Raw genomic sequence first — 144,179 nt, 5'->3', positions numbered from 1 at the left:
CCCAGGATGCATTGAGAGACCCTGATATCATAGTTCTCTTTGAGAATGAAAGACAAACACAACCTGCCAGTAGCCTACCCTCTCCTCCTCTATCCTCTCCCCTCCTCTCCCCCTGCCTCCTTAACTTTGGGTTTACTGGCTAGATTTCTTCCTCAAAAAAAGTCTTAAACCCAACTCACTCTGGAGCTCATAGATTGGACAATAGGCCCCTGCACTCCTAGCACAGAGTGAATGTAAATACTAAATAGTAACTGTTTCTCTTTTGGGCAAGAACCCTGAGGGTCTTCCCCTCCCAGTTTGATTTTTTTTTTTTAATTTTTGATTAGTGGGGCGGTCCCTTGATTAACTTCTTAAAGAGGCTTATTCACTGAATGGGCTTTATCTCACTCAAAGTGAGGACCTAAAAAGAGTATTTTAGTATATATTCATAGATTGACAAATAGATTTTTGTGTATTTTTTTTATTTGGATAGACTTTTCTTTACTGTTATTACTCCTAAATTGTTTTCTTTCACTGGACCTGTGATTTTATTTAGGAACTCCTGATGATGAAACTTCTCTCAATATAAACCTGAACCAACTTTGCAAGTTATAGTTATGGAAGGTTGTCAAGAACACAGAGAAGTTAAACACCTCCAGTGTCACAAGGCAAGTATGATTCAGAAGCAGAAATTGAACTTACGTATTATTACCTCTGACTCCAGCTCTCTTTCCATGTGGCACACAGCTTCTCAGTATTTTTTCCCATGTCTTCAGTTTTGAAGGTAAGTTATTTTGGGTTATATGTCCATATATTTTGCTTTCTGGAATATTATATTCTAAATGCTCTTCTCATATATTGTAGACCTGAAAGTCTTGTGTGATCCAGGCTATAGTCACATATACACATATACACACATATGTATGTGTATATGCATAGGCACATGCCAATATACATATAACCATATGTAGATGTGTATATATATATATATACATACATGTATGTATATATATATATATATATATATATATAATGTGTGTATGTGATATAGGGAGCTGAATATAGTAGATATAGGGAGCTGAAATTTTAACTACATGATGGATAGATAAAAAAAAATTTAAGAAGAACATATAAGGATGTCACAAAGTTCATACTAGACTCAGAGGAAAGAATCGTGGAAAGAATAATGCAAAAATAAGTCAGTAAATAACCAAATACGTAAACAGATAAATAAATGAATAAAGGAATGAAAGGAGGCAGGCAGGGAGGAATAAAAAAGTAGAAAACAATATAGAAAAAGAAAAAAATAATAAAATAAAATAAAAATTCAGAGGGGAGAAGAGATAGAAATGTTTTAACCAATCGCTTAACTGAACAGGAAAAGAGAAGAGACAAACCAGGGAAGAAATAGATTACTAAATAAATTAAAGAAGGGACAATAAACTAATAACAAAAGTAAAGTATAGGAACTAGAGAAATCTTAGGCAAAGGCAGGAAGGGAGGGGGAAAGAGCCTGGGGGACGAGCATGAAAGCCATCAAAGTAAGATTAATCACAAGGACAAAGTATTGACTTAAAAAGAGGAAAGGGATTAAAAAACAATCAATCAATGACCATTTTTACTTGTTAACTATGTAGTAAGCACTGTGCTAGGTGCTCAGGATACTATGATGAAAATTAAAGACTCCTTGTCTGCAAAGTGCTTTACATTCGACCAAGTGAGACAGCATACATACATACATACATAGATACATCCACACAAATAAACTATAAGTGAAGTAAAATTTTAGAGAGGTGGGCACTAAGCAGATTGATGAGCAGGAAGGGTTTCATGTAGAAAGTGGCACTTGAGTTTTGAAGGAAAAGTGGGATTCTGAGGGTGAGGGTAAGGAAGGAGAATTTGTGGAGAAGCCAAGTGCAAATACACACAAGGAGACTGAGTAATCAAATGCAAGTCATGTCATCATTTTCCTGATGTTGTGATCCTCTTTGAGAACAAAGGACAAACAAAACCTGTGAGTACCCTCTCCTTCTCCCTCTCCCTCTCCCCCTCCCTCTCCCCCTCTCCCTCTCTCTCTCCTCTCCCTCTTCTCTCTCCTCTCCCTTTTGGTGTTCTGCCCAAAGGAAGGTACATTTTGATGGCTGAAGGCTGACTCCTTAACTTTCAGGTTTGCTGGCTAGATTTCTTTCTCAAAAACCAAGACTTAAACTGGAGCTCATAGATTGGACAATAGGCCCCTGCCCTCCTAGCACAGAGTGAATACACAGAATGTAGATACTAAATAGTAACTGTTTCTCTTTTGGGCAGGAACCCTGAGGGTCTTCCCCTCCCAGTTTGATTTTTTTTCTGAGTTTTGATTAAAGGAGCCATTCCTTGATTACCTTCTTAAAGGGGCCTATTCACTGAATGGGTGTTATCTCACTCAAAGTGAGAACCTGAAAAGACCTTAGCCTGAAAGGGCCAGAGTCTCCAAAAGCATCCTGGGCCATCTCCAGTTGTCCTGGTGAATATCAGGCCACTGAACCCAGATGGCTCTGGAGGAAAAAGTGAGGCTGGTGGTGACTTTACTCCCCTCACTCAAATGAAAGTCAACTGCAAGTCATGTCATCATTTCCCTAAAGTCATAGTCCTCTTTGAGAACAAAGGACACAACCTGTGAGTACTCTCTTCCTCTCCCTCTCCCTCTCCCTCTTCCTCTCCCTGTGCCTTTCCCTTTTCTTCTGCCTTTCCTTCTCTCTCTTCTTCTCTCTCCTCTCCCTCTTGCTGTTCTGCCCAAAGGAAGGTACATTTTGATGGCTGAAGTCTGCCTCCTTAACTTCAGGTTTACTGGCTAGATTTCTTTCTCAAAAACCAAACCTTAAACCCAATTCACTCTGGAGGTCATAGATTGGATAAACACACAACAACAACAACAACAACAACAACAATGAGGAATAATAAAAAGGTTAATCTGGTTGGATCTCAGGATGCTATGTTGCAAAAAAGGTTGGAAAGGCAGGTTGGGACCAGTTTGTGAAGTTTGTGAAAAGTCAAACACAGGGGCTTACATTTTATTTTAAAGCAAAATAGTATTTGGTATTTATTGAGTAGGGGGAATGACATGATCAGATGTAGACTTTAAGAAAATCATATTTGTGGAAGGATAGATTGGAGGAGGGTGAGATGATGTAGGGATATCTGCCTAATTGATAAGAACTGGGGAAAAATAGAAAGTTGTACAGCAGAAATTATGTTTAGATCAACAGTGTATGTCCAACTCTTCATGACCCTGTGGAACATTAAATGCCACTACTGTCTATGATACTGTCCAGTTTCTTGGCAAAGATACTGGAGTGGTTTGCCATTTCCTTCTCCAGTAGAAGGCAGACAGGTTGAGTAACTTGTCCAGGGTCATAAAGCTAGTAACTGTCTGAAGTCGGATTTGAACTCAGGAAGATGAGTCTTCCTGACTCCAGGCCTGGTGTTCTATTCACTATACCACCTAGCTGGTCATAACATTCCCTGATTATATCCTATATGCTCTCTATTATGCATGTAATAATTCTTCTCTTAGGGGAAGTTAGGATCTGAGAGGAAGAGCACAAGAAGTTGGCCCTATTCCTGGATGTTCTCTCTAATTTAAACACACACACACACACACACACACACACACACACACACACACACACACAATTATTTATTTATTCCTTTAGTATCCCCAGAACCTAGTACACAGTGCCTCATATGTCTTAGGTACTTGATAAATGCTTTACAATTGAAGAGACTTGCTTTTGTTTTATTTATTTTTAAAAGAAAACAACTCATGAGAATGATCCACTCTATCTATACAGCATCAGACTAGACTGTTTCACATCCCACCCAAATATTTACCCTGGCCATGTCCTTGCCATCCACTCTGTTGTCATAACCCCTGGACCACTACCAGATCTTTAGAAACTATTTCCTGAAGGAATTAATTCATTCCATTTTAGAACCCCCCTCCTAGAATTGAGCTATACCAATTGGTTGGTGAGTGAATACAAGCTCACTTAGTCTGTGATATCTAACTGAATCAATCTAAGCTTCAAATTCCTTTTTTTCCCTTTCCTTCTCAGTACTACCATTATCTTTGGAAAGGGGAAGCAAATCTACTGACCGATCAGCCTTATGACTTCTCCCAGTAAAACATACTTCCTTAATTACCATTCTTTTCTATTTAGGATCTCCTAGAATATTAGAATGAAAGAACCTTATGAATAGATAGGATATTACCTTATCATGCTTTTCTTTACTTGTATCCACAGCCCCATAACACAAATACCTATCACATAGTGATCATGTCACAGGTACATTTCACTGATTTACTTTAAATTGTAATTGACATTTGAGGAAGAAGTACCTATGCTGATTAAGTTGTGGAAGTTTGAAGTATTAAAATTAGTTAGGCACCTTAGAAGTTGATGATGATATAACTAACACTTTATCATCTCTGTGTTAGTTTTCATAAAATATTCTTAAGACTAATACATTTGAGGCCTTTTGACTTTGAAATTAATTTTAAAAGCTATCTCAGAATCACAGAACAGGATTTTAGGATCAGAAGGGAATTTAGAGGTAATACAGTACAATGCTTTCATTTTAGAGTAGAGGTAACTGAGGCAATGAGAGGCTATGTGATTTGCCCAAGAATTCTCTTCCATGCCTTAGAAACCACCTTTTGGTTCATTATAACTTTTAATGTACTATACCAGCAGCCAGCCTTAGTTAATCAAATCATTAGGATGATTTTAAAGGTTTTTCTAATTAATGAAACAATGTGTTTATTTTTTCATCTTTAAGTGAAGAGAGACTAGAATTCCTACTTGGAAGTTACTTAGACAAATTTACTCCTTTGTTGAAAATAAAATGGCTGGGCCATGATTCATTCTTGGGGGATGTAAATACAAATATATTTGATTAATATATGAGCTACATGTACCCAGTAACTGTAAGAGCTCCAAGGACCAGCTTCCATGATCCCAGGAGCTGACACAAGTAACAGTGCTGCCAGGATAGAAAGCTTTCAAGAGAGCTATATTCCAAATGAATTACTGAAGAGGAGAAGCATAAAATGTAAATATGCTGTCTGTTGCATTATTGATGTTCAGAGACATTCTGTAGGCAATTTAGGTGACTACTCCAAAAGTCCTTGGCTGCGTGCGGGTGGTCAAAGAATTTCTGAGCACTTTTCCCCACCTCCCATCCCCCACTGCTTTCTGATTATCGAACCAATTTAGCTCTAGTTAATAACTCTATTAACAGGATAATGGTTACTGTCCTTTTATCAGCTCAGCAACACTACAAACCCATTATAAACAACTGGTCAGTGACATAAATCTCTTTATATAGTAATACACAGACTGCTTTGTCTCTTAAGGGAAGTCTCAGTCATTGCATTTTCACCAACAAAGATAGCCTCTGGCTCTAGGGTCCTTAAATGGGCTTGCTTTTCTCAGCCTTACTCTGGAACTGATCCCCTGATAGATTTCAGATTCAAAAATTGATTCAATGTAGAATTTAGTGTGGTTAAAATAAATGATGAACCCAGTGCTATCTTTGCACGACATCTATACAAATGGTAACTTAGGGAAAAATTCAGGAAAGCAACTAGGTGGTGGTGTTTTTTTTTTTTTTTAACTTTCTTGTAAATGAAGTAGCTATGATTTTTTCCCCCCATTAAATGGACTGAATTGACTGGTTTTTACTGGAGTCATGTAGCCATAGCCGGTAGAGTTTCCTGCTCCATCTAACAGGCTTTAAACTAGTGGGGGCCTGTCGGGGCACAGCAGGTGCAGAGAGATCTAAGCCCTTAAATGCACTGTATACACACAGCTCCACAGTAGGCCTTGTTGAGCTACTGAAGAGAAGAGTTTTTCATGTGTAAATGAGAAGGTCTTTCATTTTCAAGCTATTGCATTCTAGCTCCTTCTGTTGAAAGGCAAACACAAGAAATCAACCAATGCTGAGTTAATTACAGAAGAGTGGCCAGTCCTACAGTCAGGATTCCAGGCACTCACAATGCTTCAGTGCACCCATGTCTGTTCCACTTTGCTAGTCTTTGTTCAAGTCCCAATGGGGATTCAGGCTCTTGATGAGTTTGCTTTCTTGCCTTCTGTGTTGGGGATGGATTGGTTCCGGTAGAAATGCTGGCCGTAATAATATCCCTAAAAGGAGGCTGGTCAGAGTACTAGAGTATTGCCTACTGAATCATCATTAAAGGGACAATATAAATTATATGTTGTCCTAACTTTTGCCATTACCAGAACCACTCACTCTGGCACTTACCTAGTTGACCTTGGATAAGTTGTTTAACCTTTCTAGGCCTCAGTTTTACACTTCTGTAAAATGAAAAGGTCAAATTAGATAACCTCTGAGCTTCCTCTGGCTCTAAGTATGGCTTCACTTCAATTCATTCAATTGAACAAATACTTAAGTGGATATTCAAGTGTATACTCTGTGTCCTGGAGGAGATATACAGATGAAAAACAATATTGTAGGTCTTATTCTTAGCAATCTATTCAGACATATTCTAGTAGCAATAAGAGGGAAGAAGGACATGACTAATAAAAGAGTAGGAAAATGTGCTTCGATTGTTTGAAAGTGATGGTTTCTAGGTTTTGCCCATCTCCTTTTTCTTTTGTAGTTGGCTTGCTTATAAGTAGATATAGTTCACATTCATTTGAATTTGACTTTTAAATATGCTTCAGAAGGTTTTTAATACCAACTTAAAATTATTTTACTTCCCTTTCTATTGTTAGTAGTCATTGGGAACTAGGATCTGTTTTCTTTCTGTATGGATGTTTTCTCAAGGCTCAGATGTGATGAGTGCCAGGTGGCATTGTTTTGCTTTTTTAATTACGAAACTGAAACAAAACCTACATTAAGAACTATTCAATATTTATAATGACAGTTATAATATCAAGAATGTGTATGGAGCCTACAGGCTTCTTTGAATAACACAACTACTAACCTCCATGTAGCTTAACACATACACACACACACACACAATTTGGGAACATACTGTTTGTGAAAGGAATGAACATGCTTTCCTTAGTCTGTCCTGGAAAATATGTCCTGGGAGAGGTCAGATGGGCACAGATCAGAGTTCTCTGTGTTTGTTGCAACAAGCCTCTATTCTATCCTTATTCCCATTGACTAGTTGAGAACAAAGAGGGAAATGAAAGGATATCAGTCATGCTGACTGAGAACAATTTTGGCACAATCCCCTCAGCTGTTCAACAAGTCCACATTATAGGGTCTTTTCTGTCCTTGACACCCAGGGGATTGATGTGGAGACAGCAACCATTAATGCTAATGGGAGTTCCACATGTTAAATCCCAGTGTAGTGACAGAAGGACAGATAACAGCCTTCAGATTATAGCTTTACGCAGGAGAGCTTTGAGAAAAGCAAGTTGACACTGATCTGACTGGAATATCTGTCCCAACCCCTAACCCAAATAAATTTAGAAAATGAATGTTTTTTTCTTTGTCTAACAGATATTGGAAAGAAATGCAAATAAAAATGGAGTTTGTATTCTTTTTTAGCAGATATCTGTGTCTAATTTGTTTTGAAAAAAAATGTACTATGTAAAACCTCTGAGTAATACTTAAGGCCAATAAATCAGTCTGTCTCCAGATTACCATTCATTCATTTATTCAGCTTACCAGATTTTCCCCATGATTTGGATGTTCGGAGCTATAGAATCAAGACACCCATATGCTTAGACGACTTTTGCTGTTTTTTTTTTTTTCTGTGAAAGTTTTGGCATAGTCTCAAACTATAGATGGGTAGTCTCAAACTTCTGTCCTTGAATTCTTGGATGGAGGAGTGCCATGTCTCTCACCCTATATTTTATTTATGTAATTCTTACCAAGCACTTTCATGGCTATTGACCTGATATTTAACCTTTCCAAAACAGAATTAATGGGAAGACTGATCCTTCTTTGGATGAAACGCTGAATGGTGCTACAAATAGATTACTAATTCCTGCAATAGATGAAAATTTAGTTATCGTACAGATTACAAATAGCTACATAAATGGTCACTGATGAACTACTTGGACAATCATGATGGACCATACATGGAAAATTATTCATGTGAATATGGCCTATAGGCATAACTTAATGATTTCCCCAAAATTATTAAAAGTTACATTTTAATTATCCTGAGGGTTGAAAATGAAACACATGTATTTTGAAACTAGCAGAATATACATAAATTCAAGAATAAATTTGCAATGTACTCATTTTAAATCAGGATCACAAAATTTAATTATGTTGAAAAACTCACAAATGTTTCAATTGGATAGAAGTGACCTAGAGATTAAAGGTCTCAGGAGGAAAGAGTGAGAGAAATGAGATTAGGATCTAGTAGAAAGCATAGAGAATGAAGCAAATAAATGTTTCTGTTTGAACCAGAAAAGCTGGCACAGATTCTGTCTTTGGCAAAAGTGATAGAATTTGAGTAATGTTTTCTATAGAACACCCAAGTAGCTGTATTTGGAGGCACACCAAGGTTATGAATAGGTTGGGGCATACTCCCTCTGCTACTCATCCAGTAAGTTCCCATATGTTGAAATCTCCTTGCCTGTTAGTTCCTGGCTGTGAGAGACATGGCAATCTGACTAAAACCATTGAATCTGACTTTCATGTCTTTTATGGTACATTTCACCGTTTTTTATTTCTATCTTGCCTAACCCCAGTCAATGGATGATGTGGCTATAAGCTTCACCAAGACTCCCAAGGCACTATTGTGCTGTTTATTAATTGTACTCTTGTTACTTGAACATTCACATCCTCCATGGGAAGGATTCCTTACATTGACCTATGTTTAATGGATCCTGGGCCACAGGTAAAACAAAAGGTACCATTCTATTCGATGACCAGTCAACTTTGCCACTTTAAGATGCTGAATGACCGTAAGAATTCATGAGTTGTCAGTTGTTCTGTCATTTAAAATGAAGTATTGATCATGTTTTTAATTTATTTAATATTTTTAGTTTTCAGCATTGATTTCACAAGAGTTTGAATTACAAATTTTATCCCCATTTCTACCCTCCTTCCCACTCCAAGATGGCATATATTCTGATTGCCCTGTTCCCCAGTCAGCCCTCCATTCTGTCACCCCACTACCCCCCATCCCCTTTTCCCTTACTTTCTTGTAGGGCAAGATAAATTTCTACGCCCCATTGCCTGCGTATCTTATTTTCTAGTTGCATGCAAAAACCTTTTTTTTTTTTTTGTTTTTGAATGTCTATTTTTAAAACTTTGAGTTCCAAATTCTCTCCCCTCTTCCCTTCCCACCCACCCTCCCTAAGAAGTCAAGCAATTCAACATAGGCCACATGCGTATCATTATGTATAACCCTTCCACAATACTCGTGTTGTGAAAGACTAACTATATTTTGCTCCTTCCCAACCCATCCCCCTTTATTGTATTTTCTCCTTTGACCTTGTCCCCTTTCAAAAGTGTTTGTTTTTGATTACCTCCACCCCCATCTGCCCTCCCTTCTATCATCCTCCCCCCCCCTTTTTTATCTTCTTCCTTCTTCTTTCCTGTGGGGTAAGATACCCACTTGAGTATGTATGGTATTCCCTCGTCAGGTCAAATCTGATGAGAGCAGGATTCCCTCATTCCCCCTTCACCTGCCTTCTCTTCTCTTCCTACAGAACTGCTTTTTCTTGCCACTTTTATGCGAGATAATTTACCCCATTCTATCTCTCCCTATCTCCCTCTCTCAATATATTCCTCTCTCATCCCTTAATTTTATTTTATTTCTTTTAGATATCTTCCCTTCATCTTCAACTCACCCTGTGCCTGCTCTCTCTCTCTATATATATATACACACATACATATATACATACATACACATTCACTTATACATATATGTACATAAACATATATATATATATGCATATTCCCTTTAGCTACCCTAATACTGAGGTCTCATGAATCATACACATCATCTTTCCATGTAGGAATGTAAACAAAACAGTTCAACTTTAGTAAGTCCCTTACAATTTCTTTTTCTTGTTCTTTTTCTTGATTACCTTTTCATGCTTCTCTTGATTCTTGTGTTTGAAAGTCATATTTTCTATTCAGTTCTGGTCTTTTCACTGAGAAAGCTTGAAAGTCCTCTATTTTATTGAAAATCCATATTTTGCCTTGGAGCATGATACTCAGTTTTGCTGGGTAGGTGATTCTAGGTTTTAATCCTAGCTCCATTGACCTCCGGAATATCGTATTCCAAGCCCTTCGATCTCTTAATGCTAGATCTGGGGTTATTCTGATTGTGTTTCCACAATACTCAAATTGTTTCTTTCTGGCTGCTTGCAGTATTTTCTCCTTGATCTGGGAGCTCTGGAATTTGGCAACAATATTCCTAGGAGATTTCTTTTTGGGATCTATTTGAGGAAGCGATCTGTGGATTCTTTCAATTTCTATTTTTCCCTCTGTGGCTCTAGAATATTAGGGCAGTTCTCCTTGATAATTTCTTGAAAAATGATATCTAGGTTCTTTTTTTGATCATGGCTTTCAGGTAGTCCAATAATTTTTAAATTGTCTCTCCTGGATCTATTTTCCAGGTCAGTGGTTTTTCCAATGAGATATTTCACATTGTCTTCCATTTTTTCATTCTTTTGGTTCTGTTTTATAATATCTTGATTTCTCACAAAATCACTAGCTTCCACTTGCTCCAATCTAATTTTTAAAGTAGTATTTTCTTCAGTGGTCTTTTGGACCTCCTTTTCCATTTGGCTAATTCTGCCTTTCAAGGCATTCTTCTCCTCATTGGCTTTTTGGAGCTCTTTTGCCATTTGAGTTACTCTATTTTTTAAAGTGTTGTTTTCTTCAGTATATTTTTTAGTATGTTTTTGGGTCTCCTTTAGCAAGTCATTGACTTGTTTTTCATGGTTTTCTCACATCCTTCTCATTTCTCTTCCCAATTTTTCCTCTACTTCTCTAACTTGCTTTTCCAAATCCTTTTTGAGTTCTTCCATGTCCTGGGACCAGTTCATGTTTTTCTTGGAGGCTTTTGATGTAGGCTCTTTGACTTTGTTAACTTCTTCTGTCTGTATGTTTTGATCTTCTTTGTCACCAAAGAAAGAATCCAAAGTCTGTGACTGAATTTGGGTACGTTTTTGCTGCCTGGCCATATTCCCAGCCAACTAACTTGACCCTTGAGTTTTTCAGTGGGGTCTGACTACTTTTAGAGTTTAGAGAACTGTGTTCCAAGCTTGGGTGGATGCTCTGCCACACCAGCACTCCTCCTTCCCCAAGAACCCCCAACCTGGACTGGACTTAGATCTTCAGCAGGCTCTGCACTCCTGCTCTGAACTGCCACTTAATTCCTCCCACCAGGTAGGCCTGGGGCTAGAAGCAACTGCAGCTGTACTTCTGTAGCTACCCCACCTCCGCTGTCCCTGGGGCCGTAGCCCAACCACGAACTCCTTCCACTCCCACAGCTTTTCCCACTAACCTTCTCTGTTGTCTTTGGTGTTTGTGGGTTGAGAAGTCTGGTGACTGCTGTAGCTCACTGATTCAGGGTGCTAGGGCACGCTCCGCATGGCTACTGGTCTGGTTGGTCTGCGCCACTCACGCTGGGCTCTGCTCCACTCAGCTCCGCTCTGCTCCCAGCTCTGTGTGGGATAGACCTCACCCAGAGACCATCCAAGCTGTCCTGGGCTGGAGCCCTGCTCCCTCTGCTGTTTTGTGGGTTCTGCAGTTCTAGAATTGGTTCAGAGCCATTTTTTATAGGTTTTTGGAGGGACTCGGTGGGGAGCTTACGCTAGTCCCTGCTTTCCAGCCACCATCTTGGCTCCGCCCCCCCCCCATTCTAATTTTTAAGGCAGTATTTTCCTCAGTGGTCTTTTGCACCTCCTTTTCCATATGGGTAATTCTGCCTTTCAAGGCATTCTTCTCTTCATTGGCTTTTTGGAGCTCTTTTGCCATTTGAGTTAGTCTATTTTTTAAGGTGTTATTTTCTTCAGTATTTTTTTGGGTCTCCTTTAGCAAGTCATTGACTTGTTTTTCATGGGTTTCTTGCATCACTCTCATTTCTCTTCCCAGTTTTTCCTCTACTTCTCTTACTTGTTTTTCCAAACCCTTTTTGAGTTCTTCCATGGTCTGAGACCACTTCATGTTTTTCTTGGAGGCTTTTGGTGTAGGTTCTTTGACTTTGTTGACTTCTTCTGGCTGTATGTTTTGGTCTTCTTTGTCACCAAAGAAAGATTCCAAAGTCTGAGTCTGAATCTGAGTCCCTTTTCACTGCCTGGCCATATTCCCAGCCATTTACTTGACCCTTGAGTTTTTCATTAGGGTATGACTGCTTGTAGAGCAAAGAGTACTTTGTTCCAAGGTTGAGGGGCTGTGTGGTTGTTTTCAGAGCTTTTTCTACACAGGAAGCTCTGCCGCACCAGCGCCCCTCCTCCCAAAAGAACTGCCAGCTGGGACCCCAACTCAGATCTGTGCAGGCTCTGCACTTCTACTCTGATCAGCCACTTAATTCCTCCCACTAGGTGGGCCTGGGGCCAGAAGCAACTGCAGCTGTAGTTCTGTAGCTGCAGCACCTCCACTGTCCCCAGGGTTGTGGCCTAACTGCTAACTCCTTTCACTCTGTCCCAGCAGTTTGTTCCCACTAACCTTCTCCATTGTCTTAGGTGTTTGTGGGTTGAGAAGTCTCGGAACTGCCACAGCGCACTGATTGAGGATGCTAGGGCCTGTTCTGCCCAGCTCCCAGTCTGGTTGGTCAGGCGCAGTCCATGCTGTGCTCTGCTCCACTCCACTCCCAGCTCAATGCGATAGACCTTACCCAGGGACTATCCAGGCTGTCCTGGGCTGGAGTCCTGCTTCCCTCTGCTATTTTGTGGTTCTGCAGTTCTAGAATTTATTCAGAGCCATTTTATAGGTGTTTGGAGGGTCCTGGGGGAGATCTTTAGGCCAGTCCCAGCTTTCCAGCCACTGTCTTTTCTCCGCCCCCCCTACCCCCATATTGATCATTTTTAAAAAGAAAAAAAACATAATTTATTGTCTTTACATGTGTAAATTATAAGTTGGCAGTCAAAATTATATTTTAATTTCTTCTATCCTACCGGGTGAAGTTTCATTGCCTTCCACAGCACAGTTACATGTTCTTTTAAGCTGCTTTGACTATTTTGATAGATGATTAATCAAGCCAGAAACTCAGTCAAGTCAGTCAAAATGCTGTGCTCCTCTCATTTTTGCGAAATGGCACACTGCCATCTACAAAGAGGAGCATCTATGAGTTAGAAAAGTTGACCTTGCTATTCCTCACAGAAGGGATTCTATCTCCCATCTCTGTGTCTTTAAGCAGGCTTTCTCACATACCTGGGAGGTGCTTAATAAATTTTTGGTGATTGATTAAATGAGGGGACCTTGACCTCTTCCATCTAGACTCTGCGCTGGACAGTCTCCATGGAAAATTCTTTTGGTAAGCTATTATCTTTGTTTTGTACTTCTCAAAGTTCTATCCCTTTGAGAGGTCATAAAAGTTATTTTTCTTATTGCATCTTTTAAGGCATAATATATGACTTGGCATGTGAATGGAGGACATCTTAATTGGAGGAGAATCTTTATGGTAACTTTCTGATCTAATAAATAAAATGCTTAATTTAATAGTCAGAAAATGCTAAGCACACTTTCAGTAAATTGTGTGATCAAAAATCATATGATTCACTATCTGATATCACTTGATCAGTCAGGAAGGATTTATTAAGTAACAGGTACCAGATCCTATGCTAGGCACTACAGGACCAAAGAAAAAAGCAAAAAAATCTCCTGTAATAAGAAGCTTACATTCTGATGGGGTGGAAAGCATACACATATAGAAATCAAATACAAAGCAGATGCAAAGTCATTTTTGGGGGGTGGGCAAGGGAATAAAAGTTAGCCTTGTGCAGAAGGTGGCACTTCTTGAAAGTGATCTGAATCTTGACAGAAACCAGGGATTCCAAAAGCCAAAGGATGAAGAGGAAATGAATTCTACAGAGATAGTAGATAAAGTGTTCACATGTGAGGAATGGAAAGAAGGCCAATAAGGATGGACTACAAACTATGTGGAAGGCAACAGTATGTTATAAGACTGTGCAGGGTAGGATCCAGTTATGAGAGGCTTTAAATGTCAACATAGGAGTTTTATATTTTAACCTAGAAAGTAATAGAGAACTAGAGTTCATTAAATTGTGTGTGTGTGTGTGTGTTTGATATGTACAAGGCTATATATTAGGAAAATCATCTTGGTGGCTTTGGGGAAGAATAAGAGGATCTATCAGAGTGCAGAGAAACACGAAGAACAGAGAACAATCAGGAGACTATTGCCTAAGCTCAGATGAGCATTGGAGATGTGATGGGAGTCACTACTAGGACAGTAGCAGTGTAAGTAGATGTATGCTAAAGATGTTGTGGAGGTAGATATGGTAAGATTTTTCATCTGAATGGCTATGTATGATGAGCGACAATAGAGATTTGAAGATAACCCCGAATGTTTCTATACCTTGATTACTGAAAGTCTGTCAGGTAAAATTCTACTATGATGTTAGATTACTCTGATTTTTCTGCTGTGGAGGAATGAATTACACTCACCCTAACCATCACTTTAACTCTCAAATCCCTACCAATGCTTTTCCATTTGTATAAAACTAGCCAATCACTATGAGGATATGCTTAGATTGTAAACAAGCAATTTACTTTGAAATATCACAAAAGAAATGATATCGAGTTACTCATATATTAAAGTGAAATGCAGAAATAATATGCATACCACAATTCATGCACAAACTTGGGTCACACTCTCCCTCTAATGTACTCAATTAGTTTTGGGGAAGAGTAGGTATACTTTTACAAAAACCTTGCAGAGAAATATATGAATGAAAAAATCCCATGTGCTCTGATGGCCTATAGACTTCAAACAATGATCTCCTTGGTTTGTTCATGGATACCTGCATAACTGCTCTCCTCCCTATTCTTTACCAGTTAGCAGCTAGACAAATCCTTTCCTCTTCTTCTCTCAAACTGATGAAGCATTTACAAGTTCTTTGAACCTTAAATGACCTTAAAAATGGCCATGAGAAAAATTTAGCTAACATTTTCCTTTAAGCCAGAGAATACGAAGTTCATCAGGCAGGCATTCTCTGTGAATGCCAACTCTTCACTCACTACGATGCTTCATCTTCCAAATAGAATGGAGCTCAAAGCAAAACAGAGTGGGTTAAACCTCTTCACTCAGGAAGATGTCTAGTTGATCAATTCTCTTGTATCTCTCAGCAAAGCACCTACAAAAAAATGATCTTCCTCTTCTCTTTAATCTCAGACCAGAGGTGGCAGCAGAGAGCAACATGTACTTTTGCCAGGACTTGCCTCTCTGAGTCAAGATGACAAAGAAGGGTAATAGCTAATGGTGATTCTTCACCCATTATACTTCATTCATTTTCAGTGGATTGAAATTAGATCCTACTGTTCTTCAGAGACTCACTTTTGACATATGAAGTCACATCTCTTCAACTTTATCCTATGAAATTAACAGTCCTTATTTAATTATTCCACACTATCATTTTGTAATGTGAGTTTTAATTCTTAAGTTTCAAACTTTTTTGCATGAGAATGAACTGAGAGTTGACAATGTGGCTCCTGTGGCTCCTGTGGCTCCTGTGGCTCCATCTATCCCATTGTCTTCAGAGAGGTCAAATTTAACTATCTGTGTGAGACAATGGTTTCTTTATGCATGTATTTTTTCAACTTTTAATAAAGAAAAGTTAATTCTCTGACATCTTTAGTGACCCAATTGTTCTCATATAAAGGAGTTATCATCCTATATCTTTTACAAATGAACCTTTAAGTTTATACTACCATTCATTTTCTGTTCTCTTTGCAACCAAATTGTCAATAGCCTATATAAAACCTTTTTACATGAAAATTTTAGTAGTTTTTATTAAGTTAAAGTTCTATTATTGTACTTTCTGGGAACTAAACTGTTCATTCATGAAAACAAAGATGCTGTACACACTCTGCAGTTGATTTAACTATTTTTAAAAGCTAAAGTTCTTTTTCTGCCCATTTAAGCAACACATTTCTTCATATAAAAGGGCTGTCCCTTAAATGGAGTAGTTTAAAGAGACAGTATCTTACACCATACCAACAGTAGAGAGTGTAAAACGAAAGACATACAAAAATCCCTGTAAAAAGTCATCTGGAGATGGGAGTGAGATGCTGCAGACCTCTAATTCTGTGTCTAGACTGGTACAACAGTATGCCAGTTCCTCAGTATGGGGCAGTGATATTGCAGCTGCAGAGCTATTTTCCCTTTTTCTGTGGGAAAAGTGTTACCTCTGACTTGTGTTAAAGATGCTCCCTCCTTTTCAGGTGTTCCAGAATGGTGACTGACAGGAAGCAAGATATTATCTTAAACCTCTGCTTTATAATCTTTGAGCTTGGTAATTGAGGAGAATGAAAGTGTGAGATTGGAATGTTTCATTATTTACTCAAGGATAGCTAACAATTGGGGTGTGGAAGGTCTTATTTAAGATACTAGGTGCTATAGAACTATTCTAGCATGGGTAGAAAGTTTTCTAGGAAGTTATAATTGAGAAAAAAAGAAAGAAATTTTCTTCACTGGTTTTTAGGGATAAAAGTAAAAGAAAGCAAGAAACAATATTTATAGGATACTAGCAAAACGATAGGAGGATGATTTTTCCAGAGAGTTGCCCTCCTTAAATTACCTGGTCAGTGCTAAGAAAATGACCTGAGAGTATACTTTTTTAAAATTCTTTCGCTTGGGATTCTATAATAGGAGTGCTTACTCAGATTCTGTTGGAGAGGAGAGAATAAACTTCCAATTCACAAAGATCAAAGCAGGGGGGAAAAAAGACCTCATCATTATTTGTCATTTATAAATATGTGTATGCATGTCTGCTTTCTATAGTAAGCACTATAAATTCATTTACTTTCTCCAAAGTGGAGAAGGATGGCATTTGTAGTAACATAGTTCTATGAAGAAAACATATCCCAATACACAAAATAGGAAGGACCATAGAAAAATGCAAACTAGACACTATGAAATGAATAATGGTAGTCATAGTTTAAGGGCCCCTACAACATCTCATCCTTTGAAATTTTAAGTGAAGATTTAGCCAAAACAAAAACATGTAAAACTCCAAAAAACTTGTATCAGTTTGACCTTATTACTTTGTCTTTATTCCTTCCATCTGTCTGGCTGGTGGTGATTTGTGTCCCTGATTAAGGTATTGTTGAAGGTGACCGGGATCTCTCTGCTTTGTTGAGTGTCTATATGAAGCGTATGGCTGGGCTGAACACTGTGTTACTCTAAAGCCAGAATACAGAGTACATTAAGAGACTGAGATGTAATAATGGGTCCAGAATGTTAATCCTAAAGATCATGTACCTGATTCTCCATTCCTAAACTCATTTCTTCACTGGGAAAAATTTCCAGCTATCTTGTATACACAAGATCAAATTGGGCTTCTTCCAGAATCTTTATATAGGCTCCATGATAGACATATCTTATTCCTTTAAAAAAGTTTTTTGTGACTGTTATTACTGTATACGTAGGTCACCTCTCCCTCTTACTCCCAAGTGGTTGATCAAGAGGTTTCAATCAATGCTTTTGAGCAGAGGAAAGCCATATTTATTATGATTATTATTGCCCCATTGAAAGTATAGTGTGCCTCTCAAAATGGATAAATGGGAAAGGAATAAGCATTTATAGCGCCTACTATGTGTCAGGCACTGTACTAAAAACTTTACGAATATTATCTTTTTGTCTTCAGAATAACCTTGCAAAGTATGTATTGCTGTTATTCCTGTTTTACAGTTGAAGGCACTGAAGCAAATGTATGTTAAATGACCTGCCAAGTGTCACATGGTTAATAAGTATCTGAGCCTCGATTTGAACTCAGGTATTCCTGACTTGAGGCCTAGCCCTCTATGTACTGTGCCACCCATCTGCCTCAAAAGTAGGGCAGTATGTCTTAGGGAGCAGAAGAATGGGAGGGAGAAAGAGAATTTTGAACTCAAAATTTAAAAAAAAGGTTAAATTTTTTTTTACATGTAATTAAAAAAGCATGATACTTTTTCAAAGAAAAAGCAGAACAGTAAAGGAATAGGTAGGAAGAGAACAAGCATTTATTAAGTGCCAACTATGTTCCAATCACTATGTTAAGCACTTTCCAGGCATGTCATTTGATCATCATAACAATACTGAGCTGTAGGAGCTTGTAACAACAATGTGGCTACCAGCTGCTGCTGAAGTGTAAGAACCAACAAGACCAGCAACAAGAGCTGCCAGCATAGGTTCTTTGATCTGCTTTTCTAAGGAAAGCAACTTTAAGGGGTTAACAATCTCACTTTAATCAAACATACATATATCATTCATTTAGTTTGGGGGGAAAGCTAGCACAGGTTCTTGGATCTGCTTTTCTAAGGAAAGCAACTTTAAGGGGTTAACAGTCTTACTTTGATTAAACACGCATATACCATTCACTTAGTTCAGGGGAAAAAGTAGAAATCACAAGCATACATTATATAAACACAGCAAATAAACATGAATCAGCAGACAAGCTTCTAGCTGTCTGTCCAAGCAGTACACAAATAGTTACCAGAGAGAGAAGCACCAATATCTGAGTTTTTCAAAGGTGGGGGAGAGGGGTCTTCTACGATTACCCAGAGTCTCATATGGCCAAATCACCCACACTTCTAATGAGTGTGCCCCCAAAGCAAAACGCCAACCTCAGTTCTTATATACACATCTCAGGGCCCTGGGCAACTTGATTACCTCAGTGCAGAGAAGTACTCAAACAAAAAACAGCAAAAAGTCCCATTTTACTTGCCATTACATTTGAAAGGCAAGACTCATCAAAGATACTTTGCCTTAGCATTCCAAAATGGAAAACAGTAAAAAAAGTCCCAATCTAATTACCATAACATCAATCTGATAGGTAGTACCTCTGAGTTGTTTTAATTTGCATTTCTCTACTCAATAGTGATTTAGAGGAATTTTTCTTATGACTATAGATAGTTTTAATTTCTTCATCTGAAAACCCCCTGTTCATATCCTTTGAAGTATCTAGGATTATTCACAGAAAGTTCATGAGGTAAGCCCTCCCCTCCCTTTTGTCCCAGGGTTCTGTCTTACTAAAAATATTGGTCTAGTAGCTTCCATTTAAAAATCTTATTTATTTCATCTGATTATCCCCTTGAGTTGGCTTAGAAAACTCTCACAAGCAGTTAAATTGAGTAGGACTCTGCCTCAGGCTCAGGCACCTTTCCCACACTTCCTACTGGAGAGCTGTAGAATAGATATATTTCCCACTCTTCTTCAAGATTTGCTCTTGTTCCCTAACCTCTCTTTGTAAAATAGCATCATGCACAAGCCAAAGTTAACATGGGCATTTCTTTTATCTAGGAGTGATATAACAAATAGCAAGGGACAAACAGAATGAGCAAAGGGAGAGAGGAATACTAGGGACTGGCCAACTGCTCATTGGAAATACAGCAGCAAGTGTCAAGAACTGACTGGTAGTGGGGGAGACAATTAACCCTGTGGCCTCCTCCCAGGTATCTCTCTCAGAGGCAATCTCAATCAACTGGATCTATTTAATACTGCCTCATCATTCTTTACCACTGTACTAGTCACTCTGCCCTCAGCAGCAGCAATAACCTGTTCATTACATTATAATCTCTGAATCAAAATACTAGGGCAAATTTGGGCACAAGTATCTATCTATCTATCTATCTATCTATCTATCTATCTATCTATCTATCTAATCTGTCCATCTATCTTCATAACTATTGCTCTAAATACTTCACTGAGCTCTGCTGGCATCTCCTTTTTCAAATGTCTGTTCAAGAACTTTCTGTGAACAATCCTAGACACTTCAAAGGGTATGAACAGGGAGTTTTCAGATGAAGAAATTAAAGCTATCTCTCGTCATAAGAAAAATTCCTCTAAATCACGATTGATTAGAGAAACACAAATTAAAACAACTCACAGGTACCACCTCACAATATCATCTGTGAATGACAACTAATTTCATCAATACAATGATCCAATACAATTCACAACAACTTATGATGAAAAATGTTATCTTCCTCCAGAGAAAGAACTGATGGAATCAGAATGCAGATCAAAACACACCTATTTACACTTTTGTTATTTTTCTTTCTTTTTTCTTTTTGGTTTGTGTTTTCTTTTGAAACACGGCTAATATGGAAATATATTTCGCATGACAGCTCTTGTGTAATCTGTATCTAGTTGCTTATCTCAGAGAGGGTTAGGTGAAGTGTGTATGAGAACATTTTGGAAAAGGAAAGCTAAAATAAAAATTATTTTTACATGTAACTGGAAAGAAATACAAACATTTCACATAAAAAAGAAAAAGATGGTGATATAGACAGATTCACATACATATATGTGTAGACACATACAAACAAACATATATCAATGGTATTTTAAAGCATGAAAGAATAAATTTTAATTCTTACTGACATTTCTGGGAAGTATGTTTAATCTACTTTTATAAAAAAACTACCTTCAGTAACCTTAGCAATTAATTGTTTATAGTCATAATGAATGCCCATAAACTACAAATGACTCCTACTCATTCATTAGAACATCAAAAAACCCAGAGATCAATGGATTTCAAAGAGTAACTCAGAATTAGCAGTCATTAGGGAAAAAGGTTGCAAGGACGAAGTGTCAGAAAGGGATAATAAGTAGCTAGAAGAGGGGATGAGAATTATTGTGTTTGTACTTGCTACATGATATGTACCAATCAAATCAAAAATCTTCCCTTCAACTTGAAATCTCTTCATGATCTGACCTCTTACTACTTCTCTAGTCTTTTTATACCTTACCATCTTCCATCTCAATCCAGTGACATTGGCCTCCTTCCCATATGAGATAATTCATCTAACTGCATTTTCACTGCCTATCCCCATGCCTGGAATTTTCTCCCCCATTATTTCTCTTGGCATCCTTCCAGTTTCAGCTGAAAACTTACCTTCTAAAAGAAATCTTTCCAGACTTCCATTTTATACTGTACATATCAGTTGTTTATAAGTTGTCTCTTCTCAGATAGACTGAAAACTTGTGGGAACAAATACTGTTTTTTTTAACTTTTTTTTCCTCTGTTCTTAGCACAGTGCCCAGCAAATAACTGGTGCTTAATAAGTACTTGTTGATTTGTTGATTTCCTGTACTCCAAGGGAACCTGGAGTGAGGAGTTGATAAGATATCTGGAGGAACACAAGTCATCCAGGGCTTAGCATAAGTTATGATTGCCTCCAGCTCCATCCAACAATTAATGAACAGTAAGGGAGGCAGCATATGATAAGAGTAATCCAGAGAGATGTGTGTCAGGAATGGGCATTGATTGGGAAAAGGTGCAAGGTATTAAGAGAGTACAGGGCAGTCTATAATTGAACTAGTTAATATTTTTAAGCTTGAAAAGTGAAGTTAGAGTAGAGGTGATGTATTGGAAGAGTCTTGAGGCATGGAAGGTTTTTATTTTTTTTTATTAGGATGAAGAATAGATTTAGGAAGCTTGAGACATGAGTAGGGATGTAATGATAGAAAGTTATGATCTGATAAAGTCAGTCATTTGGGAGTTTTTGATCATGGAAATAGAAGGCTTGTGGACAATTACCAGATTAAGTCCCTGTGTAGCTGAAATAGTCTGGAAGAATTGGTCATTGAAGTTGAAAATACCGAGGAAATAAGAGCTTAGGACATTTGAGGGGCCATCAGCATGTATGAGGTGGACAAGAAGATGGAGCCAGACACTGAATTTTTTAAACACAGAGGTAGTATAACAAGGGTTTGTAGTAAGCTGACATTAGTATGGGTGATAAATCTAAATCAAGTGAACTTCAAAGGATGACTTGCTGACTGATAGCAACAAAGGGAGAACAAGTGTAGTCTGATTCCCCATTCAGGGTGATTGAAGGATGATATGAAAGGAAGTGCAGGCAGGGCTGCAGAAAGTTTTTACAGATTCGCTCTCTTTTGGGGAAAGCCACGTTTCTATGACTGCAAGAATATGTAAGAAACATGAGGAAAAGGTCTAAAATGAAAGGAAGTTTGTTAAATAAAGAATAAGAAATTCATAGACAACTGGAATGGAATATGGGAGGACAAGAGTTTAAGCAGGTAAAGGTGAAGTAACAGAAAGTGAGGGTTAGAGAAAGGAGGGTAGATAACTCTTCTCATCCAGTGATTTGGAAATCACAGGCATTGGGAGGGAAGGAGTTCATGCAAGTTTCTTTGTCATAGGAGATGAGTCTAGCCAGAAGTCTCAGGATCCTTCTCATTTTTTGACCTTAGCAACTGGTCCTAGAGAGTAGCAGCACTGATGATGGTAGGTGAATAGGTCACTGTATGTCTTAGCTCCAACTCAATGTATCTTGCCTTTGCATAATGGTCAAAGAGAAAGTAAGGTTGGTCTGAAAGGTTATTGGTCTGGGCAGGGAATACAATTCTTCTACTCCACAGTATTGTCATAGCTCGTAATATCTTCTTTGACTTAATTTTTTCCTTTCCTAGTTTCAACCATGTAATCAGCCATTTCGATTCTTTCTATATCTGTACTCTATATCCTCTTGGCATACTCAGTGAATCAGGTAGCAGGCTTTAGGGCCCTGCTGCTATTTTATCTCATCAAATTTAGTGGTCACTATGTATAGAGGACACTGAAAATACTTGTAGTCCCTTAGCAATCAATAAACAAGAGTTCTTAGTACCTATTTAGCAAAATGTAATTAGTTAAGTTAAACAACTATGAGATGGTATATTGAGGCAAAATTCTACTTTGCATTTTCTTGCTTCTTTTCATGGTCTGGAGTGTGCTGGAATCAGCTCAGACTGGCTCAAAGGAGCCAGTTGCTAAATTTTCAGTATGAGAATTTATACCTTGGAAATTGGCAAACACATCAGAGCTTGATTTATTGTTTTATTGACTGTCTTGACTAAAAGTGATGGAGAAAATGTCAGTGATGCAGATTAAACTTAAAACTGTGTGTTTGTACATGCCCACTCACAAAAGCCAGTTGTTAAACATTTACTATTGTAACACTGCCTCTGCCCCACCCCACTACAGTCATGATCTGGGGTGCTAGTTCTAGTTAAAAAAAAATCTTGTTACAACTCTGTTCTTTCAAGTGAAGGAAAACCATTCATTGAAAGATCAGTCTTGTCCTGAGTGAAGGATGGCTTCATATAGCGTTCAGATTGGTCCAGGACAAGGATAATAGAAAGCTTAACTTGACACTGTTCTTACAATACCATATTTTGTAAGAAAAGTGAATGAAAAAAGGGCAATTAAAACACCCTTTGAATGAATTGGTATTCCTAGTTCATTACCCATGTAGATAATACTCTTTACCTGTGGTAAAGATAGCATAAATAAAGATAGCATGGTAGATAGCATAGAGCATTTTTGCTACATAGAACTTGGGTATATTTATAGGTCTAAGCAAAATATCTATGAAATTTTATACTATTATTTTTATCCACATGAGGTTTTTATTTAGATGTTAATTATTTTTCTGCCTTCATATCCTATTAATCAGATACATTTCAGCAAATCATGGAGCCCCAAAGTTATGATATTGAAAGTTCATAAAGGTGTAGGTAACTCGAAGAGTATTTGGAATGATGAATGCAGTGACTTCAGATGTGTACAGATGTAATTCATTTAAAAATATTTAATTTATTTATTTTCAGTTTTCAACATTCATTTTTATAACTAAAATTTTCTCTCTCTCTCTCCCCTTGCAATCTGATATGTGCTTTACATGTGCATTCCTATTAAACACATTTTTCACATTAGTCATGTTGTATAGAAGAATTATACACAATGGGAGACACCATGAGAAAGAAAACAAAACAAAATAAAAGAGAAAAGAGTCTGCTTCACTCTGCATTCTGATGCCATAGTTCTTTCTTGGGATGAGGATGGAATTTTCCGTCATCAATCCTTTGGAAACATTTTAGGTCCTTGAATTGCTGAGAAGGGCCAAATCTGTCAAAATCAGTCCTCGAACAGCATGGCTGTTAATTTGTACAATGTTCTCCTGGTTCTTCTCACTTCACTCAGCATCAGTTCATATAAGTCTTTCCAGGTTTCCCCAAAATCCTCTTGCTCATCATTTCTTATAGCACAATAGTATTCCATTACATTCAAGTAACACAACTTATTGAGCCATTCCCTAGTTGATGGGCATCCCCTTGATTTCCAGTTCTTGGCCACCACAAAAAGAGCTGGTATAAATTTTTTTGTACATGTAGGACATTTTCCCATTTTTATGATCTCTTTGGGATATAGCACTAGAAGTGGTGTTGCTGGGTCAAAGGGTATGCAGTTTTATAGCCCTTTAGACATAGTTCCAAATTGCTCTCCAGAATGGCTGGGTCAGTTCAGAACTCTACCAACAAGGTAACAATCTTCCAATTTTCCCACATCCTCTCCAGGATTTATTGTTTTCCTGTTTTGTCATGTTAGCCAGTCTGACAGGAGAGATATAGTACCTAAGAGTTGTTTTAATTTGCATTTCTCTAATCAATAGGAATTTAGAGCATTTTTTCATATTCTATAGATATCTTTAATTTCTTCCTCTGAAAACTGCCTGTTCATATCCTTTGATCATTGATCAATTGGGAAATGACTTGTATTCTTGTAAATTTGACTCAGTTTTCTATATATTTTAGAAATGAGGCCTTTTTCAGAGATGCTAATTGTAAAAATTCCTTTTCTGCTTCCTTCCTAATCTTGATTGCATTGGTTTTCTTTGTGCGAAAACTTTTGAATTTAATGTAATCAAAATTATCCATTTTGCATTTCAAAATATTCTCTGTCTCTTGTTTGGTCAAAAATTCCTCCATTCCCCATAAATTTGACAGATAAACTATTCCTTGCACCTCTAATTTATTTATAGTATAAGCCTGTATACTTAGTGTGCCCATTTGGACATTATTCTAGTATACAGTATCAGACTATGTCTGATGTCCAGTTTCTGCCATACTATTTTCCAGTTTTCCCAACAGTTTTTGTCGAACAGTGAGTTCTTATCCCAGAAGCTGGAGTCTTCGGGTTTATCAAATAGTAGATTGCTATAATCATTTACTGCTGTGTCTTGTTTACCTAACCTATTCCACTGATCCAGTCTATTTCTTAGCCGGTATAAAGTGGTTTTGATGATAGAGGTTTTATAAAGCAATTTAAGATCTGGTACGGCTAGATCATCTTCCCTAGCATTTCTTTTCATTAATTCCCTTGATATTCTGGACTTTTTGGTCTTGCAGATGTATTTTGTTACTATTTTTTCCAGTTCTATAAAATAATTTTTTGGTAGTTTGATTGGTATGGCACTGAATAAGTAAATTAATTTAGATAGCATGGTCATTTTTATTATATTAGCTTGGCCTAACCATGAGCAACTGATTTTTTTTTCCCAATTATTTAGATCTGACTTTATTTGTGTGAAAAGTATTTTGTAATTGTGTTCATATAGCCCTGGCATTTGTTTTGCAGGTTGACTCCCACATATTTTATAATGTCTACAATAACTTTAAATGGCATTTCTTCTTCTATCTCTTGAAGTTTGGCTTTGTTAGTAATATACAGAAGGGCAGATGATTTATGTGGGTTTATTTTATATCCTGCAACTTTGCTAAAGTTGTTTTATTATTTCAATTAGTTTTTTACTCGATTCTTTAGGATTCTCTAAGTATATCATCTGTTATTTACAAAGATTGTTAACTTACTTTTATCTTTGCCAATTCTAATTCCTTCAATTCCCTTTTCTTCTCTTATTGCTAATGCTAACATTTCTAGTACCATATTGAATAACAGTGATGATAATGGACATCCTTGTTTTACCTCTGTTCTTATTGGAAATGCATCTAGCATACAATTACATACAATGCTTGCTGATGGTTTTAGGTAGATGCTACATAACATTTTAAGGAAGGCTCCATTTATTGCTATACTCTCCTGTGTTTTCAATAGGAATGAGTGTTGTATTTTGTCAAAAGCTTTTTCTGCATCTATTGAGATAATCATATGGTTTCTGTTAGTTTTATTGTTGATATGATTAATTATACTGATGGTTCTCCTAATACTGAACCAGCCTTGCATTGCTAGTATAAATCCTACCTGATCAAAGTATATTATTCTCATGATAAGCTGCAGTAGTCTTTTGGATAATATTTTATTTAAAATTTTTGCATCTATATTCATTAGGGAAATTGGTCTATAATTTTCTTCCTCTGTTTTGGCTCTTCCCAGTTTAGGTATCAGTACTATGTTTGTATCATAAAAAGAATTTGTTAGGACTCCTTCACCAATTTTCCCAAATAGCCTATATAGTATTGGAATTAATTGTTCTTTAAATGTTTGATAAAATTCTCTTGTAAATCCATCTGGCCCTGGAGATTTTTTCTAGGGAGTTCATTGATGGTTTGTTCATTTTTTTTTTGAGATGGGGTTATTAAAGTATTTACTTTGTCTTCTGTTAATCTGAACAATTTATTTATAAATATTCATCCATTTCACTAAGATTGTCAAATTTGTGGGCATATAATTGGGCCGAATAATTCTTACTTATTATTTTAATTTCCTCTTCATTGGAGGTGAATTCACCCTTTTCACTTTTGATACTGGTAATTTGGTTTTCTTCTTTCTTTTTTAAAATTAAATTAACCAAAGGTTTATCAGTTTGTTTTTTTTCATAAAACCAGCTCTTAGTTTTATTTATTAGTTCAATAGTTTTCTTAATATCAATTTTATTAATCTCTCCTTTGCTTTTAAGTATTTCTAATTTGGTATTAATTAATTGGGGATTATCATTGAGTTCTTTTTCTAGCTTTTACAGTTGCATGCCCCATTCATTGATCTCCTCTTTCTCTATTTTATTCACATAAGCATTCAGAGATATAAAACTTTCCCTAAGAATCGATTTCATTGCATTCCATAAGTTTTGATAGGTTGTCTCACTATTGTCATTCTCCTGAATGAAGTTATTGATTTTTTTCTATAATTTATTGTTTGACCAACTCATTATTTAGGATTAGATTGTTTAGTTTACAATTATTTTTTAGTGTACATTTCCATGGCCCTTTATTACATATAATTTTTATTGCATCATGATCTGAAAAGGATGGATTTAATATTTCTGCCTTTCTACATTGGACTGTGAGGTTTTTATGCCCGAGCTCATGGTCAGCTTTTGTGTGTATGCCATGTACTGCAGAGAAATAAAATGTTTATTTCTTTCTGTCCCCATTGCGTTTTCCCCAGAGGTCTATATCTACCTTTTCTAAAATTCTATTCACTTCGTTAACTTCTTTCTTTTTCATTTTGAGGTTAGATTTATCAAGTTCAGAGACAGGGAGGTTGAGAGCCCCCACTAGTATAGTTTTGCTGACTATTTTTTCCTGTAACTCCCTTAATTTCTCCTGTAAAAATCTAGATGCTATGCCACTTGGTGCCTATATGTTGAGTAATGATATTACTTTATTGTCTATGGTGTCTTTTAGCATGATATAGTGAACTTCTTTATCTCTTTTGATTAGATCTAGTTTTTCTTTTGCTTTTTCTGAGATTAGGATTGCTACCTCTGCTTTTTTATTTCAGCCAAAACATAATATATTTTACTCTAGCTTTTTACCTTTACCCTGTGTGCATCCCTCTGTTTCACAAGAAACACTTGTAAAAAACATATTGTAGGATTTTCATTTTTAATCCATTCTGCTATGTGCCTCTGTTTTATGGGAGAATTCATCTCATTCACATTCAAGTTACAATTACCATCGGTGTCTTTTTTTTTCCATCCTACTCTCCCTGCCCCATTTATGCTTTTATTTCTTCCTTCTCCCTTCTCCTCCTCAAAAGAGTTTTGCTTTTGACCATTCCCTCCCTCAGTTTTCCCTCCCAACAGCTGCTAGATCTTGTATTATCCTGATTGTGTTTCCACAATACTTGAATTGTTTCTTTCTGGCTGCTTGCAATATTTGCTCCTTGACCTGTGGGAGCTCTGGAATTTGGCTACAATATTCCTAGGAACTTTCTTTTTGGGATCTTTTTCAAGAGGCAATCAGTGGATTCTTTCAATTTCTATTTTCCCCTCTGGTTCTAGAATATCAGGGAAGTTTTCCTTGATAATTTCTTGAAAGATCATGTCTAGGCTCTTTTTCTGATCACTTTTTCAGGTAGTCCAATAATTTTTAAATTATCTCTCCTGGATCTGTTTTCCAGGTCAGTGGTTATTCCAATGAGATCTTTCACATTGTCTTCCATTTTTTCATTCTTTTGGTTCTGTTTTATAATTTCTTGATTTCTCATAAAGTCACTAGCTTCTGCTTGCTCCATTCTAATTTTTGAGGCAGTATTTTTTTCAGTGAGCTTTTGGACCTCCTTTTCCATTTGACTAATTCTGCCTTTTAAGGCATTCTTCTCCTCATTGGCTTTTTGGAGCCCTTTTGCCATTTGTGTTAGTCTATTTTTTAAGGTGCTATTTTCTTCAGTCTCCTTTAGCAAGTCATTGACTTGTTTTTCATGATTTTCTTGCATCACTCTCATTTCTCTTCCCAATTTTTCCTCTGCTTCTCTTACTTGCTTTTCCAAATCTTTTTTGAGCTCTTCCATGGCCTGAGACCAATTCATCTTTTTCTTGGAGGTTTTTGATGTAGAATCTTTGACTTTGCTGACTTCTGGCTTTATGTTTTCATCTTCTTTGTCACCAAAGAAAGATTCTATAGTCTGAGTCCTTTTATGCTTGCTTTCACATTTCCCCAGCCAATTATATGACTTTTAAGCTTTTTGTCAGGGAATGCTGCTTTCAGACTGGAGGGTGCTTTCTCCCAAGCTTCAGGGGTTCTGTACTGCTGTTTTCAGAGTCACTTCTATTCTGAAGTGGTATGATACTCCTCTCCTGGCCTCTGCCCTGGTCTATGAGTGCAAGCAGTCCTTTCTCCTGTGTAACCACCAGGAGGACTCCCTCTCCAAAGTCACCACAAAGCTCTGCCACACCAGCCCTCCTCCTCACCCAAGAACTGCCAACCAGGACAGCGACCCAGATCCAACTAGGGCAAAAGAAGAGAACTTTGCCTCAGTGCCCAGAAAGCCATCTCTGCTCTCCTGCTTAGCCATTTGATTCCCCCTACAGTCTATGGGCCTGGAGCTCTAGAAGCAGCCGCTACTGCTGCTGCTTTTGCTGCTGCTGCTGCCGCTGCCACCCCCAGGGCTTGGGCCGGACCGTGTACTTCCCTCACCCAGATCCAGCAGTTTTCCCACTGACCTGCTCTGTTGTCTTTAGCGTTTGTGCTTTGAGAAGTCTGGTAACTGCCACAGCTCAGTGATTGAGAGCCGTGACGCCTGCTCCACCAAGACTACTCTGGCCTAGTCTGTCCTACATGGACCACTTTGGGCTGTGCTCCACTCCCAGGATGATGCATTAGCTCCTCCTCAGCCACCACCCAGGCCATCTTGGGCTGGAGACTTGTTTCCTTCTCTTATTTCATGGGTTTTGTAACTTTAGAATTTGTTTACAGTCATTTTTTACAGACATTTGGAGCAATTTGGGGGAGAGCTTAAGGGAGTCCCTGTTTTCAAGCAGCCATCTTGGCTCTGCCTCCCCCCCCCCCACTTCTTTTCTCTGTGTTTTTCAAGGTCAACAAGGGGGGGCTCCTAGGAGTTCAAGTAGGTGTCTTTCAAACATTTAGTCTTTGGGCTGATAGCCCTAGGAGTAGCTGCTGCTGCTGTCACAGGTCTGTGCTTGTCTTTCACCCAGGTATGACAGACTCTCGTCCTGTGCTAAGAGATTTTGGAATCATCACTGCAGCCAGTGATTCAGTCAGTCAGGGCCCACTCTGGCTCCACTATAGCCAGGTGCTCTTTTTGACTTCTCCCAGCCTAGTGCAACAGATCCTTTCAGTCGACCTTCTGGACTCTCCTGGGCCGGAAATCGACCACATTCTGTCTCCTAGTAGATTCTGCTACTCCTAATTTTGCTCGCATTTCACTTTTTTAGAGGTATCTGAAAGAATTTGTGAGAGAGCTCAGGAGGGTCCCTGCTTTCAATCTTCCATCTTGGCTCCGTAACCCCATCCCCCCATGTAAGCCATTTTAAACAAACGTCTGTATTGTTAATGTATTGTTAATGGAATGGGAAGATATTTCTTGCCCATTAATAAGCCTATATGAACTGCTTGAGTCACATGCAAGCCTAAGTCATGTGAGGCCTGTGGTGCGAGGAGCTTGCTGAATCGTGCAGCAGGAACTTGGAGTGACTTGGACCTTGGAGAGAAAGAGGAGGCAGAGCAGCTAGGGTGAGTGAGGAAGACAGTGAATTTGCTTAAGGGAGTTTGTAAGGAAGTTTGATGGAAGGAAAGCTTGGGCGTGGCAGTGGCTCCTGCATTGATAATGTGTATGGATTTCTCTGTTGCTATGAGGGATTTGGCTGTGTGGTATTTGAACAAATGTTTCGGTTTCATCTGCACTGAAGAGAGTCAGTTATTGCTTGGGATTCAAACCTGGGAATATGCTGGCATATTCATAGACACCACTGCGGGTATTGCATTGGTAATATAAGGTGATATATGGACATTCTCACCTATAAAGATACAGTGACTGGAGTGCTATATTTGAAGTCAAGGAGTTCCATGTTAAATTCCTGACTAACAAACTCAGTTACTGTATGATCCTGTGAAGGTCACTTAACTTGTATGAAACTGAGTTTCTTTATCTCTGACATGGAGATAATATTGGCACCTATACCATAGGATTGTTGTGATGGTCAAATGAAATAATTTCTGGAAAATGCTTTCTAAACCATAATGTTTAGTTTTGTAAAAATGTCAGTTGCTTTCATTATTGTTATTATTATTTTTATTATCATTATTTTGTTCTTTTCATTGTTTTTGTTTGGATTCAGATAGAAATAATTCAAGGACACAACCCTGTCTTCCTCTTACATTTTAAAAATATATTTCTATGGACTAGTGCATAGATAGAGAAAATGACTTCTTTATGTAATAGAACTAGAATATTGGAATGTAAACTCATCTTTGGGACTGCTCCAAGATCTTACAAAAAAAACTGGGATGTCATGTATCTCATCCTATTTTCCCATATTTTTAATATTTTGCTTCTTTATATTTTAGAAACTGTTCATTCTACGTAACTTAGAGATAACGAATATTCATAAGATCATTGATTTAGAGAAACCTCAGAGGTCATAGGGTACAACACCCTTATGTTGTGCATTAGGAAGTATTATGGTATGACATCTATTAATTATACTGTTTATAAATTTTTATGAGACAGTATGACATCTGAGTGACTTTAGGTACAATTCTATCTATGGTGATCTAATTCCAACATAGGATATTAATTAAATTCTCAAGAATATTTTGAAGTTTGTATTTGTAGTATGGGGATTTGTTGTAGTGTGTTTGTGGAAGACATGATTTCTGGTGTAAAATTCAACCACCTGATCTTATATTAATTTCTGTTGTGATGGAGGTCTTGCTGGGCTGATGCAGCTTCTTCACATGGAGAGGATGAAAACTGAGGTTTGAAAGCTGTGATGTTTTGTCAAAAAGGGAAGTGCTTTGGAGTATGTGAAAATATTCTGTGAGTAGTTTTGGTCTGCTAACCACTTAGGTTGGAGGACCCACTTTCCTAATTCTCTTAATGATATAAACTGAATGCAGCAGCAGCTTCAGGAGCTTGTAGGCCACAAAAGGTGGTGGCGATCAGACAACTGATCAGAAGGAAATTGAAGGTGGTTCTTTGCTGTCACTGAATTGAGGACCCTGTTACATTGCCCATGCACAGTTCAGGGATGCAGTGCTAAGCATAAAAGGAGCAATAGCACTTGCAACTGCAGAGAAGCAGGAGCTTTGGTCACGGTTTCAGGGCAGAGAAGAGTGTTTATATTGGTCATGGGTGAATAGGGACCCTGGTCTCAATTCCAAGACAGATAGGAGCACTAGGAGTTATGGTTACCAGAGAGCAGGGACCTGGTCACAGAAGAAAGAATGTTATAGTTGGTAGCTACAGGGGAACAAGATCCTTTCCTGGGTAAAGAACAGAGCATAGGTTAGGAGAGCAGTAACTGCACCTTTCCTGAAATCGAAACACCTTGGAAGTATTGAAAACTTATAGACTCCTAGAGCTAGATATGAAAATAGCAGTAAGCAAGGTCTGCAGCTTGAGACAGTGCTCCCTGCACCCTAGGAGCAGAGCCCAACTTTAACATAATGTTAAAAGTCAAGGAATAGACTGGAAAAATGAGCAAACACATACACAAACCCACCATCATCACAAAAAGTTACTATGATGATAGGGAAGATAAGATAAAAACTAAGAAGACAATAACGTCATGCAATGCCTCAAAAAATGTGAATTTGTCATAACCCCAAAAAGAATTCCTGGAAGAGCTCAAAAAAGATTTCAAAAATCAAATAAGAGCAGTAGAGGAACAATTGAGAAAAGAAATGAGAGTGATGAAAGAAAATATTAAAAAAAATACATAGTAAGAGAGGCACAAAAACCTAAGGAAAATAATACCTTTAAAGCCAGAATTGGCCAAATGAAAAAAAAGAGGCATAAAAATTCACCAAACTAAAGAACTCCTTTAAAAACAGAATTGGCCAAATGAAAAGGAGGTCCAAAAGCTTGCTGAAAAAAACATTTCCTTAACTGTGCAAATGGAAGCTAATAACTCCATGAAACAATAAGAAACAGTAAAACAAAATCAAGAGAATGGAAAAAAAAGAAAATGTTAAATATCTGAACAGAAAAAAACAAAAAAAACCCCAAATAACCTGGAAAAGAGACCAAGGAGAGACAACTTAAGAATTATTGGACTACCTGAAGCCCTGATCAAAAAGGGACTCGACATCATATTGAAAAAAAATACCAAGCAAAACCACCCTGATATCAGAGAGATCCAGAGAGTAAGATAGAAATAGAAAGAATCCACTGATCACCTCCAGAGCCCATACATTCAGTGGCAGCCACAGCAGCTTCAAGACCTCTCAGCCCAGAGACAGTAAAGGGGTCAGAGTACTATTCAGAAAGAGATTACAGGGGAATCTTTGCAGGCCCTGGGTATAGCTGGCAATGATTGGCAACTCTATTGGCCATATTCAGTTCTAGGTCACAGTCTCAGGGCAGAAAGAAGTGCTAGTGGACAGTTACAAGGGACCGTGGACCTGGATCACAGTAGCAAACCAGAGACAAGTGCTAGTGTGAGCAACTGCAGGGGATAAGGAGCCCTTCCTTGGTAAAGACCAGATTACAGGCTAGGAGAGAAATGACCATACATCTGCCAGGATCACAAAACCCTGGAAGCACCAAAAATTTACAGACCCACAGTACTAACTCTGAAAACAGCACCACAAAAAAAGTGTGAAACATAAAACAATGCCTCCCCACTTCAGGTGAGTAGAGCTCAGCTCAAAATCAAAGAAATAGTCTGGGAAAATGGGAAAACAACAACAACAAAATTGAAGATAAAAAGCTATTATAATGACAGTTTAAACCAAGACAGAAATTCAGAAGAAAACAATGTGAAAACAGCTATAACTCCCCCCCCAAAAAGGTAAAAAACAACCTCAAAAATGGTAATTGGACCCAAGTACAAGAAGAATTCCTGCAAGAGTTGAAGAAAGATAAAAATGGTAGAGAAAAAAAATTGGGAAAGGAAATGAGTGTAATACAAAGCCAGAGCTGAATAGAAAATTTGGTATTCAAAAAGAAGGCTCAAGAGAAGCAGAAAAAGTAAACATGAAGGAGTAATTGTAAGTGATTCAATAAAGTTAAACTGTTTACGTTCCCATATGGGAAGGTGATATATGTAACTCCTACAAATTTTATCATTATTAGGGCAGTTAAAAGGCATTTACATAGACAGAGGGCATGGATGTGAGTCAATTATGTTGAAATCATCTAAAAAAAGAAGGGATTAGAAAGAGAGATGCACTGGAAGAAGGGGGAAGGGAGTGGTAGAATGGGCATATTTTTTGTCAAATAAAAGAGGTGTGCAATGAAAAGCTTTTATGATGGAGGGGAAAATTGGGAGTGGGGTGGGAAATGCTTAAACCTCACTCTAGTTGGAACTGGTTCAAAGAGAGAAGAATACATATACTCATTCAGCTATGTATAGAAATGTAACTTACTCTATAGGGAAATAGGAGGGAAAGGGGATAATAAAAAGGTAGAATGATAAATGAGAGGGCAGATTAAGGGAGGCAGTGGAGAGAAGTAAAATAGACTTTTGAGGAGGGACAATATTGAAAGAGATAGGAAGAAACAGAAGAAAGTACAATGGAGGGAAATACATAGTAATCATAACTATGAATATGAATGAAATGAGCTCACTCATAAAATGCAAGCAGACATCAGAATGAGTTAAAAACCAGAAACCAAACATATGTTGTTTACAAGAGACACATTTGAAACAGAAAAACACACAAAGAATTAAAATAAAGGGTTGGAGTAGAATCTAATATGTTTCAGCTGAAGTAAAAAAGACAGGGGTAGCAATCATAATTTCAGACAGAAGAGAAACAAAAATAAACCTAATCAAAAGAAAGAATGAGAAAAACTACATTTTGCTAAAATGTACTAAAGACTATACAAAACATGCATATATCAGATGACATGGCATCCAAATTCTTAAAGAAAAAGTTAAATGGGTTAGACCAGAAAACAGACAAATAAAACTATGTAAGTGGAGGAACTCAACTTTTCCCTCCCAGAACTAGAAAAGTATAATCATAAAAAAAACAAGAAAGAAATTAAGAGGATGAATAGAATTTTAGAAAACTTTTATATAATAGATTTCTGGATAAAATTGGTAATAGAAAGGAGTGTACCTTTTTTCTCAGTGGTGTAAGGAAACTTCACAAAAATTAATCATATATTAATGCATTAAAAATCTCATAACTAAACACGGAAAAGCAGATATAGTAAATGTATCTTTTTTAGATCATAAATACATTTGATAAAGAACCATGGGAACAGATTAACAGTTAATTGAAAACTAAATAATCTCATCCTAAAGAATGAGTGGGTCAAAAAAAAAGATAAAAAAATTAGTGGATCAAGCAACAAATTATAAAAACAATCAATAATTTAATCAAAGAGAATGACAATAATGAGACAACATATCGAAATTTATGGGATGTAGTCAAAGCAGTATTTAGGGGAAAATTTGTATCTTTAACTTTTCACATCAATGAAATAAAGAATGAGGAGGTCAACAAATTGGGCATGTAACTAAAAAAATAGAAAAATTACAAATTAAAAATTCCCAGTTTAATAACAAATTGGAAAACCTGAAAATCAAAAAGATGAACAAAAAAGAAAGTAAGAAAACCATTAAACTAATAAAGAAAACTAGGAGCTAATTCATTTTTTAAAATGAAACAAACCATTGGTTAATGTGATTGGAAAAAAGAAAGAAGAAAATCAAACTACAGTATAAAAATGAAGAGGATGATTTCACCACCAGTGAAAATGAAGTCGTAGAAATTATTAGGAGCTATTATTTTGCTCAGTTATACGTCAATAACAGTTTAAGTGAAATGTATGTATATTTACAAATATATACATTGCCCGGATTAACAGAGGAGGAAGCAGAATAATTAAAATAATTCTGTTTTAGAAAAATAAATTGAAGAAGTAATCAATGAGCTCCGTAAGAAAAAATCTTCAGGACCAGATGGATTCAAAAGTAAATTCTGTAAAAATCTTTAAAGAGCAATTAATTCCAATATCATATAAACTCTGAAAAAAGAGGCAAAGAAAGAATCTTACCAAATTCCTTTTACAATACAAATGTGTTGCTGACACCTAAACTAGAAAGAGCAAAAGCAGGGATAGAAAACTATAAACCAATTTCCATAATGAATATTGTTTTAAAAATTTAAATAAAATCTAGCAAGAAGATTATAGCGATATATCACAAAGGTCTTACACACCAACACCATCACCACGTGGGATATATACCAAGAATACAGGGATGATTCCATAATAGGAAAACTTTCAGCATTATTGAACATATCAATAACAAAACAACCAGAATCATATGATTATCTCAATAGGTATAGAAAAAGCTTTTTTTTTTTTTTGATAAAATGTAACACTCATTCCTATTAGAAAAACCTAGAAAGCATAGGTATAAAGGGATCTTTCCTTAAAATGATAAGTAGTATCTAAAATTATCAGCAAGCATTATTTTTAATTGGGACAATCTAGATGCCTTCCCAATAAGATCAGGGGTGAAGGATGTCCATTATTATGACCACCATTCATTTTTCTAGCTAAAGCAATGACAAAAGAAATAAGAAACTGAAGTATTTCGAATAAGCAATGAGGAAATAGAACCATAACTCTTTGCAGATGATATGATAGTGTACTTGGCCAATCAGTTGAAAAACTAGTTGAAAAATTAATAATGTTAACAAAGTGGCTGGATATAAAACAAACCCTTAAAAGTCATCAGCATTTTTATGTGGGGAGCCAGCTATATCCTGTTTAGGCCTCTTAGACCTCTGCAAGTCAGGGTCAATTGAAAATGGGTCTATTCATGGCAAGGCCAGTTTTAGGATAAGAAGACTTGGCAAAGAAAACCTGCCTTTGTAGTTATTACCCACATGGGAGATGACAGAAATGTTTCAGTCTGGTTATCTATATGCAAGAGAACATAAATGTTTCAATTTGGTTAGATTTGAGGGAAAATAGTGTCTCACTCCTAGGAACAAGGAGATGAAAAACTTAACCAATGCTTTGTTGTACTCTTCTTTGAAGTCTGGATGACTCAGCAATTAACCTGTATAAAATACTGTCAGTAACTCCATTAAAATCAGTCTATAGCTTGACTATATGACTCCCTTAGCCCCATGTCTTTTTATTTTTGTGTCAATTGCTTCATCATATATTCACACCACTGCAAGCACATTTTTACATATCACCAACAACATGCAGAGAATTTAATTTAATTTAAAGTAACTGCAGACAACATAAAATACTTGAGAGCATACGTTCCAAGATAAACCCATGAGCTATATGAACACAATTATAAAATGCTTTTCACACAAATAAGATAAGAACTAAACAATTGGAGAAATATTAATTGCTCAAGTGTAGGCTGAGACAATATCATAAAAATGACAATTATACCTAAATCAATTCACTTATTCTGTATCATACCTATCAAAGTACCAAAACATTATTTTATAGAGCTAGAAAAAATAACAAAATTAATTTAGCAGAGCATAAGGGAAAGAATATCAAGAGAATCAATGAAAAAAATGAGAAGGAAGATGGTTTAGAAGAACCAGATCTCAAACTGTATTACACATCAGTAGTCATCAAAACAATTTGGTATTGGTTAAGAAATAGAGTGTAATCAGAGATCAGTGGAAGAGACAGATAATAGCAAATAACAATAGTCATTTAGTGTTTGATAAACTCAAAGATCCAACCTTTCGATATTGCTTGGGAAACTGGAAGATAGTGTGGTAGAAACTAAGCACAGACCAACATCTCACATCTCCTATACCAAGATAAGGTCAAAATGGTTATATGATTTAGACATAAAGGGTGAGAACATAAGCAAATTAGGAGAGCAATGAATAGTTTACCTGTCAGAACTATGGGAAGGAAACAATTTATTACCAACCAAGAGATAGAGAGCATTCTAAAACGCAAAAAGGATAATTTTGACTATATTAAATTTAAAAGTTTTTGCACAAATAAAGCCATTGCAACCAAGATTAGAAGGGAAGCAGAAAGCTGGGAAACAATTTTTACAGCCAGTGTCTCTGATAAAGGCCTCATTTCTGAAATATATAGAGAATGGGGTCAAATTTATAAAAATATGTCATTCTCCAATTGGTAAATGATCAAAGGATATGGATAGACAGTTTTCAGAAGAAAGAATCATTGCTATCTATATCCAAATAAAATAGTCTAAATCACTATTGATTAAATTAAAACAACTCTCAGGTATCAGCTCATACATACCAGACTGGCTAATATGACAGAAAAGGAAAATGATAGTTTTGGAGAGTTTTGGAAAAGTTGGGACACGAATGCATTTGTGGTGGAGTTGTGAACTGATCCAACCATTCTGGGGAGTGATTTGGAACTAAGGTCAAAGGGATATAAAATTCTGAATACCCTTTGACCCAGTAATCCCCCTTCTAAGTCTGTACTACAAAGAGATAAAAGAGTAAAAGGACCTACATGTACAAAGCTATTTATTGTAGTCTTTTTTGTGATGGGAAAGAATTGGAAATTGAGGGGATGCCCATCAATTGGGGGATGGCTGAAGAAGTTATTTTATGTGCTTTTGATGAAATACTTTTGTGCTATAAGAAATGACGAGCAGATTATTTTAAGTAGACTAGGGAAGACTTATATGTACTGATGCAAAGCGAAATGAGTATAACCAGGTAAACATTATCCACAGTAACAGCAATATTGTACAATCATCAAGAAAAATGCAATCCACCTTCAGAGAAAGAAGTAATGAAGTCTGACTATAGATTGAAGCACGTTTTTATTTACTTTCTTCATTATTCTTTTTTGTGGACTTTTTTTGTTCTGTGTTTTCTTTTGCAATATGGTTAAAATGGAAATATAACTACTCATATATAATCTATATCAAATTTCTTGCCTTCTCAAGGAGAGAATAGGGTAGAGAGAGAGAAAAAGAATATGGAACCCAATTTTTTAAAAAAGGATGTTAAAAATTTGTTTACCTGTAATTGAGAAGATTTAAAAAAAAATAAATGTAATGTAACCACAACAATAATGCGTATTTTACAGACCTACTGCTTTCTAGGTTTTCAGAGAAGCTAAAATTTCAATCATCTCCTCTGATGTATCTATTGAGTCATTTGTTATGTTAATTATGTATGTTTTATCTTTTGAGATTGATACAATTTGCTCTTCTGCTATGTTGGACTTCTTTTATTCATGTAGACAACCAGAAATTTTATACATCCTTCTAATTTTATTTTCAAAATTCATTCCACATGTGTTTGGTTTTTCTCTCCCTTTTTGTCATCAAATATACTATGCAAGGTTTTTTTGAAATTTTCTGCTCATACTAACTATATACTTGTTCAGTCTCCCAATATATTCTGTAGTTCTTTAATAATTTTCTCAAGCTACTTTTTTTGCTATTGGGCTTACTTGAATTACTTGATGACTGTCCTTGGGGACACCCACTTTTCCTCCTGAGGTTCTTAACATGATAATGAAGACAGTGTATATCATGCAAGTCTTGAAATGTTTTTATATTCTGTCAAGTATTGCCTGAGAATAAGTTCATTCATCATAGATACAGATGAAACCAGTTTTTTTTCAATTATTAAATTTGTTATAATGAGTCTGTTACAAAATGTTCTTCACCAGCAGTCCATAGACCCCAATGGGGACCTTTTTTAGATTTCAAAGGGACTCTTGTGAACTAAGAACTTATAATATTTTGATAATTATATTTCAGCACAATTATTTTACATTGCAACCCCATGCATTTTATTTTATACATTCCAAAACAATAGTCTGAAGAGTCTATGAACCAAAAAGTTAAGAAGCCCTGGTTTAATAGTTCAGTTCATGCTATTAAACTCAAAAAGTGTTTTCCAAAATTTCTGTCTAAGTAGGCCCCTCTACTTTACAAGCTCATTGAAGATATTGACTTTTAAAATCTTTGTTTTATTATAAGATAGTATTGCTATGGTCAGTGCTAGAGCTATACCAAAGCATTTCTAGAAGGTAGGAGATTGATATTTTAGATTTGTTCCAATGCATTCTTCTTTCTTGAATTATCACAATTTGTACTGCATTTCTGGCCGTTTATATTGTTTTAAATTAAATTTAGATTTTTAAAAATATAAATATGTATCATGTATATGTATGTGTATACATGTGTGTACATGTGTATGTATGTATATATGTACATGTGTGTATATATATGTATACATTCAAGACATTACTTTCAGACCTGTCTAGCTGGTTGGTGCTTAGGACTTTCCCGTTCATGTTTTAAAAGTCCAGCTAAAATGGTTGCCTGAAAATTGTGTCTGGACAGTTTCTGGTATGCTGGGAAGCTATGGACTTGTTTGCCCAAGTATTAGTGCTGACTTTTCTGGTGAGCCACCTTTCCTATTACTGTTCTTAGGTTTCTGTCTGAATATATATAATTCAGAGGTGAAAGAAATGACTTACCATAGTCGCTCCTTGGATTTCTCGATTCTTATATGATCTGCTGCTTTTTATAGGTAGCTGGAATACTGGAGTAGAAGTATGAAATCTGAGCTGCCTTCACACTGTCCGCCTCCTTCACCTCACCTCTATATACATACACACATTTTTTAGGCAGCCATCCTAGTCTCTATTGCTTTTCTTTCTAAGGGCATACAATTTTATATTTTCTTATTTAAATTTGGAAGCAACCATCTCAACTGAGACTAAATCAAGTTAGTCAAACTGAATAATTAATTTCCATTGTTTGATTTTTCTCTATAAGATCAGCTATTTTATTTTCCTCATTTAAATGGCTATAAGCTAAGGAAAAAAATAACATTTTTGCCAAATTTCAAAAATTGTGATTAAAGCATTTTAAATTAAGCAGGTAAAATAATTCTAGTTGATTTAACTAACCTTGAGATTAATTTCTGTTTTATATTCTGGGGAAAATAGAACTGAATTACTTTCATATGTTAACTTTTCAGTCTTTGTGTATGGAAGAGTACATTAGAAATGTACATACTATTTCTGTTGACTAATTTGAAGAGGGCATTGAGGTGATTGAACTGCTGTGTACTCTCCCTGGGTCCATTGCTTTAGATATTCTTTTTCGGAGACTCTACCAGGAGGAGTCTAATTGAACATTTTCCAAGTGAAAATGACTAGAAGACATTTTAAAAAAATTTTATCTAGAAGTACTTAAGTAAAAGGAAAAAAGAGGAACTTGAGATGAATGAGCAAAAATGAGTATCGGGCATCAGCCAAATTGTTCACGCAAAACTTTGATTTTCGTGGTGTTTCAGTCATACAAGGAACTTAGAGCTTCATTCTATTCTCTTTGTTTAATTATTTAGCTAGCAGTGTCTGCTGGAAATGGCAGTTAGGGAAGCTAGAAGGAAAAAAAAAGTATAATAACCTACAACCCTGGAAAGCAAAAGACAAAGATCCATTGTTATTTCTTTCTACATTTATTAAAATGTTTGTTTTGATATGGATCTGAACCTTTGTATTTCCTGGAATTGTATGAAGAATGTGGAAGTGGGGAAGGGGGTTAAGGTTAAGGTGGATGTTGAGAGTGGATTCAGAGAGCTGAGTTAAAAAAAATAAAGGGACCTGAGTTGAGGTTGTTACAATGTCAGTTTATCGAAAACGTGGATAGATTAAACATATATTCGGTAGAAAGAAGGACATTAATGTAACCCTTCAGCTCGGCCCAGCCTATAATCAATATGTTGCAAGGCTGATTTGAAAAACAAATATGCTTGGTCTGCAGAAAAGGTTTATAAAAGAAACTCCAACAAAAATGAAAGAAAAGTTCAGATAGATTTTGTATTCTCTCCCCTCTCCCACCACAAACAGCAGTGATCCAAGCAGTTTTTATCTAAAACATTAGCCTGGCCCAGTAGGTGTCAGATTAGATATACATTACTCCATTATCTTGGTATACTACTCTGCTTCAAAGGATCTATGGAGATGGAGACAGAGAGGGAAAGAGAATAAATAAAGGATATCTCTTTCCAGTTTTGGAGGAGTGCTTTTAGCATTAAGAAAAATCAATAACTGGATTGACTGCATTCAGTAGGGAGTGTTATTGTTTGCCATAATGTATCTAATGCATATCATTACCAAAGTAATCACATTATTATCTGCCTCTGCCTTGCTACTTACTTGGCTAGATATAAAGCCAAAGCTATTTGTAAAGTTGCTTTTTTTCATTTTCAAAAGTGCTGCAAATTGTATTCTTTCTATTTTCTTTATTAGCTGTTTGAACTACCCACAACCTTAGAATTCAGATTAAATGGTGTGTGTGTGGGGGGGAGGGGGTGGGAGTGTGCGAGGGAGTATATGCATCTTCTTCAGGATTTTTCCCTCGTTTTACCCCCGAACATCTAAATCTTAGGAAATGAAACAAGTCATCTTGAGCCTACAAGATCATCTTATTTCTGTGGTAGTCCCTGCAGGTCAACAATTGCATGAAGATTCTGGAGCGCATTCACACTATGTGTATGATCTAATATGGGACATTTGATCTCAAACAATAGAAAGTACCCATCAGCCATAAGTTAAATTTGTTTACTCTGTTGGGGATAGAGTTAGAAAATAGAGCCAGGTTGGTTTCAAAGTGAATGGTAAATCAGAGTGCTTCTCTGACCATATCCCTCAAAGACACTTTATGAAATAAATGGGTCTTTTTATATTTGTATATTTGAGTTTGTGTGCATGTGTAGGTGCATGGGTGCCTCTGTGTGTGTGTGTGTGTGTGTGTGTCTGTATGCTTACTGACAATAGATGAAGATGATTTGAAGAGAAGCAAACAGATTACAGTAGTATTGTTGACTTCGAAGAGGTCTTTTTCTTAAAGAAGAAGAAGTGAACAATAATGTTAAACACTATTTAGAGTTGATTTATCACCAAAATTCCCATTCTTAAAGCATTTCATAAAAGTTACTGATAAAATGTGACAAAGACATAAACAAGAAAGCATTGGGAAATGGAAAATGATAAAAGTTTTGAAAAGAGGAAATCCTGAAAGTACAGGAAACAAATAGAGGTTCTTAAGCAATGTACAACACAATCAGGAGACACCATATTTAGTGGTAACCATTTCGTGGGCCTGGCCCAAAGCTCTTAGGCAATTGGGGCATAATATATGTTCCCTAAGCACGGGAAGTAATACTACTTGTGTTCCTTACCCCTTAAAATCTTCAGCCCTGCTTTCATATTAAATATGAAGGATCTGCAGTTTGTCAGCAAAAAAACAAAAAATCAAACAAACAAAAAATGGGAAACTGTATGACTTGAAAGATAAATCACCTGTAAATATGGAGTCAAGAGACCTAGGTTCGAATACTGTCAGAAGTAGTAATCCCTGAAACCTTTTCTCTTTTCCTTCTATACTACCTTATTTGGTGCTGTCGGTCCCCATGGATTTGATTATCATCATTATGTAGATAATGCTCAAATTTGTATCTCCAGCCCTAGTCTGTTTCTTGACCTGTAATTCCAAACTTTTCTCTCTCTCATTGCATTTAAAAAATCACTTGCCACATCTTAACATTTATATCCAAACATCTTTCATATATATTCCTTTCTTTCAACTCACAAGACCACTAATCTAATCTAGGCCCTCGCCACCTTTTGCCTGAACTATTTTAATAGCCTCTTATTTGTTCTTCTCACCTCAAGCCTTTCCATATTCTAATGCATCCTCCGCTTGACTGCCAAAATGATTTTTCTAAAGCTTAGATCTGATCATGTTACATAATGTTTCCAATATTTTCTTCCGGTCTTCTATCCAGCCATACTAACCTACTTGTATTTCTATGCATGAAATGTTGAATCTACCATCTCTGTTCTTTGGCACTGGTTATCCTATATGTCTGGAGTGTATTCCCATCTCACTTCTGCCTCTTTGAATTGCTGAATTCCTTCAAGACTCAGCAGAAGGACCACTTTGTACATGAAGTTTTCTCAGCTTTGTTGGATTTGAAAGAGTTTGTCTTTTGGTTATCACTGTCACAGACTTTGAGAAACTAAGTTTATTTCCATCCCATGAAATGGTATCAGAGGAGTACTTCATTAACAGTTCCATTTGTGAGTGTGTGTATGTGTAGACACATATGTAGACATGTTTTTGAATGCAATTCCACTGTCTGAGGGTAGGACACATATTCAGAAGATATTTTCAAATCATATAATCACTTAGTGAAATAGTATTTTTCAGCACCATTAAAATGGTCAATTAGCTCAGTGTCTTAGAATATGATATATGACATATAAATAAATATAGGTGTTCGATGAATATATGTACATATATTGTATACATTCATAATACAAGTGTTGATTGAGCACCTATTATAAGCTATGTGCTGTAAGGAATACTAAACTTAATAAGACTATTTCTTCTTTCAAAGAGTTTATAGTATAACAAAGGAAACAAGATATAGGCACTTATAATATTAGTTTATATGTAAAAATTTCCTAACCTCAAAGAATTCAAATGTGGGGACATTCATTTCCCATTGGGAATGATAATATTCTAACTGATTCTTGAAGTATGAATCACATTCATCACGTTGAGAGAAAAGTGAAAGCATTGTAGGTGGAGAGAAAGAGAAGAAAATGAACAGACAAGAAAATGTAAGGTGTGAGAGAACAAGCAACATTAAGTCATTTAGTTTTCCTGTAACATTAAGTGGCTGAAGAAATTAATGGTAGTCACTTCTAGATCTGTATCCCAAAGAGATAATAAAAATGGGAAAAGGATCCACATGTACAAAAATGTTTATAGCAGCCCTTTTTGTGGTGGCAAAGAATTTGAAATTGAGGGGATACTCATCAGTTGGGGAATGGCCAAACTGTAGTATATAAATGTAATAGAATACTATTGTGTTGTAAGACATGAGGAGCATGCAGACTTCAGAAAAACCTAGAAAGACTTGAATGAACTGATGCTTAGTGAAGTGAACAGAACCAGGAGAACATTATATACAGTAACAGCAACAATGTGTGATGACTAACTTTGATAGACATCTCTTCTTATCAACGCAATGATCCAAGACAACTCAAAAGGACTAATGATGGAAAATGCTGTCCACATCCAGAAAAAGAACTATGGAATCTGAATGCAGTTTGAAGCATATTATTTACTCTCTTTCTGTCTCTGTCTCTCTCTCTGTGTCTCTCTGTGTCTGTCTGTCTCTCCGTCTCTTTCTCTCTCTCCCTCTCTCTCTCTCTCTCTCTCTCTCTCTCTCTCTCTCTCTCTCTCTCTTCTCTCCTCTTCTCTTCTTCTTTTGTTTGTTTCTTCTTTCTTGTGGTTTCTCCCATTGGGTCTAATTCTTCTTTACAATGTGACTAATGTGCAAATAGGTTCAATATGAATGTATATGTAGAGCTTATATCAAATTACACAGTGCCTTAAGGTGAGAGGAGGGAAGAGATGGGGAAAAATGTGGAACTCAAAATCATATGGAAGTGAATGCTGAAGACTAAAAATAAATAAATAAATTTTAAAAAGTTGAAAAGGAATATAAAATAAAAAAGAAATTAATGGTAATTGAAAAGGAAAGTTGGTATCAAATCAAGCAGTATCACAAATACCAGGGTAAGGCATTTGAACTTTATTCTGTTGTGATGAGTGAACTGGGTTTTCAAAAAAAAATAAATGACACAATTAGAACTATGCTTTAAAAAATTCATCTTTGCAGTGGAATATAAAATGAATCATAGAGGAGAGAAATTAAAGTCAGGGAGACTCGTAAATTATTTTAATGATTTAGATGAAAAGAAATAAAGGAATGGGAAGGAAAAGGGAATTTGATCTCTTCATGGCCACAGTATGCATACCTAACCAAGGCCAGTTATCTTGCATGTGGGAACCATTGATCAAAAGAAGCTAAAATACAATAGCACCATGCCTGCTTACATTGCGCTTTCTTGTTATTGTATTTGATATAATAACACCAGCATTTGACTATTTTAGTAGAAGCACGTACTGTTTCAACAGTTACTAAAGAAAAATGTTCATATACATTCCTGTGAATATTTGAAAAAATCTAGCAAAGAGATACGATGGAATTTACCTCAGTTCTGCTACTTGTAAACTTGAGAAAATTAGTTAACGTCTTTGTTTCCCAATATTTTTTTCATCTATAAAATGAGAGGGTTGCACTAGATGCCTCTTTCAACTGTACATCATTAATCTTATTATTCCATTATCACTAGATTGAGATCTGGAAGTATTCTAAGAAATCTAATATTCTGTCTCATTTTACAAAAGAAGAAATTGAGACCTAGAGTGATCACATGATTGACTGAATGTCACATGGATAGTGAATTCACAGAGTTGAGATTTAAACCCAGGTCTTCTAATTCCAAATCTTGCTTTCTTCCCTCAACAACCAGAGTTCCACAACTAGAACATTGTATAGAATTGGAAACCTCTATTATTTTGTCACTCAACTCAATCCTTCAGAGTTGAATTTGCACACTTTTAACAAAAGGGAAAAATCAAGAAACCATTCCTTAATTTTATTCATAAATGGTGTGATTAAGTCTCTTAAAAGATGTAAATGAAAGACAAGATACGGGAACACCATGTTAAAAAGTTTAAAAATCTATGACCACATTGTGCTTGAGGCAAGCAGATTTCATTGAGAACAAATCTATGGCTGATTAAAATATGAGATATCTCATTAATCACACAATCCATTAGATAATAAATTGTGGTTGTTAACTTGATATGCACCATTGAACATTCAGGAAAATATTGCATAGGCAGACAAGTGCACCAATGCATGACATTATAATAGCTTGTGGATATATTCTCTTTGTAAATAGTTCTGCAGCATATCCAATTCTTTTTGAGCTGTGTTGTATAATATTATTCTTTAAATCGCAGAGATTAATGCTAAAGATTTTTCAATGCCAGAACAAAAGCCATATATTTGAATAAAAGAAAGGGTGGTATTGAAATTAACGTTTTTCACTTTAAACCTTTGTCATAATAACATTTCATTCAATTTCGTGAAGTATTTCAAAAGATCTCAGATTTTTAATAAAGAAGTTTGTTTAAGAGAAATAAGTGACATTTTGCTGACAGGTAAATGTGCAAAAGTAAATTAATTTCAAGGACCAGATTAAAATACATTTAAAGATATTCCTATATATGCATATATATGTATATGTACTTTCAAGTTTGCTGACAATATAAGTATATGATGAACAAATATATTATATTTACATACTATATGTACCCATAACATTTCATATATGTATGTATACATATAATTATATATCATTATAATACAATTTGCATATAGATTATGCAATATATCATGTATACGCATACAATTTGTTACACACTATGTATGAATCTATAGTGTGTTACACATGGCATGCACACATAAAGCATATACATACACATACATATATGCAATATACTATATATTCACATGTGATTTTTAGCTTAAAACTGCACTAAGACTTTTATAATACTCTCTATATCTTGGAAATGAGACCTGTAAGACAAATGCTGAAAACGTTCCCCCCCTACCCCAGTTAACTGTTTCCAGATAGCTGCTACTCATATACTCACACATATATGCAATATGTATAAATACACTTTTTTATCAAGCACTTAAAATACTTCTCTTTTTTCCACCTTGTCTTCTCACATCCTCACCATTTCTTCTTCGTCCTCTTACCAGAAATGAATTAAGTCACTTTCCCACTTGAGTTTTATTTTATTAAACAACTACAAAACAATATAAAGATCGAAAAAAACATGTGATATTTATCTGTATGCATATATCTTTGTGTAGATAGATAGATAAATATTTGCGTATGTGTGTCTTTTAGCTAATTCTATTTACTACTCCATTTATTCTTCTTTTGTGGAACATTGGAAAAAATAAACTGGGGTGTGCAGATTCTTTGAAGACAACCTGTTGGCAGCAAACTACACTATTTTCCATGTGTGGTACTATTGAAAGTCTTAGATATTGAAGATTATATAATTTTGAGCAAAGAATTTTCACTACTTTGTGCCACATGAGAATATACATAGTGAAAAATTCAGGAACGTTGTAGAAATATTTTTTTAAATTTTCATTTACATTGAAATATAGTTGAGGATATATATGTATATATGTGTGTGCGTAGATGTATATATACATATATATATATATATACACATATGTATATATATATATAAAATCTCTTTCAATTTATCATCTACCTCTATGAAGATGGTACTAAAAAAGCTAAAACAAAGAATAGCTTCTTTGTTCTCCATTTCTTATCTAAAATGCATATCATTTTGTCTGCAACATCCAATTATGCAAACCATTTCAATAAAACCTTTTAAGTTCATGAAATGATAGCTAGCTAGCATTTATATAGCTTTAAATTTTGCAAAGCATTTTACAAATATTATTCTTACAACAGATGCCCTTATTACTTACACTTTTGGGGATAAATAATATGCATTCATTCATTAAAAGAAAATTCATTAAGTGCATACTATGTGATGCACAGTGGTGGAAAATACAAAGGTTAAAAAAAGCCACATGAAAATTACTTATAATCTATTAGTACAAAAAGATCTCTGTTCAGGATGCTAGTAGGAATATCTACTTTTTTTCCTGCACTATTATTTTAAATATTGAGCTCAAATTCTGCATTCCAATAGTCGTTTTTAATAAAAAAAGACATGTACACATTATATGTATGTGTACATATATATAGTATCTAGAAATATATAAACATGTAGGTATACATACATGCATACATACATACATGATTATCCTGAATGGATTAAAGAAGAAATGAAGTAAAAATCAACAGAGAAAAACCCAGTTTCTGGGAGCAAATAACATAAGCACAAATAACATAACATAAGCACAGAATTTACCACGTTAGACTTTATTGTGCACTGTGATAGTACCAGGGAGGTACTAAATCAAACCTCATTTCCTGAAAAAAAAATCATGTTTCAAAGTCATCCGTTTACTATCTGATTTGTATTAAGTCTTTATTGATCACAACATGATTTCGTGGAAACACTGTTGGGTTTAGAGTAGAGAAAATCTGAGTGCAACATGATATTTGCAGACATCACTCAATCTCTCTGAGCCTCAGTTTCCTCATCTGTAAAGTGGTTAGAATCATACCTGTAATATTTACTTCATATGGGTGTTGCAGAGATTAGAGGTGAAATTCATATAAAGCATGTCACAAAGTTTTACACATCATATGTAGATTATTATTTATGAATGCCTGTGCCTTTTCCAGTCATTGCTCTACCTTTTAAATGCACAATATGTTATAAATAAGCATAAACAATATACGTGAGTGATCCTTCACATATGAGGATGATGCTGTTGACAATATATGCTACAACTCTGGATCTGAGTTATTTTCTCAGTTATGATGATGGATCTGTCCTTTTACCCACCCTATTCTGCGCAGTCCAAACTGTGGCCAATGAAAGACTCTTAAATGTTTAGCATTGACTTAAATTCTCAATTCCGCACCACTATTTCCCTTTTCCTTTGCAAAACTATTTGGGTGTTGTAGTGAAGACACAAACATTGGTACCCACTCAAAAAAATAATAGAAGACTAAATGTTGCCCTTGTGTTTTTCACAGAGAAAATCTGGCTTGGGGTTTGCAATATAAGGTAATAGATATAGATGAAAGAAGAAAAAAATGAATTTTTAAATCTGAACCAACAATACTTGTAATTAATTTTAGTAGAAATCATGAAATACCACTTCATCAAACAGTACATTTTATTCTTCAAGCGGATGTCAATGGTGGGAATGATGGGGAGGGAAATTGCCTTTTCAAGGCCTTCTCTAGTTGGAATTATTATGTTGCTTAATCTTCATGTGAAGACATCCCCTTGTGGAACGGGCAGATGAAAATTTTTCCCCCAACTGGTAATGAAGGCAGCCGAAGAAGGTGCTGTGGAGCGCTTAGAGCTTCATCAGACGTCGAAGACGCCAAGTTCATCTGCTGCATCCCAGGACATCATTAGTCATCCTGATTTTTGTCTTGCCACTAGACTTTGATGACTCTAGAAGAGAAAGGGAGGATGACGACTTTGTGTAACTTTGCTTCACTTAAATCCAATTCATCTGTAAGTCACGACACTACCCCATGCTGGTGATTTCACTGGTCTTCTTCTAAAATGAGGGATGAACAACATATGAGTCAAAAAAGTACGTCAAGGCTCAATTTACCCCACGGATTCTAATGATACTAAGTAATTTCAAATCTTGAACTTGAAGATTGAGGCTAGGCACTTCTGCCTGAGGTGCTGGACTTGAAATTGTCGTTATTATATTCTGATATTTTTCTTTTATTCATCGAATCACTTTCAGGCTACTGGTTTGAACTTTTCTAATTTCCTTTTTATCAAGATCTAAACCTGGTGAACTAGAGGAAAACAGCATCGACGGCAACAAAATCCTGTTGCGTAAGAGGCACGTAAAGATGAAGGATCACTAGTAATAATAGTAGTAGAACTATTTTTTTTTAAAAAACAAGAAGCTGATTTCTAGGTAGTGAGTAAAGCTCTTGCCATACATTTCCTCATTTGATCCACACAGTAAGACAACAATACTGTGAGGTAGGTACTCTTTAATCCATTTTATAGATCTTATAGACAAAACTGAGGCCCCCTTAATATCAACTTACTTGCTGAAGGTCATACAACTAGTAAAAACTCTTATTGTTATCTCCTTTTTAATAGATTTTATTGGCACTTAAAAATTCTACATGGCAGAAATGTAATTATTCTGTTTTTGCTCATTTAATCTGAGCTTGCATGCCTATTTGCTATGGGAGACCACAAGAGGACTGTAAGCTTTCCGGCTGTAGGGGCTCAAGGGTCATGATAAGCCCTACCACCATCTGTACAGTCCCAGGTCATCACAGAGAAACAATTCACCTATAACTAATAATTTATATTTTCTGATGAATGTTAGAATTAAACTCCATATAAAGGTGACATCAGCACAGTGGTTTGTGCACTGGCTCCTGCAATATAATCAGTTTAATACTAAAAAGGCTGTCATTTCTTCATTGGTATAAATTAGCTTTTTGTAAAGCAGAATGTTAGGAGGAAATCTTTACATATAGCATCATTGTACTTTATGTTAATTCAAGTTTGAATAAAAATGATAATCAATTAACTTTACATCATGTTTATGCTTGAAAGACATAGAATTATCACAGGACCTTTTCTTGTAGATCAACCCATGATTTAATTGGATGAAAACAGAATCTCCCTAGTGTTGTGTTAAAAGATACACACATACACACATAGTCACAGAAGCAAACATCTTTCTGTTTATAAAGGCAAAGCTCAAGGCTTGAATTGTAAAGTAATGTTATTAGGAGTTGTAACTGGTTTTGCAACCCTGAAGGAATATGTGACCTGTGCCACTCCAAGGAGAATCCAGAACCACAAGAAAATTGTGTAAGAGTCCTTCAGTTTTCCAGTAGTCCAAAGATGGGATGAGAGAAAGGTATTTGATCCAGTTAAAGAGAACCACACACACGTTTATTATTATCATAATGTGTGTGTTCTTATTGTCATATGGTATTAGTTCTTATTATATTATATTTCTTCTATCAATAAAATTCATGTGATAGATGATCTTTGATTCTTATCTTTAAGGTTCCCTTAAGTAAAAACCAGACAGACTATTATTTTACTTTCCTGTAGCCTTGTAGTTTTATACATCTTGTTTTGATCAGTAGGCATCTTGTTAAAACCATTCACCTTAAAAGGGAAGCAAAAGTGATGTCCAGCCTACAGTTTTCATGCCCTTATTTTTTTCAAAAGCCCAGTTCATTCCTATCATTCACAGCATCACTTTAAAAAACATGGTGTGGAAAAGGGTCTGTTAGTGATTTGGATAGGGGTTGGGGCTTTGCTTGGTCTTTAGAATTCAGTTCAACAAACTTTTATTAATCATGTACTTTGTGAAAGGCACTGAGAATACAAAGATGAAAGCGAGAATTTCTGTCCTCAAGAGTCCTTATTGTATATTGGTGATGGGTGGGAAAGGTGGCATTAAATATGAACCTCTTTGGTCCTAGTTCTTCAGTGCTAGTTCTGTGGAATCGATACACAAAAAGAGGGTAAATAACTGTAAGGATATAATGAAGTTCAAAGGTTATTTAGTTAATCCACGGTCTTCTTTACCAGAGCCATAGCCTCTCTCAAATAATACCCACCATAGTTTTTCTGTAGAAATACCCAGAGATGTAGGGAAATGTGAATGATTTATGATATGTCTGCTACTGTTTTATTTTATCCCTAGGTGCAGCTTATATGGATAGTGGCCCAGAGGATGCTCTTCAAGAAGTTCAGATCTGCCATTTATAGCTAGGACTTAGATCATTCAGTCACCAAGCACTCATTAAACACCCATCATATGTCAGACACTGAGGCAGATTCTGGGGATAAAAAGACAACAATGAAATAGCCTCTGGCCTCAAGTAGCTTACATGTTATAGGGGGAGATGACATGAATATAAATATTTTTTAATTATGGAGAGCGCATTAGTAACATAAATATATGTATCTATTTGAATATGGGAAAAAAGGGAATAAGCATTTATGTAGTGACCGTTATATGATAGCTACCGTGCTAAAGTACTTTACAAATATTACCTTGTTTGATCCTCACAACAACCCTGGAAGGTGTGTCCTGTTATCATCTTCATTTTATAGGGGAGGAAATTGAATCAATGGGAGGTTAAATGACTTGCCCAGAAATAGAGATTAGTAAATATCTGGGGCTGGATTTGAGCTCCTGAGCCCAGGCCCAGTGCTCTATCCACTGTGCCACTTGGCTTCTCTTGGGTTTCTCAGACATCGAGCCACCAATTATTATTGTCGTTTTTAGTTTTCTTTTCTCTTGCAGTGATTTAAGTGACTTACCTGTTTCTCTTACAACTAGTTGCAATTAGTTTTTAATGACATTTGTTTTATATCATAGTTTGAGGTCTGATAATCCTATGACCCCTTCATTGGTAGTTTTCTGTTTCCCGTGAAATTTTAGTTCTTTCGTTCCTTCAAATTAACTTTATTATTGCTTTGTTTCCTTCTTCAAAATGTCTCCCTTACAATTTAATTGATTTATTGCTAACTCTAAATTAATTTAGGTAATATCATTTTTTATTATATTTGTACAACTCAACATGATCAGTGAACAGTTTTCTAATTGTTTTTCTTTATTTCAGTTGTGGTTTTTTGTATTTATATAAATCTTGCATACGTCTTAGTAATTTAACTCTCAGACGCTTTTTTCCTTGAGTTTTTTTTTGTTATTTTTAATTGAATTTCCCTTATATATTTATTCATTCATTCATTTTACTTCTGTTAGTGTTAAGTGGAAATGAGGAGTGTGGTATTGTGGATAGAGAGCCATTTTTGAAACATCAAAATTCTGGTCATTGTTTTCTGTTGCCCTGATTATTCCCTGCCAAGTCTCATCCTTGGGTTAATCCTGCCATTCACTGCCACCCTTCTCTAGCATAAGTGCTGCTGAACAAAGATGGAGAAAAACAAGTGCTAATTCTGGCTAGGTCCTTTACAAATTTATGTTACATAATTTGATCTGCACCCTCGCTGCTGCTAGGTAACCCCATTACCCTCATCAGCTTACTATCTTACTTTCCGCGGAGACTCTTCTTTTCATCCTTTCTCAAACATACTATGGTCCTCCCACCCCATACTGCTAGTCTCTCAGCTGATGTCTTTTTCTGGATACTGTTCTTTCCTGTTTCTCCTCCTACATATTTGATGGCTCCATTTCAATTTCCTTTACTGGATCATCATCCAGATCTTACCCTCTAACCAACCACAGGTGTCCTTCAGCACTTAGCACTGTTCCTGACACATAGTAGGCACGTAATAAACGTTTATTGTTTTCAAGTATTGCTGCTGATGCTTCTTGGAGAGTCAATTAGCTCTCCAGTGCTTTAAGTTGTGGAAAACATATCAGCCTAACATTGGTGGAAGGAACCTATACCAATGAAATAGCAGGTCTGGTGCCTATACTATGCAGACATATTGGTAATTTTAGAAGGATTTGCTCTGAAGGGATCTTCATTCTTGGCTGGCATCATCAGCAAGTCTGCCCCTCAGCCAACATCTTATATACCTCCGCAATAGGAGGTTACCATAGTAACCTAGAGTATAGGGAGAAATGTCTTCTCTTACAGAAAGGGAGTTGCAGAAATTATTTGGAAATTGAAAAACAAACTAAAGGACCTATCCTTATCATCTCCATTCTATATTTTAGGCTATCTTTTTTTGGCCATTGAATGTGGCCATTTTAGCCTCACTCCATCCACTATTCAAAGAAACCAATGAATTTGTCTCTGGATAGTGACTCCTTTAAAAGCCAAGCCACTTCCCATTAAATCCAGGAATTACTGGAAAATATATGATATATGAATGAATGGAATGTGACTGTGTACTTAAAATGACAAAAGAGAAGGTTTCAGAGAAAATTAGGAAGACTTGTATGAACTGATGCAAATTGATACTAACAGAACTACAAGAAACATTTATAGTTATATTTTACAAATGAATTACTTTGAAAGGTTTAAAAACTCTGATCAGTGCAATGACCAATCATAATTTCAGAGGATCATTAATGAAGGATATTCCCCACCTCCTAACAGAGAGGTAATAGATTGAAGACCCATAATCATACATATATTTTAAGTGGTCAGTATAGTGACTTATTTTGCTTGACTATGCATATTTGTTACCAACAGCTTGTTTTTCTTTTTTTTATTTTTAAAGTGAAGTGAGGTGTGAGAGAAAAAAAATCGATGTCAATTAAAAAATAAATTAAAAAAAATAGTCAGCCACTCACATGATTCTCTGCAGTTGATAGTGGGGAAAATGGGAAAGGGAGTATGACAAATGAGGTCAAATCCCAACTGGGCTTGTCCTTCTCCCACCACTAGACCAGCCGGCCCATATCCTGCTCATCAGAAGCTAGGTCTGTCAGAAAAAGCCAATTATATACATTTGCTTTCCTCTATTCATGCTTCCTAAATATACACATTGCAATTATTCTTCTTCTGAGGTAAGTGAGTGAGTGGTCTTGCTCCCTTCTTTAGGGAACAGGGAGGCAGTTATTTCATATAAGATCATGACATGCTAGATCCAGTGCTGTAATGGACCTCAGAGGCCATCTAATACAACACTTTTTTTTTTTATGGAGGGGGGAAGGTAGGGCAATTGGGGTTAAGTGACTTGCCCAAGGTCACACAGCTAGTAAGTGTGTCAAGTGTCTGAGGCCGAATTTGAGCTCAGGTCCTCCTGACTCCAAGGCCAGTGCGCTACACACTGTGCACCCTAGGTGCCCCTAGTACAACACTTTCAGTTTACAGACAAGAAACATGGAGGTTAAGTGACTCAATTAATTGGCTGTTCCATGTGTGGGAAGCCTGGTATCCAGAGAACACTGTGATTCTTTCCCCTTTCTTTTCTTGTGTGCATTTCTCTTTCTTGCCTGCCTGAAATGACAAAGAAGAAAGGGGATGTAGGATCACAGATTTTATGATTCAAAAGAGTCCTCATAGGTCATGAAGTCTAATCCCTTCATTTTACAGATGAGAAACTGAGGCACAGAGAAGTCAAGTGACTTACCCATGGTCAGCTAAGTGGTATAGTGAACAGAGTCCTAGGAGGGCCTGCAGTCAAGACCAACTATGTTCAAATCTGGCCTCAGATACTTAATATCTGTGTGAATCTGAATAAGTCACTTAACCTCTGTCTGCTTTATATGCCTAATTTATAAAATGGGATAATAGTAGTAGCCACCTCACATGGTGGTCGTGATATTTGTAAAGCTCTTAAAAGAATGCTTAGCACATGGTAGGTACATAATCAATATTTTCTCCTTTCTTCCCAGTGTCTGAAGTAGAATTTAAACCCAGATCTTATTACAAATCAAGTGTTCCATCCACTGCAGTATCTTCTCTCTTCTAACGATCTTTCAAGACATCCCCAGAGTATTGCCTTGTAGTCCTATAAATAATCAGTCATAGAAGGGGAAGTGGTGACCATGGCATCCTTTAATACTACATTTCTCCCTACCTTCCCTCAGCTAAAAATGCGTATAAATTTCTGCAAAGAATCACTGAATGCCCAAAGATACAGGAAGAGCACATTTCTTCCACCAAACACTTAGGAGCTTGTCTCTCTTGTGGTTATCATATGAAAATTGTCCTTTTGACACAAACATTTTTTTCAGGCACTTTAGATTATCCCTAATAAAGAAAGAAGCTCCAAGCAACCACAAACTGTAAACCACAAATACATTTACTATACTTACCTGTGCACGAAAGGGATGTAGAAACTGTGGATCATTGTAGGGATCATGGAATTTGAAACATCTTTTCCAGTGGGCCAGTTACTCCTCAGTGTTTTATTTCTGCTTAACCAATCATGTCTCAGCTTGAGCAGAAGACATAATAACATATAAAGGTCACAGTTAAACCCTGGAATCCTTAATGACTAGATGCGTTATGATGCATTTGTATCCTAGATCTCAGACTGAGCAACAATATAACAATGGCTAGCATTTATATAGCTCCTTAAGGTTTGCAAAGCATTATATGGTATCTCATATGATCCTCATAACAATTCTGTGAAGTAGGAGCTATTATTCCCATTTTATAGGTGAAGAAATTTCGAGAAAGGTTAAGTGACTTGCCTAGGATCACACAACTAATTAGGTGTCTGAGTCAGGATTTGAATTCAGGTCTTTCAGTAGTCTAGCCACTGCGCCAGACACATTATTCCAGAAAAACGCAGGGCTATGTATTATACAGGGCAGCTAGATGGAGCAGTGGATAGAGTGCTAGGACTGGAGTCACGAAGACTCATCTTTCTGAGTTCAAATCTGGCCTCAGACACTTAATGCCTGGCTGTGCAGCTAGTAAATCACTGGGCAAATCACTTAATCCTATTTGCCTCAGTTCCTCATTTGTACAATGAGCCACTCCAATATCTTTGCCAAGAAAACCCCAAATGAGGTCATGCAGAGTTGGGTATGACTGAAATCACTGAACAAAAATTATACACACAATCAGCACTCAGCTTGGTCTATCTTACCATACTTGAGCTTCAGTTACAGAGCAAGGATTTGTCTTTTCACAATTCCCATTCAACCATAAGAGTATACATTCACCCCACATAGAATTAGATGAGACTTCCATATTTCTTATGAATTTATTTTTTTTTGCTACCCTATTTCCTCCCTTTCTCCCTTCTCTTCTGTTCCACCGATGTATTTGCAATTTCCTTCAGTTCTTCTAGCTTAACCTTCATCTTCTTCCGGTGAGTGATGCAAAAATAATACCTACAGTGGAAAGGGGACATATTCCCCATTGAACAACAGTGATTTTCTTCCTTTAAACAATACCTTCTTTTGTTTGGATGCTCCCCCTAATGAAATCAAACTATTTCAAATATTATTACCTTTTCTCAGGCATCCTATCCTTAGCCTTCTAACTTTATGTTTTCTCATATGAAGCCCTCCCTCAGTGGTTGTTAGGTCAATAAAGTGGTAAGACTCACAGAGAAGCAATAGATCCCAATCCCACTGCCTCCACCATCAATGTTAGAAACAATGCAATTCCTCGTTGCTCAGCTGTCTTTGGGTCATCATCTTGAGGGGGAGAAAGACAAAATATCTCTATGGTTCCCCTTTAAGTTTCTCTGCCATTTCCCTCAAAAAATCACCCCTCCCCTGGCTACCAATGACTATATCCCCTTTTCCTGTTTTTTTCCCCTTACTCTCACCCTTAGGCCCTGACCCAAGTTGTTTGGCTCCCAAAATCCGAGATGCCTACAGCACTGCTTCGCAATTTCATCAGCCTCCCACTGCCCCATAGTTCTTCCATTTGTCAATGTAAAACTCTTCCAATACTCAGATGCTTCCATCACTCCAACCTTTCCCGGCCTTTTTTTATCTGCCTTCTTATTTTCAAACCACCCAGTTTTCATAATCCTTCTATCACCCAAGTCCCTTATTACTATCCCCTGATACCGCCACAAAGCTCTCCTTTGAAGCATGGTGTAGTAATTCGTAGACAGTTCCAACAGTCAAGAACAGGACCCTCAGTCATCACTGAGGAGAAAAAGTGAGTAGGGAGAGGTTCTGCATGGGTCTCCTAGTAGGCATGATGAATGAAGGTATAGGCTATGGTGACCTCTGTGGGAACTCAGGTTGTGACAGGAAAAGTGAACATTCAGTTCTATTAAGGGTTTCTGGTAGGGAAAACCACCAATTCAGGGGGTGACTACTGTAAAGGACTATGGGAATGACTTCAGCAAACTTTGATAAGGACCTGTTTTCATGGAGAATCACCTCATAAAATCATGAGCCCAAAGGAGATAAGACCTTGGATCTTGATCAGGGTGGGATGCAAAGCAGGGCTTAGGGAAGGAAATATGATGGGGAGAATGCAGGGTACTTTGGTATTCTGGATGTGTTTGTACTTACTGCAGTCTTCAGAACAAGCTGTAGGAGAAATATAATAGGTTATTCTATAATAGGTACATGTTTTCTTTCTTTTTGCAGGGACCCCACATTTCTTTCCCTCAATTTTCATTCTAGCTAGGTCTGAATCATGAAAGGTGAAACTCATTCTTCCTTCCCACAAAGAGCTCTTCCAATGACTCCCAACCAAGTTCCAATTGTTTTAGGGCTTCTCAACTAACCACTCCCATACCAAGATCAGAGAAGGCCTTCAAAGTCTCAGTCAGATGTGACTCAAGGTTCTGACGAAGTTGAAGAAGCTGACCCTGGAAGATGAAGACCCCTGAAGAAAGATAAGAGATCATGCCTTCAACCTTTATCCAATCCCATCTCACCTTTTCATGGCTTTCTCTTTCCCTCCCACCACACCTTTCCATGGCTTCTGTTTTAGGTTCTTGAGCTTCTCCTTCAACCATTCTCTCACGTTGATAGCTTGGCGAACATCTGGGGGAAAGAAAGGAAGTGGGGTGGTGACCATACCTTTGATGAGATATGGAAGACCCAGATATTTGATGTTCTTCCCCACCCCCCAAACCTATCATTTACACCTCTGATGCCTCACACCCATCATTGCCCCAGGCATCCCTCACCCAACACTCGCAGCCTCTTCTTCCCCTGGTGGACCTTGGTGCTTACGTCCCTCAGCTCCTGGAGCTGCCGATCAAGGAAAGCAGTTCTTGCAGGAATGTTTTGGGGCACCAGGTCCTCCAGTAGCCAAATCACATCTTTAAAGTATTTGGGATCACATTCAAGGCAGCTCCTTATGACCCTAGTTCCCAGAAGTAAAAAGAACAATAGTAACCACTGAGATCCCATTTCCTTTCCCCCTCCCTCCCCAACAGCATGTTGTTTTTGACAACCAGTTCCTTAGTTCATTCTCTTTCACAGTGTAAGAATGAAAGTCATCTTCCTGGTAGCTCTAACTCTCCTCCCTCTAATTCAGCCATTTCCCCAAGACACTTTGCTTAGAGATGTTTACTCATTTTTTAAAAATCTGCTATCATTCCAAGAGAATGACCTAACAATCAGTGCAGCAGATGGCTGAGTTCTATGTGCAGAATGTGTGAGCAGGGTTGGGGGAATGTAGGCTAAGGTCACAGAGGGAAAGAAATTATGGAGGGTTCTTCTCCAACTTTGTCTCTCCCTATTTTAATGTTTAAAAATCCATTCGACCAGGCAATACAAACTTTGGGTTTTCTTGAAATTATTTCATTTCCTCTACCTAGACCTAGCCAAGTGCTTTCACAACCTCCTCAATTCAACTTTTTAACTCTTGGTGAAAGATCAAGAGAAAAGGAGATGAATGATAGAGCTTCCCATGGTTGTGTTCTTCTTGCCTTGACGCTCCTTTGGAACATGAAAAGCTGGAACAGAAGGTGACTGAATTCTTTAGTGAATTAAAAAAAATTCCAACAGGAAATAATAGTGGGGAAGAGGAATCAAGTGACTGAATATCTTAGGAAAGCTGGGAGAAAGGATAGACTTATGTAAGCCAAGATAGTTGCTGTTAAGACTATGGTACAAGGCAGAGTTGGGGAAGGTTAAGAAATATGGGGGAAGGAGGCAGTGTCAGCATGAGCTAGGAAAGTGAAAAGTGTCATATTTTGTCAGTTTTGTTATTTTCTGCTGTAACTAGGAAATACCTTCTAGCTTTTGAGAATCTCAGAATAGTCATAGATAATGACATTGACGATTTAGACATTGAGAAGACCTTAAAAGTGATCTAGTCCAACTATATCACTCTAGAGGTGAGGAAACTGAAACCCAGAGAGGTTACATTACTTGTCACAGCTAGTAAGTGGCAGAGCTTAGATGTTAAACTAGATGTCAACCCAGTTTTAAAACAACCTAATAGTACTAATGAAAATAAATTAAAGCCTAGTCTGAGTCTAGAGGAACTTGGACAACCTCATGGTAAAGGGTGATGACTAGACTTGGGGAAAGGATGAACTCTACATCAGAGGTGGATACCAGGTGATAAGTCAAATTCTTAAACTGAGAAAGGGAGATAAATACTGAAGACATTTAGGAAACTTTGGTCATAGATCTAGAGCAAAACATGCTGATACTTGGAAAGGGTTATTGAATTTAGTCAAATGCACATAGCCAATAGTTAACTGTTCTGCTACATCAATAAAACTTAAAGAATTAGCAAAGTACAAGGAACATGAGCAAAGAAGGAACTGGCAACTCAGGTCTGAGCTTAAGCAAAATAGCATGGTAAGTTATTTTCCTCTATCATCACTTCTGGCAACTCTGGTCTGCCCTGAGGTCATTTTTTATCTATAAAATAAATGTAGACTAGATGATTCTTTCTAGCTCTACATCCTAGAATCTTGTAAAGGGCATATGTCAAGTGATTCTGGGTTAGAAATCAGAGAGTTATAGACAAAATGGGAATAAAAAGGGGCACTACGTATTATCCAAGGATCAAACTAACTTCTTTTTTAAAGTTTTATTTCATTTTTAGTTTGAAGACTAAACCATTTCTATAATATAGTATAATAATAATAATAAGAAAAGATATTGCATGTGAAACTGCAAATCTACTATATACAACTTGCTGTTTCTTTTATAATAAAGTTTTCTTTTAAATTTCATTTTTTCTTCTTTCCCCGCCCCTGCCCTAGAGATGGCTATCATTAGACACAAATATGTATGCATATATGTAAAATGATGCTATACATACTTCCATTTATCAGTTCTTTCTCTGGATGCAGACAGCATCTTCATATGTCCTTTGCAGTTAATTTGGGTATTTATAATAGTCAAAATTACTTATTTGCTGAAAGTTGTTCTTAAAAGAATATTTTTAATGTTTGTTTTGAGAACTTTAAGTTCCAAATTCTCTCTCTTTTTCCCTCCCCACCCACCCTCTTTGAGAAGGCAAGCAATTCAGTATAGGCTATACATGTATCATTATGCAAAACACTTCCATAATAGTCATGTTGTGAAAGAAATATTTACCTGAATCCTATACTGTCCTCCTTTATTCAATTTTCCCCATTGACGCTGTCCCTTTTCAAAAGTGTTTGCTTTTGACTACCTCCTCCCCCTTTCTGCGCTCTCTTCTATCCTCCCCACCCCTCTTCTCCCCTTCCCCCTACTTTCCTGTACGGTAAGATACCCAGTTGAATGTGTATGTTATTCTCTCCTTAAACCAAATCCGATGAGAACAAGGTTCACTCATTCCCTTTTACCTACCCCCTCTTCCCTTCCATTATAATAGCTTTTGCCACTTTTATGTGACATAACTTACCCCATTCTATCTCTCCCTTTCCCTTTCTCCTAATATATTCCTCTCTAACCCCTTAATTTTATTTTTTTAGATATCATCCCTTCATATCCAACTCACTCTGTGCCTTCTATCTCTGTCTCTGTCTCTGTATATATATATACATATATATATATATATATATATATATATATATATATATATATATATATATGTATATATATATGTATATGTATATATATATGTAGTAGTAGTATGTAGTAGTAGTATGTGTAAGTAGTAGTAAGTGTAAGTAGTAGTATGTAGTAGTAGTAAGTATGACTTCTCTTTCCTGTTTACCTTTTTATGCTTCTCTTGACTTGTATTTGAAAGTAAAATTTTCTATTCAGGCTCTGATTTTTTTCATCAAGAATACTTGAAAGTCCTCTATTTCATTGAAATTCTATTTTCCCCCCAAAGTACTGTACTCAGTTTTGCCGGGTAGGGGATTCTTGGTTTTAATCCTAGATCCTTTGACCTCTGGAATATCATATTCCAAGCCCTTCAGTCCCTTAACGTAGAAGCTGCTAGATCTTGTGTTATCCTGATTGTGTTTCCACAATACTCAAATTGTTTCTTTCTGGCTGCTTGCAGAATTTTTTCCTTGATCTGAGAACTCTGGAATTTGGTGACAATATTTCTAGGAGTTTTCTTTTTGGGATCTTTTTCAGGAGGTGATTGGCAGATTCTTTCAATTTCTATTTTCCCCTCTGGTTCTAGAATATCAGGGAAGTTTTCCTTGATAATTTCTTGAAAGATGATATCTAGGCTCTTTTTTTGATCATGGCTTTCAGGTAGTCCAGGACTTTTTAAATTATCTCCCCTGGATCTATTCTCCTGGTCAGTGGTTTTTCCAATGAGATCTTTCACATTGTCTTCCATTTTTTTCATTCTTTTGGTTCTGTTTTATAATTTCTTGGTTTCTCATAAAGTCACTAGCTTCCACTCGCTCCGTTCTAATTTTTAAGGCAGTATTTTCTTGAGTGGTCTTTTGGAACCCCTTTTCCATTTGGCAAATTCTGCCGTTTAAAGCATTCTTCTCCTCATTGGCTTTTTGGAGCTCTTTTCCCATTTGGGTTAGTCTCTTTTTAAGGTATTTTTTTCTTCTTTATTTTTTGTGTCTCCTTTAGAAAGCTGTTGACTCACTTTTCATGATTTTCTTGCATCACTCTCATTTCTCTTCCCAATTTTTCATCTACTTTTCTTACTTGATTTTCTAAATCCTTTTTGAGCTTTTCTATGGCCTGAGACCAATTCATATTTTTCTTAGGGGCTTTTGATGCAGGATGTTTGACTTTGTTGATTTCTTCTGGCTTTATGTTTTGATCTTCTTTGTCACCAAAGTAAAATTCTGTAGTGTGAGTCCTTTTATGCTGTCTGCTCATTTGCCCAGGCAATTACTTGACTTTTGAGCTCTTTGTCAGGGTATGGCTGCTTTCAGAGCAGAAAGTGCTCTGTCCCAAGCTTCAGAGGTTTTGCGCTGCTGTCTTCAGAGCTACTTCTATTCTAAGGTGGTATGATACTCCCCTCCTGGTCTGTGCTCTGGTCTGTGAGTGCAAGCACTTCTTTCTGCTATGTAACTACCAGGAGCACTCCCTCTCCACAGCCACCACAAGCTGTGCCACACCAGCACTCCTGCTCTCCTAAGGATTGCCAACCAGGACTGTGACCCAGATCCAAACAGGGCAAAGCAAGAGACTCCTGCCTTAGCACCAGCAAAGGGATCCCTGCATTCCCGCTCTGACAAACCACTTGATTCCCTGCACTGTCTGTGGGCCTGAAGCTGTGGAAGCAGCCACTACTGCTACTGCTCCCACTGCTGCTGCTGCAGCCACCTCCACTGCCCTGATGCTTGGGCTGGACCATGTCCTTTTCTCATGCAGGTCCAACAGTTTTCCCCCTGATCTGCTAAATTTTCTTTGGTGTTTGTGGGTTGGGAAGTCTGATCGCCATAGAGGCCAGTGATTCAGCACCCTGAGTCCTGCTTCATTTGGTCTGCTCCAGCCTGGTCTGTCCTGGCATGGGTAATGCTGGGCTGTGCTCTGCTACCAGCTTGGTGGGATAGACCCTTTCGAGTGACCGTCCAGGCCCTTTTGGGCTGGAGACTTGTTTCAGTCTATCATTTCATGGGTTCTGTAGCTCTAGAATTTGTCTAGAGTCATTTTTACAGTTGTTTGGAGGGATTTGGGGAGAGCAATTCCCTTTTTTCATGCCACCATCTTCTAAAGCAGTATTTAAAATATTAAAACACTTGCTGGGAAATACATTCTGGGAAGGTGGCAGAATACGTCAGAAATTTCCAGGCTCTGCAGATTTCCTCCACCAACTGAAAATCACCACAAAATGAACGTAGAGCAGCAAAAATAAAGGGATAAAGGACTTTTCTTCCTAAGATATTTTGAGAGCACCTCAGAGAAGATTCCAGGGACTGAGGTTTAGTTTGGGTGAAGTGTAAACACCTGCTGTCCCTGAGGGAAGCAGAGTAAGCTTCAAGAAATTTTACCTCAACTTTCGAATTATTCAGACCTCAAGAAATTTCACTTTAGGAACTTTTACTTCACTGCCTCAGGAACTTTCACCTCAGGAAATTTTATCTCAGAAACTTTCATGTAAGGAATAGCAGATGCTGAGTGAGGGAAGATTGTAGGACCCCCTGCTGTTTCCTGAAGCCAGGCATAGCAGTACAGACCAAATGTGATCCCAGGCTATGACTGTTGATAAGGAGGATCCAGCACAAGCCTGGTGAGTGTGGTACTTCAGGGAGCAAGAACATTTTTCAGACAATGTGGCTGGGGCTTAGGGGAGGAAAAGAGGAGTCCCTGAGATTGAGTCCCTGGACAGAATTCAGAAAACAACAGTAAGAAGGACCTGAGGCCTAGGACAACATTACCCATAACTTGGTATTAAAGCTTGATAATAAGAATATTACACTGCTAAAAATAAAAAGACACGTTTTAAAAAAATGAGTAAGCTAAGGAAAAAGAACCCAACTGTTGAGACCTACTTTGGTGTAAAAGAAGATCTGGGTTCATATTCAAAGAAAGATAGTGAGGCTAAAAAGCAAAACCACCCCTACCCTAAAGAGTAATGCCAAACAGTCACAAGCCCAAAAAGAAATCTTGGAAGAACATAAAAATGAAATCGAAAATCAAATGAGCAGGAATGAGGAAAAATTGGAAAAAAAATGAAATCCAAGAAAATTATGAAAAAAGTTTAACCTATTAGGAATAAAAGGAACAAAATGTTAAGGAAGAAAATAATTCCTTGACAACTAGAATTGGACAAGTGGTACTGAATGATGTTATAAGACACCAACATATAATAAAACTAAAAAAAAAATTGAAACATCTCATTAGGAAAACAACTGATCTGGTGAACAGATTGAGGAGAGACAATATGAGAATTGTTGGTCTATCTGAAAGTTGTGATCAAAAAAGAATCTGCGTACAATATTACAAGAAATTATTAAGGAAAATTCCCCTGAAGTTCTAGAACAAGAAAGTAAAGTAGAAATAGGAAGAATCCACTTATCACTACCTGAAAGAGATCCTAGGAAGAAAACTTACAGGAATGCTACAGCCAAGTTTCCAAATTCTTAGGTTAAAGAAAAAATATCACAAAGAACAAGAAAAAATAAATAAATATTGCAGAAAAGCAGTCAGGTTTTCACAAGACCTAGCAGCTTCTACCTTACAAGACCATAGGTCTTGGAACACTATATTTTGAAGGGCAAAGGAACTGTGGTTTCATCCAAGAATAACTTCTCCAATAAAGTTGAGTATGATCCTGAATGAAAAAAATGGACATTTGATGAACTGAAAAACTTTTTGGTATTTGTAACAAAAAGTTCAGAACACGATGGAAAATTCTATATAAAAGATCCAGAAGAAATACAAGGAAATAATTAAATACTTATTATAAGGCACTAATTAAGGTCAAACTATTTACTTATATATTAAAATGCTATCAATATTAGTAATTATTAGTAATGATTATTAGAAATGGTATTCTTAAAACTTATTAGTGCTAAGGTAGTTAGAAAGAAATGTTGGGGCTGAGTTGTGTGTGATGAAATGAATCAAAAAAAATTGGGTAGGAAAAGGTTAAAAGGAGAAATTATAAAAACAGGATGTGAAAAGAACTAATACAGAGGAAGCAGTGGAGGGTGGAGGGCTAGGTAATATTGGAAATCTTACTGTCATCTCGGTTGAAGAGGTAGATATCTGAAGAGGTTTAGAAGTCTTCTGAACTTCTAGGGAGGTGAGAGAACTGGGGGATAGGGTGGTGAAAGGACTTTTAGAAGGGCGTATTGATTAAGATTAGAAGGGTGGAGCAAATAGATAAGTAAGGGACTTTTAGAGGGAAGGGTGAAATAAAGAATAAAAAAGTAGGGGAGAAAAATAAGGTAACAGAGATTGCTGGTTGTCCTTCATTCCCAAAGAGAACTAGGGCATCAAGGAAGTGATGTTATCACTTGCAGATGAATTGGATTTAAATGAAGCAGGGATGTGCCAAGGCACCAGCCTCACTCTGTCCTCTTGAGTCATCTGGGTCCAGTGGCAGGATACAGATCAGAAAGACTGTAGATGGCCCTGGATGTAATGGGAGATCTTGGCCTTTTTAAGCTAAGGTCATTCCGGGGTATCAGTTTATCTGAGGCAATGCCCATTCAGTGATTAAGGAATGAGGGGAAAATGGCTTCTTTTACCTTGTCAAAAAAATTCAGTCATGCAGGGGAAGACCCTCAGGGTTTCTCACCAAAACAGAAACAATCTCTCCGAGCCATCAAAGCCCAAACAAAGGCTTGGGCTGGCACCTATTGTAGGCCTATCAGTGAGAGCCAGAGTGATTTGGGTTTAAGGTATAGTCCTTAAAAAAGAATCTAGCTGTAAACCCCCAAGATATCTTAGGAGGTTTCAGCAATCAGAATTTATGTTCCTTCGGGCAGAGCACCAAACATATGGGTGTGATTCCCTATGTGGACAGAAGGAGAGGAGCAAGAAAAGGAAAAGGATGGAGGAAGGGAGGAAGGAAGGGAGGGAGGGAGTAAAGGAAGAAGGAAGGAAAGAGGGAAGGAGGGAAGGAAGGAAGGAAGGAGGGAAGGAGCAGAATTACCTAACTGGAATGGGCCAGTTGGATCCCCAATGGGGCAGCTACTACTACTACTCACAGATTATTATTTTTCTTTCTTTCTCCAAGAGGACCAATGACATCAGAAAGGTGATGCCATGACTTGCAAGCAGGTCTGTGCAAAGTCACTAGCCTCTCTCTCTCCTCCTGAGCCATCTGTTACAGTGGAAAGACATAGATTGGGAAGATTGGAGATGGGCCCAGATACAGTGATGTAAGGGCAAGCAAAGTGAGACTTTTTACTATTTTTTTTCCTTTTGGGAGAGCTTAGCACTGAGGCAACCAAGTGACTTTGATTGAGTCTTGCCTTTGTTTGTAGGAAGGCCCATATCCTTTTGCTAATTAGGTCACAAGAGATGTGAAGCCCTGGAGAGGTATGAAGGCTTTGGGCCTTGAAAAAAGTTATATATACTCTGAGGTTAGCATTTTGTTTGGGGCTCACTTATTGGAAGAGTGTTGGTGTGGAGACTCTGGGTAACCATTAAGGAGCACCTCCCCAGCTTTGAAAAACCCAAATGTTGGTGCTTCTCTCTCTGGTAACTATGTATGTAACGTCTTGGTGTTTTAACAATCTGGCTAGCAGCTCCTGTGGGGGGTGTAAAATCAACAACAACCAACTCACGCAAAAGCCCAGGTTCTTTTGATTTGCTTTACTAAGGAAAGCAATGTTAAGGGGTTGACAATCTCACTTTAATCCCGTATACAAATACCATTCACTTAGTTCAGGGGAGAAAGCCAGCACCCTGAACTTCAGAGTGAATACAAACAAATTACAAACATTGACAGACAGACCAAATACAATTCATAGTTACCAACATCTAAGTTCAGCCCGGGAGCTTATAACAAGGGTTGGTCCAGAGTCATGCGCGCCACCACAGCTGTGGTTCATAGCTCCGAAAAAGGAAAGCCAACCCCTGGTTTTATATCTTTTCAGGGTCAAGGGTGAGTTACGCATGCAACTCACTCACGTGACCTAAAATTGTCACAAAGATGTGACTTAAACCCATGTGTTCCAAAAGCCTCTGATGTCACAAACATGTCACTCAGACCTATGTAAACTAGGCTTTCCTTTGAGGCAAGGAGATCATCAAAGACTCCTAATTTAATCAAGGAAATAAAGGACAAACTCTTCAAGGGCACTTGGTTGAACTAAGTGCTAAGAGCCCATTTTGATTGCCAATACACTTGGTCAGACAGCTAGAAGTCAGTCTGTTAATTCGTGTTATTTTGCTCTGTTTATATAATGTATACTTGTAATTTTTGTTTGTATTTGCTCTGAGGTTCAGGGTGCTGACTTTTCCCCCTGAACTAAGTGAATGATACATGTATGTTGGATTGAAGTGAGATTCTAAACCCCTTAAAGTTGTTTTCCTTAGAAAAGCAGATCAAAGAACCTGTGCTATCAGCCCTCCTCTGTGCTGGTGTTATTGGCCTTCCATAGCCAGTAGTGGCAAGCAACATTGTTGTTACAAGTGAGAGACCTTGGCCTTTTTAAGTTGAGGTCTTTCGCAGGTCTCAGTCTGTCTGAGGCAACACCTATCCTTTTAAACAGAGATGGGGTAAAAAGAGCGGCTGAGAAGGAAAAAGTGAGTAAAAATAAGATGGAAGGAAATTCACAAATAGCAATTATAACTTTGAATGTGAATAGGAAATGAACTGGAGAATGGCTGTAGAAGTTGTGGTATATGATTGCAATAGAATACAACTGTGCTATAAGAAATGATGAGCTCAATGATTTTAGAAAAGCATGGAAAGAGTCGCAAAGTAAAACAAAGAGCAAAATGAGCAGAACCAAGAGAATATTGAATAAAATAATAGCAATATTGTTTTAAAAACAACTTTGAGTGAATAAATTATTTTGTCTATTATAAATACCCAAATTAACCATAAAGGATGTATGAAGAAAGATGCTATCATGCATCCAGAGAAAGAACTGATAAATAGAATTATGTATAGAATAATTTTACAAATATATGTGTGTGTGTGTGTGTGTGTGTGTGTGTATACATACATGTATGTAGGGCTGACGGGGGGGGGAGAAGCAGTTAAAAAAGAAATTTACATAATAATTTTGTTGTATATTTGAAAGAAATAGCAAGTTGTGCTTGGTAGATTTGCAGTTTCATATATAATCTTTATTGTACTGTCTTATATAAATGTTTGCTTTATTACATAAATTAAACATAAAATAAAACAGTACTGTTACTGTACATAATGTTTTCTTGGTCTTGTTCGTATCCCTCTTCATTATTTCATGGAAGTCTTTCCTTGTTTTTCTAAAATCATGGAGCTCATCCTTTCTTATGGTATAGTAGTATTCCATGACTAGAATGCACCATAACTTATTTAGCCATTTCCCAATTGACAGGCAGCCCCTCAACTTCCAGGTTTTTGTTTTGTTTGTTTGTTTTTGTTTCCCACCATTAAGAGGGCTGCTATAAAGATTTTAGAACATATAGGATCTTTTCCTTTTTCCTTAATAAGCTAATGATATAATTTCTGAAAGAGACCAGCTCTTTGTACATATCATACTACCTTTCAACATATTAAAATATTTATATTAAATTTAACTCTCAATAAAGTTTTCCTTTAGGGCTTCATTGCATGGGGATGACCCTTAGTTTGTAAAACCAATTCCAATGGTTCTTGACTAGTCCTGAAGTCTTCAATTATGGCCTTATAATTGACCATATATCTATCATTTGGGTACCTGCATGCCTTCCTTTTGGAAAATCTAATGGTCTTTTCTCAATAATCGTCCTTCTTGACCTCTCTTGAAGCATTTGACCCTATTGATCGCCCTCTTTTCATATATATTATCTTCTTTCTAGGTTTTTGTGACACTGTTCTCTCCCAATTCTCCACCTTCCAGTCTGCCCAAAGCCACAAAGTCCAATATACATGGTGATTAACTTTAGCAATCATTTCAGAAACAAGTTCTTCTTTTATAGTTTGTAAGCTTTTTTCTTTCTTTAGTTTATTTTTAGTTTTCAACATTCATTGTCACAAGATTTTGAGTTACAAATTTTTTCCCCATCTCTACCTCCCACCCCAAGATGCCTGTATTCTGATTGCCCCTTTCCCCAGTCTGCCCTCCCTCCTATCCCCCACTCTCTTCCCCCTTTCTTGTAGGGCAAGATAGATTTCTATACCCCATTGCCTCTATACCTTATTTCCCAGTTGCATGTAAAAACAATTTTTTTGACACTTGTTTTTAGAACTTTGAGTTCCAAATTCTCTCCCTTCTTCCCTATCCACCAACCCTCCTTGAGAAGGCAAGCAGTGCAACATAGGTTATACATGAATCATTATGCAAAAACTTCCATAAAAGTCATGTGAAAGACTAACTATATTTCCCTCCATCCTATTCTGTCCCCCTTTATTCAGTTTTCTGTTTTGACCCTGTCCCTTTTCAAAAGTGTTTGCTTTTGACTACTTCCTCCTCCAATCTGCCCTCCCTTCTATCATCCTCTCCTGTTATCTCCCCCCCCCCATTTTCCTATAAGATACACAATTGAGTGTGTATGTTATTCTGCCTTAAGCCAAACCTGACGAGAGCAAGATTCACTCTTTACCTTTCACCTACCCCGTCTTCCCTTCCCTAACAGCTTTTTCTTGCCTCTTTTACATGAGATAATTTATCCCATTCTATCTATCCCTATCTCCTCCCAATATATTCCTCTCTCACCCCTTAATTTTATTCTTTTTTGGTATCTTCCCTTCATATTCAACTCACCCTGTTCCCTGTGCTCCTTGTCAGAGTATGACTGCTTCCAGAATGGAGAGTGCTTTGTCCAAGCTTCAGGTTTTTTTCACGGCTGTTTTCAGAGCTACTTCTATTCTAAGGTGGTATGATACTCCTCTCCTGGCCTGTGCTCTGGTCTGTGAGTGCAAGCACTCCTTTCTGCTATGTAACTACCAGGAGCACTCCCTCTCCACAGCCACCACAAGCTCTGCTACACCAGTGCTCCTCCTCCTCCAAGAACTGCCAACCAGGACTGTGACCCAGATCCAAGCAGGGAAAAGCGAGAGAATCCTGCCTCAGCACCAGCAAAGAGATCCCTGCACTCCTGCTCTGATCAGCCACTTGATTCCCCCCACTGTTGGTGGGCCTGGAGCTCTAGAAGCAGCCATGTCTGCTGCCCTGGATCACGCCCTTCTCTCACCCAGGTCCAACAGTTTTCCTACTGACCTGCTACATTGTCTTTGGTGTTTGTGGGTTGAGAAGTCTGGAAACCACCACAGCTCAGTGATTCAGGACCCTGAACCCTGCTCCACCCAGTCTACTATAGCCTGGTCTGTCCTGGCATGGCCAGTGCTGGGCTGTGCTCCACTCCCAGCATGGTGTGATAGACCCTTCACAGCGACCATCCAGGCCATTTTGGGCTGGAGACTTGTTTCACTCTGTCATTTCGTGGGTTCTGTAGTTCTAGAATTTGTTTAGAGTCTTTTCTTTACAGGTGTTTGGAAGGATTTAGGGGAGAGCTCAAGGGAGTCCCTGTTTTCACTCCGCCATCTTGACTTTGTCCCACCTAAAAACAAGTTCTACAAGCATAATGGTCTTCTCAGCTTCATCTGAAGAAAGAAAAGAATGATTACTGAATCAATTTTAAAAAGCCAAAAATTTATAACTCAGAAGTTTAAAAACAGAAACACTCAAAATCCAAGACAAGATAAAATTTACAACAGAATGACTTTATTTTCATGTTAGTAAATTTATATTTTTATATTTTGTGTGCATTTATAATATGTACCTCCCACTGATCCCCCCATAAAACAACAATTAAATGGAAACTAAAACCATGATCATAAACATAATTAATCTTGCAAAACTAATATCCACATTTTCCATGCTCTTAAATTTTTTTTCTCTGCAGTTTAAGTTCATCATCTCTCTGAAAGTAGGTAAATGTTATGTTTCATTTTCAGTCTTTGGACTCATGGTTTGATATCACATTAATCAAAATTCTTAAATCTTTCAAAATAGTTTTCTTATGTTGTTACCATCATATAAATTATTTTTAGTTCTACACACTTCATTCTGAATCAGTTTACAAAAGGCATTTCCAGGTCTTGAGGTAACATGATAAATATTATGGAAGAGTAGACATTTTTTCTGATCCTCTCAACTTCTCAAACAGCTCCAAAAGAGAAATTATGAACCAAAGATAGAAAACTTCAGCCATGTCCATGATCTAAGATACTTAGAAACCTAAAGAAAGGAAAACAAACAAACAAGTCTAAACTGAGCTTGTGCAACACCCCTTCCTGCCTCCAAGGATATTCAGCATGGAAGGTACAGTACCCAACTCGTAGGGCTCCCAATAGGTATCTATGAACAAATATCACAAAACAAAGGAAAATTATCCAATCCTTCGGGAGACAAAAGACCCCGTGGAATCAGGAGAACATTGAATTACAATGTGCTGTTTCTGAGTGGTTTAAAAGAGAAACAAGAATTATGGGAGCAGAATTTGTGGCTTGCACAGCAAAAAATAATGGGCTTAGGTTAAAATAGATTAGAATATATTAGAATATATAGGGCATAGAATAGAAAAACTGGAATCTGGAATGGCAAATCTCACTAAAGAAATAGAAGGGAATAACAGATTAGGAATACGAATACATAGAAGTGAAGGACAGTATGTAAGAAGAGAAGCCAAATCATTTCCAAAGGACTCATGATGGAAATGCCATCCACATCCAGAGAAAGAACCATGGAGTCAGAATACAGAGCAAAGCATACTTTTTGTTCTTTTGTTTTGTTTTCTTTCTCTTGGTTTTTCCCATTTGTTATGATTTTTCTGTGCAACATGACTAGTGTGAAAATGTGTTTAATAGGAATGTACGTGTAGAGCCCATATAGATTGCATGCTGTCTTGGGGGTGGGGGAGAAGAAAGGGGGAGAAAATTGAAAACTTATGGAAGTGAATGTTGAAAACAGAAATTAAATAAATTAATAAATTGGGAATTTAAAAAAAAGAAGCCAAAAACAACAACATTAAAAGCAAATATGCTCACTATGCAAAGCAACACGTACTGATCATGAAGACAGCATGTACAGAGAAAACCTAAGGATCATTGGTCCTCTAGAACACGATAACACAAAAACCTTAACACAATAATGCAGAGAAAATATAATAGAATTGCCTAGAATTTCTGAACATAAAAAATTAAATACAATTGAAAGAATACATAGATTGTTTCTGGGAACAAAAAAAAAAACCAAACAACAAACAAAAACCAAGAAAAACTCCAAAGGTACAAACTCCAATACACATAGCAGTTAAACTCAACAATTCATTTCAGAAACAAGTTCTACAAACATAAAGATCTTCCCAGTTTCAGAGGAAACTGTCCATTTTGTCATTTCTTATGGCACAATAATATTCCATTTCATTCATATACTGAGATTAGTTTAGACATTCCCTAGTAAGAGGATATCACCTTATTTTACAATTTTTAGCTAGTGTGAAAAAGGTTACTATAAACATTTTTGTAGTTATAGATCTTTTTCGTATTCTTTTATTTTCTCTTGGCAAGTTGGTCTAATAATGGCATAAAAGGGTCAATGTGTATACACATTTTGGTAAGTGGGCAGTTCCACAGTGTTTTTCAGCATGGCCTGGCCAATTCACAGTATCACCAACAGAGCACTAGTGTGCCTGTAAAATAGAATGTCTATTAAGATGATAAATAAAACTCAGTTTAAAAAAACACTTCAAAAGAGTAAATAAGCAATTTTAATTTTTTAAAGAAAGAGATGAAATTCAAATTGCAAAAAATGAAAAGGGATTAATTGACAATGAAAGGAATGCAAGTAAAAAATTGTGACAAAGTATTATACATAATTATATGCCAATAAGATAAAAATGAGTAAATATTTATGAAAACCTTAAATATTCAGATTAAAAGAATATGAAAAATATTCTAAAGAAGTCAATACCATAAAAATTAATTGTGCAAGACATAAATGAATTCCCTCCCAAAGGAAAAAAAAAACCACAAACATAGTCCAGATGAATTTCCAAGGGAATTCATTCAAATATTTGAAGAAAAATTAACTCGCATGATGGATAAATTTAACACAAAAAAGAGGAAAAAAGGCATCTTCCCAAACTCCTCTCATCAGACAAATATAGTCATCATACCCAAACCAGGGAAAAATAGAGAAAGAAAACATTACTAGTATATATTCAAACATATTTTGAACTTGAACTCATCTCACTTGTGTTAAAAAAAACACAAAAATAGAAACAAAACCTACTAAAAACTTAGATTACAAACTGCTTGAAATCAAGTAAAGACTTTTTTTCATTTTTTAAAAAATTCTCTGTGCTTAGTAGTGCATTGCCTACAGTAATTGCTTGAGAGATTATTAATATTGCTATTGAAACTTATACAGTTAAAAGCAAGGAAGCAAAATCTGAACCAAGAGAAATTCTCCGAATATTAAAGTGCCTTCCTGACCCAAAAGGGCTTGCCTCACAAATTCCCATTTGTTTGAATTGCCTATACTTAGCTTGGCCTAAGATGGGTGAATGGTGAAAGATGGTAGACTCAGGGGATAGATGTCAATCCTGGCTTACATTAGGAACTCAGGATTTACAGTCCTATTTGTGGTGTTTCCAATAGAGTTTTAAATAGTCTGTTCCCACCTGGTCACCTTATTTTCAAAGCAGGGCTAAATTCAGTTATATAGACTGAAATAATCCTCATTAAAAACAATTGGCACCTTTGAGTCATAAATAAAATGATGGTAATAGTACAGGTAATATTAATATGTTAATGAAGATAATATTACTAATGCAGAACTGTTTCAGGCATTGGGCAGTGAGGTGGCATAGTCAATACAGTACTAGGTCTGGCCTGGAATCAGAAAGACCCGAGTTCAAAACCAGCCTCAGGCTCTGTGACCCTGGGCAAGTCACTTAACTTCTATTTGCCCATTTCCTCATCTGCACAAGAGATCTACCTAATAGCACCTACCTCCCAGAATAATTGTAAGAATCAAGTAAGGTAATAATTGTAAAGTGCTTAGCACTGTATCTGGCACACATGCTATTATTATTATAGCTATCATTTGAGTATTAAGTTTATAAAATAGGTGACTGGTTTAGTTTGGTAGTATTACATACCCAAGTCATGTATGTTTTGTTTTCTTGTGCTATGTCATTTTTCATCTAACCTTAGCTGTAATAGAATGAGTGTGTCTATGAAATTAATCAGTATTTCCCCCAAATAATTTAATATTACATGGAAATTTTAAAGTTCTCATCTAAGGAAGGATGTGAACTCCTATCTTCCCTACTCTGAAACCAATTTTTTATCCACTATAACATGTTGCTTCTTAGCTTTGCTAATACTCTGGAAAATATGATAGCTCTCAGTTTAGTCACTACAGTTTTGATTTTATTTTCCCTATTCCATTAAAAAAATCCTTTCTACTGGTTTTGTGAGTTGATTGAGTACACAGAGGCTTAGAAATAAGAGAACAAATTCAATAAAGAAAAGCAAAAAGGGTTCTCACAGACATCTCCCTTTATCCCATGGTAAATCTGGTTGCCAGATCTAGCCAGACCTAGAGATAATGAGTCTCAAAAGCTCAGGCTTCTTATAGTCCTTCCTGATGAGCAGTTTGCTCCAGCTGAGCCCTGATACATTTCCTCCCATCCTCTTCACTTAACAAGATTCCCAGGCAGCCTTCGAGATGAGTGCAGACACCTCTGGTGGCTGTTCTGTTGAGGAAAGCATGTTAACCCTTTTTCCAGATACTATTGAGAGGTTAGGCAGCCACCACCTGACACTTGGTAGTTGCTGCTATGTACTATTTGCCTATTAGGTTCACTGTGTAGTATAGAATTAACCCAGAGTGGCACGGTCATTGACTCAGAATAATAATGAAATAGGATCTCAAGAAAATAGCTCCATTAAAAAAGTCACTTATTCCCACTTCCTGCCCATCAATCTTCTTTTTAAAAGGAAGTCTGACATCAGAGCAGTGATCATTGTTTCTCTCAGGATGCCACTTTTCTTTTCTTTTTGACCACATGGATTTATAGATAGATTGAAATAGCTAGGTCTATCTAGATCTGTCTCTCTCCAACTTTTAAAGAAAATCTTTGGTCCTTATTCAGAATAAGAATGAAAATTCCCTTAGCACTCTGCATAAAAGTCACAGATATCCTCTCACTAAGTGATCTAAATATCAAACAGAAAAAAAAAACCAAACACCTTAGTTCTTTCAAAGTAAATTGCCAGTTGTACCACTGGTAACAATAGATAAATATCCCTTTTCCGAGTAGAAAGAGAGAGAGGATGTCATCTTTAGTAAATCCGCAATATAGATGCCAATATTGAGTGATATTGGAAACTCAGGATTAATAACATTATTCCTATCTTTTCCACTAACTTCCTAGGGAGTGAACCTGTAATATATCAAGATAGCCTGAATATATTGACATTCCTATAAGCCAAACAAATAAGAGGAAGAAAATGTTCTCTAACATCTAGTTATTGGATTCAGTCAGTTGGTCATTCAGTTCCTACCTGGTCACCATAGGAATCAATTTCCCTTCCAAGGAAAGTTATAAAGGTCAAGGGAAAAACTTGGGAAGAAGAAAGAAAAGAGATCACCTGTTTTGAGTACCATTTCATGGACATCATTTTGCAATGAAAATAACTTTTAAACAATGATATCTTATTGCTTCCTGATTTCTCTTAAAATTATTGGATTCCATTGCTCAGTTCTAATTTCTAAGGAATTATTTTCTTCAGTGAGCTTTTGTACTTCCTTTTCCATTTGGCCAATTCTGCTTTTTAAGGCATTCTTTTCCTCATTGGCTTTTTGTACCTCTTTTACCATTTGACCTAGCTTGTTTTTAAGGTATAATTTTTTGGGGTTGTGTGTGTAGTCTCCTTTACAGAGCTATTGACTTGTTTCTCATGATTTTCTTGCATCACTCTCATTTCTCTTCCCATTTTTTCCCCTATCACCTTTACTTGATTTTCAAAATGTTTTTTGAGCTCTTCCATGCCCTGAGGCTTTGTATGCAAGAGTTTTGATTTTGTTTTAATCTTCCTTGTCACTCTAGTAACTTTCCATGGTCAGAATTATTTTTTTCTGTTGTTTGCTCATTTCCCTGCCAATTACTTGACTTTTAACTCTTTGTTAAAGTCGGGCTCTGCTTCCAGGGTAGAGGGTGCACTCTCCCAAACTTCAGGGGTTTTGAGTAGCTGTTTTGAGAGATACTTCTACGGACCTGCATGTTTTCACTTCTTCCAAGGCAGTATGATCTAAGGAGAGATGTTTATTACTCTGCTGGCCTGTGTTCTGGTATCTAAGTGACCACAAGCACTCTTGTCTGTCCTGGCACTGTGACGAGGGTCCCTACTCCACTGTGGCCACAAGATCTGGTATGCTAGTAGTCCATATCCTGGGACTGCCAGACAGGACTGTGACCTGCATCCAAGTTTGGACAAAAACAATAAGAGTCTTGCTGCAGTGCTAGCAAAAAGACTCCCATAATCTCCTTCTGACCAGTTATTTGACCCCCTTACCATCTGTTGGCTGAGGGCTCCAGAAACAGCTACTGCCTCTGATGATTTAGTATCTCCCAAGGGCCTGCTCTTGGTTTACTGGAGCCAGGGTTTTGCTGGCATGGCCTGTGCTCCATTGTCACCCAGGTGGCACACACCTTTCCTGCTAACCTTCTAAGTTATCTTTGGCATCTGTGGGCAGAGAAGTCTGGAAAGAGTCACAGTCACTGCTCCCCACTGATTGTCTCCCTGAGGCCCGCACCTGGTTTGCTGGGGCCCAGTCTACACTGGACTGGGCTACTGTCTCACCCTGGTGCAATAGGCATTTCCTGGCAAACTTTAAGTTGTCTTGGGCTTTAAAATTGTTTCACTCTGTCTTCTTGTGGGTTCTGCTGCTCTAGGACTTGTTTTGAGTTATTAGTGAAAGGTATTTTGAGGGGTTTGGGGGAGAGCTCAGGCAAGTCTCTGCCTTTACTTTTCCACCTTCTCTCTACTTCCAAAGAATGATATCCATGGAGTTGGTTGTTCAGAAATGAGGTGAACTAGCCACATGCTCCATCAGTTTTGATTCTAAAAGAAATCTTGAATATTGTAAGCACATCTCAGCATCTCTCCTTGAACTCTCCATTTTCCTTTTGACCTCACATTTACACATACTGGACTTTGAAAGAAAATCTGTGCACCCAATTTAGAAGTATTCTTGCCTGTCAATTGAAAGTACTTTCCTTTAACGCAATGCTTCCTCTTCTTCCCAGTGCCTCACATGGGAATGTTTAATTGGTTTGGATTTTCTATGGTGGTGGTGGTTGTTATATTTTTCTGTCAGGTCTCCTCCCCATCCCACCCCCTACCTCAGTCAAACATGTTCTTTTTAAAGGTCATTGTTTTTAATGGCAGGCTAAGTATTTACACCATCTATTCTATAAAGTCATGCTTGTTGTTTATGTTTGTTTATTTTTTCCCCTTGCCCTTAAGAAAATGAATCTAATTTGTGGGAAATGCTACATTATCGATCAGTTCATTGGAAGTTTAATCAAATTCTGTTGTACTTTGCAGACTTCTGAAAAATAGGTTGTAATGTACTTGCTATCTAGTGTCCATTTTTTCTCACTAGGATCCAGGTGTTTTAACATCATTTTGTTTTTCTCATATTAATTGTTTCGTGGAATAAAATAAGACTTTTTCTGAAATTGAGGTAGGAGGATTTCAGTTTTGACAGAAGAGGAAGATTTTAATAGGATAGATCATTAATCACTGGAAAAGGCTTTTAGAAGAGGAATGAGATGAGCAACTATGTCTGTGATATGGTCTAGGTGAAGTTCAGCCTAGAGGTAGTGAATTTGGTCAAATACTTTTGGAGTTCCTTTCTCACGTTTATTTAAAAAAATAGATGATATTATATTGGAAAGCATGTATATTAAATAAAATTTTATTTAAATTGACTACAACGATTTTTATAGGCATAAATGGCATATAGGTATATCTATATTATACATCTATATATACATATATAAATATATACACATATACATATATGTATGCATAGTATTTTTCCTTTGTTGTCAGACCTTCCAATTATTATAGACCAGTCTATAGGAAAGTATTTTACATATCGAGCCCCATGTTCTGAAAATTTTAAACAAAAATTTTTGTTGCACAAAAATATTTATCAGATTAGATGTGTTAATGATATATTAAACAACAATCTTGAAACCTTCCTTTTAAATAGTAATGTAATGAAAACTCCTTGTAACAAATTTAACATGATCTTCACTTACAGATTCCAGAGAAATTCACAAACATACCTTGTGATCACACATTTTTGGATACTTTGAGAAAAGTATATATTTATGCTAAGTATATCTTTAAGACTGAATGACATATACAATAAGTGGGTCATACATTATCTCATTTGCAGTATGAGTTTTATGAGTTCCCATAAAACAATTATCATCTATACATTTCGCAATAAATGGATAGAGTATCTACAAACAATGTGGAAAAGTCAATAATTAATTTCAAATTTCCAAATGTAGTAGAGACGTTGGAGCTTTATCCTCCTTTCACAAGGGGTTGGTTTCTTTGTTAGGAATATGCAAGTGATGTTAATTCATTACCATGTGGCTTCTCTTTTTCAAAGGCTTGTCTAAGGCCTAATTTATGTGCAAGACTGAAAGCTGTTTAAATGGATAATATGCCTCCTTCATGAGAAATACCACCCCCTTTATGCTCCATTAAATTCAGACGTTGACTCTATAAGCTACGTACCAATTATTTCTTTCCAGAAACAGCAGCACAGCTTTTTCCCACAAAGGACAACAGATTATTGCAGTCTGCTATTAATCTCCACGTAGTCCACAAATACACAGGACACTAGGGAGAAGACAATTGACTCACTATTTTAACATTTGCAAAATGATGTGTGGAAAGGAAATAAAAAGAAGAGCCCTATCTGATTAAAACATTCCTCCATTATGGAAAATCTCCAGAAGAAATAGCAAATAACCTAAGACAATCAATGCTGCTTAAATATATGCAGACACAGAGTTAGAAGGAAGTAATAACTTTGTGTGGATATTAGTACATATATATTTTTGGTTGATTCTCTTCTTCCCTGACACCCTCAGTAATCAGGCTGATTATGACATAATCTTTTGGTTTCATTATGCAGTGATCTAAATTACCTTTTAAAATGGCAGAGAACAACATTAGAGTAATTGTCTCTCCACCCAGCATTTGTGGATACATGTTGAATGTCAAATTTAATCTAACAGGAATGTCCGAGCATCTCATTCTATTGATATATCAAGGAATTCAGCATAATATGAGACTATTGAAAATTTTATTCAAAGGAATTTATTATTGTAAGTACCAAACAGATTACATTATATCACTTTCACCTGTAAAATCTTTTTCACAGTAAAGGTCTAGAGGATAGTTTTTTTTAGGACTGCTCTTGAGCATCAACCCAGAGCCACTTAATTAATTTAGACAAAGAATAATGTAATAGATTAATGGCTGGTTTTAAAGAAGGAGGACTTAAGTTCAAATGTAGCCTTAATACTTATTCACTCCTCCCTAAAATTGAATAATAATAGTGCATACTTGGTATGAGAATCAAATAATGTGTTAACATAAAATAGTTCTATTACAATTAACATGGTAATATAAAATAAATATTTTGCTCCAACTTCATATCCACACATAGCATTTATGACCAGTAAGTCCTTTTTTCAGCTATCTCTGGGCTGGAATCCGAAACATCACTCTCAAAAGTTGCTTCTTTCTCCTTGGGAAATCAAGGCCATGCTGGTTGCAAAAACTAATCTGGATTAAGATTCATAGATTCACATGGCTTTTTCTCCTGATGTTTTGAAATTCCCAGAATTTGTGACTACATTCTTTCTTATATGGAGCTCTGTCAGCAAAAGAGTCACCAAGATTTCCCTCAAGAGAGACTGGGGCAAAAAAGCCCATGGCTGATGCTAACAGGTCTTTAGAAATGTCTCCAAAGTCAATCAAACGGCCTTCCCATTACCAGGTGGTTAATCATCAGGGAGCAGTTAAGGAATTTCTATTCATTCTCTATACCCTCTGCAAAGAACTTCCCTTCCCTTATTGCAATTCTCCCTGAAGCAACCTTCATTGTGTTATCTCAGTGTAAAGGTTGCATGCTCAGTATAGCTGCTTTTGTATCAGTCATACCTTTCAGTCAATTCTTGTTGTTTGTCCACCATTTCTGAAGGGGGGCAATGGCATCATGTGGTGATTTCTTGACTTGTGCATGAATTGCATTTAAGTGAGGCACAGTTGCACAAAAGTCATCAGCCTCATTCTCTCTTCCAGAGTCATCAAAGTCCAGGGGCAAGACATGTCAAGATGACTGGTGATGGCCCAAGATGCAGTAGATGACCTTGACATCTTCAATGTCTGGCCAAAGTGCTCCACAGTGCTTCTTCAGGCACCTTCATGACCACTGGAACAAATTGTTTTCCTTTTCCCATTTTGCTAGGGGAAGTCTTCACATGCTTAGGATAGGTATTCCCCCTAACTTGCCGTTGGGTTTGAAGTCTATCAGTTTACTCTCAAGCTGTTAGCCTGTCTGCCAGAAGGGTTTTACTGGGCTGTGGCCACTGCATATGTTACATCTTCTTAGAGCCTCAGGTGAGAGCTGGGTAACTGTTTGGACACAAAGGTGGATGAGCATCCCTGAAAAAAGGCTTTGGAAAGCCCTCACAGCAGAGATGCTAGTCTTCCCTTAATAGCCCATATACTCCAATCAACACCCCCCCATCACTAATTAAGTGGATTAAGGATATAATCCCAAAGGTGTCTGGGATGCAAGAATGGAAGGAATGACAAGTAAATTGGACAAACTTATTTGCTCTTTTAGTACAAACTGGTAGTTACTGGTTGCAGACAAGACTGAAACTAAACTTAAACTCTAAAATCAATGGTTCCATCATTTTTTTTACTCACAGCAATTTATGACTATCATTAAGTTACAGCCTATTTCAGAAGGAATTATACTAAAAGAATAATGAAATAATGAAATTGTTGGTGGAGAAATATTGGCTCTTCTCTGCTGCTATAGCCTCACTCCTTGTACTAACTCCAATGTTTCCTGAATTTATCTGATTTTGGTTTATGTTAAAAGTTCATTCACATAACTTGTTTTAAGTATGTGTTAAGATAATTTGTGTTTAAAAAAAGTTATTTCTAATTAAATTAAGCAAATATTTCTGTTATTAATAATATGAATTATTAAATCAATGCTATTTATGCTAAATTTTGTTAATTCATATGGTTTGAGACTCTTCCTAAAGGAAAAACGAATCCCAATTACTTTAGACAAAATAAGCAGAGCAAAAGGTGAGTTTGGATAGATTGCAGTTGTCTTATATGGATCAAAATCAATTTGTATAACAGCCATTTCATGATGACAAAGGAGTGAATTTTTATTTTGAAAACTTTTTCTTTCCTTCTCTTCTACTTGATTGGTGGTAGAGCTAAGTTTTTTGAGTCCTGTGTTAGGATCAGTTGAAGACTGACCTAAGAACCTTAAAAAAAGTATATGTGGTAAGGCAATTAGATACTATGATTCATGCTGTGTGTGTGTGTGTGTGTGTGTGTGTGTGTGTGTGTATGTTTGAAGAGGCCAAGATAAAAAATACTCATGACTAATTATGAATGAATGAATTGAAAAAGTATTTATGAGGTATTTGTTATGTCTTAACATACTAATTTCTAGGGATACAAATAGAAAAAGAAAGATAATCTCTGCTCTTAAGAGATATTAGTTGTAGGGCAGATGACAAAGCCCAAAAGTTGCAAGGAACCAGAGGTGGAATGGATGATAAGATCTGGGTAAATTAGATGAATAAGAACTGCACAAACCCTTTTCTCTGTATCGTGGAGCATCTTATTGTCACAGCAGTAATATTTCTACCAAAATGACCATGGCAGTTAAATAAACCAGAAATATATAGAGAGGGCAAATATTGTGGTCTTGTACTATACTGAAGTTGGATACACATGACTTTAAGTCATTTTTTGGTCTCCCTGCTTCAGGATCTCCCCATTCCAACTCAATCTTTCACTCAACTGTGGATCTTCTTAAAGCTTGGATCTTCCCACGTCATTCTCCTATAAATAAATTCCAATGGTTCTCTATTACCTCCAAGAAAAAAATAAATGATCTTCTGGCTTTTAAAGCCCTCCATAACCTGGATCTTTCTTGGCTTTCCAATTTTATATTTTATTCTCTTTTACATACTCTGTAGTTAAATGACACTGGTCTTTTTGTTTGTCCCGGCATACTGCCTATACTCCATCTACCAAATCTGTCTATTTTCTTTTCTTTCTTTTTTTGATGAACAATATTTTATTTCTCTATTCCCTTTGCATTCTTCCACCTCCTCCAAAAAACATACTAACAATATTCATTGGAGGACTAATGGCAGCACCAGAACTGCACTCTTTTTCTACCTTTGTCCTGTAAGTTTCTTTTCTTTGCGTCAGAAAGCACTTCATAAGCTTGAGAAATGTTTGAACATTTTTCTTTCAATTGGATTCTTTCTTTTTTAGCTTCTATTTAGTATTTTATTTTCCCCCAGCTGTATATTAAAACAATTTTTAATATTTGCTTTGAAAACTTTGAGTTGCAAAATCTCTCCCTTACCCTTTCCCTGCCCCTCATTGAGAAGGTAAGCAATTTGATACAGGTTAGATATGTGTAGTCATGCAAAATATTTCCACAATAGTCATGTTGTGAAAGAAAACATAGACAAGAAAAACCTCAAGAAAAATAAAGTTTTTTTTAAAAAGTGTGTTTTCATCTATATTCAAACACCATCAGTTCTTTCCATGGAGATAGATAGCATTTTTCAATGTAAGTCCTTCTGAGATGTCTTGAATCATTGTATTGCTGAGAATAGCTAAGTCATTCACAGCTGGTCATCTTACAATATTGCTGTTACTTTATACACAATACAATTCACTTTTCATCAGCCCATGCAAGGCTTTCTAGGTTTCTCTGAGAGCATCCTGCTCATCCTTTCTTATAGCACAATAGTATTCCATCATAGCCATATACCACAACTTGTTCAGCCAATCCCCAATTGATGGGCATCCCCTCAATTTCTAATTTTTCCCCCCAGAAATGAGCTGCTACATTTTTGTACATATAGGTCCTTTTCCTTTTTGTTTTTTAATATCTTTCAGGATACAGACCTAGCCGTGGTATTGCTAGGTCAAAGGTTATGTATGGTTTTATAGCCAGTTCTTCTAAAGTGGTATGATCTAAGGAGAGGTGTTTATTACTCTCCTGGCCTGTGCTCTGCTACGTGAGCAATCAAAAGCACTTTTTTCTACCCTGGAATTGTGAGGAGGGTCCCCCTTCCACTTTTGCCATAAGCTCTGCTATTCTGGTGTTTCTCCTCACCCTGGGACTGCCACCCAGGACTGTAACCCAGATCTCAGTATGGGCAAAGCAACAGAGTCCTGCCTCAGTGCCAGCAAAAAGACTCCTGTAATTTCCTTCGGACCAGATGTTTACCTCCTTACTATCTTTGGGTGGAGAGCTCTGGAAGCAGTTTTTGCCACTGCTGCTGCTGATTTAATCACTCCCAAGGCCTGCCCCTGGTTTGTTGGGGCTGGGGATGTGCTGGCATGGCCTGCACTGGACTGTGTTCCTCTTTCACCCTGGTGCAACAGACCTTTCCTGCCCACCTTCTCAGTTGTCTTGGGCTGGAAATTTGTTTTACTCTGTCTTTTTGTCGGTTCTGCTGCTCTAGAAATTGTTTAGAGTCATTGTTAAAAGGTATTTTAAGGTGGGCGGAGCCAAGATGGCCGCATGAAGGCAGCGTCTTACCAGAGCTCTCTCACAAGGTCTGTCAGATTTATATAAAAAAGTGAATTTGAGCAGATTTGAGAGAGTCAGAAACCGTGAGCAGTCTGCATGGGGCAGATTTTCGAGCCGGGAGAGTTTGAAAGGCTGAAGGCACGAACCTGTAAGCTCAGAGAGTGCTCGGTACGGAGCTGCTCCAGACCAAAGCAGAGGCGGCCAGCCGGGAAATCCACGTGGGAGACAGGCTGGGAGAAAGCTGGGCCCTATATGAACATAACTATGAAACACTTTCCACGCGAATAAAGTCAGATCTAAATAAATGGAATAATATCAGGTGCTCATGGTTAGGCCGAGCTAATATAATAAAAATGACAATTTTACCTAAATTAATCTATCTATTCAGTGCCATACCAATCGAACTACCAAAAAATTATTTTACTGAGCTGGACAAAATAGTAACAAAATTCATCTGGAAAAACAAGAGGTCTAGAATATCTAGGGTATTAATGAAAAGAAATGCTAGAGAAGGTGGCCTAGCCATACCAGATATTAAACTGTATTACAGAGCAGCAGTCATCAAAACTGCCTGGTACTGGTTAAGAAACAGGGGTGTGGATCAGTGGAATAGGATAGGTACACAAGTAGGAGAAATCAACAAGTTTAGCAATCTACTCTTTGATAAACCCAAAGAGGCCAGCTTCTGGGCTAATAATTCACTATTTCACAAAAACTGTTGGGAAAATTGGAAAATGGTAGGGTAGAAACTGGGCATAGACCAATGTCTTATACCACATACCAAAATAAAGTCAAAATGGGTTCATGATTTAGGAGTAAAAGCTGATACTATAAGTAATTTGGGAAAGCAAGGAATAGTTTACCTATCAGATTTATGGAAAAGTAAAGAATTCATGACCCAACAAGAGATAGAGAGCATTACAAAATGCAAAATGGATAATTTTGGTTATGTCAAATTGAAATGTTTTTGTACAAAAGAAGCCAATGCAACAAGAATTAGGAGGGAAGCAGAAAATTGGGAGAAAATCTTTGCAACTAGTATCTCTGATAAAGGCCTCATTTCTAAAATATACAGGGAACTGAGCCAAATATATAGGAATACAAGCCATTCCCCAATTGAGAAATGGTCAAAGGATATGAACAGGCAGTTCTCAGAGGAAGAAATTAAAGCTATCTATAGGCATATGAAAAAATGCTCTGGATCACTACTGATTGGAGAAATGCAAATCAAAACAACTCTTAGATACCACATCTCTCCTGTCAGATTGGCTAAAATAACAAAACAGTAAAATGATAAATGCTGGAAAGGATGTGGGGAAATTGGAACATTTTTACATTGCTGGTGGAGTTGTGAGCTGATCCAGCCATTTTGGAGAGCAATTTGGAACTATGCCCAAAGGGCTATAAAAATGTTCATACCCTTTGACTCAGCAATACCACTTCTAGGGTTGTATCCCAAAGAAATCACACAAGCGGGAAAAGGAGTCATATGTACAAGGATATTTATAGCGGCTCTTTTTGTGGTAGCCAAGAATTGGAAATCAAAGGGATGCCCATCAATTGGGGAATGTCTGAACAAGCTGTGGTATATGAAGGTAATGGAACACTATTGTGCCATAAGAAATGGGGATGATATGGACTTCGTAACAACCTGGAAAAACCTACACGACATAATGCTGAGTGAGCGGAGCAGAGCCAGGAGAACATTGTACATAACCACAGATATATGGATTCCGTGAGGACCAACCCTGACATACTTCGCTCTTCTCAGCAACATAAGGTGCAAGGACAACCCCAGGGGACTCACGATGGAGAATGCTATCTCCATCCAGAGAAAGAACTATGAAGTTTGAGTACAGATTGAGGCGCACTACATGCTCGCCTTTTTTTGCTTCTCTTCTGTTTTTGTTTATGGGGTTTTTTTTTTGGTTCTGTTTCTTCTTTCTCATGATTCATTCCATTGGTCATAATTCTTTTCCACAGCTTAACTAGTGTATAAATTAATTCAATGCGAAGTTAAACATGGTAGTTAAATGAGATTCCATGCCGTCTTGGGGAGGGAGGGGGGAGGGAGGGGACAAATTATGGAACTCAAAATTTTGTAGAACCGTGTGTGGTAAACTAAAAATAAAAAAAAAATAATAAAAAAAATAAAAATGTTTAAACATTTTTAAAAAAAGGTATTTTAAGGGGTTTAGGGGAGAGTGCAGGTGAGTCCCTGACATTACTCTGCCATCTTTGCTGAAATCTATCAATTTTCACTAGCTGTCTATTTGCTTCCCCTTCATCTCCACTTCTTGACTTCCCTGGCTTATTTCAGGTCCCAGTAAAAATTTCACTTTCTTCAACAAGCTTTCAATGATCCCCCTAATACTAGTGCCTTTTTCCTAAGAGTAGCTCCAATTTATCAGATGCACACATACACATATAAACACATATGTATGTGCATGTTGTGTGTCCCATTAGACAGTGAACTCCTTGAGAACAGAGTCTGTTTTTTGTCTTTCTTATATGTTGACTGCCTAGCACAGTGCCAGATATTATAGTTACTTAAATGCTTTTTTACTTGACTCCTAATCTTACTACAAATGAAAGAGAACACAATGTATTGAATCAACAAATCCTCTGGATTAAAGTGACCCACTATCTCTTTGATTGGTTCCCTTCTCTTTGTTCCCACTCCCAGCATTTTAGTAAAAGTCCTCCTTATCACTTGCTTGAACTATTACAATTACCCTTTAACTTCTATTAGTATTTTCACTCTCTTTTTCATCCTTCATGCTATCACAAGATTAATTCTCCTCATACATGGATTAAATTGTGTAACTTCATTGCTAAAAATCCTTATTGCCTTCTTTTATGTTCTTATTCCTTACCCCTAGCATTCCAAACTCACCACAATTTGATGATATGCTGCCATTCTTGCCTCATCTAACACCATTCCTGTTTGCCTACAAATTGTTACCCTAGCCTAACTGGACTACATAGCCTCCATATATATCTCATATTGTTCTACCTCTTTAACTTTTCTCATCCTGTCCCAAATGCATGGAATTCCTCCCTTATCAGTATGGCAAGATTCATGACCTGGAGGATGACCAGGAACATGCCTGTGTGGTTCAGAAAGTGTGAAAAACTCTCTAGGTAGAAGGCAGAGGAAGTATAACATTTATTTAGGCACCAAAGAATCAAATCCCAAAACCAGTAATTCCAATTCCGTATAGCAGTAATTGTATTCCAGAACCAGTAAGCCCATGTCAATGTAGCAATGAGGAGACTAAAAGATAGCAAAGAGCCAAGTTATCTTGTAATCTCCACCCCGCCCCCCCCAACCAGGGCCTTCCCATAAACAATCACTCACTATCTGTTTGCTTGCCTGTGTCCTCTCCCCCTTCAGTCCTCTGGTCTGCAGCTCTCTGGTCTCCACTCTCCCCTCAGCACTCTCTTCTGCAGCTCTGTGGACTCAGAGTTCTTACTCCTTCTCCTTGGGCTGAATTCTGAAGTCTGGCTTCTCTTCTGACTTCTGAATTCTGGGTTCTTAATAGCTACCTTCTGGGTGTATATGTTCTTCTTAGGACCCAAGGGCCTCATGCCTCATAGGCAAAAGAGTGTGGTAAAGGATCTTTAATCACTGATTGGCATCACAAAGGTATGTGCCTGCCTCTCTTAACTGGCCCCGCCTGAGGCCTATTGAATGGGTGGGAAAGATCTTCAATCACATTATCACCACAGCTCCCAAAGCTTCTTCCTTATATTCAGCCCTCTCACCAATCTGTTTATGCAGCTGTGGAAATGATGACAAAAGCAAAAGTAAGAAATGATATTGCTGGGTTATTTTAATTTGCTAAGGACTGTGTACATCTTATCTCATTTGATACTTTATAATATGATTTCTTTTAAATTAACAAGCATTTTTTATTTTAAAAATAATGTAAATGTATATATGCTATATATATAATACATAATTTTTATTTTGCCAAAAGTTCTCTCAATATACCTTCAATTTCGTCCTCCCAGAGAGCCAATGTAAGCGTTTATTTTTTTTCCTCTTCTCCCTTTCCTTGCCCCCTTCCCCAAGAAAAGCAACACAGCAGAACACAGTACCCCACACACACACGCAAACAACTCTTGTAACAACTGTATATAATCGAACAAGACAGATTCCTACACTGGCCATATCTAAAACATGAGCATTATATTCTGTGTTTTGAGTCTATCATTTCCCTGTCAGGTTGCATTTTTCATCATTGGTCTTCTGGAATCATGATTGGCCCTTGGGTTGAACAAAGGTATTAGGTTTTTCAAAGTTACTTATTTTTATAATGTTGTTGTTGTGTAAATTGTTCTCTTGGTCATCAGTTCATCAAAGTTTTTCCAGATTTCTCTGAAATCATACCTTTTTGTCATTTCTTACAGAATATCAGTATTCTTTCCATTTGCATATGATTTGTTTAGCAATTCCCCAATTGATGGGAACTCTCTTAGTTTCTATGTCTTTGCCAAAAAAAAAAAGAGCTACTATACATATGCATTGTTCCCCTTTATTTTATCCTTTTTTGGGTGGTAACGTTGGATAGAAGGGAATGCACATGCACAACAAATCTGGATCAATTTCTAGCTCTATGAATAGTGCATTATTTTGCCTATATTCTTTAGTGTATATACCTTTTGTTATTTACCATTTTTATCAACTTTACCAACCTGATCAGATCCCCACAATATCTCTGTAGGATAATTAATAGAATTATTATTGCCTCATTTTTTCAAACGAGGAAGCTGAGGCTGTGAGAAGTTAGATGACTTGCCTATAATCACCTAGTTACTAAGTGTCTGAGGAAGGATATAAACACAGATCTTCCACATTGATAATTTCATACCTAAAATATTGTGCTTAGATCTAAACCTAGTATGTCAGATATGGTCTGAACAAGGGAGTACAAAAGAACTATTACCTTCTTTTTGCTGGATTATATATCTCTGTTAACATGGCCTAAATATGTATTACCATCTTTACTTGTCATTACATACCATTAACTCATATTCATCTTGCAATTCACTAAAATTAGTCAGGTCTTTCCCCATATAAACTATTGTCTAACCATGCATCTCCCAAATTATTCTTACAAAGATTATTTTCTGAACTAAAGTATAGACTTCATGTTTGTCTCTATTAATTTATAATCATACTGTATTTGGCACATCATTCTAACCTATCAGGAATTTTTTAGACTGACTATACCACTTAACATGTTATTATAACATGTTATAACAACAATTCAACTTTACTTCATTTACTAACGTATAAACATCCCAGCTAAACTTTGTATAAATCACTGGCAGACTCAAAGACAATTCTCAAAGGAACTCCAGTAAGGATCTTTCTCTAAGCATATGCTGCTCCATTAGTGACTACTTTTCGAATCTAGTCACTTGTTATGTCTAGATTCTGTTATCATTATCTAGCCAAATGTTTTACTTTAATCCTGATTAACTAAATTCAATTTTTTCCTTGATCAGACAATTTAAAAACTCTATTTGATGAAGACTTACTGGCTCTTACTGATCACTGCTTTCCTTTAAATAGTAAGAAACCATGTCTTCACTTTAGAATTTGTCCAGGAATATAATTCAATCATTTTTTTTTCTAGATGACACAGAATTCCATAGTATTAAAGCATAGAAAACAAGAGTCTCTCTAGAAGCATGCCTCGTAATTCTAGTTCGATGATGTTAACAACTGTACAGGCATTTTATGATGCTCTATTTTTATCAACCATCATCGATTGTGCATGTGATGTGTACTAAATTTTGTGGGGTTAAGAGTGAGAGGTGGTTACATTGTACAGACAAAAAGATAACAATCCTTGATTTTATAGGTTATAAATTCTATATCCATTCCTAAAAATAGGAACAGTCATAGAGTGAGAAGAGACCTCAGAGGTAAATTACTTAAAACTTCTCATTTAAGAGGTAGAGAAACTGAGGTTAGAGAGATAAGGTGACTAATTCCAGGTGATATAGTCACAAATAATAAGTGGGAAAGTCTGGACTTGAACCTAATTATTGATTCTAAAACTAAAGTTCTTTCTACTTCATCATACTATCTCCTGAAAAGAACTATATTTGTTTTAATGTGTTCACATGTTCCCTTGAGAAATGGAAAATTCTTACTTGCTATTGAATTCATTTAGTGAATTTGTTTCTAATTTTTATTTGATGTTTAGATGGATAATGAATAGAACTGAATGAGAAAGGAAAAAAAAACCTTATGCATGCAATGAAGTTCTAAAACTACAAACAAGAACAACAAAGCAACCCACAACTTTCCAGATCTTCTTTCGGCAACTAATTCTTGCACATAAATTTTGGCTATTATGCGAGTCAATTATAAGTTATGCACGACCGTTGCTGTAGAATTATCTATTTTTGCCACCTGACAACATGAGATCACAACATATCAAGTTATGCTTATATTTCATTTGAAAAATGTATATGTATATTATTATCAGTCATAATTTATCCTGTGATACAAAAAAAGTATTATTTGAGGAAAAAGATAATTTGATAAAAATGTGGTAAAACAGCTGGATATTCTGGCAATGAAACAAAAGTTTACAAATTTTACCCATTTATGAAAATGAGTTTCCTAAACAGGGTCATGGAGAACCTTCACACATAGACCAAGCTCAGTCTTGGGAATTTCTTTCTAATGAAGCTTATATTAACTTTGAAATAATTTGATTCCCAGAGCAACCCCTGAGGGAAGTGGGGTGCTTCAAACACTATTATTTGAGCCCCCATTCTAGTGTAACTTCCCCGATATCAATCACCAATTACATTTAATGTCTTCATATCATTAATTAACCTGTGATGAACATCTCAGTATCATTTAATTAATTAATATTATTTAAGTTTTATAAAGAAATGTTTACTGAAAAAATGCAGTGAAAACACAATTACAAAAGTATTCCTCCAACACCAGGGACACACTTTCTCTCTACCACATTGCTCTTTGGGGAGAGTGGGCTCAAATTCAGAGCAATATATGCAAAGTATTGGCTCCATCAAAGTTCATTTCCAAATGTAGCATATCTACTAGATTGGTAGTTCCTATGCTATAGGACATGGCATCTCAGCTACTACATCAAGGTCATACCTCAGGGACATACAAGAAAATTCTGCTATGGAATCTGCTTCCTGACCTCTGGAAGCTTAGTCTTTTGATTTCAAAAAGAAGTTTGCAAGGTTGTAGACACTTTCAATACTTCTTCACCTAAGGGCAGGGGGAAAAATAGATACAACAGAGGTAGAAAAACAGTTGTAGTGTTTCATCCATGGTGGAAGAAATGTTTATATTGATTCTATCATTTAACATGTTATTAAAACCACTCACTCATATCACCTCTCTTTCTCCAACTAGAGGACTACTTACAGCCCTCCTTGCCTTTACTACCATTAAGCAAGAGAGACTGATTTAACCAATTAATGCCTTTTATAAATACACTCAGTTCAAGCCCAGCAATCAAGAAAAAAACTTTACTATGTAGCAAATAACTGAAACTAGTCACAAGATACCTCCACATACTCTGAAGTATGGGTCTAGATCCCTCCATTCTACATCATCATGAATTTCCAGAAGAAGTAGGTTCATCAAACCTTTATGAGGGTTACTTCATCAAGCATAATACATTTCACATTCTTCTGAGATCTAGCACTTCACTGTCCTGGTACCCTAATACTAATGACATGGCTGTAGCATGTGTTTGACCACACATACACAAACAAGCAATTTCTGGAAATATCAGAATTTCATTTCTAGATCTCTCTCTTATGAGAAACAAACTCTTAAAATACATTTGAAGATAAATTATGCCTATTAACACATGAAAACAAGAGAAAGGCAATATGTTTAAAACCCAATTGGAAAGAGAATGATTATGGCAAGAGCCTGTCTATTCTCAAAAGGTGGAACTCCTTCCACCAGATAAGAAAATTTCTTAGGGGCTCGTTGGTAGATTCTACTCCCACCCATCTTACTTCCCCAATACCAGTTTGGAAAACAACTAATAAGGATTCACTTCTCAAGTGCATTTGGCATGCATATACCTTCAGTGTATTATCCACAGTTTCTATTGTTCTACAATCAGGCCTTGGGTTTCAGCTCCAATGTCTTATGGGAATGTGGGTGTTTTCCTGTTTGTATATACTTGCTACATAAAAAGAATGAATATTTATTTTATTTTATTAGAGAAAATATGATTGAGGTATAACAAGAAGATATATAGTTTAGTATACTTATACTTTCAATATACTTTGTGATTTGTAACCATATATACTCTATTCACTCAAATTTATTATCCTTTCATTGTGTTAGTAGAACTAGTAGTGAATTTCTTTAGTCAAAACAAATGCACTTCACCACCTGGTACTTAACTTTCTAGTAATAAGCCTTTACAGAAATAGTCTGGTTTTCACTTGATAGGCAAAAAGCCCCATAATGAAGACTTTCCAGGTTGGTAGGACCTGTAAGAGCTTGTATAATAAGAATAAGAATGATAATTAGAATTTATGTAGCAATTTAAGATTTGCAAAGTACTTTACATATTATCTAATTTGATTCCCACATTAACCTTGTGAATTTAGGCACTATGATTATTGTCAGTCATATAAGCAGGAAAGTCAGTTTAGATGAAGTAGTAGGGAGAGATAGGAGACAGAATGTGCTGGGCAAGTGGAACCAACACTACCACCATCACCTTTACCAATTTTACTACCATTTTTACTTTTACTACCATTTCCTCTCTGATCCTGATAGAGACAATCCAGGACCCTGAACCCAAGAGCCTTTGGGATAGCAATGCTTCCAGCCCAGCATGCATAGTCATCAATCTGGTGAGCAGCCTTTATGGAGATGCAGTCTGGCAATCGTTCCTACAGGTGCCTCAAGCATAGCTACTAAAGGCCCAGAAGAGGCTCTCTCCCTCACCCCCACCAGGTCTTTGGCACTGTTGATTTTTCTAACTTCGAAAATGGATATGATTTTATGGATGGAAATAATATTAAAGAAGATCTTTACCCGTCTGTTATGCTCCTGTGCCTGAAGGACTTTTCCATCTGACTTGTAGCCGAAACTTTCCATATGTGTCATCTCTCTCATTAGAATGTAAGCTCCTTGAGATCAGGGACTGAGTGCTTTATGTATAATAAACACTTAGGAAATGCTTTATTCATTCTTTCATAATCCTCATTTTACAAATGTGGGAACTGAGCCTATGTGCTCAGTCCCATAGCTGTTAAGTATCTCAGGCAGAATCTCAACTCAAGTTTTCCTGAGTGAAATTCTAGTACTTTAGCCACTGGGCCATCTGGATGCCTAACCTTAGATAATCCAGAGTAAGCTGTGTGTCCCAATGAAGCATTGCCATAGGACTTTAGTGGAGGAGCTATATCATAGATCTTAAACATTCACTGAAAGGAGAAATAGCTGGGGAAGCTAGGTGGCACAGTAGATAGGCATTGTGCCTGGAGTCAAGAACATTTGAGTTCAAATCCAGTCTTAGATACTTCCTAGCTGTGTGACCCTCAGTTTCCTAATTTTAAATAGAGGATAATAAAATCTGCCACCTCCCAGGTTGTTGTGAGGATCAAATGTGATAATAATTGTAAAATGCTTAGCACAACCCCTGGTACATTGTAAGTGCTAAATAAATGTTAAGCATTGTGATTATCAGTGTTACGGAATCAACATACCAACAGGTATTTATTAAATACCTGTTCTGTGTGTCTAGTTAGGTGCCATGTAGGATATAATATAAGGGGAAAATAATGACTCCTGAATGCAAAAGGCTTACAATCTAGTTGATGAGTTGAAACATCAATACAAACTAGACGTTTACAAACTACACAATATACAAATACTACACAAATACAAAATACAAATATACAAATATATATATAAATATACAAATACTACACAAATACAAACTACACAAAACAACTAGAGAGCGATTCAAAAGAGCACAACAGACCAAGTGTCACATACATTGCCTAATAGAGACTATAAGTAGATATTTAACCTCAGAAGATTTTTCCCTTGGCACAGTTTTAATGGAGACAGCAAGCACTTTTCATTCTTTCAGATTTGAACAAAAATGACTCTAGCATTTGTCTTCTTTGAATTTTAATAATTGCTCTTTAGGTAACTGCAAAAAAAATCTATACTCCCTTTATAGAAAAATCTGTCCTCTTCCATCCCTGCCCCTTCCCACTCTTCATAAGGCCTGATATACATAGCAGTTAAATCCAATAGTTTGAAGGTAATGTCTTTTAATAAATAGATAAGTGTATGATGCATAAATAAGAAAATACAAATAGTGATTATTGCTGAGTGATTTACTAAAATTTGAAACATATTAATAATAAGAATGTATCCAACTCATTAACATTTGGGAAACAAAAGGCAGCTATTCTGGATGTCTCTTTGACAAATCCTGCCCTTTGTGTGCAATTCACAGAACAGAGCACATCTGGATGGCTACTAAAAGAAAGATTAATTTTAAAGCATTTCTTTTTTAGAATTGCTTGGCCAGTATGGGAGCTAGGGAGGGAGACTCACCATCTTGATTACTAGACTTCTATCTCTAGCCTCACAAATGTGGTCTATTTTTTACTTAGTGACCACCACAAATAACAGGTCCGGAGAAGCCTAAAGGTTTTTCTCCTAATATATTTCAGGCTTCAGAAGTTCCATGGTAAGTGCTAAGCAGAGTAAGAATGGGAAAAACTTTCATTTATAAAACAAAATCAAACTTGCAAGAATAACATGGAACTCATTCCTCCCCACTCTTTCTTATCTGCAATGTTTTCCAAGGTCATTCAAGAACTATTGTTTTCAGTTGCAGAGCATATGGTATCAATGAGTCAGAGTGGGGTTTGAGGAACAATATTTTAAGAATGCAGAGGAGGTAAGTAAGTCAATGGATTAATTTTAATTCAGCTAAAGTCAATGCTAATCAGCAGCCTCTGAAGTGCTAATTGATTGTAGAGCTTAGCTGACAAAACATACACAAGGTAAAGGTAGAGTTGCTTATTTCAAGGCAATTATGGTCAGTTCATTATCCAAAATATTAAGAGAAAACAACCCCCAGGGTATATTGAGGCCCCCAGGTAGGTTGGAGCTTTATTGTCCTACTGTTTTGTAACTTCATGTTCTGGATCAAAACTGAGTATACTAATAATAGGGTTCTATGCTCCAGTAAATGGGTTCTAAGATATACCAATCTTACTAAAAATAAATACAATTTTCATGAGATTCCTATTATATGGCAATTAAATTCAAGTAGTACTTTTTAAATGGACTAAATGGACATGGTTAAGACGTCACTATGAAGAGCTTATTCCTATACCTTACTGCAGGATGGAGATATTGTCCCCAAACAGTATGCAAATAGATGACAAACTATCAGATCTGATCAAAGTGAAATATTTTCAGGTTCTAGCAAGGTGATGATTTTATCTTTTTTTTATGTGAGGACAAATAGCCAGAGGTGTGTTGATATATATTAAATAACTGTCAAAAGAAAAAAAGTGGACTTGGTACATTTTTAGTTTTAACCTCCTTTATTAATATTTTCTAAAATCTAGACATCACTTTCTTAATATCTCAGGGAGTCATTAGCTTCTATTTGGTCAGTTCAAACTTTTAAGTAGTTATTTTCTTCAAGTGGTATTTTGTATCCCTTTTATAAAGCTGTTAATTCACTTTTCATAATTTATTTCTGTCACTCTCATTTCTTTTTCTTTTTTCCCTCTGCCACTCTAAATTAGTTTTTTTTTTTCTCTTTTAAAAATTTCATTTTTTCTTAACTCTTCAAAGAATTCTTATTGGGCTTGTGTCCAATCTGCATTTTTCTTTGAGATTTTGTTTGTGAAAATGTATGTTATTGTTTTCTTCTGTGTTTGTATCTTAAGCTTTGCTCTCACCATAGTAGCTCTGTATAGCCAAATTTGTTTGTTGTTTTGTTTTGGTTTTTTGCTATTTCTTCCAATAGGCTTCTTTACTTCTTGACTTTCCTTTTTATATTAGTTTTGGGCTCTGCTTACTTATTGGGGGGATGTCAGATCTGAATTCTCTTTATTGTTTGTTTTGTTTTTTAGTGTCCCACTGTTTTCACGGCTCAGCTTTGGGGTCTATCAGTTTTTGGTGTTTCCAAGGTGTTGAGATCTAGGGGAGAGGATTGTTCCCTGACCTCCTGATATGAGCTCTACAAGTTGGTACCCCACTGTGAATTTAAGAATCAGTTTTTGATAGGCAGTTTGAACTGGCTGCATCATACATACAGACATACACACATATATGTACATATAATTTTAAAAAGTATTTTATTTTTATTTTTCCACAGTAACATGTAAAAACAATTTTAACATTTGTTTTTAAAACTTTGAGTTCCAAATTCTCTCCTTTCCTCCCCCCCATCTCCTTGAAAAGGCAAGTAATTTGATATGTTATAAATGTGTAGTCATGCAAAACAGATATGTAATAGTCATATTGTGAAATAAAACAGATAAAAAAAGTAAACTCAAGAAAAATAAAGAAAATTCAAAAGTGTACATCATTCTGTATTCAGACACAATTAGTTCTTTCTCTGGGGGCAGATAGCATTTTTCCTCATAAGTCCTTCAGAGTTGTCTTAGATTGTTGTGTTGCTGAGAATAGTTAAGCCCTTCACAACTGATCATGGTACAATATTGTTGTTACCTTGTTCACAGCACTTTGCGTAAACCTATGCAAGTCTTTTCAACATGATGGGCATCTTGCTTATCATTTCCTATAGTACAATGGTATTCCACGATAGTCACATACCACAACTTGTTCAGCCATTTGCCAATTGATGGGCATCCCCTCAGTTTCTAATTCTTTGCCCCCAGAAAAGGGCTGCTATAAATATTTATATGCATATAGGTCCTTTTTCTTTTCTTCTTTTCCCTCTCTTTTGGGATATAGATATAGTAATGCTATTGCTAGGTCAAAGGGAATAGATGGTTTTATAGCTCTTTGGACATAGTTTCAAATTGTTTTACAGAATGGTTGAATCAATTCACAATTACATCAACAATGTATTAATGTTTCATTACTACCACACTCCCTCCAATATTTGTCACTTATATTTTCTGTCCTCTTAGCCAATCTAATAGGCATGCAGTAGTATCTCAGAATTGTTTTCATTCAATAGTGAATTATAATATTCTTTGGCTCTAGATAGTTTTGATTACTTCATTTGAAAACTTTTCCTATCTTTTGATCATTTATCAGTTGGGGAATTTTTATACATTTGACTCAGTTCTCTATATGTTTGAGAAATGAGGCCTTTATCAGAGAAACTTGCTTCAAAATTTTTTCACTGTTACTAGTGCTAACTGTATTTCCGTCCTTCCTATCCCCCCTTCCTTTCACCCTGCCCCTCCTCAAAAATACTTTGCCTCTGACTACCCCTTCCCCCAATCTGCCCTCTCTTCTATTACCACCCCTACCCACTGCTCTTATCCCCTTCCCCTCCTACTTTCCTATAGCGTAAGATAGCTTTTTATAACCATTTGAGTGTGTATGTTATTTCTGCTTTGAGCCAGATCTCATGAGAGTAAGGTTCACTCACTCGCCCTGACCTCCCACCTCTTCCCCTACACTGTAAAAGCTTTTTCTTGCCTTTTTTGTGTCAGATACTGTATCCTATAACAAGGGGTGGAGTGTATTGGCAACCAAAAATGGGCTCCTTAGCACTTAGTCAACAAGTGCCCTTGACTAGTTTGGCTTTTTCCCCTGAACTGAATGCTGTTTGTATGTTGGACTGAAGTAAGCTTGTCGGCCCCTTCACCTTGCTTCCCTTGCTTAAGCTGATGGAAAGAACCTGTGCTTTCCCGGTCAACCCCTTCACCTTGCTTAAGCAGATTGAAAGAACCTGTGCTTTCCCCGGAGTACCTTACCCGCCCCCCCCCCGCCCCCCCCCCCCCCCCCCCCCCCCCCCCCCCCCCCCCCCCCCGCAGAAGCTGGATGGTTAAAAGCAGCTCCCGTTGGAGCCAGAGGCTGCTACAGCCGCAGCCGCAGCCACAGCTGAAGCAGGAGCTGCCAGTAGCAGAGCTGACCTACGGGAGGAAGCTGAACAAAGACTTCAGGCCAGTGGGTAATCTTTTTACCATAGAGGGGGAAGCATGATTTTGCTTTACGCAATCATGCTTCTCTGTAGCCTCCTGGTTACTCTTTCAAGGCGTACTTATTGGGCCTGGAAGCTTTTGATCAATATATCAAAATGGGGTTGCTGGTTCATGGGTTGGTTACTGTGGAGCCTAAATATATGTTTTGATTCTTCTGCCTTCTACTTTGAGAGTTTCTTATATCCGGCGGTTCCGAACCTTTCAGACATGTTTATGATCCTCTTTGAGATTATAAACTCTGCCCTCCTAATACAGATACTTCACCCCATTCTCCCTCTCCCTTTCTTTTTCTCCCAGTACATTCCTCTCTTACCCCTTTATTTTATTTTTTAGATGCCATCCCTTCACATTCAATTCAAACCTGTTCCTTTTGTCTATGTATGTTCCTTTTAACTACCCTAATAATGAGAAAGGTTTTATGAGTTACAAATATCATCTTCTCAGTAAGAATGTAAACAGTTTCAACTTAAGTCCTTTATGGTTTTCCTTTCCTGTTTACTTTTTTATGGTTCTTTTGAGTCTTGTATTTGAAAGTCAGATTTTCCATTCAGCTCTGGTCTTTTCATCAAGAATGACTGAAAGTCATCTATCTCATTGAAGGTCTGTTTTGCTGGGTAGGTGATTCTTGGTTGTAATATTGGTTGTAATCCCACCTCCTTTGCCCTCTGGAATATTTAGTGTTACCCAGACTATGCTTCACCATACTTGAATTGTTTCTTTTTAATGCTTGCAATACTTTCTCCTTGACCTGGGAACTCTGGAATTTAGCTGTATTATTCCTGGGAGCTTTCATTTTGGGATCTCTTTCAGGAGGTAATCTGTGGATTCTTTCCATTTCTCTTTTATCCTGTGTTTCTAGAATATCAGGGCAGTTGTCCTTGATAATTACTTGAAAGATGATATATAGGCTTTTTTTTTGATCATGGCTTTCAGGTTGTCCAATAATTTTTGAATTATCTCTCCTGCATCCATTTTCCAAGTAAGTTGTTTTTCCAATGAAATCTTTCTTCTATTTTTTCATTCTTTTGGTTTTGTTTTATTGTTTCTTGATTTCTCATAAAGTCATTAGCTTCCATTTGCTCCATTCTAATTTTTAAGGGATTATTTTCTCCAGTGAGCATTTTGACCTCATTTCCCTTTTGGCCAATTCTGCTTTTTAGGGTATTCTTGTCCTCATTGGCTTTTTGAGCCTTTTTACCATTTTGCCCAGTCTGTTTTTTAAGGTGTCATTTTCTTCAGTATTTTTGTGTCTCATTTACCAAGCTGTTGACTCATTTTTCATGATTTTCTTTCATCACTCTCATTTCTTTCCAATTTTCCCTCTACCTCTCTTACTTGATTTTCAAAATCCTTTTTTAGTTCTTCTATGACTTAAGATCAATTCATGCTTTTCTTGAAGGCTTTGGTTGTGGGAGCTTTGACTTTGTTTTCTTCTTCTGAGTATTTTGATCTTCCTTGTCACTATAGTAACTTTCTATAGTCAGAGTTGTTTTTTCCATTGTTTGCTCATTTTTCCAACCTGTTACTTGACTTTTTTTACTCTTTGTTAAAGCAGGTCTCTGCTTCTAGTGTGGAGGGTGGACTGTCCCAAACTTCAGGGGTTTTATGCAGTTTTCAGATACTTCTAGGGGCCTGTAAGTTTTCACTTCTTCCAAGGTGGTCTGATCTAAAGAGAGGTGTTTCCTATTGTCTTGGCCTGTGCTCTTGTCTGTGAGTGACCACAAGCACTCTTTTCTGCCATGAAAGTGTGACGAGGGTCCCTGCTCCATCCTGGCAGCAAGTTTTTGTGTGCTAGTGCTCCTCCTTGCCCTGGGGTTGGCACCCAGGACTATGACCCAGATCCAAGTATAGGCAAAGCAACAGAGTCCTGCCTCTGTGTTAGCTAAAAGACCCCTGTAATCTCGGTTTGACCAGTTGTTTGACGCCATCACTGTCTATTGGCTGAGAGCTTCTGAAGCAGCTGCTATTGCGACCTGCTCCTGGTTTACTGTGGTGAGGGATGTGTTGGTTCACCCTGTGCTGGTCTGCACTCCACTTTCACCCAGGTATGACATACCTTTCATGCTGATATACTAACTTGTCTTTGGTATCTTTGGGCTGAGAGTCCTGCAAACCACCACTGCTGCTAATGATTCAGTTGCCCTGAGGCCTGCTCCAGATTTGCTGGGGCCTGGTATGTGCTGGAGCAGCTTGACCAGGATGGTACTCCTTTCTCACCCTGCAGACCTTTCAAGTTGTTGTAGCCTGGAAATTTGTTTTTCTATGTCTTTTTGTGGGTTCTACTGCTCTAGAATTTTTTAGAGCAATTTTTAAAGGTATTTTGGAGGGATTTGGGGGAGAGCTCAGGAGAGTCCCTGCCTTTATTCTGCTATCTTGGCTCTACCTCCCTCCATCACACTCTTGAACTTAGGGATATATTCACAGATATTCATCACCAGGGTACATAAAGGAAAACAGTATGATGGATAGTGTTTGGGTGAGGGTGAATGGAGTGAGAAACAATAATATTATTATAGAGTTATGCTATAGACTATTTGGCCAGAAGGAGGAATTAGATGAATATTTTTTGGAAACAAAATACAAAACCGTAATGGAAGCATTATATTGTAATGATGGGAGAATGCAATTATCTTTGTGATTGCTGAAAGCTATCTTTTTTTGCCAAAAACAGTCTAGATGATATATCTATAACATGACGTAAAGATGATTTAGTCTTTCAAAGAGCTGGGGGAGCAACAAGTGAAAATGTTATTCTGAACTTGATTCTGATAACCAGTAAAGGTAAGTAGAAATTACAGAACCTTAGAAACAACACAAGTGATCTTTTCACTATAGAGACCCTGACAGAAAAGAGGAAAGTCAGGAATAATCTCATATATTCTTTGAATTTATGAAGGAGAGATTTCAAACAGTTTGTAAAAAGAATGGACAAGATGTAATGGTCTAATATTTTGCAAGAGAAGTCAGTCCAAAAGATCTCAAGAATGAAATTTTGAAGGCCCAGGTAAAAATAATTTATGTAAGAAGGAAAACAGAGGAACTTCCTATAGAGACAGATGAGAGTTAAGGAATTCCTAGCAAACTCAGATTTAAAAATAGAAAGAAAAATATGTATAAAGGGAAGCAAGGGCAAATGACTAAGAATGAATAAAAATGTATAACGCTGCCTTTATATCATAGTTAATATTTATGTAGTACATCGAATTTTGCAAAGCACAAACTTTACCTCACTTGATCCTAACAAATCTAAGAAGTATGAATTATTACTACCTTCATTTTACCAATAACAAACTTGAGACTACAAAATGACATGTCCAGGATCATACAGGTGACAGATATGACACAGGATTTGAACTGAGGCATTTCTTACTACAGTTCCAGCACTAGAACCACTTACAGAAACTAGCTGCTTCCATGTTGTGGGTATAGCATTAATGATACTAAACTGAAATATGAATAGAAGCCAGAAATGAGTTCCAAGGACAACAGCAATGATTCCTTATTTTAAGTGTGAGGCAAAGATCAAGAACCAGGCAACTAGATGGTGAAACGATAGAGTGCTAGGGCTGGAGTTAGGGATACTAACCTATCTGAGTTTAAATCTGGCCTCAGACACTCACTATCTGTGTGACCCTGGGCATGTCCCTTAATCCTGCTTCCCTCAGTTTCCTCATCTATAAAATGAACTGGAGAAGAAAATGGCAAACCACTCCAGTATCTTTGCCAGGAAAATGCCAAATCGGGTCGTAAAGAGTAAGCACAACTGAAAACAAAAGACTGAGCAACAACTACAAGGATCAAGAAAAGGATAGGATAATTGAATGAGAGGACTTGAATGATTATAGAGTACAATGGTGAGAAGGAGGAACTTATTTTCTATTTTCTAAGAAGAATGATTTCTAGGCCGGAAAAGTTAGTATAAAAATGGATAGTGTGGAGCAGAAACTAAATATTTGGGTGGGGGGAAGGGCAATTGCAGGGCAGCTAGGTAGCTCAGTGCATAGAGTGCTGGGCCTGGTGTCAGGCAGATCTGAGTTCAAATTTGACCTCAGACACTTACTAGCTCTGTGATCCCGAAGGAAATGATAAATCACTCCAGTATCTTTGCCAAGAAAATGCTGTGGACAGTATGATCTATGGGGTTGGAAATTGACTTAATGATTGAACAACAACAACAGGGGGCATTTATCCTTCCTTACCCAATTTCCATGTGATTGTACACATAGCCATGTGCACCTCTTTTGTGTTTCTTCTTTACTGATCTTTGGCAAATATGTATCTTTTAACAGATGAGTCCAGAATAAGCAGCTGACCTTGTAAGTTTGAAACGTCCAGTGGTGCTGGGATGTTTTTGAGAATGTCAGCTGTGTTATCCCTATAGTGGTAGTGGCTGATGATAGGGGAAGCTTCTTTGTTGGAAAAAATGACCACCAACAAGTGGATTGGCCCAAGTCTAGTCACTTGACCAGCAGAGAGTTTGGACAGTGCAATGTTGAGCTGAAATGTAAAAAGTCCATTGGTAGTCTTATAAAACTGCTTCATGTTCTGATGGGACATTCATATTGGGCTTCAGACTTAGTATGCCTATAATCCTATTACCCTCCCACAATGACCTTTCCCATCTTTTTCAATTTCCTGGGTGCAGGCTGAAACCGCAGTGTTATCTTGATATATATTTCCCTTTATCATTTAGTGATTTGGAAACTTCTTTCATATGATTATTATTGGTTTGCAATTCTTCTGAAAATAGTTTGTTCATATCCTTTGACCACATATCTATTAGAGAATAGTTTTTCATCTTTTATATATGTATTACTACTATGTTCTCTCTTTTACTTCTTTAGCTATACTTACCATCTCAGATTTAAGTTTTTTTATTTTGTCAATTACTTCTGTGCAGGCCATAAATTATGCTTCATGATCTTTATTTCTTTCTTGAACCATTTTGAAACTTTTTTTTCATGGTTTCATTCTCTCTTAGGAATTTATAAGGTTCTCTGCCTCCTCATATATTGGTTCAATTTCCTTTGTCTTAAAATGATCATTTAGAGATAGTTTGACTCATTGGGATGTTTAGACACCCATGTTTTTTTCTGTTTTAATTATTTTCTTGTTAACCTATTTGCTTATAATCAATTATTTAAATGAGTTTTAGTCTGTCTAAATGTGCTTAAAGTTTTGAAATGAATTTTCTTCTTGAGATCTTTGGTAATTTCAATCTTTTCCCATTACATTCTTCTATTGTGCATATCTTGACTTCTCCCTCTCTGATAGCAAATCTGCTAAAGGCTGGGCTTTGGATCTGTCTCAGCTTCCTCTTTCATTGGAAAATCTACTCTTCACAAGTTAAAACTTTAGGCTTTGCCCTACGAGATTTTTGTGGAGATAGAACAGGTCCCAACTATGTGCCAGTTTTCTTTCCTTCAAGTCTGGTGCAGCCTCACAACCACTGGTTGTCTGCTTGGATTGCTTCTGTTCTTTAGTTCTCTGTCTGAATGTCACTGTATAAATGAAGCTGCTGCTCTAGGAAGAATATATTTTGATCTTCCAATAACTTGACCCCCTCTAGAGGGGGATTGGTAGGGTTTACTTGTTGCTACTTGTTGCCATTTAATGATGGAGCAAACGCTAGGACAGGGTGTACTGGCAGAAACCATAGCAACAGCCAGGACTTTGCTGAGTTGATCCCAAAGCACAAGTAGGTGGTTTGAAGTGTACAACCCTACCAGGGTGCTGAGTGTTAGGAATGAAGTGTTATTAGCTTTTTATGTTATCACGTCATTTGACTGTTACTGTTTTAGACTCATTGATGTTTTGTTATGAGCAGAAAGCTGAAATCAGTTGCCTCTTAGACATTTTTTCTTATATTGGGGAGATTTCAATGTTCATGAAAATTGTACAAAATGTCTAATGCTTTATTTTGTGGTAACAATATGAAAGACTTCCACCTCTCACACCCCCACCAAAGTGCGTAGAAATTGCTTAGCCATTCTGTTTAGATACTCTGGTGATTTCTTTCTTGCACTCTGCAGGTTCATTCTACTCTACTTTGGAATGGGTGAATGTAACCACAAGCAAATGATATTCAGTAGGTATCTGGTATAAATAGAAAGGAGGTCATAAATGGTAGCTACAGTACTATCCAGTAGAGAGTGACTAAAGCCTAACACACAGTTCAAGTTTTAGGAAAACAAAGTAGGCATTTTTTTCCTCCACTCCCATAGGCTATGTCCTTTAAAACTTGAAACACACACATAAGCATGTATATATGACTATATGTACATATGTGTATAAATAGGCACACATATACATATAGGTATACATATATATGAAAAGTAAAACTGAATCCTCTGATTTAATTGTGCATTGTTTTTTCTTTCTAATGGAGAAATGTGAGTAGTATACACACTTGTATATGTCCAAGATGTTTCAAGTATTTTCAACACGGCCATCACAATTTATTCAAGATGAAATGATCTAATTCTCATTTTATTTTCGTCCAAACAAAATAATGATTCAGCTTGCCATTCAGTTATCTGTAATATGCTTATTTTTGAAGAAGAACACTAACTCAAAGGTCAATAAAATCAGTCATTTTATTTTGTTATTATTTTAGTTACATTAAGAGTATTATGTTTTTCTCCATGGGCTCTGAGTTTGTAAGACTAAGAAAGGGAAGATGGTGCAAATCTTTCTTCTGGATGGTTAGGAAATTTAGGAACTTGATTGTTTCTTAACTTTTGAAAATTTCCCCAAAGGGAGAAAACACTCACCTAAATCTAGTATTAAAAACCCCACCTGAGGTTTAAGGAAATACAAAGTATTTCCCAAGATTTTGCCTTTTTTGTCATAAGTTGAAATCAATAGCACCAGGGGTTCTATAGTAATCAGTATTTCTCCTTGAGTATGCAAAAAACAAGCAATTTACTTCACTCACTTCTTTCCCTTGCTGCTCTGGGATTCAGTCCATGAAAGGAACACTGGCCATCTCAATTCAGGGATGGTTTTTTTGTTTTTTTAAATTAAGTGAGATAATCACAATTGTTATCCATGAAGACATCTTACATTATGGAAACAACAAAATAATTCATGAAAGACCATTTGTAGCCTTTTAAACAGTTGAGGGCATTTGACAGGTCTCCATGGCATGTAGTAAAGAATCAAATGCCAACTTTTCCTTTTCAGTCAGAGGTAATTGTGTGCTATGGAAATCTACTTGCTCTGGAAATGATTGTATACCATATCTCTTCTCCAATATGTAAGTTCTTCAAAAGATTATTGATTCATCATTTCAGGTATTGCCTCTGTTAAAGGCAGTCTTTCGTATTTTAATAAGATAGTTTCTTAAATTTCTGTGGCCAAAATCAAACCAAACAAACCACAGAATATGAGAGTTGGACAGAGCTCAGAGGCCGTACTGTAATCCAATCAATCCCTTAAAAAGAATCCAGTCTAAGGCATCCTTGAAAGATAACCCTAGAGTTTTGTCTTAAAAACTTCGAACAATAGCTAACTTACCACCTCATGAAGCAAAAAATTCAACCTTTAAATAACTATAATTATTAGGAAGCTTTTGTTTGTTCTTGTTTACATGTAGTTGAAATTGGTCTCTCTTCCTATTGTAGCCACTGTTTCTTTTCCTGTAGCTTGGGGTCATGAAGAATAAATCCAAACGCATTTTCCACATGGCAGTTTTTCAAATATTTAAAAGCTACTATCTCCTCTCATATTTTTTCTCCATGTTAAATATTCCCAGTAATTTACACTGATCATTGTATGGTATAATCTTTTGACCCTTCTCCATTTTGATTATTATTGTCTGTATGTTCTCCAGTTTTTCAGTATTCTTTGTCAGAATGTTACCCTGGAGCTAATGTGGCTTGGTGAGGAAAGAATACAAGGGAGGGAGTGTAGTACAGTGGAAAGATCACTGATTCAGTAATTAAAGGATCTGTATTCAAATCCCTTCCTGATGTTTAATTCCTATGTGACCCAAACAATTTTCTGGGTCTTAATTTCATCATATTTAAATTAGGGGACAGGACTAGATGATCCCTGAAGATCCCTTCCAGATCTAATTCTATCATTCTATACATCCTAATTACTTAGTCCTATATAATAGTTTTACCTTAATGCCCTCTAAGGTCACATGAGATTTTTGACTGTTGTCTCATATTATTGAGACTCATATAGAGCTTGTAGTTCAATAAAACTCCACCTTACAGACTTTTAAGAGAAACTTCTGTCTAGTCACTGATGGATCTCATGACTTTGACAATTTTAGTCACAGAATATCAATTGTCAATTCCTTCTAATGCAGTGGGAAGAGCAGTGGCCCTGAAATCCAAGAACGTGGCTTCAAACCCAACACTCACACTTGCTATCTGTGTCCTTACAAAAGTCATTTCAATTAGGCTTCAATTCCCTTCTAAGTATTTAGTTCCCTCATCTATAAAATGTCAGGTTTGAGTTAGATGCCTCTGAGATCTCTTCTAACTCTAGATCAATGATATGATAATTCAAAGCGAATAATAAAGATATAAAAAGAACAACAATAAAGTATTCCAAGAGATGTGAATAGGGAGGAATTGCTTGTGTTTGGAGAATACTAAAGAAAGCTTCATGGAGGAATCAACGTGCTGTTTGAGGGGAAGATATTTAGCATTTATTAACAGGACCCATTAACCTCTATGGAAAATATTCCATGCCCTCCCTAACAGATTTCTTTTTTTTTTTTCCTTAAATAAGTTTAGTTTTCTTTTTAGTTTTTTAATTTAAATTCATTTTTAGTTTTCAACATTCATTTCCACAAGATTTTGAGTTACGAAATTTTCCCCCATGCCTACCCTTCCCCTGCCCCAAGATGGCATGTATTCTGATTGCCCCTTTACCCAGTCTGCCCTCCCTTATATCACCCCACTCCTCCCCTTATCCCTTTTCCCCTTACTTTCTTGTAGGGCATTGCCTATATATATTATATCCCAGTTGCATGTAAAAACAATTTTTAAACATTTGTTTTTAGAACTTTGAGTTCCAAATTCTCTCCCTTGTTCCCTCCCCACCTATCCTCCTTGAGAAGGAAAACAATTCAATATAGGTTATACATGTATCATTATGCAAAACACTTCCATAATAGTCATGTCCTATAAGACTGTATTTCCTTCCATCCTATCCTATCCCCCGTTAGTCAATTTTCTCCTTTGACCCTACCTCCTCCCACAATCTGCCCTCTCTTCTATCATCCCCCCTCTTTTATCCCCTTCCTGCCTACTTTCCTGTAGAGTAAGATACCCAGTTGAGTGTGTATGCTATTCCCTCCTTACACCAAATCCAGTGAGAGCAAGATTCACTCATTTCCTTTCACCTACCCACTCTTCCCTTCCATTATAACAACTTTTTCATGTCACTTTTATGTGAGATAATTTACCCCATTCTATCTCTCCCTTTCTCCTTCTCCCAATATAGTCCTCTCTCACCCCTTAATTTTATTCTTTTTAGATACCATCCCTTCATATTCAACTCATCCTCTGCCTCTCTCTCTCTCTCTCTCAATCTCTCTCTCTCTTTATATATATATAATATATATATGTATGTGTATATATATATATATATATATATATATATATATATATATATATATATATATCCCTCAAGTATCCTAATACTGAGAAAGGTCTCATGAGTTAAAAATATCATTTTTCCATGTAGGAATGTAAACAGTTCAACTTTAGTAATTCCCTTATGCTTTCTCTTTCCCTTTTACCTTTTTCACAGTTCTCTTGAGTCTTGTTTTTGATAGTAAAATTTTCTATTCAGCTCTGGTTTTTTCATCAAGAATGCTTGAAAGTCCTCTATGTCCTTGAAAATTCATATTTTGCCCTGAAGTATTATACTAAGTTTTGCTGGGTAGGTGATTCTTGGTTTTAATCCTAGCTCCTTTGACCTCTGGAATATCATATTCCAAGCCCTTTGATCCCTTAATGTAGAAGCTACTAGAACTTGTGTTATCCTGATTGTGTTTCCACAATATTTGAATTGTTTCTTTCTGGCTGCTTGCAATATTTTCTCCTTGACCTGGAAACTCTGGAATTTGGTTATAATATTCCTAGGAGTTTTCTTTTGGGGATCTTTTTCAAGAGGTGATCAGTGGATTCTTTCAATTTCTCTTTTACCCTCTGGTTATAGAATATCAAGGCAGCTTTCCGTGATAATTTCTTGAACGATGAAGTCTGGGCTCTTTTTTTGATTATGTTTTTCAGGTAGTCCAATAGTTTTTAAATTATCTCCCCTGGATCTGTTCTCCAGGTCAGTGGTTTTTCCAATGAGATATTTCACATTGTCTTCCATTTTTTTCATTCTTTTGGTTCTATTTTATAATTTCTTGATTTCTCATAAAGTCACTAGCTTCTACTTGCTCCATTCTAATTTTTAAGGCAGTATTTTCTTCAGTGGTCTTTTGGACCTCCTTTTCCATTTGCCTAATTCTGCCTTTTAAGGTATTCTTCTCCTCATTGGCTTTTTGGAGCTCTTTTGTCATTTGGGTTAGTCTATTTTTTAAGGTATTTTTTTCTTCAGTATTTTTTGGGTCTCCTTCAGCAAATTGTTGATTCATTTTTCATGATTTCCTTGCATCATTCTCATTTCTCTTCCCAATTTTTCCTCTACTTCTCTTGATGATTTTTCAAATCCTTTTTGAGCTCTTCCATGGCCTGAGACCTTTTCCTATTTTTTTCTTGGAGGCTTTTGACTTTGTTGACTTCTTCTTGCTGTATTTTGTAATCTTCTTTTTCACCAAAGAAAGATTCTGTAGTCTGAGTCCTTTTATGCTGCTTGCTCATTTTCCCAGCCAATTATTTGACTTTTGATCACTTTGTCAGGGTATGACTACTTACAAAGTGCAGAGTGCTTTGTCTCAAGATTTAGGGGTTCTGCACTGCTACTTTTAGAGCTACCTCTATTCTGAGGTGTTATGATACTCCTCTCCTGGCCTGTGCTCTGGTTTGTGAGTATAAGCACTCCTTTCTGCAGTGTAACTCCTAGGAGGAGTCCCTATCCACAGCTACCACAAGCTCTGCCACACCAGTTCTCCTCCTCCCTCAAGGACCACCAACCAGGACTGTGAGCCAGATCCAAGCAGGGCAAAGCAAGAGAACGCTGCCTCAGTGCCAGCAAAGATATCCCTGCACTCCCGCTCTGATCAGCCACTTGATTCCCCCCACTGTCTGTGGGCCTGGAGCTCTGGAAGTTGCTGCCCCAGTTGCAGCCACCTCTGCCACCCTGGGACTGGGGCCTGACTGCATACTTCTCTCACCAAGGTCCAACAGTTTTCCCACTGACCTGCTGAGTTGTCTTTGGTTTTTGTGGGTTTAGAAGTCTGGTAACAGCCATAGAGGCCAGTGATTCAGGGCCCTGAGGCCTGCTCTGCCTGTTCTGCTGTGTCCTGGTGTATGCTGGCACAGGCCATACTGGGCTGTCCTCCACTCCCAGCATGGTGAGATAGATCCTTCCCAGTGACCATGCAGGCCACCTTGGGCTGGAGACTTGTTTCTTCTTGTCATTTCATAGGTTCTGTAGCTCTAGAATTTGTTTAGAGTCATTTTTTACAGGTGTTAAAATGGATTTGGGGAGAGCTCAAGGGATTCCCTGTTTCCACACCCCTAAATAAACAAACACCAATAATAAAGTGCTATTATAGGGAAAGAGATTCTAAAGTCACAAATCAAGAAGAAAGAAATGACTCAAAAACACATACAAAAAAGGTCTCAAAGAAAAGTTTGGATTGTACACGAGTTCACCTAGAATTCCTGAAAGAACGAAAGGAAGAGAATCCATCAAACAATAAGCATTTAATAAGCACCTACTATGTTTCATGACATTCCCTAACCTCAAAGAGCTCACATTAATTTAAGAGACAACATACAAATAAATATATACATACAAGCTACATACAGGATGAATAGGGAAGATCGTGAGTTTCATTTTGGACATATTTAATTTGTCTGTTGGGAATCCAGTTACAGATGTCTGAAAGGTATTTGGAGATGTAAGATTGGAGGTCAGCAGAGAGGTTGGGGCTGGATAAGTAAATATAAGAATCCTCAGCATAGACAATGATTTTTAAAATATATTATGTGAAAACTAATAGCTGTGGTTTTTGAGGGGGATAACAGTGGAGTAGCTAAATTGTTAATTTGATTAACAAAAAAAAGAATGAAGAAAACCAAATTACCAATGTCAAAAATAAATGAAAGGATTCATGACAAGTGAGGAAGAAATAAAGTAAATTACTAAAAAATATTTTGCCCATCTATGTGCAACTACAACTGACAACTTCTACGAACTAGATGAATATTGACAAAGGTGTAAAATCCCCAGAGTAATATAACAAGAAAGACTTAAAAATTCACATCTCAGAAATGAATCTGAATAAACTCTACATGTACTATCATTAGGGGGAATCAATTGGGGGAGGATCTCAGGAATAGATTGTAAATTATAAATTATAAGCAAAATCTATCAAATATTCACAGAAAAGTCAATTCCATTATTGTACAAATTATTTATAAAAATAGGAAAAGGATCCTAGTAAGTTCCTTTTATGATACAAATGATCTTGATTCCTAAACCAGGGAGTCAAAACCAAGAAAGAAAACTACAACTTATTCCTAATGACTATTGACACAAAAATGTCAGCAAGGAAGTTACAGAATGTATCAAATCAGTTACATACTATGGTTGGGTTCATACTAGTAGTTCGAGATTAGTTCCCTATTAAGAAAACTATAAATATGAAGTCATATTAATAACAAAAAACAAAAAAAACCTATGCTGTTATTTCAGTAGATGTAGTGAAATCTTTTGACAACATTCATTACCCATATCTGTTGAAAATATAGTAATAAGTGGACTTATCCTTAGTGTAGTAATATCTAGCTAGACTCAAAAGCCATCATCCTATTTTATAAGAATAAATAGATGATTTTCCAGTAAGATAAGAGTTGTACCTTGTCACCACTTATATATAAATTCGATGGGAGGATTGTATTGTGCCATAAGAAATATCACATATGATGGATTCAGAGAATGCTGGGAAGAGTTATATGAATTGATGTGACATGGAGTAAACTAAGTCAGGCAAATGGTTTGCATAATGTCTACAGTCATATAAAGGAAAACCCTTTTGACAGACTTGACTGTATCAATCAATATAATGACCAATCATGACTTCAGAAAACTGATGAAGAAGCATGCTTTCCAATTCTTAGAAGAGAAGTGATTTACTAGATGTGCCATTTGAGTGATATATGTATATGTGTTTTCTTGACTATACTTATTTGTTATCAAGAAGAGCATATTTTAGGGATCTTAGAGGGTTTTTTTGGTTCTTAGATATTAATAATAATGCAAAAGAAAAAAAGAAGGAAAAGGTGTCAAAGAAACATTAAAAAATACACAGAAGAGAGAAGTGAGTTCAGAAGGTAACAAAACAGGTTACTATTGATATTATAGTACATTCAATATACTCTTAAAATAAGCCAAGTGTCCCAATGTGGTAACACACAGGACACTATTTTGTTCTATAAGGCTGGTTGATCACTTGAGCTCTGGAATTCCTAGCTTCAGTGGGCTAAGCAGATCAGGTTTCTGAACTAAATAAACTACCAAAATAATAAGCCCAAAGCAAGGAGGGAGTGGACCGCCCAAAGAGAAGCAAACTGTCCCAGGGTAGAAATACAACAAGGCAAAGCTACCATTCTCATCAACAGTAGAATCGGGCCATGAGTAGTTGCTTCATTTCTAGCTTGGCCTTGTCAAATAATTTGGAGATAACCTGTTTTCCAGAACTAACTCCCAGCAAGCAGGCTGCTTGGCATAACAATAATCCTTAGTACTCTGGATGATGTCACCCTTTGGCAAAGTGTGTTGCTTGGACCAGCACCAGGTGTTCACTGAGGGATTTAGTGGCCCCTGTTTTGCAGGGCCATCCATCTTCTTGTCTGGTAGTCCTATTCCTGTCACAGAACTCTGATTCTGTATCCCACAGAGTAATCACGATCCCCAAGACTTGAAACAACTAATGTTCCTACAGGACCTAGGACAACTTGTATTGTCTCAAGAAATGCCAACCACAAGAACTATCTCAAGACCTAAGAATGATTGTATTGTCATCCGAATCCTTTCATGTATTTAAGTGGCTCCAGCACCAGCAGAGTCTCCTTCTTAGGAGAGGGGCTCCCATTTGCAAACTTCATTTTCTTCCCTCTGAAATTAATTAAACTTCTGTTTGTATCCTGACTCTCCTGTCTGTAGCCTGCTCTGTTTTGGCTCTGGCCACCCAAAGGTTAGAGGTTGGTTCCATTCTGTTTGACAGCCTCAACAGCAAAAACAATGAACTGTGAATAACAGAGTTTCACATTTGTAAATGGATATGTTTATGATTGCTTATTTTTGCTGTGTTCACACTTTAAAAAATAAATTTTAGAAAATAGGATAAAAAGAGGGGAAAAGATGCAGTAATAGTAAAAGTAAAAATGATGATGGTGATCAGCATTTAAATAGAGTACTTAAAGGTTTGCAAAACACTTTACAAATATCTCATTTTATCCACACAACAACCCTGGGAGGGAGGTACTATTTTTATCCTCATTTTATAGATGGGGGAACTGAGGCTTAGAGGTCGTCACTTGCTCAGGGCCAGATAACTAGTAACTGTCTGAAGCTGGATTTGACTTCCATGTGTAGTGATTTATCTACTTTTTCACCTAGCAGAACACCATTGTCCTGAACCAGTTTTGTGATAATTTACAAGTCACTTATCATTTCTGGTAAGCCTTATTTGTTCAATGAAATTATTGAATTATAAGATATCTAAATCTAGCTCTAAATCTGCTGATTTGAAGACAATGCTTGTTTTATGTCTTTAGATGGTACATAACTTCCTTTATTAATAATCAAAATTGTAATTAAAAAAGGAATCAAAAGAGAAAAGTTATGATCATTTCCCTTAACATAATAATTGAAATCATCTTTTAAAATATTCTTTAATAGTTAAATTTTCATCATCTTCACCTTCTGCTAAATTTAATTGTATCCACAAAAGAAATTTTTCAAAAGGGACCCAATATGAAAATATCTTCTAATATGAAAAAAACAAAACAAAAACAAAACCACATCTATTTGAGGTCTAATGTTCCCTTCAATTCCTTGGATGAGACTTGAGTTATATTTCCTGTCAACTGAATTGGTTTATCTAAAGTTAGGATTTAGCCTTTAATGACTGAACAAACATCTAGATTTCTCTAATGTTAACTGAAATGTATAGAGAAAGATTCAGAGACTTTTGATAGCCTTGCTTTGGTATTCATTCCCCTAGATATTAAGATGGGAAGATCTGCCCATGTTTAAACTATAGAAATCATTCCAGATAATCTTTTTAACCCAAATTCCAATAGATAAGATGTGGTCATGATTTATATCTGAGTTTTTGTTTTTGCAACAAAAGCCATTCTCTTACTATACTCTCAACAACTGCCAGGATTGCATTAATCAGACCTTAATTAACAAGGAAGAAAGGTGATAATTTACATTTATTTTAGATTGACACATTGTACTTTATTTAGCAAATGAGACCTGTCAGGCACTACCAGTGAAGCTTAGATTGAAGACCTGGTGCTGAAAATGTGTCTTCTACCTACCTGAGCCATTGTAGGAGGGAGCTTTCAGGGTGTTTATACAGGGATCATTAGACATACCTCATGCTAAGCTTTCATGAATTTTTGAATAAGAAATGCTCAAAGGCCATCAGGTATGAAATATTTTCTAATGACACCCTACAATAACCCAAGCAAAATTATGATTTATCTACCCCCCAAAAAAACTATATTTAGTAATGGCAGGAAAAAAGGGAAGGATGAAGGGTCTCAAAATAATCTTAGCATCTTTTATAAAAGAAAAAGAAAGTAGTTGAAGGGTAAGAAGCGAGACTAGGAAAAAAATGTTTAAATTTGTCACTGTACAATTAAAATTAGTTTTCTTCAAAAAAATTTATTAGAGGCAATGAGAATATACATTTTCCTTTTTATAAAAGGACTTGGGATAGAGACACAATAATGGAGTAGAAGCAGGAACCTGATTGAACTCTCCCCCCAAACCTCTCGAAATACCTATAAAAATGACTCTAAACAAATTCTAGAGCAGCAGAAGCCACAAAAAGACAGAGTGAAGTAGATTTCCATCCCAAGACAATCTGGACAGCCAACAGGAAAGGTCTATCACAATTTGCTCAGAACACAGTGCAGCCCAGTATGGGTCTAGCCAACAGGACTGGAGCAGTCCTTAGGTCACTGAATCAATGGCAGCTGCGGTGGTTTCCAGACTTCTCAACACACAAATGCCAGAGACAGCTTCCAAGGTCAGTGGGAAAGCTCTCTCACCTGTATGAAAGGGGAACATGGTCTGACCCTATCCCTAGCCCCAGCCCAAGGGCAGCAGCAGGCACTGCCTCAACTGCAGCTGCTTCTGGAGCTCTCAGCCTACAGACAGTGGGAGGACTGAGCAGCTGATCTGGGTCACAGCCCTGGATGGTGGTCCTGAGGTGAGGAGGAGCACTGGTGCGGAGGAGCTGTTGGCGGCTGTGGAGAGGGAACCCTCTTCACAGTTCCAGGGCAGAAAAGAGTGCTTGTGGTTGCTCATGGACCAGAGCACAGGCCAGTAGAGGAGTAACCACCCCTCTTTTGATCATACCACTTTGGAGGAACTGAGAATTTGCAGGTCCCTAGAGATATCACTGAAAACAGCTACACAAACCCCATGCAATTTGGAGCAGTATACCCTCCATTTAACAAAGAGCTTAAAAGTAAAATAATTGGCTGGGAAAATGAGCAAATGGGGGAAAAGAGTAAAGACTATAGAAGGTTTTTTTTTTTCTTGGTGAAAAGAGGTTTTCTTACACACCTACTGATGACGAAGATCAAGACATGCAGCCAGGGGAAGACAATAATGTGAAGGCTCCTATATCCAAAGCCTCCAAGAAAAATGTGAGATGGTCTTAGGCCATGGAAGAGGTCAAAAAAGATTTGGAAAATAAAGTAAGAGAAGTAGAGGAAAAATTGGGAAGAGAAATGAGAGTGATGCAAGAAAACCATGAAAAATTAGTCAACAGCTTACTAAAGGATGCTAAAATGTTAAAAGAATGCTAAAAAATGCTAAAGAAAAGAACATCTTTAAAAATAGACAAACCTGAATGGGAAAAGAGGTCCAAAAAGCCCACAAGGAGAAGAATGCCTTGAAAAGCACAACTGGCCAAGTAGAAAAGGAATTCCAAAAGCTCACTGATGAAAATAATTCCTTAAAGATTAGAACTGGCCAAATGGAAACTAATGAGTTTATGAGAAATCAACAAATTTTAAAACACAACCAAAAGAATGAAAAAATAGAAGACAATGTGAAATATCTCATTGGAAAAACCACTGACCTAGAAAATAGATCCAGGAGAGATAATTTAAAAATTATTGGACTACCTGAAAGCCATGATCAAAAAAAGAGCCTAGACATCATCTTTCAAGAAGTTATCAAGGAAAACTGCCCTGATATTCTAGAACCAGAGGGTAAAATAGAAAGGGAAAGAATCCACTGATCATCTCCCGAAAGAGATCCCCAAAGGAGAACTCCTAGGGATATTATAACCAAATTTCAGAGTTCCCTGGTCAAGTAGAAAATATTACAAGCAGCCAGAAAGAAACAATTCAAGTACTGTGGAAACATGATCAGAATAGTACAAGATTTAGCAGCTTCTCCACTAAGGGATCGGGAGCTTGGAATATGATATTCCAGAAGTCAAAGGAGCTAGGATTAAAACAAAGAATCACCTACCCAGCAAAAGTGAGTATAATACTTTAGGGGGAAAAGGGATTTCAATGAAATAGAAGACTTCCAAGCATTCTTGTTGAAAAGACCAGAGATAAATAGAAAATTTGACTTTCAAATACAAGAATCAAGAGAAACATGAGCTTCAGTGAGCTTTTGGAACTCCTTTTCCCTTTGGCCAATTCTGCTTTTTTTTTTTTTAGTTATGTTATTATTTTTTTTAATATGAATTTTTTTATTTATTTAACATATTTATTTTTCAGCATTGATTTTCACAAGAGTTTGAATTACAAATTTTCTCCCCATTTCTACCCCCCCTCCAAGATGGCGTATATTCTGGTTGCCCTGTTCCCCAGTCAGCACTCCCCTCTGTCACCCCACTCCCCTCCCATCCCTTTTTCCCTTCCTTTCTTGTAGGGCAAGATAAATTTCTGCTCCCCATTGTCTGTGTATCTTATTTTATAGTTGCATGCAAAAACATTTTTGTTTGTTTTTGAACATCTGTTTTTAAAACTTTGAGTTCCAAATTCTCTCCCCTCTTCCCTTCCCACCCACCCTCCCTAAAAAGTCAAGCAATTCAACATAGGCCACATGTGTATCATTATGTATAACCCTTCCACAATACTCATGTTGTGAAAGACTAACTATATTTTGCTCCTTCCCAACCCATCCCCCTTTATTGAATTTTCTCCCTTGACCCTGTCCCCTTTCAAAAGTGTTTGTTTTTGACTACCCCCACCCTCCATCATCCTGCCCATTTTTTTTTATGTTCTTTCCTCTTCTTTCCTGTGGGGTAAGACTCCAAATTGGGTATGTATGGTATTCCCTCCTTAGGCCAAATCTGATGAGAGCAATGTTCACTCATTCCCCCCTCATCGGCCCTCTCCCCTCCTCCCACAGAACTGCTTCCTCTTGCCACCTTTATGCGAGATAATCCACCCCATTCTATCTCTCTTTATCTCCCTCTCTCAGTATGTTCCTCTCTCATCCCTTAATTTGATTTTATTTCTTTTAGATATCTTCCCTTCATCTTCAACCTACCCTATGTCTGCTCTCTCTTTCTCTCTCTCTCTCTCTCTCTCTCTCTATATATATATATATATATATATGTATATATATATATATATATATACACACACACATAGATTTTTACATACATACACATTCACCCATATATATGCATAAACATATATGTATGCATATTCCCTCTAGCTACCCTAATACTGAGGTCTCATGAATCATATTTGTCATCTTTCCATGTAGGAATGTCAACAAAACAGTTCACCTTTAGTAAGTCCCTTGCAATTTCTTTTTCTTGTTCTTTTTCTTGATTACCTTTTCATGCTTCTCTTGATTCTTGTGTTTGAAAGTCAAATTTTCTATTCAGTTCTGGTCTTTTCACTGAGAAAGCTTGAAAGTCCTCTATTTTATTGAAAATCCATATTTTGCGTTGGAGCATGATACTCAGTTTTGCTGGGTAGGTGATTCTAGGTTTTAATCCTAGCTCCATTGACCTCCGGCATATCGTATTCCAAGCCCTTCAATCTCTTAATGTAGAGGCTGCCAGATCTTGGGTTATTCTGATTGGGTTTCCACAATACTCAAATTGTTTCTTTCTGGCTGCTTGCAATATTTTCTCCTTGATCTGGGAGCTCTGGAATTTGGCAACAATATTCCTGGGAGATTTCTTTTTAGGATCTATTTGAGGAGGCGATCGGTGGATTCTTTCAATTTCTATTTTGCCCTGTGGCTCTAGAATATCAGGGCAGCTCTCCTTGATAATTTCTTGAAATATGATATCTAGGTTCTTTTTTTGATCATGGCTTTCAGGTAGTCCAATAATTTTTAAATTCTCTCTCCTGGATCTGTTCTCCAGGTCAGTGGTTTTTCCAATGAGATATTTCACATTGTCTTCCATTTTTTCATTCCTTTGGTTCTGTTTTATAATATCTTGATTTCTCATCAAGTCACTAGCTTCCACTTGCTCCAGTCTAATTTTTAAAGTAGAATTTTCTTCAGTGGTCTTTTGGACCTCCTTTTCCATTTGGCTAATTCTGCCTTTCAAGGCATTCTTCTCCTCATTGGCTTTTGGGAGCTCTTTTGCCATTTGAGTTAGTCTGTTTTTTAAGGTGTTGTTTTCTTCAGTGTATTTTTCAGTATTTTTTTGGTTCTCCTTTATCAAGTCATTGACTTGTTTTTCATGGTTTTCTCGCATCCTTCTCATTTCTCTTCCCAATTTTTCCTCTACTTCTCTAACTTGCTTTTCCAAATCCTTTTTGAGCTCTTCCATGTCCTGGGACCAGTTCATGTTTTTCTTGGAAGCTTTTTGTGTAGGCTCTTGCACTTTATTGACTTCTTTAGGCTGTATGTTTTGGTCTTCTTTGTCAGCAAAGAAAGAATGCAAAGTCTGAGACTGAATCTTGGTGCGTTTTCGCTGCCTGGCCATATTCCCAGCCAACTAACTTGACCTTAGAATTTTTCTGTCGGGTATGACTGCTTGTAGACTAGAGAGTTCTTTGTTCCACGTTTGAGGGGGAGTTGCCGGCTCTGCCACACCAGCACTCCTCCTTCCCCAAGAACCCCCAACCCGGACTGGGCTTAGATCTTCAGCAGGCTGTGCACACCTGCTGTGATCCGCCACTTAATTCCTCCCACCAGGTGGGCCTGGACCTGGAAGCAGCAACAGCCATAGCTGCCCCACCTCCGCTGCCCCCGGGGCTGGAAGCCCAACCACGAACTCCTTCCACTCCTGCAGCTTTTCCCACTAACCTTCTAAGCAGTCTTTGGTGTTTGTGGGTTGAGAAGTCTCGTAACTGCCGCAGCTCACTGATTCAGGGTGCTAGGGCATGCTCTGCCCGGTTGCTGGTATTGTTGGTCCACGCCACTCAGGCTGGGCTCTGCTCCACTCCATTCCCAGCTCCCAGCTCCGTGTGGGATAGACCTCACCCAGAGACCATCCGGGCTGTCCTGGGCTGGAGCCCTGCTTCCCTCTGCTGTTTTGTGAGTTCTGCTGTTCTAGAGTTGGTTCAGAGCCATTTTTTATAGGTTTTTGGAGGGACTCAGTACGGAGTTCACGCTATTCCCTGCTTACCAGCCGCCATCCCAATTCTGCTTTTTAAGGCATTCTTCTCCTCGTTGGCTTTTTGGACTTCTTTTGCCATTTGGGTTAGTCTATTTTTAAAGATGTTATTTTCTTCAACATTTTTTGGTTCTCCTTTAGCAAGCTGTTGACTCATTTTTCATGATTTTCTTGCATCACTTTCATTTCTCTTCCCATTTTTTTCTCTCTTTCTCGTACTTGATTTTCCAAATTCTTTCTGAGGTCTTACATGGCCTGAGACCATTTCATATTTTTCTTGGAGGCTTTGGATGTAGTATCTTTGACTTTGTTGTCTTCCTCTGGTTGTATGCTTTGATTTTCCTCATCACCAAAGACGTAACAAAATACCTTTTCACCATGAAAATAACCTTCTATAGTGTCATGTTTTTACCCTGTTTGCTCAGTTTCCCAGGCAATTTCTTGAATTTTGAGCTTTTGTTATGCCGAGAGTGTACTGCCCCAACTTTCAGGTGGTTTGTGCAGCTGTTTTCAGTGATATTTCTAAGTACCTGCAAATTTTCAGTTCTTCTGAGGTGGCATGATCCAAGGAGAGATGTTTACTTCTCTGCTGGCCTGTGCTGTGGTCTGTGTGCAACCACAAGCACTCATTTCTGCCTTGGAAGAGTGAGGAGGATTCCCTCTCCATAACCGGCAGAAGTTCCACTATGCCAGTGCTCCTCCTCTTCCTAGGACAGCCACCCAGCACTACCACCCAGATCAACCACTGGAAAAGCTCCAGAAGCAGCCACAGCTGAGGCAGTGGCTGCTGGCACCCTGCGGCTGGGGCTGCACTATGCTTTTCTCTCAACCAAGTGAGAGACATTTCCCACTGACCTTCGAAGCTTTCTTTGGTGTTTGTGAGTTGAAAAGTCTGGAAACCATCCCAGTTGCCAGTGATTCAGTGCCCTGAGTCGTGCTCCAGCTCAGTCGGTGTGGGTGCAGCCCATGCTGGGCTGTGCTACACTCCAAGCTTGGTGCAATAGACCCTTCCTGTTGGCCTTCCAGATTGTTTTGGGCTGGAAATCTGTTTTACACTGTTGTTTTGTGGCTTCTGCTCCTCTAGAATTTGTTTAGAGTCATTTTTTTACAGGTATTTCAAGAGATTTGGGGGGAGAGTCCAAGCAGGTCCGTGCTTCTATGCTTCCAACTTTGAGATTGACTCTTTAAGAAGATGTTAAAAGGAAAGTTCCTGGGATAGTAGTAGTAAAAGTACATCAGGTAGAAACATTCATTGTTTATGTTGTCAACTTCACCCCTGTTCTACCCTTCATGTATAAAACCGTATTTTTTTAAAAATAAAGGTCAGTTAACATACATTTATTGAGTACCTACTAAATGTTCAGAACTATGATAATTGCTCGGGATAATTGTCTACTAAATGCCCAAAACTATGATAATTGCCAACATCATGCAGCTCACTACATGATAAAGAAATATATGGGCCAATTAATTGTGGGACAAAATTTGGACCATAGCTTTACTTAGACCAAATGTAGCTAGAGTGATAATTTTGCATCTGAGCCACATCACACTGCTCAGCATGTTACTTAAAGGGAATTAGAAATATCTAATAGGCTCCCTATGTGTCATGTAGTCATGGCCTGTATCTTAGAATGATCAAAATCACAGAATTTCTAAGTTTTGGAACTTAGAAGCCAGTGAAAGGAATTTCTTGTATAGCATACTTGATATTGTTGTTGTCAAATGCTTTCAATGAGGATGAACACTGCATCAAGGTCAACTACTGCACTGATGGTAAATTCTTCAACTTGAAAAGGCTACAAGCCAAGACCAAAGTGGAAGGAGTGTTAGTGCATGATTTTCTGTTTGCAGAGGATTGTGCACTCAATGCAGCCTCTGAAGCTGAGGTGCAACGAAGTATGGATCAGTTCTCTGCTGCTTGTGCTAATTTTGGCCTAACAACACCTAGAAAACACGGGTGCTCCATCAGCCACACATCCATACGTGGAACCATCGGTTACAGCAAGTGGCGAAGTTTTGAATGCTCTGGATAAGTTCACTTACCTTGGTAGTGTACTTTCCAAGGATGTACACATTGATAATGAGGTTGACACATGCATTGCCAGAGCTACCTCAGTGTTTGGGAGGCTCTGAAGGAAAATGTGGGAGAGAAAAGGTATTAGACTGACTACCAAACTGAAGGTCTACAGAGCTATTGTGCTGACCTCATTGTTGTATGCCTCTGAAACCTGTACGGTCTACCAGCACCATGCCAGGAAACTGAATCACTTCCATTTGAATTGTCTTAGGAAGATTCTGAAGATCACCTGGCAGGATAAGATACCAGACACTGAGGTCCTTACTTGAACGAAACTGCCAAGCATTTAAACTCTGCTTTAGAGAGTACAAGTCTGATGGACTGGCCATGGTGTTCAAATGCAAAACGGTACACTTACCAAAAGTACTTTTATGGAGAACTCACACAGGGCAAGTATTCACATAGTGGTCAGAAGAAGCAATACAAGGATACTCTCAAGGTCTCTCTCAAGAACTTTGGAATTGATTGTGTGACATTGGAGACATTGGCATAAAACTGCTCAGCATGGCATTCCCACATCAGAGAAGGTGCTGTGCTCTATGAGCAAAGCAGAGTTGAAACGGCTCAAAGGAAATGCAGGATACACAAGTTTGGAGTATCCACCCCACATGTTCACACAGACTATTTGTGCCTGACCTGTGATGGAGCATCCCGAGCTCATATTTTGGCCTGATCAGCCACAGTCAGACACATTGAATCTTGACTGAAGCATAGTGATGTTATTTTGGTCCTCTTCGAGAATGAAGGACAACAACCAATACCAAGTTGATGTTGTAGTCCAGACATGATATGGAACTAGGACCAAAGCACCTTACAAGTGACTACCTATTCTTCAAGGGGTGGGAATACCCTCTCCACTGCTTGAGCCATCCCATTTCACTTTTGGGAGAATGTTCATCCCCTGCATGTTCAGGGTTATGATTTCTATCTGTGTCTTTTTCTCCATCCTAATTCCCCCTGTTTATGCTTTTATTTCTCCCTTTCCCCTTCTCCTCCCCAACAAAGTTTTGCTTTTGACCGCCGCTTTCCTCAGTTAACCCTCCCTCTTTATTCCCCTCCCTTATCTTACCGTTACCCACTTGCTACTTCTCCTCTTCCTTCTGCCCTCCCCCCTCCCTTTTTCCTCCCTTTCCCTCCCACTTCCCGTAGGACAAGTTAGATTTCTAAACTTATCAGAGTATGTTATTCCCTTCTTGAACTAGATCAGATGACAGTAAAGCTCAAATACTGCTCTTCTCCCTCCCTTCTTTCCCTCTACTATAATATGTTTTTTTGCCACTTCCTTTGGTGTAATTTACCCTTTTCTACAACCTCCTTACCACTTCCCTCATAGCCCTCCCTTTATATCTCTTATTTATATTTTATATCTTTACATCAGTTAATTTATGCAGGCATTCACAACCTACGTATATCCCTTTCATTTGTCACAATAGTTATACCATTCACAAGAATGACTTATATATGTATATGTATATATATATATATATATATATATATATATATATATATATATACATAAAAAACATACATAAGATGATATAATCCCACATAAAAATGTAAACAACCTAAGCTTATTGGTTAATGAAGTTTGTGGGGTTTTTCCCCCTGGTTACCTTTTTATGTCTCTCTTGAGGTTTGTATTTGGAGATCAAATTTTCCATTGAGTTCTGGCCTTTTCATCAGGAAGGTCTGGAATTCCCTTATTTCATTGAATGTCCATCGCCTTGCCTGGAAAATTATGCTTAGTTTTGCTGGGTAGTTGATCCTTGGCTGTAGTCCCAGCTCCTTTGCCCTTCGGAATATCATATTCCAATTTCTCCTGTCTTTTAATGTGGAAGCTGAGGGATCCTGCGTGATCCTGACTGTAGTTCCACGATATTTGAATTGCTTCTTTTTGGCTGCTTGCAGTATTTTCTCCTTGAGTTTATAGCTCTGAAATTTGGCTATAATATTTCCCGGTGTTTTCAGTTTGGGATCTCTTTCAGGGGGTGATCGGTGAATTCTTTCAATGACTATTTTGCCCTCTGGTTCTAGGATCTCTGGGCAGTTGTCTTTGATAATTTCTTCGAAGATACTGTCAAGGCTCCTTTTTTCATCGTGGATTTCCGGTAGACCAATAACTCTCAAATTGTCTCTCCTGGATCTATTTTCCAGGTCAGATATTTCACATTTTTTTCTATTTTTTCATTCTTTACGTTTTGTTTTATTACTTCTTGATGCCTCATAGATTCATTAGCTTCCACTTGCTCAAGTCTAATTTTAAATGAGTTAGTGTTTACATTTTGCTTTTGAGCCTCCATTTTCAATTGGTTGATTTCACCTCTCAGGGTGTCCTTTTCTCTCTCTAGATTCTGAATCTCCATAGCCATTTCGCCAATCTTATTCTTTAGGGACTTGATTTCGTCAGTGGATTTTTTCTCCCTTTTTTCCATTTTTTCCATATTTTCTTTTAGCTCCCTAATTTGGTTTTTAAAATCCTCTTTTAGCTCTTCCAGCAGTGCTTTTTGTGCTGGAGACCAGATCATATTAGCTTTTGAGGTATCTGATGTATCTACCGTGTCATTGCTATCTTCTTCTACGTCGATATTTTGATCCTGCCTGTCTCCATAAAAAGAATCTATTGTCCTCGGTTTTTTTGTGTTCTTCTTCATGTTGGTTTGCCTTTTGCTGGCTTTACAACGAATTTCTATCTGTGAGTCTCAGGGCTTTCTGTCCCAGCTTTCTTATTCTGGGGGTTGTGAGTCTAGAATTATAACCTTCAGTTTCCTGAGGTGTGGGGGAGGGGTCTGGCTCCCTGGAATCTCACTCCCTGTGGGTGCTCTCCAGCACTTGCTTTTCAGCAATGGTCTCAGCTGTTTGTTGTTTGAGCTGATGACTGGCGCTTCCCCTGGGGGAGCAAGGTTATGTCTGGGCTCCTGGCTTGGCCCCCTGCCGACTCTTCCCCTCTGGGACTAATGAGCTTCTAGTATTTGTCCTGTGAAGCCCTGCTACTCTCTCCTCTGTTTCAGTTCTCTTTTTTTTTTTTTTCCCCAGGAATTCTCTGGGTGAGGGGGGGAGGGGTTAGAGCCGTTTACCTGGCCATTGAGTCTTCAGGAAGTTCAAGAGGCCGAGTTCCTGGGTTTTGCAAGCGTCAGGACTGGGTGTTTTCGCGGCTGGTGGCGTTGCGCTGCCTCTCCTCGCTCCCAGAGACTGCCGTCCTGTGTTGGGATGCCTGGGGATCTCTGCCGGTTTCGGGCGCCCAGCTTTCTCCCAGCCCGTCTCCCACGTGGATTTCCCGGCCGGCCGCTTCCGCCTTGGTCTGGAGCAGCTCCGCACCGAGCACTCTCCGAGCCTGCAGGTTCGTTCCTCCGGCCCTTCAGACTCTCCCGGCTCGGAAATCTGCCCCACGCAGACCGCTCCCGGCTTCCGACTCTCTCAAATCTGCTCAAACTCACTTCTCTACGGGAATCTGACAGACCTTGTGAGAGAGCTCCGGTAAGACACTGCCTTCATGCGGCCATCTTGGCTCCCCCCATTTCACTTTTGGACACTTCTAATTGTTAGAGAAAAAAAAAGTTTTCTTAAATCAATTTGAAATTTTCCTTCTTTTCAAGTTCTATCCATTGGTTGGGATTCTATCCTTTGGGGCCAAAGATAACGTGTATATCCTTTATTCATAAGGTAGCCCTTCAAATACTTAGAGAAAGCTATCATATCCTCCCTTAGTCTTCTCCAGGGTAAAAAGCCCCTTTTTCAGTTAGGTGATGGAGTGAATATGGTACTGAAACTAGAATCAGAGTTAAGTCCTCAGTTCAAATCTGGCTTCAGACACTTATCTTTGTATCCCTGGGAGAATAATTTAACATCTGTCTGCCTTAATCTCTTAATCTGCAAAATGAAGATACGATTATTGTGAGAAAAATGAGATGATATTTTAAAATACTTTGCAAACCTTAAAGCACTACATAAATGCTTATCATTATCCTCATCAACATCATTGTCATCATCATTATATGATATGAACTCAGGGTCTTCCATATTATTGATTTCCCTTCTCTGGGCATTTAGCGTGCTTAAACTGTAGCACCCAGAACTGAACACAGTACTACCAGTGTGGTTTGACTAAAACATAATATAAAGATATCTGTATTCCTGGAAGCAATGTCTCTGTTCAGTGTAACAATATTAGCTTTTTGGCTGACATATCCCAATGCTGATTGACATTGAGCTAGTCCAGTAAAACCACCAGATCTTTTTTAGAAAAATTACAGTCTAGCCATGCCTCTCCCAAACTGTTTTTGTTATTCCTTTGCTGAAAATCTTCACTATTTTCCATTGTCTACTGTATAAAGGCCAAAAAATTAATCTGTCATTGAAGAGTCTCTAGCATCTGTCACTAATCTACTTTTATCTCATGATATTCTCCAGTATACTTTATACTCTATCCAAATCATATTAATTGTAACTCTGCTATCATGTCCTATGCTTTCTTCCTCTTGGCCTATTCTTTTACTTTTCCTTATGTCTAGAATTTATGCACTTCTTTTCCTACCCCATCTTCGTCTCTGTCTATTGAAAGACTACCCATTCTTTAAGACAACTCAAATGCTATGTCTGCCATGATATCTTGTTAGCTGATGCCAGAAATATTCTCATTAAAACTATCATAAAACTTGGTATCTCTTGTGGATTTATCATATTTTATTTTTTTATTCTACTAATTTATAATCATTTCCCATTAGATTGTAACTTCTGTAGGTAAGGATGATGTTCTTATTCATTTTTGTATCCCTCACATCACCAAGCGAAATGTGTTGCACAGGGGATGTGCTCATTGTCGAAGTAAAGGGAAAGAAATAAGCATTTATATAGTACATTATATGTACTAGGCACTGTGCTAAGTGTTTTAACAAATATTATCTCATTTTAACCTCACAAATAACGCTGCAAGGCAGGTGATATTATTTTCCTCATTTTATGAGGAAAGAAAATGATGCACAGAGGTTAAGTGACTTGAGCAAGGTCACAGATGTAGAAAGGATTTGAGGCTGCATTTGAACTTATCTCATCCAGATTCCAGGCCCAGCACTCTATCCATTGTGTGACTAGCCGAGGAACTGAATTGTTCACTATACAAAAAAGGAATGCATCTATATACTTCGTTAGAAAATTATCAATTACTCATTTAAATGTTGTTATTATATTGCTAGTTATTTTACATCTTTTATTTTTTCAAGATCATGCATTAGCGTACTATTTTGATTTAGGCGTTTCTTATTCTGAATCTAAAATTGTTTTCCTTCAGATAAGTAACTGTATTACATGTTGTTGTTCAGTATTTCAGTCGTGTTTAAATTTTTGAAACTGTGGACCATGGTGTATCAATACTTTGTCCATGAGGTTTTCTTAGTAAAGATATTAGAGCAGTTCACCATTTCATTCTGTATTAAAGCAAACAGAGGTTAAGTGACTTATTCAGGGTCACACAGTTAGTAAATAAATGAGGCCAGATTTGAACCCAGTTCTTCCTAACTCCAGGCCCTGTGCTCTGTCCACTGAACCACCTAGCTATCACATGTTACATAGTGAGTAATTAAATATTAAGTAACTGTTAAACATTTCATCATTAAGTAACTGTCTGAATGAAATATTAGGGGAAAAAAGAAGCCTAGGTTTCTTATATGTATTTTTTTCTACAAAGATAAGTGAAGATTAGACAGAGAAAGTATGTGATCCCCTGTGACAAATCAGGAGACTTTGGTATTTTGAAACTGAATGGATATGACAGAATATCTGTCTGGGACTATAGGAAGAACCAACAAAAGTGATATGTTTCAATTAATTCTCTTTCAAATCAGTTATTTGTTGGTATGCATTCTGATGGTAATGGTTATTTTCAAAGTGTTTTAATTTCCTCAGGGGAAGTATTTTCTATTAAATACAGTTCTTGACAAAGGGTAAGTATGAAAAGAACACAGTTTTCTCCATAGTTAGGCCTATAATAACACATATGTAGACCTATACACATTCATATATATATATATATATACTTACATATACATGCGTGTATATGTTTGTGTATATGTACATACATGTATATGTTTGTGTATATGTATACATGTACAGAAAAGCACATTCATGCATATACACATATAGAGTGTCTAAAATATTAGTACAGTTTTAAAATTTAATAACCTTAAAAATATAAAGGCCACAAAACTAAAAAACATGAAAGCTTTATTATTTAAAAATTTACACTATTTATGTTTCTTATTAAAATTCAAGATAACCACCATCTTGTGCTATATATTGCTCTATTTTCAAACTTTATGGAAAACCTTTCATCATCTGCTGCTCTTGAAAAGAATGAAAGTATTGCATTTGTTATCCAAGCCTTAGAATTATCTTAAAAATTGGGATTTTAGGTATAAATGAAAGTTTTGATGAAATACCACAGGAAAAAAAACTAATAAAGATCATATTACTGAGTTACCCTCTACTTATTCAACAGTCTGAGAAAGTGTCATCTAAAATACTAATAAAAAGTTTTAAAAATTATGATTCAAAATTCCCAAAACTGAAAAGAAGTTAAGGAAATGTAAATAATTCACCTTCCTAAAATATTTTAAATGTTTGCAGCATTTATATTTCTGAAGTCATTAAAGATTGAGATTGTGCTAAATTTTGGGAGATTCTATGTATGCATATCTTTTCAATATACTCACATACATTTGTATGCATACACATGCAGCTTGTCCCAAAATATTAGTATTGGACTAATAAAATACACATGCATATTCAATAAATAAATTATTCAGCTGTTAGGAAACTGAACCAATTGGTCTTTATACATATCACTTATACTGTTGAGGCAGAAAGAAAAAGGAGCCACTTGTGTCATCAGCAAAACATCGCCTTCAGTAGACAACCATAATAGTGGGGGATAGATTGGAATTGGACTAGGATGGATCAGAAACTATTTCTTAAGGACTTTAAAATATTAATATCAAAACAAGTATGTCTTGAATCATCCATCCCCATATGGGTAATACTTCCATTTTGGTTTATAGGGCATTGTAAAAGAAAATATTTTCTTTTGTTTTGTGCTATACATAAGATCAGATTTTTTCTGATATGGTTATTTTTAGATTTATATTTGAGACCTTGATGAAACTATTCCAAAAGAGCTTTTAAAAAATAAAATAAAACCTCATAACCACATGCTATTTGGAAAGAATTATAGTCTGCCTTGAAGAAATGTCTGAGATAAATTTTTTTCCCAGTAAGAATAGGTTTTTGTTTATTTGTCTTTTACTTTCATATGTAAGCAGTCACTCAGAATAGTCTAATACTAGGCTAAGGTAGATTTTCTCATAGGACCTGATTTAATGACAACATAAGGACAATTTATAATTAGGATATACATTTTTACATATAAGTTGATTGGCTGAAGATTAAGTAGGTTAAAGATCTCCCCATAATCATTTTTATATTGTTACTTTGCCTTTTTCCTAGCTAGCGAAAAAGGAAACATCAGCCCAGCCCCTTTCCTAATGAGCCTAAATTCTAAATCAGTTGTTTCTGATTAATTGTTTTATTGTAGTACTTAATTTGCTATATCAAGGATAGTGTTCATCTTTACTATTGGCTTTGATCACAGTCTTTATTGTTGTATAAAAAGACAGTGTTTTACTTTGAACCAATAAATACAATTATTAAGCCATTACTCAACAGGCATTTCTGGTTGGTAATTATCTTTGTTTGAACAAACACATCACTAGTGTAACAATAGAATTGTGTCACTAAATGTTTCACTTGTATCTGGTGAAGTCTTATACTCTGTTGCTTATTATACTAAGAGTTAATATCCCTAACTAGAAGTAATTCAATTTTTAAAAATTGAGTTTTCCTCATTAACATAGAAAGAAAATCTCACCAAAGTGATGAATATTTTCTTGACTAAAATTATTATTCTTTGGCAATGAGCAGTATTCTTAGAAAATGAGGATTTAATATGTAGCCAATTAGTAAAAAAAGCCAATTACCAAACACAATTTTCTATGTTGAACATTAATTAAATTCTGGAGTATTTTTTAATAATATTAATGTAGAGAAGACAAAATAAGGGAAAAGGTCAATTTAACCTATTAATCAAAATATTGCTTATTGCTTTATATTGATGTCATTTTATAAAAAAAGAAATTTGTGACATATTATTACCACATTAACTTAATGGCTAATTTAGCACTTGGAAACTACATTTACTGCAGAATTATCAAAACTCAAAGTGCGTCTTCAAATTACAAAAAAAAAATGAGTTGTTTACAATTAATGTATTGATTACATGGTTGTAAGAATTTTTTGTAGTCATCCTGGGAAAAATTGGGGCAGAAAAGTCATAGAATATCAAGAACATCTCACCAAAGTGTTTCAGTTGAGTAAAGGAAGAGAAATGATATTAAATGACACCTCATATTGGTTTCTCAAGTGGTAGAACCAAGAAAAGGTCAGGGTAAAACCATTTTCTTGACCATAACAACTTAAGTTGGCAGGAAAAGTCTGTCTCAGCAGAACTGTGGTCAGATCTAGAGCCCAGCAAGGAGCAAGAAGTATAGGCTGCACAAAGACTCCAAAAGCAAGCCTCAGAAAGAAATCGTCATCAGAAGGAGCAGTGCCAGGAGCTCAGAAACCATAGATGGTACAGGGGGCAGACAATTGAACAAAAGGAGGTTACAAGGAATACTTTGCTGGCCTTGAATGTGGGTCAGAGTCCTAGAGCAAGAAGACCATTGGTTCACCAGACATTATAGATGCAGAGGTGCAGGGACCCTGTTCACAGTTCCAGCATGGAGAAGAGTCCTTGTGGTCACTCATGGATCGGAGCACAGACCAGGAGGTCAGTGACCACATCTTCTTAGATCATACCATCTTGAAAGTACTGAAAACCTAAGAGCCCTAGAACTAGCTCTGAAAACAGCAGCAGAAAAGGCCTGGCACTTGGGAAAGTGCCTCCACCCCCCAACCATCCCGGGAGCCTAACATCAAGTTAGGGGTCAAGAAATAGGCTGAAAAAATGTGCAAACAACAAAAAGAACTTGACTATAGAAAGTTACTTTGGTAACAGGGAAGATTAAGACACAAACTCAGAAGAAGACAATGAAGTCAAAACAACTTTATGAAAAGCCTCAAAGAAAAGTGGGAGTTGGCCCCAGGCCCAAAAGTTTTTAAAATCAAATGAGAGAAGTAGAGGAGGAGATAGTAGAGATATGCTAAGAAGTTGTCTGAGCTCTCCCCAGTTTCCCTCAGAAACAACATTAAATTGATCCTCTAAATGGATTCTGGAGGAACAAAACCCACAAAAATTGGAATGAAATAATTTTCAAGCATAAGATAACTTAGAAGGACTTCAGCTAAGGTCTGTCTCACTTGGGTAAAAGGAGAGCTAAGCCCAGGGCAGATGGTATCTGGGCAACCTAGCAGGAGCCTGTTAGCAACAGCACAGATCAGCAACTGAGGTCCCTTAGTTTTGGTTCAACAGGCCAGCAGTGGGGCATCCAGACCAGGCGTAGAAGGAAAATGGCAAGGCTAGGAATCCTTAGGACTTGAGGCCCTCATATGGAAAGAAATTGATGAGATCTCTCTCCCTCAGCATAGGAAGCTTGGGATAGTGTCCCCTGTGTCCCAGGAGCAGAGCCATACTTTGAAAGTCATAAAATAGGCTGAAAATGAGTTAGAAACAGAAAAGAGCCCTAACCATAAAAAGTTACTATGGTGACAGAGAATATCAAAACAAAAACTCAGAAGAAAGCAATGGTAAAATTTCTACACATGAAGCCTCAAAGGAGAATATGAATTGGTCTCAAGCCCAAAATGTTGGAAGAGCTCAAACAGGATCTTAAAAATCAAGTAAGAGGTAGAAGAAAAATTGGGAAAAGAAATGCAACTAATGGAGGAGAATTATGGTAAAAAAGAGTCAGTAGCATGGAAAAGAAAACACAAAAATTGAATGAGGAAAACAATTCCTTAAAATATAGATTTGAACAAATTGGAAAATATCCACTGAAGAAAACAACTTTAAAAGTAGAATTGCCAAAATGGAGAAGGAGATACAAAAGCTCACTTAAGAGAATAATTCCTTAAAAATTAGAATTAGGAAGGTAGAAGATAATGATTCTTTGAGACATCAAGAAACAGTCAAATAAAATCCTAAGAATTAAAAAAAATAGAAGGAAACATAAAATAATTCACTGGAAAGAACAATGAAGATAGATCCAAGAGAGATAATTTAAGAATTATTGGACTACTTGAAGGTTATGATAAAAAAAGAAATCTGCATCTGCATCAAGAAATGATGAAGGAAGCTGCCCTGAAATTCTAGAACCAGAGGGTACAAGAGTCATTGAAAGAATCCACACGTCATAAGGGAAGGAGTTAAGAGGTCAGAGTGAAAGCAGTAATTCACCAGTTTCAACAATTAGGCTAGCAGCTGCTGTGGGGGTGAAAAACCAACAGGAGCCCAACAACAAGAATGCTGCAAGCCCAGGTTATTTTGATCTGCTTTATTAAGGAAAGTAACATTAAGGGGTTAACAATCTTACTTTAATCCAACATACAAATACCATTCACTCAGCTCAGGGGGAAAAGCCAACAACCTGAGCTTCAAAGCAAATGCAAACAGAGGAAATAAACACAAATCAACAGATAGATTTCTGTCTGACAAAATCACAATATACAGTTACCAGAGAAGCATTAATATCTGGGTTTTCTTCAAAGCCGGGGAGCTCATAACAACGGCTTGCCTAGAGTCATGCACCACTCATGCTGTGTGTGGCTCAGAGCTCCAAAAGAGAAAGCCAACTTCTGGGTTTATATATCTTGTTCAGGGTCAAAGGTGAGTCATATATGCGACTCACCCATATGGCCTAAAGTTATCACACAAATGCGACTGAAACCCACGTGGTCTAAAAGCCTCTGATGTCACAAACATGTCACTTAAACCCAGGGAGATAAGCGCTGTTTCAGCTTTACTCAGTGGATTTGATTCAAAGAGGGAATAACAAACTATTAAATATAGAAATCTAACTTGTGCTACAGGTAGTAGGAGGAGAAAGGGGAAAGCAAAATGGGGTGGTGGGTAGAAGGGAGGGAAGAAGTAGTAAGGGAAAAGGGTAAGATAAGGGAGGGTGTTTGATAGGAAAGAAAAAACTGAGGGAGGCAGTGGTCAAAAGCAAAACTTTTTGACGGGGCAAAGGGAGAAGGGAAAAATAAAATCATAAATGGCATGGTGAGGGGAATAGGAAGGAGAAAAAAGACACAGTAATTATAATTGTGAATGTGAGTGGGATGAATTGTCCCATAAAACAGAGGCACATAGCAGAATGGATTAAAAGCCATAATCCTACAATATGTTGTTTACAAGAAACACATTTGAAACAGGGGGCTACACACAGGGTAAAGGTAAAAGGCTGGAGAAGAATATATTATGCATCAGGTGAAGTAAAAATAAGCAGGGGTAGCAATCCTAACCTCAGAGAAAGCTAAAGCAAAGATAGATCTAATTAAAAGAGATAAGGAAGGAAACTATATCCTGCTAAAAGGCACCATAGACAATGAAGCAATATCATTGTTTAACATATATGCGCCAAGTGGTATGGCATCCAAATTCTCAAAGAAGTTAAGGGAGTTATAGGAAGAAATAGACAGCAAAACTATACCAGTAAGGTCCCTCGACCTCCCCCTCTCTGAACTTGATAAATCTAACCTCAAAATAAACATGAAAGAAGTTGAGGAGGTAAATAGAATTTTAGAAAAGGTAGATATGACAGACCTCTAGAGAAAACTGAATGGGGATAGAAAAGGACATAACTTTTGTCTCAGTAGTACCCGGCACATCCACAAAACTGACTGTGTACTAGGGCATAAAAACCTCACAATCCAGTGCAGGAAGGCAGAAATAGTCAATGCATCCTTTTCAGATCACGATGCAATAAAAATTATATGTAATGAAGAGCCATAGAAAGATAGGCTAAAAATTAATTGGAAACTAAACAATCTAATCCTAAAGAATGAGTGGGTCAAACAGCAAATCATAAAAAAGTCAATAAGGGGCGGAGCCAAGATGGCAGCTGGTAAGCAGGAACTAGTATGAGCACCGTACCGTGTCCCTCCAAAAACCTATAAAAAATGGCTCTGAACCAATTCTAGAATGGCAGAACCCACAAAACAGCAGAGGGAAGCAGGGCTCCAGCCCAGGACAGCCTGGATGGTCTCTGGGTGGGGTCTATCCCACACGGAGCTGGGAGCTGGGAACGGAGTGGAGCAGAGTCCAGCATGGGCGGCGTGGACCATCCAGACCAGAAGCCAGGCGGAGGGGGCCCTAGCGCCCTGAATCAGTGAGCTGCGGCAGTTACCAGACTCCTTAACCCACAAACACCAAAGACTGCGGAGAAGGGTAGTGGGAAAAGCTGCGGGAGTAGAAAGAGTTCGGGTTTGGCTTCCAGCCTCAGGGGCAGCGGAGGTGGGGCAGCTACAGATGTTGTTACTTCCGGCTCCAGGCCCACCTGGTGGGAGGAATTAAGTGGCGGATCAGAGCAGGAGTGCACAGCCTGCTGAAGATCTAAGCCCAGTCCGGGTTGGGGGTTCTTGGGGAAGGAGGAGTGCTGGTGTGGTAGAGCTGGCACCTCCCCCCCAAACGTGGAACATAGAACTCTCTAGTCTACAAGCAGTCATACCCTGCTGAAAAACTCAAAGGTCAAGTTAGTTGGCTGGGAATATGGCCAGGCAGTGAAAACGCACCGAGATTCAGTCTCAGACTTTGCATTCTTTCTTTGCTGACAAAGAAGACCAAAACATACAGCCTAAAGAAGTCAATAAAGTGCAAGAGCATACACCAACAGCCTCCAAGAAAAACATGAACTGGTCCCAGGCCATGGAAGGGCTCAAAAAGGATTTGGAAAAGCAAGTTAGAGATGTAGAGGAAAAATTGGGAAGAGAAATGAGAAGGATGCGAGAAAACCGTGAAAAACAAGTCAATGACTTGCTAAAGGAGATCCAAAAAAATACCGAAAAATACACTGAAGAAAACAACACCTTAAAAAACAGACTAATTCAAATGGCAAAAGAGCTCCAAAAAGCCAATGAGGAGAAGAATGCCTTGAAAGGCAGAATTAGCCAAATGGAAAAGGAGGTCCAAAAGACCACTGAAGAAAATACTACCTTAAAAATTAGATTGGAGCAAGTGGAAGCTAGTGATTTTATGAGAAATCAAGATATTATAAAACAGAACCAAAGGAATGAAAAAATGGAAGATAATGTGAAATATCTCATTGGAAAAACCACTGACCTGGAAAATAGATCCAGGAGAGAGAATTTAAAAATTATTGGACTACCTGAAAGCCATGATCAAAAAAAGAGCCTAGATATCATCTTTCAAGAAATTATCAAGGAGAACTGCCCTGATATTCTAGAGCCACAGGGCAAAATAGAAATTGAAAGAATCCATCGATCGCCTCCTCAAGTAGATCCTAAAAAGAAATCTCCCAGGAATATTGTTGCCAAATTCCAGAGCTCCCAGATCAAGGAGAAAATATTGCAAGCAGCCAGAAAGAAACAATTTGAGTATTGTGGAAACCCAATCAGAATAATCCAAGATCTGGCAGCTTATATGTTAAGAGATCAAAGGGCTTGGAATATGATGTTCCGGAGGTCAATAGAGCTAGGATTAAAACCTAGAATCACCTACCCAGCAAAACTGAGTATCATGCTCCAAGGCAAAATATGGATTTTCAATAAAATAGAGGACTTTCAAGCTTTCTTAGTGAAAAGACCAGAACTGAATAGAAAATTTGACTTTCAAACACAAGAATCAAGAGAAGCATGAAAAGGTAATCAAGAAAAAGAACAAGAAAAAGAAATTGCAAGGGACTTACTAAAGGTGAACTGTTTTGTTGACATTCCTACATGGAAAGATGACAAATATGATTCATGAGACCTCAGTATTAGGGTAGCTGAAGGGAATATGCATACATATATGTTTATGTATATATATGGGTGAATGTGTATGTATGTATATATCTATGTGTGTGTGTATATATATATATATATATATATATATATATATATAGAGAGAGAGAGAGAGAGAGAGAGAGAGGGAGGGAGAGAGGGAGAGAGCAGACACAGGGTGAGTTGAAGATGAAGGGAAGATATCTAAAAGAAATAAAATCAAATTAAGAGATGAGAGAGGAACATACTGAGAGAGGGAGATAAGGAGAGATAGAATGGGATAGATTATCTCCCGTAACGGTGGCAAGAGGAAGCAGTTCTGTGGGAGGAGGGGAGAGGGCGGATGAGGGGGGAATGAGTGAACGTTGCTCTCATCAGATTTGGCCTAAGGAGGGAATACCATACATACCCAATTGGGAATCTTACCCCACAGGAAAGAAGAGGGAAGAAGATAAAAATGTCAATAAGTTCATTTGAGAGAATGACAATAATGAGACAACATACCAAAACTTATGGGAAGCAGCAAAAGTGGTTCTTAGGGAAAGTTTTATATCTCTGAATGCTTATGTGAATAAAACAGAGAAATAGGAGATCAATTAATTGGGCATTCAACTGAAAAAGCTAGAAAAAGAACAAATTGAAAATCTCAAACTAAATACCAAATGAGAAATACTGAAAATTAAAGGAGAGATTAATAAAATGGAAATTAATAAAACTATTGAATGAATAAGTAAAACTAATCACTGGTTTTATGAAAAAAAACAATAAAATTAATAAACCTTTGGTCAATTTGATTAAAAAAAAAACCAAATTACCAGTATCAAAAACGAAAAGGGTGAATTCACCTAATGAAGAGGAAATTAAAGCAACAATTAGGAATTATTTTGCCCAATTGTATGCCCATAAATTTGACAATATTTGTGAAATGAATGAATATTTACAAAAATATTAACTACCCAGATTAACAGAAGAGGAATTAAAATAGTTAAATAACTGCATCTCAGAAAAAGAAATTGAACAAGCCATCAATGAACTCCCTAGGAAATAATCAATTGGGAAATGACTTATATTCTTATAAATTTGACTCAGTTCTGTATATATTTTAGAAATGAGGCCTGTATCAAAGACACTGATTGTAAAAATTCTTTCCCAATTGTTTGCATTGGCTTTGTTTGTGCAAAAACTTTTCAATTTAATGTAATCAAAATTATCCATTTTGAATTTCATAATGTTCTCTTTCTCTTCTTTGGTCATAAATTCTTCTGCTCTCCATAAATCTGACAGGTAAACTATCCCTTGATCTCCCAGTTTTGTTATGGTATCAGTGTTTATATCTAAGCTGTGTACTCATTTTGACTTTATTTTGGCATATGATTGAAGATGTTGGTCTATGCCTAGTTTTTGCTATAGTATTTTCCAGTTTATTCAGTAGTTTTTGTCAAATAGTGAGTTCTTATCCCAGAAGCTAGAATCTTCAAGTTTATCAAACAGTAGATTACTCTAGTCACTAACTACTGTGTCTAGTGTACCTAACCTATTCCACTGATCTACCACTCTGTTTCTTAGCCAGTAGCAAGTAGTTTTAATGACTACTTTTTATAATACAGTTTAAGATCTAGTTTGGCTAGGCCACTTTCCCTCGCATTTCTTTTCATTAATTCCCTTCATTTTCTTGACCTTTTGTTCTTCCACACAAATGTTGGGTTTTTTTCTTGATCTATAAAATAATTTTTGGTAGTTTGGTATGGCACTGAATATCTAAATTATTTAGGCAGAAATGTCATTTTGAAAATATTATACCTCGGTCTACCCATTAGCAACTGATGTTTTTCCACTTATTTAGATCTGTGAAAACTGTTTTGTACTTGTGTTCATATAGTTCCTGGGTTTGTCTTGGCAGGTAGACTCCGAAATATTTTATAATGTCTACAGTAACTTTAATGGAATTTCTCTTTCTATATCTTGCTGTTGGGCTTTGTGAGTAATTATACAGAAATGCTGGTGATTTCTGTGGGTTTATTTTATATCCTGCATGTTTGCTAAAGTTGTTTATTATTTTGAGTAGTTTTTTACTTGATTCTCTAAGTATATTATCATATCATCCCCCAAAAGTGACAGTTTTGTTTGTTTCTTTGCATATTCTAATTCCATCAATTTCTATTTTTTGTTGCTAAAGGTAACATTTCTAGTACTGTATTGAATAACAGTGGTGAAAATAGACATCCTTTTTTCCCTCCCAATCTTATTGGAAATGCTTCTAGCTTATCCCCATTACATATAAAGGTTGCTGACGGTTTAAGGTAGATGCTACTTGTGATTTTAAGGAAGACTCCATTTCTTCCTATGCCATCTAGTGTTTTTTTAAATTTATTTTTAGTTTTCAAGATTCATTTTCATAAGATTTTGAGTTCCAAATAGTCTCCTCATCTCTCCCCTCCCCCACCCTGAGAGAGCATGCATTCTGATTACCCCTTCCTTCACTTTGTCTTTCCTTATATCACCCTCTCTTCTCTTATCCCCTTCCCCTTCTATTTTTCTGTAGGGAAAGATAGATTTCTTTACCCTATTGCTTGTATATCTTATTTCCCAATTGCATGTAAAAACAATTTTAACACTCATTTTAAAAACATTGAGTTCCACATTCTCTCCCTTCCTCCATTCCCACCTACTTTCATTGAGAAGGCAAGCAATTGGGTATAGGTTATACATGTGTAGTCATGCAAAATACTTCCATAACAGTCATGTTGTGAAAGACTAAGTATATTTCCCTTCATCCTATTCCACCCCCCCTGTTTATTCGCTTCTCTCTTTTGACCCTGTTTGCCCTCAACAAGTGTTTGTTTCTGGTTACCCCTTACCCAAATATGCCCTCCTTTCTATCATCCCTGTGCCCCCAACCCCATCCCTTTCCCCACTACTTTGCTGTAGGGTAAGATAGATTTCCATACCCAATTGAGTGTGTATGTTATTCACTCCTTAAACCAAATCTGATAAGAATAAGGTTCACTCATTCCCTCACACCTTCCCCCTCTTCCACTCTACTGTAAAAACTTTATCTTGCCTCTTTTATGTGAGATAATTTATCCAATTCTACCTCTCTCTTTCCCCTCTCCCAGTATATTCCTCTCTACCCCTTAATTTTATTTTTAGATACCATTCCCTCATATTCAACTCACCCCGTGTCCTCTGTCTATATATATTCCCTCTAACTGCCCTAATAATGAGAATAGTCTTGTGAGTTACAAATATCGTGTAGGAATGTACATAGTTCAATTTTAATAAATGCCTCATGATTTCTCTTTCCTGTGTACATTTTCATGCTTCTTTTGAGTTTTGTATTTGAAAGTCAAATTTTCTGTTCATCTCTCGTCTTTTCATCAAGAATGCATTCAATTCCTCTATGTCATTGAATATCTATTTTTCCCCTCATGGATTACACTTTGGTTTGCTGAGTAGCTGATTCTTGGTTTTAATGCTAGCTCCTTTGACCTCTAGAATACCATGTTCCAAGCCTTCCGGTCCTTTAATGTAGAAGCTGATAGATCTTGTATTACTCTGAATGTGTTTCCACAATACTCAAATTGTTTCTTTCTGGCTGCTTGCAGTATTTTCTCCTTGACTTGGAAACTCTGAAATTTGACTATAATATTCCTAGGAGTTTTCTTTTTGGGATCTGTTTGAAGAGGTGATTGGTGGATTCTTTAAATTTCTATTTTACCCCCTCATTCTAGAATATCAGGGCAGTTTTCCTCGATAATTTCTTGAAAGATGATGTCATGGCTCTTTTTTACATCACAGCCTTCAGGTAGTCCAATAAAGTTGATATTCTCTCTCCTGGATTTCTTTTGCAGGTCAATTGTTTTTCCAATGAGATATCTCATTTTTCTGGTTTTGTTTTACAATTTCTTGATTTCTCATAGAGTCATTAGCCTCCATTTGCTTCATTCTACTTTTTAAGGAATTATTTTCTTCAGTAATCTTCTGGACCCCTTTTCCATTTGGACAATTCTGTTTTTTAGGTGTTCCTCTCTTCGTGGTCTTTTTGTACCTCTTTTGCCATTTGGTCTAGTCTATTTTTAAGGTGTTATTTTCTTCAGTATTTTTTTTTTGTGTGTCTCCTTTCCCAAGCTATTAACTCATGTTTCATGATTTTCTGTATCACTTCAATTTCTCTTCCCAATTTTTTCTCTACTTCTCTTACTTGATTTTCAAACTCCTTTTGAGCTCTTCTATGGCCTGAGACTATTTCATATTTTTCTTAGAGGCTTTTGATGTAGGAACTTTGACTTTTTTGTCTTCTAAGTATATATTTTTATTTTTCTTGTCACTAAAGCAAGATTCTATAGTTTGAAGGTTTTTTTCCATTCTTTGCTTATTTCCCCAGACTATTACTTGACTTTTTAATTCTTTGTTATGGTAGGGCTCTGCTTCTTTGGTGGAGGTTGTACTGTCCCAAACTTCAGGGGTTTTGTGCAGCTGTTTTCAGAGATATTTCTAGAGATCTGTAAGTGTTCAGTTCTTCAAAGTTGGTATCATCTAAGGAAAGGTGTTTACTCCTCTCTTGGCCTGTGCTGTAGTTGGTGATTGACCACAAGCATTCTTTTCTGCCCTGGAACTGTGAGGAGGGTTGCCAATACACTGCTGCCACAAGCTCTGCTATGCCAGTGCTCCTCCTGTCCCCAGGACCACCACCCAGGAATGGGACCCAGATGCAAGTATGGCCAAAGCATAAAAATCCTGCCTCAGTGCCAGCAAAGAGACCCCTGTAATCTCCTTCTGATCAGTTGTTTGATCCCTTCACCACCTATAGCCTGAGAGCTCTAGAAGTAACTGCTGCTGCCACTGCTGATTCGGTCACCCTCAGGACCTGCTCCTCGTTTGTTGGGGCTGGGGCTGTGCTGGGGCCAGAGTTGGACTGTGCTCCTTTGTAACTGAGCTCTGACAGCCCTCTCCTACTGACTTTCTAAGTTGTCTTGGTGTTTGTGGGTTGAGAAGTCTGGAAACTCTCACAGCTGCCAGTAAGTCAGTCCCCTGAAGCCTGCTCTGGGTTTGCTTGGGCCTGGTCTGTAGTGGAATGACCTGCATTGAACTGTGCTCACTTCTCAACCTGGTACAACAGACCTTTCCTGTCTACCTTCCAGGTTGTTTTGGGCTGTAAATTTGTTTCACTCTGTCTTTTTGTGGGTTCTGCTGCTCTAGGATTTCTTTTGAGTCATTTTATACGGGTATTTGGAGGTGTTTGGGGGAGTTCTGGAGAGTCCCTGCCTTTACTCTGCTATCTTGGCTTCACTCCTTCCCTCAAAAGAAAAACACTTTCATGTTCAATTTAAGCTGGCCTAAAACTTATAGAAACAGCAAAGGAATCAAAGACTTCATTTCTCCTCTCCAAATCCAAGTTCTTATTTGATAAATTATGTTTGGCCATGTATAATGGTGGTGGGAGAATGGGTCAGTGAATTCTCTATCATAATGTGTAGATTGTTTGATTACCCTATCTAAATGTTATTGTGTCATATCAGATTGTGAGCAATTAAAGTAAGTATTAACGAATAATTTCCTTTTAAAAGCAGATCCAAATAAATGACTTCAAGGGCACGAAGTAAATTATTGTGCTAGATTGGGTTAACTCAACTCAATAATACAAACTGATATTGGAGGACACTAGGAAAGTACTCTAGAGTCTCTTACGTGTTGCTTTTGAGGGACAAGATCAAATTTCAAATACATTTTTCCCTTCTATTATTGATACCTTTTGTTTTTATATTTCATTCCCTTCTTCCCTATCTAGCAGGCTACCACTTGTAATAAATGTTTAAAAAGAGGAAACAGACACTTCATCAAAACTATTACATTGGGAATGCTAGCCAGTTTATCCAATACTCTATACCTAGGATGTGAGAACATTTTCTCTTGTGTCCCTCATGTAGGTAGAGCTTCTAGAATAACAAATCTGAAAGCTCTGTGTTAGTCAGTCAATAAGGATTTATTCTTATTATGTGTCAGTCACTGTGCTAAGGGCTGAATGTACAAAGAAAGAAGAAAAATAGTCCCTGACCTAAAGTACCTCATAGTTTAAGGGAAAGAAACCACATGGAAACATTTAAATAAAAATATCAATATCTATATATGTCAGAAATTGGAGATAATCAACAGTGGAAAGGGATTAGCATGAAGAGGAGGTCAATAAAAACTTCCAGTGGAAAACAGGATCTTAATTGAGACTCAAATGGAGCCAGGAGGCAGAGATGAGAAAGGGTGTGATTCTTAGCCTGTGGGATAGCAAGTGAAAATGCCTGGAGTTGGGAGATGAAGTGTATTGTGTGAGAAACAGCAAGGGGGCCAGTGTCACTCGATTGCAGGCTGCACAGGGGAGATTAAGGTGCCAGAAGACTGGAAGGATAGGATGGAGTCAAGCTGTGAAGGGACTTTGATACCAAAAGGATGATTTTTTTTATTTAATTCTGTTGAAGACAAGGAGCCCTTGTAGTAGGTTAAATAGAAGAGAACTATGGTCAGATATGAGAGTTAGAAAGATTAATTTTACAGCTGAGTAGAGTGTAGACTAGAGTAGGTAAAGATTTGAGGCAAGGAGACCAACCAGCTTGCTATTACTATATTCCAGGTATGAGATGGTGAGGGTCTGGACCAAGGTGGTGGCAGAGTCACAGGGGAGAAGGGGGCATATATAAATAATATTATAAAAGTAAAATCAATAGGACTTTACAAAAAAGTAGATGTGAGGTATGTGAGAGTGAGAAGTAGAGGATGACACACATAGGTTATGAGTCCATGTGCCTGGGATAATGTTAGTGTCCTTAATAGTAATGTGGAAGTTCATGATGGGGGAGAGTTTTGGAAGAAAGATAGTGAGTCCAGCTTTGGACATGATGATTGTAAAATGTCTATTTGAACTATAATTTTAGATATCTAATAAGCAGTTAGAGATTTAAGTCTGGATATTATGAGAGAGATTATGGCTGAATAAATAGATAAAAGAATCATCAAGATTGCACTATTAAATGAAAGTAGCATTGTGCATGGACTAACTCTATGTCCTTTGTCATGAGACCTGGTCCTAGTCCATTTGCTTGCCATGAAAACTCTCTACTCCTAAAGCTAGCTTAGCTTATTTCTAGTTTAGTTATCCCCTTCATCCTTGAACCTGGGTGCTGGCTACCTTGAGGAAATCACTCCTGGAGTGGAGTAAGGTCCTAGAGGTAAAACCCTTTCTTAGGGAAGGTGTTCTCATAATGTATAAATTTTCCCTAGAAGAAATTCATTGTAAAGCCCCCTTCTTTTACCATAGACATATACTATTTCCCTTTCCCCACAATATATTTTCTTTGGGAAACTTTCTATTTCCTTCAATTCCTACGTTTTCAGTCCATTCTTCCTCCCATTGTTTTATTCTTTAATCTTATTCATCCATATAGTCCTACTCTTGCTGAGAGATTAATGAAAGTCTTATTCTTTATTTGTTCACCTGTTGACTAGAACCCTTTTGTTTCTTACCTTCCCTCTTCATTTTCAACTAACTTCCCACCGTTATCCCTCCGCAGAAGATACTGCTTAATTTAGAGCCGTTCATCAGATTTTGTCTCTGGAATTAGTATTTCAGATCATCCTTTCCTGATCCTAATTCTTTGAGTTTCCCTTAAATTCTTCAGCCTGTTAGGTGATTTTTATCTCTGGATAGATTACTTTCCTAGTGTCCTTCAACATCAATGCTTTTTGTTATTTCTTTTACTTTTCAGTTTAATCTCTCTTTCAAAAGCAGAAAAAAGTCAGAGAACTGATTTTATTAATCTTTTCATTAAATTCTAATTAATTTACTTTATTGTTTTCTCTCATTTAGGATATTTGAAGATAGTCTGGTTACATCAGTTTTTTTATTTTTGTTTTGGGGGCAATGTCTCAAATGCTCCTCTTTTGTTAAATCTTCTTTCCTGATTGTTAGGCTCAAGTTTCCAGGAGATAGTATTTGGGTGGCAACTTCAAATCCATTGCTTTCTGAAATACTGTATAGAATATTATATCTGGAATATTCTATAGAATTTTCTCCTATAATTTCTTCTAAATGAGGAGTAATTAAATGAAGAGCTTAAAGTGTTTCTCCTTACTGCTTAAAAAAGTTATTATTTCTCATGGAAATTATGAAATGTAACTACAACATACCATTTTTTTTCTTGAAGTCAACATGCAGAGTCAGTAAAATGGCACTCTTTTTTATATACAAATGGGATAGACAGTTTTACATGTCTATTTTCTGTACTATCT

The 144,179-nt window shown here is 37.1% G+C and overlaps 1 protein-coding gene across 1 annotated transcript; it reads right to left on the bottom strand.

Annotated features, from left to right (window-relative positions):
* Positions 1-50,164: 50,164 nt before the first annotated feature.
* Positions 50,165-103,440, bottom strand: IZUMO3 (IZUMO family member 3). The gene is made up of 8 exons (XM_036739522.1): positions 103,157-103,440; positions 58,975-59,153; positions 58,754-58,828; positions 58,578-58,667; positions 58,349-58,366; positions 57,893-57,973; positions 57,421-57,511; positions 50,165-50,270 (listed from the first exon to the last, which is right to left on the bottom strand). The coding sequence occupies exons 1-8, from the start codon at positions 103,438-103,440 to the stop codon at positions 50,165-50,167; spliced, it is 924 nt and encodes a 307-aa protein (XP_036595417.1).
* Positions 103,441-144,179: the final 40,739 nt, after the last annotated feature.

Source organism: Trichosurus vulpecula, chromosome 9, assembly GCF_011100635.1.
Source record: "Trichosurus vulpecula isolate mTriVul1 chromosome 9, mTriVul1.pri, whole genome shotgun sequence".
NCBI lineage: Eukaryota > Metazoa > Chordata > Mammalia > Diprotodontia > Phalangeridae > Trichosurus > Trichosurus vulpecula.
This window is presented reverse-complemented; position numbering and strand designations above follow the sequence as displayed.

Excerpts from the sequence above, each read along its gene's own strand:
- IZUMO3 (XM_036739522.1), bottom strand. The coding sequence starts at position 103,440 with ATGAAGCAGTTTTATAAGACTACCAATGGACTTTTTACATTTCAGCTC. Across the intron at positions 58,668-58,753 it reads AAAACAGAAGCCATGGAAAG|GGGTCTTCATCTTCCAGGGT; the intron begins GTGTGGTGGGAG and ends ATCTTTCTTCAG. Across the intron at positions 50,271-57,420 it reads TTGGGATCTATTGCTTCTCT|GATTTTGTTGCCGTCGATGC; the intron begins GTGAGTCTTACC and ends CTTACGCAACAG.